This window comes from Vigna umbellata, chromosome 6, assembly GCF_029865625.1.
Source record: "Vigna umbellata cultivar VRB3 chromosome 6, Vumbellata_1.0, whole genome shotgun sequence".
NCBI classification, from domain to species: domain Eukaryota; kingdom Viridiplantae; phylum Streptophyta; class Magnoliopsida; order Fabales; family Fabaceae; genus Vigna; species Vigna umbellata.
This window is the reverse complement of record NC_142170.1, coordinates 34,238,085-34,367,984: the sequence shown is the minus strand read 5'-3', so window position 1 is coordinate 34,367,984 and position 129,900 is coordinate 34,238,085. Positions and strand designations below refer to the sequence as shown.

The 129,900-nt window shown below is 33.5% G+C and overlaps 5 protein-coding genes, 4 long non-coding RNA genes and 2 pseudogenes across 12 annotated transcripts; 8 read left to right on the top strand and 3 right to left on the bottom strand.

Annotated features, from left to right (window-relative positions):
- Positions 1 to 9,487: 9,487 nt before the first annotated feature.
- On the top strand, positions 9,488 to 13,996 carry LOC148197307 (uncharacterized). The gene is made up of 3 exons (XR_015780214.1): positions 9,488 to 9,635; positions 9,738 to 9,785; positions 13,659 to 13,996. It is a non-coding gene; the product is annotated as an uncharacterized LOC148197307 (long non-coding RNA).
- On the top strand, positions 11,005 to 11,430 carry LOC148197308 (chalcone synthase). The gene has a single exon (XM_088093006.1). It carries the CDS (start codon positions 11,005 to 11,007, stop codon positions 11,428 to 11,430), a length of 426 nt encoding a protein of 141 aa, XP_087949132.1.
- Positions 13,997 to 15,469: 1,473 nt separating the features above from the next.
- LOC148197306 (uncharacterized) lies at positions 15,470 to 16,758 on the top strand. Its single transcript, XR_015780182.1, has 3 exons — positions 15,470 to 15,800; positions 15,936 to 16,146; positions 16,710 to 16,758. It is a non-coding gene; the product is annotated as an uncharacterized LOC148197306 (long non-coding RNA).
- Positions 16,759 to 17,683: 925 nt separating this feature from the next.
- LOC148197305 (uncharacterized) lies at positions 17,684 to 20,436 on the top strand. Its single transcript, XM_088093660.1, has 6 exons — positions 17,684 to 17,687; positions 18,009 to 18,067; positions 19,540 to 19,755; positions 19,854 to 19,895; positions 19,986 to 20,096; positions 20,171 to 20,436. Exons 1-6 carry the CDS (start codon positions 17,684 to 17,686, stop codon positions 20,222 to 20,224), a joined length of 486 nt encoding a protein of 161 aa, XP_087949786.1. The 3' UTR covers positions 20,225 to 20,436.
- LOC124847864 (putative L-gulonolactone oxidase 6 pseudogene) lies at positions 18,188 to 19,530 on the bottom strand (annotated as a pseudogene).
- Positions 20,437 to 25,570: 5,134 nt separating the features above from the next.
- LOC124831216 (uncharacterized) lies at positions 25,571 to 67,000 on the top strand. The gene is given in 12 exon segments (XM_088093659.1): positions 25,571 to 25,608; positions 25,610 to 25,996; positions 25,998 to 27,265; positions 27,268 to 28,388; positions 31,012 to 31,245; positions 31,352 to 32,062; positions 32,280 to 33,092; positions 33,569 to 34,312; positions 34,439 to 35,266; positions 35,573 to 36,313; positions 36,413 to 37,240; positions 66,866 to 67,000. Coding segments are annotated over 12 exon segments (7,848 nt in total).
- A 9,539-nt stretch (positions 67,001 to 76,539) lies between these two features.
- Positions 76,540 to 78,938, top strand: LOC124819988 (FT-interacting protein 3-like). The gene is made up of 2 exons (XM_088093085.1): positions 76,540 to 77,461; positions 78,133 to 78,938. Exons 1-2 carry the CDS (start codon positions 76,615 to 76,617, stop codon positions 78,852 to 78,854), a joined length of 1,569 nt encoding a protein of 522 aa, XP_087949211.1. The 5' UTR covers positions 76,540 to 76,614; the 3' UTR covers positions 78,855 to 78,938.
- A 968-nt stretch (positions 78,939 to 79,906) lies between these two features.
- LOC148197304 (uncharacterized) lies at positions 79,907 to 88,244 on the top strand. The gene is made up of 2 exons (XR_015780420.1): positions 79,907 to 80,284; positions 88,060 to 88,244. It is a non-coding gene; the product is annotated as an uncharacterized LOC148197304 (long non-coding RNA).
- A 912-nt stretch (positions 88,245 to 89,156) lies between these two features.
- Positions 89,157 to 114,493, top strand: LOC148197303 (uncharacterized). Of its 2 annotated transcripts, none has more exons than XM_088093313.1 (14): positions 89,157 to 89,415; positions 89,522 to 89,623; positions 92,246 to 95,323; positions 97,945 to 98,178; positions 98,285 to 98,995; positions 99,212 to 100,024; positions 100,501 to 101,244; positions 101,371 to 102,195; positions 102,740 to 103,483; positions 103,605 to 104,432; positions 106,379 to 107,125; positions 107,236 to 108,063; positions 108,438 to 108,498; positions 114,221 to 114,493. In XM_088093313.1, exons 3-13 carry the CDS (start codon positions 92,312 to 92,314, stop codon positions 108,453 to 108,455), a joined length of 9,504 nt encoding a protein of 3,167 aa, XP_087949439.1. In that variant the 5' UTR covers positions 89,157 to 89,415; positions 89,522 to 89,623; positions 92,246 to 92,311; the 3' UTR covers positions 108,456 to 108,498; positions 114,221 to 114,493. The 2 variants fall into 2 exon arrangements, with proteins under 2 accessions (XP_087949439.1, XP_087949438.1); XM_088093312.1 differs by having other exon boundaries at positions 92,063 to 95,323.
- Positions 114,494 to 119,362: 4,869 nt separating this feature from the next.
- LOC148197302 (uncharacterized) lies at positions 119,363 to 123,110 on the bottom strand. Of its 3 annotated transcripts, none has more exons than XR_015780176.1 (5): positions 122,185 to 123,110; positions 121,895 to 122,097; positions 121,357 to 121,549; positions 120,234 to 120,426; positions 119,363 to 119,730 (listed from the first exon to the last, which is right to left on the bottom strand). It is a non-coding gene; the product is annotated as an uncharacterized LOC148197302 (long non-coding RNA). The 3 variants fall into 3 exon arrangements; XR_015780178.1 differs by having other exon boundaries at positions 120,234 to 120,381; XR_015780177.1 differs by having other exon boundaries at positions 122,883 to 123,110.
- A 4,514-nt stretch (positions 123,111 to 127,624) lies between these two features.
- Positions 127,625 to 128,610, bottom strand: LOC148197301 (uncharacterized; annotated as a pseudogene).
- Positions 128,611 to 129,900: the final 1,290 nt, after the last annotated feature.

Genomic DNA, 129,900 nt, shown 5'->3' with positions numbered 1-129,900 from the left:
AAAAATTGTGTTATTCAAATATCCCAGATGACTTTCCCTATGACCGGGAGAAGGCATTAGCTACTATGGTTAGACCAGAAATGCAGGGTCAACGTGTTAAAAAAGTTGGTTGTTTGAATATTAATGATAGACTTCTACATTATGTTATTGTGCACATGTTGATTCCACGACCTGAAAATTTTGCAAAGTTATTGCAGGAGGATATCTTTATACGGGCCTGGTGTCCTTAGTTTTACGGGCCTGGTTGCCTGAACATAAGGCCCAAAAGCCCTATACTTTTCAAGTCCTTACACTTTTTTGTGATCTTTTATTATTATTTATTATTTGAAAATAAATTTATCTATCTAGATGAAATTGGATGTTAATAATTGTTGTTTTTTATTTAGATTTTATTAGATAACATTAATTTTGATTTTTCATGTTATCGTAGTAAAAAACAATCTTAAGAAACGGCCAAAGTCGTATATCAGTTTCTCACCAGGTTTAACACAATGTCGCTCTGAGAATCAATAAAGCAAGAGTCCTAATGAGAGTAAGTGGAGGAGAAAAATCTTAACGGCTATGACAATCGCTAGGGTTGCGAGAAGTGATGATTGTAGAACATAGGCCATTGCATCAACCAGATCCTCATTCAAGGTCTCTAAGTACTCGAAACCACCGAAAACGACGACAGGGTCAAAGGAATTGCTTTTGAGGAAGACATGAACGATCTTTTGCGATCCTAGTCGATTTCACTCGATGGCGCAAGAAGAGTTTAGAAGAGTTGACGTTTGTGAGGGTTATCTGTGAGAAAAAAACGAAGAATGAAGACATCTTAAGGTTTCTTTTCTCTCTAAGTAATGTTCGAATAAGTGAACGTTTAGGGTTTCTTTTCTCGAATGATAAATTGGGAGAAACAAAAATTTTAGTTGTAAACTTAAAAATAAATCTTATTTTTATTTTTAATAATTAATTATTTTTAAATTCCTATGCAAAATCAGTAGGTAAATTTTTTTATTTACATACAGATTTTGTATCATTATATATGGACCCTGTCTTTTGCAAAAATTTTTTATCATAACGCGCTTAAATTATATACGAATTTTACGTACAAAAAATTATTGATAAAAATCTATATGCTACTCATATTTTAAAATTCATATGTAAATTTCGTATGTAATGCTTATATTACCTACATATTAAAATTTATATGTAAATATCGATAGGTATTTCAAGTTTTTCTTGTAGTTCAAGAGGAGCGTCACGATCTGGAAAAGAGAGACAAGTTTGAAAAATAATGAGGTTTGCCAATCTTACGAAGGGAATACAAACCTATAGATGAGGTTTAATCTTCTCAAGCTACAAAAATGTCTAATTTTAATACACTACAGATATTTAATCCTAACTTTTCATCTTTCTCTGTCAAGGCTTCTCTTTGCTTGTTGCTTTGTTCAAATATTGTTTTCTGTTTTGTGCATTAATTATATTAAGACAGATGCTTTCACAATTTTGTTACAAATCTCTCAAAACTGCGTTTTCACAGTTTGGGTGTCGTGATGCTGCTCTCGTGGTGAGATTGTGAACAAATATGGTGGTGTGAGTTTTAGGTTTCTCAGGTGCTGATCCGTGATTCATTTATAGTGACGGTGATTTTATATTATTTTAATATTTAAGATATTTTCATAATCTTTAATTTTTATTCACTAAATAATCAATTAAATTTTATATAATTTTTATATATTTTATTTTTAAATTCATTCTTAATTATCCACAAATTCATTAAAAAAATAATAAAAATATTATTCTTAAATTCATTCAATTATTTTCCTTTAAATCATCTTTCACGTATCACTTCAATCAAACACATCTTATGGTTTTATGTTTGATTTAATGTTGAACAAAGAAGATGTTATGGTAGATTCTGATGAATGACTGTGTGATTGACAAAAAGTGATGGAGGTTTATGGTGATTGATAGAGATCCGAGAGGGTAGCTGAAAGCGTGAAGAAGATAAAAATCTATCGAAGGTACGCAATGAATGACGGTACGAAGGAAGGCTGACAGAAATTATGGTAATGACGGTGGAAGATGTGAACTTTCAAAGTGAAAAAGAGATGAAGTCTAGATTAATAAGAAGGACAGTGAACGAAAATAAGAACACTGTTAGAAAGGTGAGATTAGGAAAAAACAAAATAATATTTTCACCCTTACCCACAATTTCTTTTATAAAAAAATAAATATTCATAATTTAACTATAGTTTTAAGAAAATCTTCGAAAATTATTAGAGATTTTAATAAAACTATAAAAAATTACCGGAAATTTTTTAAACTGTTGAAAATAAACTCCTTTTATAATACATATTTTTATAGTAATATTTTTTTTAATTTCTAATTTTAAAATATTCAAATAAATAATTCATAATTCGATTTTCTGATAAGTAAATTTCAACTAAAATTAGACGTCAGAATTTGATTTCCAAAAATACCTACTTATGAGGCATGCAGTGTTATTTGGGTACCTAACTGAAGTCTAGAAATATGGACAGATGAAAATTGAATTGCATACCAAAATTACGTTCTTTTTAGTACAGAAGTTAATGCAGCTTTTAAAATTGTAGGTAGGACATAAATGCTATCTGTTTGTCTTTAATTTAATACTTATGTTTGAGCATGTGATTTCAAGGAACTTTCTGACCCACGTTTTTCTCATGGTATTTTTTTTTAACATCTTTACTAACAGTATAATTTTTCTTTTACCAAATTTATGAATACTAAAAGATTTTAAGAAAATTATATAAATAAATAAGTTTAATATTAAAATTGTGAAAACGTAAAAAATGTTCCAACGGTAATAATAAAAAAGTTTAAATTATAAAAAAAATTATTAATTGAAGTTTATTTTATAAAAACACAACCTTTCTAATTTTTTTAAAACTTTTTCTATTTTTTTTATACATTTCTAACCACACTCTTGGTCCTTTTAAAGATCAAGAATAGTATAATAACTTTTAGTGAAGATCTCTACACATTAATGTGATTATATTGAAAAAACGGATTAAATTCTCTTTTTATCTTTTGATTTAATACATCATTTGGTTTCTAATTTTTGGGTTTTTTTTTAAAGTTGTCCTACATTTTAAAAAAATTCAATTAGACTCTATATTTCGTTAAAAATGTTCAAAATGGTCCTTTTGGCTTACGTCATTAAAAACATAATGGTGCAATTGTCACCGTGGCCAAAACTGGATTACATGTGCACTTATTGATTGCGTAGCAATGTGAAGTGAATTGACTGGTGAAAATGTTTAAAGTTTAAATTATTGGGTAAAAGAAAAGGGTTAGGGTTGGTGAAGGTTCGTGCAACTTCTTCCCTTTTTTGAGCAAAGTGGTTGTGGGTAGATAGAAATGGCTTCTTCCCAAGGTTGTTCTTCTTGTTCCAATACATGGTAGGAAAGAATTTCGCATTCCTCACATGATGGTGGTTGGAGGGGAGGTGGGATAATCCCTCATTGCAAATGTGGTGATTTTGTTGTAAGAAAAGTGGTCAGAACTCCACAAAATGCTGACAGACAATTTTGGGGATGTCGTCATTTCAAGGTTTTATGAATACTTCTCACTTAATTTGAAATTTATTTGTTCATAGATTGCTGAGTTAAAACCAATTTTGGTGGCTTATTTGATGAATGGTGGATCTCCTAGAGGGATGTACTATAACTTTTTCAAGTGGTGTAATGAAAAAAAGATTGACAAAAGAGATGGTGTAAACAAATAAAGATACAATATTTAACCAACAAATAACATATCATTACAAAAATTATACCCAAAAACATCCTGAATCAAACCCTAACCCCCAAATCCAACAACAAGAACATCAAGTAAGTAGGCTAGGGTTAGCAACACTTACCTCACATATGTACGCTCTTCAAATTTCACCTTCAAGGAATCACCACGTCATAGTGATTACAAGACCATTTTCACTAGATTGTTAAATCCAGAAATCACGATAGGATTCTTAGATAAGGGTAATTTGATTTAACCCATTTCATTAAACCTAGTTGACGTCATTATATTTTTTAAAAACTTTTACACATTTAAATATATCATACGTGTCACGTATTGAAAAAACTTTACACGTCATTCAGTTTTGGCCACGGAGGCAACTGCACCGTTATGTTTTTAACGCTGTAAGCTAAAAGGACCATTTTGAACATTTTTTAACGAAATATAGAGTCTCACTGAACTTTTTTAAAACGTAGGACGACTTTGAACAAAAATCCCAAAACTAGGGACTAAATGATGTATTAAACCTTATCTTTTTGAGGTGGTTGTAGTCTTTGAGTTGCATATGTGTTCTAGAGTAATACATATGTGATTCAAATGTACTCAAAGTGAATATTTGTTACTCTTTGATTATGGTGATATGCTTAGATTTGTTTTTATCTAGTTAAGTCTTTTTGTTAGAAATGAAGCTCTTAGGAGCAACTGAATGAAAGAACAATTTAACTAAAGTAAGGAGAACAAATAATAACTTTTGCATTTTCTTAAATGATTGCTTAATTGATTTGTATAGAGAAAGAAAAACACTTAATTGGAGCTAGGGACATTATCTGTTCCGCAAAATTTTGTGTCTGGTTTATGCAGACTCGTTGAGTGCGTCAACTACTCATCAAGCGAGTGTCAAATTTTGAGTTTGGCAAAAGGGCAGGAGAAGCTTCTCTCGCTGGAGAACAATTCCCTTATTGGGCACCATTGTGTTTTCCTAATTTGAGTAATCTTAGAAAAAAAATTATGATTCCATTTCGTTAACCGTTAGATCGAGCTGAAAGTTTGACATGTATTTTTTAAAATATGATTTTTCATTTTGACCATTGGGATTGCTAATTAAAGATTTGTGGTTAGAGAAATACTTTTGCCATTTTGATATACTTAATGGAATTGTTGTCATTGAATGTTATACTAATGTAATATAAAACAAATAACGAATTATTAACATTTCAATTAAAATACATAATACATGATTTGATGTTATGTTGTGATATGAATATTGTGGAACGAAAGAATAGTGATTCCTAAGGTGGGAATGCTACTATGTTTTGATGATGTGTGGAATGCATTGATGTCATAGTTTGTAGTGAAACTATCCTAACTCTAATAAGTATAAATATTAGATTTATGTAGAGAAAGATACTTGGGATAAGAGTTGAAAGAGGTCCTCATTGATAGATTTGGTAGTGATGATCAAATTTACATGAGTGATTTACCTTGTTATACTCCTTGGTATAAGACATGATCATGGGATGGCAAAAAACCTTGAAAGGTGAGGATGACTATAACAAGTACAAAGTCTCATATTCTAATTAATACACAATCATTCAGAAGTTGTGTTTAATGTATGATGAGTATGAAAGCACTATGATAGCTATTATGATTGTAATATCTTTCTTGGTTTTTGTAGTATAAATTTGATGTGTGAAAATAATAATATGAATGATATTTTACTGTATGATTGTTAGTATAATTTTAGTAACTCTAACTTATTCTTATCTTTTGTGTTTCTTGTGGTGATATTTATCGGGAATCCAAGTGTGAGTCCAACTCCCACATTGGATAGAAATGAGAAAGTAGAGCACTATATAAAGGTGAAAGTCCATTAACTCATTGTCTTAAGGTTTTTGGTAGAGAGTCGTGTCAATTCTTTATGTGGTTGGGCTCAGATCTCATTAGTGTTTGTATCTCTCCGGTGAACCTTCTCCTTGATAGACCCAATAGTGGTATCAGAGCCGATGGTTGATTGTGTGAGTCCAAGTCTCACATTGGATAAAAATGAAAAAGTAAAGCACTATATAGATCCTCGATAGACCCAACAATATTATCTTTTGTTATGATCATGTTATCACATTTTGTACTTGTCTTAAGATTCCCTTTATATTTTGAAAAATTTGGAAAACTTTTAAAATAAAAAACTACACATAATATGTTTATGTATCATTTTATATCTGTGTGCCTTGATATGTCAATAAAGAACTTGATTAATGCTTTTAGTGATAAAAAATGGATTGGTACAAAAAAATTAGCTTTTAAATAAAAAAAAAGTGCATTTTTCAAATATTACTTTAAATCAATAAAAATAAATTTTAAAATCATAATTTTTAATTTTTTTAGGATTAAATATATTTTTAATTTTTTAAATTTCATATAAAATTGAAGTTTTTATATATTCGAAACTTTAAATCTAATTATATTAAGCAAATATTGAACTAGAAACATGTTAAACTGTGTAAAAAAATTCAGATACTAATATGAAATATTCTTAACCCTAAATAAATTTAAAATGATTGGATTAAAAGAATTAAATTAATTCAATTTTAAAGTTTAAAAACTAAAATATATCTAAATTTCAAAGACTCAAGGAAAAATTCAAAGAAAAAACATACTTAATTCTTTATTTTTCATAGAAATGTGCCCGCCATTTCTTTTTTCCCCTGTTTTTATCTACTTTTCTTTTATGTAATTTTATATATTTTCCTTTTAGCTGTTAAAATTTGTTAAAATTTGTAAGACCCATGAAAAATATTTACCTTAATAGTAACAATTTTATTACTAGTAATAATAAATTTCTTTGTGAATGGAAAAATATAATAAGTTTATAAAATGTGGAAAGTTAAATAAGAAATTTTGGTAGCTTAATTGGTAGAAAATGTTGGTGATGGATTCAAACTCTTTTATACCTTTTTGTAAAAAAAAATAAATAAAAAAGTAAAATAAAATTTAAAATATTGATAATGGAGAAAACATTCATATTTGAAGTCATTATTAAGGAATCCATTATGAATCCATTATGTAAGTGGAAATTAAGAAATTAATATAAAATAATAATAATAATAATATTAAAAAAATTGATGAATAGTAAAATTTTTGGACTATAAATAGCCATGAAGGGGGAGGCTATTTTGCACAAAGAGAGGAAGAATCAAGTGAGAAACCTTGAGAAATAGAGAAGAAAGAGTTAGGAAGAAATTTTTAGTGGCAAGAAGAGTAGACGCTCTGGAGGGTTTTTGGGGAAAACGAATTCGGAGCAAGAGGAGTCTGGAATAGAGGTAGGGGAGCTAACCTTTCTATGCTTTTATATTATGATTTAGTATTGTTTATTAGTATGCATGTCTTGAAATTATGTGTGAATACTGTTAATGCTTACTGTATGCCTATCTATATTGAATTTCGGTGTTAGTATTATATGTTGTTGTTTTGAATCTCTAAATAAGAAATTTGTTAAAAACTAGTTGAGGAACACTTTGGCTAAGGAAAGACTTGGTACTTAAGTTGTCCATTGTGACGCACCTCTCTTTCCTGGAAGTCTACTCGACAAATTTTTAACTTAAATCTTGTTGTACAGATTAAGTACTGTTAAACTATTATGCAATATGTCTCGTTGGAATGAATTCATGTTATTGTGGTAGATACGAAATTATGAATTATAATTGTGATGGTAGGATAGTGGAATCTTAAAAACCGGAGTTGGTACATCCCTGATCATAGATAGAGCAGTCCTGGTCCAATCCAGTAAGTTGTGACTAGTCATATGTACTGGCGTTTATGGTGAGTTTGATTCGTCAAACATTTGATTCTTCTCCGGTTACCATTTATGGTGATATTTTAGTATTGTTAATTTATTGTGATATGATTTTTGCGATGGTTGGATTTTATTATATTGGATTCGAATTTATGCATCTGAACATGTATAAGTATTACGGGGAAATTTCGTAAGGGTATAATATGAGTCGAGGAAAGTGAGCATGGTATGAGTCTCGCGGAGAGATTCTGTAATGTCATGGTATGTGTATGGGAATTATGGGGAGATTTCGAAATGGTATAATATGAGTTGAGGAATGTGAGCATTGTATGAGTCTCGTGGAGAGATTCTGTAATGACATGGTATGTGCGTATATGTTGATGTTGAGGGTCATAAAGTTGGAGGTTATCCTGATACTCTAATACTCATCGAGTCTCAAGTAGAGAATGATGAATTATGTGGTGAGAGGGACAAGAGGTCCTGGTCTATGTGCCGGTTTTGGACATAGTGAGGGGACTAACCTTGTGAGGGCAGGATGTCTTGGTCTATGTGTCGGTTTAGGACATAGTGAGGGGACTAAGAATGACATCACAAGTGCGGAACCTCCCGTTGATCGCTCATCAACATATCGTTGGGATAAATGTCTATTGAGTATTGTGGAAGGAGTTACTATTGGGTATTATAGAAGGAGTGTCTGTCAAGTGTATCAAAGTAATGGATGAGTATCTAGGATGCGATTGTTGTAGGAGGGTATGAGTGTGTCCGACATAACTATTATATGAGGTGTGTTGAGTGCATTAAAGTAAATATGCATGTTTCATAAATGATTTGTTGCATGTTAGCTCACCCTACTTGTTTGTGTTTGTGTTTAGGTATGTGCGATGATCGTATAATTCGTTATACGAGAGCAAATGAAAGAATGTCGTCTGACTCAGTGCCAAGGAAGGGAGAGATAGAAGAACTCAAGTTATAATTAGGATTTTTGAAATCTGAGCTTAAAACATGTAAAATTCATATATAAATTATGAATTTTTAAGTGTGAGATTACGGGATCTTACCGTAAATGTAATGTTAATATATATAAACTATGAAATTTCTAAGTGTGAGATTTTGGAGATGTTACAAAATTCGCATTTTTAATACATATATTATCTTTTTTTCCTCTTCATTACTTTTTCCGTTTTCTAAAGTTTATAGGTTTTATGCTTTTTTAAATTTTTATATATACTTATATTTTAATTTTAAATCATTTTTAATAATATGTTTTCTTAATTTTTTATTTTAAGATATTTTTTTAATATTTTATTTATTGAATTAAAAATAACTTTTATTTTTTTCTCTTTAACCTTTTTTATTTTTTTAATATTATATAAAAATGTTTATTATTTTTATTATCAAAATTATATATTTCTGTGTGAATATTATTTAAAATAAATATGACATTTTTTTAATTTTGAGATATTCTGTAATAATCTGATTAATAAATTAAAATAAAAAATTTCTAATAATATTTTAAAAAAATAGGATAATATTCTAATATTTAAATATTAATTTATTAATTAAATAATTGAAATCGTTTAAACCAAAAAAAAATATTTATGTGAAATAAAAAACAAAATTTTAATATAAGAGTTTTTAAAAAGTGAATTATTGGATGTTCTTTATACAACTTTTTTAAAAGCTAAAAATAAAATAAAAAACCAAAATTTGTGTATTCAATGTATTATTTCTATTTAAATATAGAAGTTATTTTTTTGGTTTTAAAATACGATTTACGCATTGTTATAATTTTTAAAAGTTTATTTATTTTCATAAATTTGAATAAAAATATAATAAAACTCCCTCTTTTTTATGTCTGTGTTGAATTTACATAGCAATAAATCAGAAATAGACAGCTAGCCCTACATTTTCACCATAATAACATTCACACCTGTTCATTCTCTCTTGTTGTAAAATGTGCTTCACATGTTCTTACAACTGTGTGTAAGATAGAGAGAACCTTATCTTAAAGCTACCATCTCTCCCTCAGTCTTCTCTCTGGAAAAACAACTCTTTCTTTTATCAGCTCAATATTCCATCACAATTTGTAAGTTTTCTTCCATTCACAGCACAACTCAACGTTGTTTATGTCGTGTTGCTCTTTCGTTATTTAACTTCAAGTTCTTATTATAATCTTTCTTTACTTCAGATACCTCACTCTGTTTTCTGACCCAAGATCTTCAATACAAGAGTTCAGGTTCGTATACACTATTCTTTTTTCTTTTCAATTAGCTATATCTTCTTTATGTTTTTCTTATTTTACATTATTATTAATATTAAAGTTTACTTTTTTTATCAGTATTTTTCGTGTGAAGAATAAATATTTTAAAACTATCATGTCTGTGTGCTCTTTTTATTTATTTGAGATGCATCCTTTATTATTATGAAATATATAAATATCTTTATAAAATCACTAATCAATTATTTAAATGTTTTTAATACGAAGTGATGGCTTTTTTAGATTTTGCTTTTCAGACATTATGAAAACGGATCCTTGTTACACCGTTTAAATCTTTATTGAATTTGATTATCTCGAAAATATCAAATAATTTCTGAACAATAATGTCCAAGGTTTTCATTAATTTGTTTTATGTTATTATGAGAATTTAGCAACAACCATTTTAATATTTGTTTCCTTTTAATTAATGCAAAAGGTTTACAAAAACATTAAATAATATATAAAAAAACAAGTTAAATACAACTTTAGCAATAGTTCGTTTTCTTTATTATTGTGGGAATTTTGCTAACATATATTTATATTTATATATATATATATATATATATATATATATATATATATAAATGTTTAAATTAAAAATAAAAATAGTAAATTTCATCAACACAAACATTAAATACAAAATGTCAGAACTACATGACTTTGAGTTTTTTCATTGATGGAAAAGTGCTTTTATTGAGAGTACCCAAGAGCAGTATTGAAAGTAATATTAATTTATAAAAATTAGTTTTTGTCCAAAACAAATATTGTTCATTATATAAATTTGATTATTTTACTTTAAAAGACAAAATAAAAATTGAAAAAGTTATATTATTTTATACATTATTTAATTAAAAATAGTCCTTCTTTCTTTTATTTTTCATCTTGTTCCACCACTTCCCCTTGGTGGAGGACCATTGGAATGAACATAAACTGTTAAACGGATACCAAATTTTAGGTTAAATTTTTTTAGTTTTACGTGAAGACAAAAACAAAATCAAAGTGAAATACTTTACTTAAAATGTTAAAAGTTTGGCATAATACTCAATTTTGTCCCCACTTTGGTTCGGAAATCTCAAGTTAGTCCCTTTATAGAAAAGTGAGTTGAATGGATCCTTACTTGTAATTAATTGACTCTAATGAGTCCCTTCCGTTAAATAGAAGGAAAAGGAGTTAGTGGACTGATGATGTGGCAGTGGACATGCCTGGTGCTGATTACCAGCTCACCAAACTCCTCGGACTTCGCCCCTATGTGAAGAGGTACATGATGTACCAACAGGGGTGCTTTGCTGGAGGCACGGTTCTTCGATTGGCTAAGGATTTGGCCGAGAACAACAAGGGTGCCCGTGTGCTTGTCGTGTGTTCTGAGATCACTGCAGTCACCTTCCGTGGCCCAAGTGACACCCACTTGGACAGTCTTGTCGGACAGGCACTCTTTGGAGATGGAGCAGCTGCGGTGATAGTTGGTTCTGATCCAATTCCACAGATTGAGAAACCATTGTTTGAACTGGTTTGGACTGCACAGACCATTGCTCCAGACAGCGAAGGTGCTATTGATGGACACCTTCGTGAAGTTGGACTCACCTTTCACCTCCTTAAGGATGTTCCCGGGATTGTCTCAAAGTAATCATTAAAGTTTTATAATAGTTTTATTAAATAATCTAAAAATGGAAAATATAAGAAACTATTATTATAGAATACATTAAAAGCTTGAATAAATGTGTTTCACCGAGAGTTTCCAATTTTGACTTAAAACGGTTGTATGAAAAAGTATACAATTTTAAGGGATTGGGTCATGGTGGTTGTGTTTTTTTTTTCTCTGAAGAAATTCGAGCATTGCTTGTAGAAGGGTTGATCTGAAAATTGAAATTTTTTGTTGATGCTTGATCTGGGGTGCTGTGTCGAGTTTGTTTCTGGAAAGCATAGGAATTTGGAGTGATGGTGGTTTGAGAAAGTATCAGAGGAATGGTGATGGAAGTGTTTAACTAGTACATGAGGGAAGATTTGTGTAGTGATGGCTTCAACCAACCCTTCTCCAAATGCTTCCCCTGTTGCAGTGCCTCCTGTTCTTGGTGGTATTTTATCACCACCACCTTCTTCATCTTCTCCAACCAATTCCTCCAACCCCCCATCATCTCTCAATTCTTCCCAGCCCAATCAAACACCCAATTCCCCTGCTCCTTCATCTCCCTCTGACCCTTCAGCTCCACCTCCTTCACCTCCTCAGGCAGTGCCTGTAACCCCTCCTCCTTCCATTTCACTCTCTCCTCCACCATCTTCTCCACCACCACCAACTCTGCCCCCTCCTTCACCACCAGCATCTCCAACGCCACCAGTTGTAACATCTCCCCCTCACCACCAGCCACCACCACTGCCTCTCCTCCAGCTGAGCTTCCACCTTCCCCTCCAGTTTTGTCTCCACCATCTTCACCAACTGTTTCCCCTCCTCCCCAATCTCCTCCCGCTACAATTCCCCCTCCTTCTCAACCAATTTCACCATCTCCTCCTCCTGCCAATGTTCCAAGGCCACCATCCACTGGTACTCCTCCATAGAAAGAAAGTCCTCCCAAACAATTGCGAAAATGGGAACCCTAACACCAATCAAACACCCAATTCCCCAATCTCCTCCCCATCATTTCTGTTTGGTTGCAGAAGTTGTGTTTGAAGATGATGGAAGAAAACAATTGCGAAAATGGGAACCCTAACACTACGTAATCACGCAAACAATTGCGTATTGACACCTCACCAAAGACAACTGCCACATCATCAGTCCACTAACTCCGTTTCCTTCTATTTAACGGAAGGGACTCATTAGAGTCAATTAATTACAAGTAAGGATCCATTCAACTCACTTTTCTATAAAGGGACTAACTTGAGATTTCCGAACCAAAGTGGGGACAAAATTGGGTATTATGCCTAAAAGTTTATACCAATTTATTTAAAAAATAAGTTTTATTAAAAGAAAATCAAAACAATGTGAAATACAATACTTAAAATGTTAAAAGTTTATAGTAATTTATTTAAAAAGTAAGTTTTGTTAAATTATTTGGAAGGTTTTAATTACGTTTTTTATTTATTTTAAAATTATAAAAACCGATATTTTAGTGAATATTGTATTTTAATTCCTCCTTGCTACACTACTAAAACAGAACAAACATTTTCTACTAATTTCTTTTGATTTTTTTTCTTTCAAAATACTTATAAATTTTGTTATGAATAATAATTTATAAGAAATTGCTACTAAATTTTATAGAAAATATTATACACAGAACATCTTTTACAAAAAAAAAATGTTTTCAAAGTATTTGCAAATTTTATAAATTTTTAAAATATATTATCCACGAAAGAATTATCTATCACTTAAAATTTTTAGGAAAAATAACAAAAAGAAATATTTTTTGAAAAATTTTATAATAAATTTACAAGAAAATTTTCATGAAATACAAAAAAATTCTATGTTATACATGTAGATACCGGTCTTTAAAAATTAACTTATTAAAATAAATTATTTGTAAGACAAACATTATTAACTAAATAATTATTTGAAGTTTAATATTTTATTTAAAATGTTTTTTAAAATTTTTCTTCTATTTAAACTCTATACTTATAATTTATTTAAATTTATTCATTAATAAGATTAGTTTTATTTATATTAATATTTTATTGCATAATTTTATTTAAAACATTTTTTTAAATAATTTTATTTAAAACATTTTTTTAAATAATTTTACTTAAAATTTATGAGTAAAATAAAAAGTATTTATAAATACTTACAAGTATAAAATAATTTGTAAATATATTTTTAAGTGCAGAACCTTTTAGTGTGTGTCTAACACATTAAGCTGCTATCTACAGAAGCATGTAAAAACAGAGTCCAACAAACTCTCCTCTTCTCTCTCACCACAGCTATCAACTAAGAGCCACATGCAGCAGGTAAAATATTTTATGTTCTAATAATTATTATTGTTAGGGATTAAAAAAGAAATTATATATTTATTTTTGAATTGAGAGATTATACAATTAGATATTATACAGTTATATATTTGATCATGTAATAAAATTATTTTATTTTAATAAATGCAAAAAGAATAATAATGCATAAATGGTAAGATAGTCGTACTAAAAAATAATATCAAACAATTCTCCTTTGCCCTAACTTTGATTGTTGTAAGTGGACGAGGATATATTACAATTATTTGTTCTGGAGCATAATAAAAATCATGTGAGTCCTTAAAGTTACAGGCTTCTTTAACACGAGTCTCTTTTCATTTTTTTGTGGCATTGTATCAAGACAAGTGTGGGATAATATTGTGTCTAAGTAGCAAATGTGTTTTTTCCTAACATCATGTCGCCAATAAAACGATATTTATCAATTAGTTATATAATATATTTATGGATTTGAACAAGGAACATACTTCACCAATCCATATGCATTTCGTATAAGAATTTTTACCTTTTTATACGTTCTTGTTTAGATAAAACAATTTAATATCGCACTTAAGATAAAATTTTATTTTAAAAAAATTTAAATAATTTGTTTTTATCTTTCAATAAAATTGACTTAGTTTGACCTTTAATTTAACATGACTTATCTTGATCTTTGACTTCTGCAAAATTAACTTGTCCTTCTACCTCTATCGACTTGTCTTAATTTTTAGTCTATACCAAATCGACTTCAATCTCGATCGATCCGATAAGACTCGTCTCAATTTTTAGAAAGATTCATCTGCAAACCCATCATACTTTTCAACTCCCCCATCCTTTAACAACATTAAATCTTCAATCAACAAACTAAAATATAGATTTATTAGTTCTCTTGGAGCAAAGATAATAAATAATACAACATGTATTTTCTCTTCATGCACTACCAAGAACTATATTTGTCAAGTTAGTCCATCTCACAGGACTTAACCCTTTTATATGGGTTGAAGTCAAAAAAGCTCAAACGGCTAAATCATTTATTAAAAAAGTTTATAAGATCAAATATCTATAGAGTGTTTCATCCTACACCTCTAACATCTCATCCTTTATTTTTAAAAATTTCATTTTTAACCTTTAGACATCTTACACCTTCAACTTTTTTAAAAATTTCATTTTTAATTTTAATAAATATCTTTTTATTTTTATCTCTTTCCTATTAAAAATACTTTAATAAATATCATTTTATTTTATTCTCTTTAATAAGACATTCTACACCACCTTAATAATAATATAATTTAATTTAAAATTTAAGTATTATTTAATATAATTTTATATTTAAGTTTTCATGTTACAAGCAAATCTAAATTACCTCCCATTTTTTAAAATTTGTACAAAATATAATCATTACACTAATTTCCATCAAAACTACATTTTTTTTATTAGATAATAAAAAATTACTCTTGTAATCTTAGGTATTCAAGATTGTAGAAAAATGTTTAGAATGAGGAAGAAAAAAGAACATTAGTGAAATATAATGTGAAACTTGAAACTGTTCACTACAAAAATAATTAATTTTAAGGGGGGTTATTTACCGGCGGTTTTAAAAACCCCGAGTAGTTCCTGCGGTTTATGTCTAAAACCGCATGTATTTCTGGCGGTTATAACAAAACCGCCCCTAAAATATAATTTTTTAATTTTTAAAATACTTATCAACATATCCCCGCTCTCGCCTTCACTCATTACTTTCGAAATCCATCTAATCTAATTCTCTGAAACTATCACTAAACCCTAACCTCCTTCCCCGCCTTTATCAAATTCTCCCCCAAACCCTTCACCGCACCACAATCTTCTCCTGCTCTCCTTCGTGTTCGTCTTCTCCTGCTCTCCTTCGTGTTCGTCTTCTCCTGCTTGAGATATGTGAACATTTGATGATTTATCTGATGATGGAGGCGTCTATGACTCTGTAGGAAAGGGGAGCCAAAATACCTGCACAGTGTTGGAGCTGTTTGCACTCGCTGCTCCTCCTCCTCCATATCTGTCCGTGGTGTTGCTTGGAATGTTTGATTGTGAATCAAGGTTTAATTTTATTACCCTTTTTCTGTTTCATTTTTGGAATAGGTTTTAGATTAGGTATATTTTTCTGTTGAAAATAAAGCAAGTTTCTCTGATTCTTTTCTTAATATGGTTTTTTCATATGCTTTGCCTCTGAAGTGCCTCTTTCTGATACGAGTTACTTTCTTGTTCTCCTATCTTGCACACTCTGCCTCCACAAATTTCTACAAAGCTTCTGCCTCCACAAATGATCTACCGGTATTTTTGTAGGTCCCAAGCTCTGAAATATTCTTCAGTTTGAATGCTACTATTGTTGGCTTAGCTGTTGATTCTGAAGGACCTGAAAATTTACCTTGGTGTTTTGGCCTTGGTACGTCATTTGACTAACTTCCTGAATTTGAAGTGTTTCATTATGTTCTGTTCTGAAACCGAGGATAATTTTTTACTGAAATACTTCTGCAGCATTGAAATTTTAGATTAAAAAGCTAATAAGGTTGCAATAGTAAAGCAAACTACCTGAAAATGCCCATTCTATGTTTTACAAGTCTTTGAAAACATCAAATGCCTTGTAAACAAAATGGTAATGCTATTTGAAAGAAATGGTATTATTGAACTTAAACAATTTCAAATTTTGTAAGACAAAAGTATTGTGAACTAAATGTGCATTTTTGAGTTAGCTTATCTTGTATATCTGTCTATTGGTTGTGAGAAGTTTACCACTGTCTCAGCTTTGCAATGACATAAACTGTAGTATATCTGGAGAGATCTCTACCTATCTAGGCTATCATGCTTCCAAAGATGTTGAAGAGAGAGAATAAAACAAGAATATGACTGTCACAAATCAAAAAGGCTATTGTTCTAGTTGAGTAGTTATGCATTTTGATAATTCTAAGCAAATCATTTTTTAACACATCTTGATTTCTTATGTTTCAGGGATTGTGAGGGGCATTGACACAGTAAAAGGTGTGCTATATGTCATTACTCCTGTGCCACATAGTTCCTTGGAAAAGGTCAACCTCTTGCTACAGGGTTATATTCAAATTCCCTCTTGTTTGTTGCAGGCAAGATATTGTTTTACATGCTTTTTCTTTCTTCTTAACATAATATTACAGAAATGAAAGATAATATGTTGAAGTTCATTCAATCTGCTTTCTTTCTGTTGTCTCAGCCTTTTCTACTAGTTGCTAGAATGTGTTCAGTTATTTATATTAGTAGGTTTATTCTTTATTGCTGATGGCAACTAATAGACGAACAGATATTTAACACGATAATAATTATTATTATTTCTGACTGGAATTCATGATTAAGAAAATGTTTCTTCTTATACAAAAAATGACTTATTTTCAGGTTCAGGGATGCATCTCACCATACATGTCAGCAAATACTTTGGCTATAAACTAGTTATTCATGTGTTAGCGAAGAGAATCATTTCAGTAGCATATTAGCAGGGTAACAGCCATTATAGTTTACTTATATTATCATTTTTCCTTATTTGCTATATACAATTTTGTTTACTGTTATTTATATTTATAAACAGTAGATGTACATTTGTGGATATTTAGCATTGAAATTATACTCGATTGCTTGTGGATATATATATATATATATATATATATATATATATATATATATATATATATATATATATATACTTTCTTTTCTATTTTTTACAAGATCAATTAGGTATCTTTTAAATACTACAATTTCATAAACTTCCTCGGTCTTCATTTTTTAACGTATGTAATTTTTTTCTTTTTTGTATTTGTTTTTAATTAATAAGGTGAATCAGGTTTGTATTTTTAGAAGATACTCCGATCCTTAAATTTAGTATAATTACTTTTATCATTAATGTGAACGTAAATAAATTAATTTTATCAATATAATATTTATAGTATAATTTAATATTAATGGGTCTTTAGATTTGAATCCAGTGATCCATTTATCTTAATTAAGTTAGTGTTTAACTATATTTTGTTATGTTTAAAAATAAACACTATGTCATTAGTTTTAATCAAAGCTTCACTCATTTTTTTAATTCTCTTTGCTTTGTTCAATCAACATTAGAACTTTTCATATTTTGTGAATTTTTTTGTTGGCACAACTTATGTTGAGAGATCAATTTCATTCTTTTTAGTAAGTGTATTCTTGTATATATTCTAATTTATTTTGATGATCTAAAAATTCATAATCAATATTATAACAACATTTTTGTATTCACTTCTTGTGTATCAGGGAGTCCTATTAGCTGTGTTACAAGATTTGGAGACTATTCTGCTAAAAAATCTCAAGTGGTAATACAAAAAATTCCGACTTTGTCCTCAGTTTTGAAAAATGTTCTTGTCAATTACTTGTATTTCTTTATGTTGTGTATTATTTCCTTAATTTGTTTGCTATGTCAAATTGGTGTTATTTCAGTCGTTGTTCATTTTAGTGCTTTGATGGCTGGATTTTGTTCCCTGTACTTTGGTGTACTTAGAAATTTTCTAGAAAATATTTCTTGAAATTGCACTTGCTAAGAGTCATTTTTGCATCATTGCTCTTGTATTCTGAATTGAGATTGATCAACTTGGGATTTAAGTGTGTAGGCTTTGCTTGTATGTTCTACAATAGTAGAGGTCTTAAACACATCAATTTTAGCTTTGATCAAAAACACATAATTAATCAATCATGTTTGGTCGAGACTCCTAAATTCAAATCTGCATGCTCCAGCAAAATCAAATTAAAAACCAAATTTGTTTGCTTGCATTGGCTGGTATATGTAATGAAACCTTGTATTTGCTTTGTCAGAAATTATAGTTCACTTTCACTAAATGGCTACTGCATGACTTTTCACATAACTAGTCCTAGCTAGTACAACAACAAATAACTTACCCTTTCAACTTTGTATGCATCACACAATGCGTTTATTAATCCTTTGGTATATGTAAATTACAGCTATAAATATCATCACTTATCACACAGTATAAATGGATCATCTTTTGTAAACTTTGGTCTCATTGGGATTTCAAATGAGTACAAACCCTTGCTTCCTTGTAAACTTTGCCTTCTCTGCAATAGTAACCTCTGCTTGGATTGCAATGACTATCCTGTGAGCAAATGCACACCTCTTCTAAAGCCCATCCATCTTTCACTATCATCACCCCATCTTTTAGTCCAAGCATTTGGTCTGTCCACGTACTTGAGAAAACCCCTTCTGAATCATACTTCTCTTTAACCCTCAAAAATTTCTCTGCATTTTTGTACTTCTTGATGGCTCCTTCAAACGCCAAGTTCCTATTCTTACCCCAATGAGGTAATCCTCCATATTTGAAAATCCCAATTTGCTCAATCTCTTCAACAATGTCTTCATAGAGCCTAGGACTCATAGGGTCCTTGCTACGGTAGTAGGTAATATCAAAGTCTAAAGCATCCTCTTGCTTCCCCAAGTAGGCATTTGAAGCCTTCACATAACGCATGAGAATTCCCTTGTAAAGCATCATCTTGCTTCATATATTGTAAAATCAAAGCCATTCATTGTAAGAAACCATTATAGTTCAGACAGTTAAGCATTAGATGTGATCTTTCTTTGGATTGTCATAATCTCTTTAGTGACAATTCATGATGTATCTCTTTAGTGATATAATTATTGATTGACAATTCTTGCTACTGTTTTTGCAAACATCTTAAGTTTAAATATAAGTATATTGCTGCCAACTCAATAGTTTGTCTCTTTATACAAATGCAATGTTTTTAATGTTGGCATCATTGATTACGTTGTATGTAGGAAAAAATTCAAACATATGAATCTACAACATCGTCTCAATCAAAAGAAATATCAAGTTTAGATTCATTGGCTCATGCTTTAGGAAGCCAAGAGCATTGTGGACGTGTTCGCGGTCTAGGTTTGGGTCCTTGCCCATCTAAAGTCTTTGGAATCCATGCTCGTTCTCATATTGGATCATCTTCATCTACTCCTTCTAATGTTGAATTACAATCCCAGGTTAATGAATATTTAAATATTTATTTGGTTTGTTCCTTTTAAAATTAACATGTTAGGTATCATATTTCTTACTTTTTAAATAAATTTTTCTGTTATAGGTATCTTCATTGACTTCTTCTAATGTTAAATTGGAATCTCAGGTTAATGAATATTTACTTGGTTTGTTTCTTTTAAGATTAACATGTTAGGTATCATATTTCTAACTTTTTAAATAAATTTTTCTGTTATAGGTATCTTCATTGACATCACAAGTCAATGAAATGAAGGCAATCATGACACTTTTGTTGCAAAATCATCAAGGTCCATTGCCTTCACAATTTGCAGTATTTCAAAGATCATCGGTAATAATTGTTAAATTTATTTGTACGATTTTTTATTAAATATATTATCGACTAACTATTATGTTATATTATAGGTATCTGATCAAGGGAGTGGACCAAACAATGGATGTAATGAAGAAAAAAATTAGATAGTTATTGAATACTTTTATGAGTCATACTTTTAGTATTGAACATCTATATTGAACATATGTAATGAACATCTTTCTTTTTAATTTTTATGTATGAACAATTAGTTGTATGAATGCTATTAGGTTGAACAATTAGTTGTATGAATGCTATTAGGTTGAATAATGTAGTTTATTTTATACAATATTATTAAATTTTAGTTCATATTAATTTATTGTTTGTTTTGTCAATAAAACCATTTCTATTATAATCTAATTTTATTACATTAAAAAAAAATGAACTATACAAATTCCCGGCGGTTTTAACCCCGGTAAACTAAACCATCAAAAGTAGGGGCGGTTTTGAGATAACCCCAGCTTGTTCCGGCGGTTTTTGACTCGCCCCGCTATTCCCGGCGGTTTCTACAAAACCCCCGGAAATTCCGGCGGTTTCTACAAAACCCCCGGAAATTCCGGCGGTTTCTACAAAACCCCTGGAAATTCCGGCGGTTCCAGGGAACCCCCGCTAATACTGGCGGTTTTTTCAGAACCGCCGGTGCTTGCTTGGCGACGGACGTTTTCCCACCGGTTTTTCCAACCGCGGGAAATATGATTTGCGGGGGTTAAAACCGCCGGTAACATTTAAAATAACCGCCGGTAAAAATACAGATTTTTGTAGTGGTTGGAGAGAGATTACAAAGCACATAAAATGAATAGCTAAAACTGTACTAAAAATGAACTAATTTGGTTTTGAGAGGTCAGCTCCATTCTAATCTTGTCCGAACCCATTTTACATGGAACTTTGGAAGTTAGGAATTTAAAAAGCCCACTATTAAGTGAAAAAAGAAAATAGGATTTAGTTTTAGAAAGTCAAGGTCATGAAGTAGGAACTCAAATGACAGTTCCACCAATAAGTAAGTTGTAAATAGTAAAACAAATCAGAAAAATATTCTTTACTTAAATTATTAAATAGATTCATTCCATTTGAAGTTAGAAAAAATTAGAAATTTCTTGACTTTTTTTATTTTCAAACTAGGTATCTCGTTAATTTCCTTCTATTGTGAATATGAAACCTAATGAGAAAGTAATTTGTCACATTTTCTTTCACACTACAAAAATAATTAATATTAATAATGATCAAAATACATTGGTAATGTTTAAAATATGTCAATAAATTAAGATTATCAACGGTAAAATCAATAAATTTTTTATTGATAAATTTTATCGATGAAATATAAATTTTATTAATAATTATTAACAAAATATTTAGTCAGCAATTATTGATAAAAAGTTTTCATCAATAAAATTTTTTTGATAAAAAATTATAAATCTTTGATAAATATTGTAATTTGATTTATATTTATTTATTTACAAAAAAATTTCATCCATAATTTGAATAATTTTTGTAACATGACTTACATTAAATATAAGGATTTTAGAATTATTTGGATTTGGATTTGTAAACAAATGCTTACCTTGGAATAATTGAAAGATACCAAATAAAATTCACAGAAGGGCTATCTCTGCCATCTTAGTACTATTATCTTGATCATTGTTCTTCATCTTGTTATGTGATGACCCACACTTTGAACAATTTATTTTTTCAGCTCTTCGTAATCTTTTAAATATAATATGCAATTATTAAAGTGTGCATATTTCTTTTTCTATTTCATATACATCAAATAAAGTATTTCTTCTTATCCTTTAGCAATTGACTTAATTTTTTAATCTTTTACCAATCCACTCATTGACCGTCTTTAAACTCGTTAACCTTAATATTGTTAACAAACCATGTGAAGTTAGTGGAATCACGACAAAAATTGAGTCTTTGCAACATTAAATATAACATATGTGCTTATTCAAAAATATTCAGTTCTAACATCTTGAATAATATTCTTCAATCAATCATGCATATAGATCTTGCTTGTTTTTTTCTTTTAATTAAAGTTGTGACTTTATCCAATTAAAAAAAATCACATTTAAAGTTCATTATCATATAAATTTTAATCAAACATTTTATATTTCACAAAATTTTGAGAACCCTTTTACGTTGCTTAAGTGACACAATGAAAGCAGTGTCATCAAATAAATGACAAGGAGCTTCAACAAAATGTATGAAATATAGATAAGAATACATATACATAAAAAATAATTAACCATCCAAAACGGAGACAATTTAAGATTAAATACAATGATTATCAATACTCCCTCATCTTGTTTTATACGAAGCAAATCACATGTACAACTTAATTTGGAAGTAGTACTTAAATATCTCATTGAATTTCAAACAATAAACTAATATTCACTCAATGAAATACAAAACACTTTCAAACTTCCCATAATTTAATCAATATGTTTTGTTGAGGTTCGAATGCTCCTAGAAGACCCAGTATCAATATATTAAAAAATATAATAAAAATAATAATATCTATTTAAATAATTACATGTACCATAATTATAAATGTTAGAGTTCACACACTCTCATAATCTTCTAAAATCCATAAATAATATCTAATTATCATATAATTAGACCAAATTATAGATAAACTAAGGATATGTATAAAGATATTAATAAAAGATTTAAAGAATAATTCTAATGTATTATTTCAAAAAGTAAAGAACCATATATATACATACAATGATTCTATCATTTTTTATCTATTAAAGGAATGATAGGTGTACAAATTTGCACAAATTAAAATAATATCTAAAGTATAACTAACATAATATTTGATTGCCTAATATCCGTTAATAAAATATTTGACATATCTTAACACTCCCACTCAAGTTGGTGCATGGATATCACACATTCCCAACTTGAATAGAGATTCATTAAACAATCTTCTTGACACTTCTTTGGTGAGAACATCATCCAACTGCAATTCTGATCTTACAAAAAGAAACAAAATTATTTCAGCTTCAAGTTTCTCTTTGATGAAATGTCTATCAATATCCACATGTTTTGTTCTATCATGTTGCACATGATTGTGAGCAATTGCTATAGCCGAAGTATTGTTACAGTACAAACTCATAGCTTCATTTGGTTTAAAGCCCAAATCTGATAGCACATTTTTCATTCACAAAAGTTCACATATACCTAATGTCATGCCTCTCAATTATGCTTCAACACTAGATCTTGCTACTACAGACTGTTTTTTACTCCTCCAAGTTACAAGATTCCCTCCTACAAAAGTAAAGTATCCAAAGGTAGATCTTCTATCATCTTTTGAACCTGCCAAATCTGTATCAGTGTACCCTTCTACCTTTAAGTTTCCATGATTTGAGAACAAAGTTCCTTTTCCAGGAGCGGAATTCAAATATCTCAAAATCCTCTCCACAACATCCATATGAAGCTTTCGTGGGTCATAAAATAACAATTATTACACATTCTTTATTAACATAAAATATGGCTTTTATACAGCAAAGACGTGAAGATTCAATTTTTTTCACAAACAAATCTCCCATCTTGTCTTTTTGTAATCAATAATTTGTACTATTTAAAGTAATTATATTTGTTTTTGTCTACGTTCAAACAAGTAAATATAGGTCCAAAATAGATTCACTAACCATGAGGGAAACAACACACCAACTAAAAATACTAAAGTATGTCATAAAAATATTTTTTCTAAACTTGCAAATATTTATGAGGAGTAACAATAATAAAATAGCAACAATAATTATAAAAGAACACTAATATTTTTAACATGAGAAAATTTTCGTGAGAAGTAAAAACTCACCGACACAAACCAATTAATCATACTTCATTAAGATCAAATATGGGTATAATAAAGTAAAAGACCACAAACAAGTGATTAAAATCGACCAATACACCAGAGCAATAATGTTCTGAAATATTAATAACAAAAATAGATAAACAAAAAAAAAGAAGCAACTGTAAGAGACAAATTTCCCTACTCAGAAATTTTAAATTGACGATCTCAACGGTCAAACTAATAAACTATATGTCACCAACGTGCTACAAAAATTTCAGTGTAATTTAATGGTGAATGAAGCAAAAATCACAATTTTATAAAGACGATTAGGTGAATTTGTTAACAAATTTTATCTATCTTTTTTTCTTACAAAGACTACAACTTTTTCATACTCTCTTCACCTAAAAGACCTCTCTCCTCTTAGATTAAGTGAGAGAAAACGAGTATAACTAAGTTGGACTTTTCATACCCAATTGAATCCAACCTAACAAAAAAATACCCTATCACCAAATTTAAAAATAATGAATGTATGGATAAACAAATGATAAAGAACTAATTGAGTTTTAAAATTTAAATAAAAATTATATAATTTTATATCAAATTTGTATCGAATCTTGTATTTATTTATATTTTTTTAGTTAAAAATATTGTGTTAAAAGTTTTATTACTTATATAACTTATTAAAGAAACCTAATTAACTAAGATAAAAATAGACCAAAAATTAGAAATAGAATAAAAGATCAAAATGTATCTCGTAATATACTAATATTTACACTCAAAGTTTACTTACTTTGTAATTTTATAACAAAAATATAAATATAAAGACTATGAACCCCTAATTAAGCACAATAAAATAAATTATGTCTATGTTATAAGTTGACGTCAATAACCCTTACATACTAGGTTTTATTTTTTAAATAAAAGCCAAAAAAAAAAAAACACTCAAAACACAGCTAAAAAATCTTAATTTACAATAATAGACACTAATAGGAATGACAATAGATTGGAATAGACACACATCCTACATGCAAAAATCCAACTAGTTTCTTGTCTCCTTATCAAGATATCTTTTTTGAAAAAACAAATTATAAATTTTTAACATAAAATCTAAATAAAATATATATAATATAATATAAATTAAATTAAATATAAAAAATTTAATTTTAATCAAATTTAACCTAACAAAATATAAATTAAATTTTAATTTTAATTAAATTTAACTTAATAAAATATAAATAAATTTTAATTATTTTTTTTATACCAAATATTCTTAGGTATAAGTAATATAATACCCACACTCAAATAAATTTATAGATGAATATTAAAATGATTGTCATCAGTTATATGTGAGTAAAACTATTCTTCACAAATTTTATCTACGTATAGTTTATAACACAATATTTTTGTCATTAGTTTTAGATACCACTCGATGGAGTATACAAGTGACATTGGAAATAATAGACGCCACTCCACCTAGAAATGTGACTATAAATGTAACTTGTTCATTTTTCATTAATGCCCTTTTAATGTTGTGTTTATTTATAAATTATTTTAATATTTATAAATGAAATTTTGCATTTGTATTATTTAGGAGAAAAAGGACTAATCGTACTAATAAGCAAACAATTAAGACGAAAACGACCATTATCAAGGGACCATGGATCCAATTGTCTCTACAGCTACAGAAAGTGCACTTAATATTAGTAAGTGTGGTCAAACGACAAGTGGGTTACTTTTTTAATTACAAAGACAAATTTAAAGAGTTGGAATCTTACCTTGAGAAGTTGGAACATAATAAGGAGAGACTACAACATCAAGTTGATAGTGCACTAAGGAATGGAGAAGAAATTGAAAATGACGTTCAACATTGCTTAATGCTAATGGATGAGAAGATAAAAGAATATAAAAGTTATATTAATGATGAATGTCATGCAAAGACAATTTGCTCAATTGGTTTCTTTCCAAATAATTTCCGAATGAGGTATCAACTGGGTAGAAATGCTACAAAGATGGTTGAGGAAATCACAGGAGGTGAGCTTTGGAAAACTTCTTTTGAGAATGTTTCGTACCAAGAATTTCCATCCATTGTTCAAGATAGTCATCATAGCGAATATTACACGAAATCCTGACTTCAAAAAAATTCAAGAGCAAATTGCTGGCATACTAGGAATGAAATTGGAAGGGGAAAGTGAGATTGCAATAACAGATCGTATTCGAAAGAGGTTAAAGAATGAAAAGCAGAACACCCTTATTATCCTTGATGATCTTTGGGGTGGATTGGACTTTAATAAACTTGGGATTCCATGTAATGATGATGCAAGCCAACAAGAAGTCAATGACATGTCTGATTTTGGTTCCAACAATGACATATCTGATTTTGGTTATAATAAGACAAAAATGAAAGAGTTGTCAAAAGTTGATTTGGATAAGATGAAAAGGGAAAAGTTGTCTAACGATTATAGAGGAGGGAAAATTCTTCTAACATCTAGAAATAAACAAGTATTATGTAATGAAATGGATGTGCAACAAAGGTCAATTTTTTCGGTAGGAGTCCTTGATGAAAAGGAATCAGAGACTTTGCTTAAGAAAGTTGCTGGTGTGAAAAATTCTGAGTTTGATAAGAATGCTACTGAAATTGCCAAATGGAGTGCTGGGTTTCCAATAGCCTTAGTTTCCATAGGAAGGACACTAAAGAATAAAAGCTTATCCAAATGGGAAGATGTTTGTCAACAAATTAAAAGACAAAATTTTACATCAGAATGGGGATTTACTGACTTCTCAATAAAGTTGAGCTATGAGCATCTAAAAAATGAGGAGCTTAAGTGTATTTTCTTACAGTGTGCAAGAATGGGAAATGATGCTTTGATTATGGACTTGGTGAAATTCTGTGTTGGTTTGAAGTTACTTCCAGGCGTCCACACATTTACAGATGCGAAGAGAAGAATAAAGGAGATGATACAAGAGCTAGAAGAATGGAGTTTGTTGGTGAAAAGTTATTCTATTGACCGCTTCAACATGCATGACATTGTGCGAGATGTTGCTCTTTCAATATCATCCAAGGAAAAACATGTGCTTTATATGAAAAATGCAATACTTGATGAGTGGCCTCACGAAAATGACTTTGAAAGGTACTCTGCCATTTTTCTACACTTCTGTGACATCAATGATGAGCTTCCTGAGAGTATACATTGTCCTCGACTTGAAGTCTTACATATTGACAATAAAAATGAATCTTTTGAAATACCAGATGAATTTTTTAAATCTATGGTTCGACTCAGAGTGTTGATACTGACTGGTATTAATTTATCTTGCTTACCTTCATCAATTAAATGCCTAAAAAAGTTGAGAATGCTTAATGCACTTTAGGAGAGAACCTATCAATCATTGGTGAGTTGAAGAATTTAAGAATCCTTACTTTTTCAGGATCTAATATAGAAAATTTGCCTCTTGAATTTGGGCAATTGGATAAGCTTCAATTTCTTGACATAAGCAATTGCCTAAAACTAAGACAAATAACTTCCAATATCATACCGAGGATGGCCATTTTAGAGGAGTTTTATATCAGAGACAACTTGATTATATGGGAGGCTGAAGAGAATATGAAAAGTGAAAGTGCTAGTCTCTCTGAGTTGAGGCGCTTGAATCAATTACAAAATCTTGACATACACATCCACAGTTCTTCACATTTTCCGCAGAATTTGTTTTTTGACAGGTTGAATAGTTACAAGATTGTCATTGGTGAATTCAACTTGTTTAACTTGCTTAAAGTGGGAGAATTCAAAGTCCCTGACAAGTACGAGGAGGTGAAATTTTTGGCATTAAACCTGAAAGAAGGTATCGATATTCATTCTGAAAAATGGATTAAAATGTTGTTCAAAAGTGTTCAATGTTTGTTGTTGGGAGAACTCAATGATGTTGAAGATATTTTCTATGAATTAAATGTTGAAGGATTTCCAAATTTGAAACATTTATCCATTGTCAACAATTTTGGCATTAAGTATATTATCAATCCAAGGGAGCGGTTTCACTCTTTAGTCGCTTTTCCAAAATTAGAGTCCATGTGGCTTTTCAAATTGGATAATTTGGAAATAATATGTGACAATCAGCTTGTAGAGACCTGTTTCAGCAATTTAAAGGTCATCAAGATTCAAACATGCATTAAATTGGTAAACCTTTTCCCATTTTGCATGGTTAGACTCCTCACTAAGCTTGAAACAATGCAAGTGTGTGACTGTGATTCTTTGAAGGAGATAGTTTCAAAAGAAAGACAAACTCAAACTATGAGTGATGAGATGATTGAGTTTCCCAAGTTACGACAATTAACATTAAAGTCTTTACCAACATTTATTTGTTTATATGCCGTTGATGAGATGCTTGGTAGTGTACCATTGCTGCAAGCCCACGAGAACACAAATATTGTTACTAACGCTGAGCATGGGGTCACCAATTCTTGCCTTCCACTCTTCAATGAAAAGGTTCGTAAAACCTTATCATAATTACATGTGTAATGTTTAATTTGTATGTTGTTATTGCCTTAAAAGAAGCATAAAAATACTATTCATTTAATTTCTTTTCATGTTAGAATATTAGGATAGATTGAGGAGTTTTGTGGGATGAATAGTAATTTAGTAAATATATATTATAGAAGGAAACTTCAGAGATGATGAGGAATGTGGAGTAGTTTTGAATAAGGTAACAATTGCTCTAATGAAAAGAAACTGTATTGAGTTTATGAACTTGTATATACAATGAAAGATATATATGTATGTGATATATAAAATATAAATCATTATAAGCCTCAATTTATAGAGAGAGACTTATAATGATTTATAATTTTTCAGAACTTTTCTATAATAGGTTCTTAGAAAAAAGAATATTTAACTTATTTTTTTAGATTGCTCGGATAATGTGTGTGCATATATATATATATATATATATATATATATATATACCGAGAGAGGAGGAGAGTGGGAAGGAGGTGTGTGCATATAAACATATTTGAAACCATGCATCTTGAACTTATTTGGTAAAGTGTAAATATTTTTATTTTTTGAGATAAATATTGTTTCTTTTTGTTGGTTGACCTTTATGTCGAGAAAGTAGTTCATCAATTCAAGGTTGGTGATATTGATTGTTTTTATCATGTCTTGTTTGAATTCCATCATCATCTTCTTATTGTTTTATGTGTAGATAAGATCATTTACGAGAAACAACAAAAGTATCAAACTGACATTGAGTCCTGATGTATAATGTTGACTTATTCTTGCTTATCTGAAATCCTTAATTGGAGCTTATTAATTATGTTATACCATGTTGGAGGAACTTGTTTTAAGTTATATGGAACTTTTCTTAGCCTTAGCATTTTAGCTTCATCAAATTTGCTTACAAATCCTCTTTGTTGCACCACATATATTTCTTCTTCAAGAACATCATTTACAAAGCTTATTTGAAATCCAACTAGTGAATGCTCCATCTTTTTGTGTTAAATGAGCTATTAGAGCTCTTGTGTCCAGGTGAGCAACTAGGTGAATGTCTAATTATAGGCAATTCTAGATTGCTACCAACCTAGCTTTATGCTTTTGTAAGCTGCCGTAGGGATTTAGTTTTGCTTTATAAATCCATTTAAATTCAATGATATATTTTTCATATGGACAATCTTCGAGTTCCCACTACAACAAAAAAATCAATTTTTTCTACATGGACAGAATCAGTACATTGCATAAAATCGGTATGTAATTAGATATTACTCACGGATTACATATGAAAAATCTGCATGTAATATAGACGTCATTAATCTTACATACACAAAAACTGTATAAAACGTTACATACGAAATTATATATAAATAATAGAATCCATAAAAGATTACATATAAATTATTTTGTATGTAATTCTGAGTGAAATACATATATGAAATATGAAATATGAAATAATCCGTATAAGTTACATATAAAATAATTCATAGATAATTTATTCAAAATACATAGTTATGTTATGTTACATAGGACATAATTCATGGGTGAATTAAATAAAAAGAAAATTGTAGATAATATTGGATAAGTTACATACTAAACAATCCGTAAATAATATTAGGTGAACTACATGCAATTATTTCCAAAATCTTTTTTAGTCACATCCCTTTCTATGTTTCCACCACATCAATACCTCTTCCTTTTGACTCCATTAGTGCGTTGTTTCTTGATTGAACTTTCACTTTGACAAAGTGCCCAATATCCCTCAAGTTGCTATTATTTTGGCCATGTCCTTATTGCATCCCAATCCAAGAATCAATTTCCATTTGTTCCATCATTAGAATCTCGAGTAGCCTAAGAAAGATGTTGCTCGAGGTTCTTATAGTGAAATATGAAATAGTGAATGCTCCAAGAACCAATTTCCATGAGTTCAAATTTCTTATAGTGTTGACACCGTGGCTTTTTATAATGTGCTCCACACCTCTTTGACAATTACGTCATTCCTTACTCTTGGAAAAATAACATCAACAATGACATTTTTGTTTAAACTTATGACGATGGGTTGAACCATCTTCAAAGGTTCATTTTAACCATTGTTAAAAGCTCCTTTTACACTAGTGAATCATAATTTTATCCAATAAAAATAGGTACAAAAGTAGACGAAGAAGGATCCATATTGGCCATTTCTTTGAAAATTTTTGCGATTGATACGGAATATAGTAGTAAAGTCTTTTTTAGAAATAGTTGGGTATTACATCTACGCCTACTAGATTACCATGTGTAACTTTGGTAACACTATTAGAATTTAAGGAGAGTTTGACAAGCTTAGTGAGGTGAGTAGCATTGTAGTAAATATATGTTGTAGAAGGTAGATTTGGAAACGGTGGGTAATGGAGGAGTTTTACATAAGGTAGTGATTGATTTTATGGAACTAAACTTTATTATGTTTTATAAAGTTACTTGAGCATATTGAAAAATTTCACCACATAAAGTTACTTAGAACTTCATTTAATTCTAGTTTTTTTTTTTGAACTTTATAGAAGTTGCATCATAATTTAACATTTCGGGAAAAACATATCTTTTGAAATGAAATCTTCTTGTTATGACATTTTATGTGCTCTTACAGGTTATAATCCCCAGATTAGAATCGTTGGAATTATCCTCAATCAACATCCAAAAGATATGGAGAGATCAATATGACCATTGTTTTGAAAATTTGCTCACATTGAATGTGACCGATTGCGGTAATTTAAAGTATTTACTATCATTCTCTATTGCTGAAAGTTTGGTGAATCTTGAAAGCATTTTTGTTAGTGAATGTGAAATGATGGAAGATATATTTCGTCCGGAAGATGCAGAGGTGTGTGTTTAATATTGAGTTTGATTAATGTTATCCTTTGTTGTTTGATATATTAAGTAATCAGGTCTTTTAATTGCTCACCTATAAAGTATTTTTATTGTAACAGTATATTGATGTTTTTCCTAAGTTGAAGAAAATGGAGATTATCTGCATGGAGAAACTCTGTACAATTTGGAAATCTGATATTGGTTTACATTCCTTTAGTAATTTGAACTCTTTGATGATAAGAGAGTGCCATAAACTTGTTACAATTTTTCCTAATTATATGGGGCAAAGATTGCAAAGCCTTCAAAGCTTGACAGTTAAAGATTGCAAATTGGTTGAAAACATATTTGATTTTGCAAATATTCCGCACACTTGTGATATTATTGAAGCAAATTTGGGTAATATATTTCTAAAAAACCTGCCAAATTTGGTGAACGTATGGAAGGGTGACACTGGTGAAATACTCAAATGTAATAATTTGCAAAGCATAAGAGTTGATGTGAGTCCAAAATTGAAATATCTCTTTCCAGTTTCTATTGCCAATGACCTACAAAAACTAGAAGTCCTTGAGATATGGGATTGTTGGGCAATGACAGAGATTATTGCTTTGGACAAACATTCAAGTGCAACTGCTATCACCTTTAAATTTCCTCATCTAAACACTCTATCATTAATAGACTTGCATGAATTGAGGAGTTTCTACTCAGGAATTCATACTTTAGAGTGGCCACCATTAAAGAAATTGAAAATAGTCGACTGTAGCATGCTCAAAGGATTGACTTCAGAAATCACAAATTCATCAGAACAACCAATTGTTTTAGCAACAAAAAAGGTACATAAAGTTCGTTCAGATACAAATCAGAAGTTCTTTTTTGAAGCTTGTTCTTGGAAATGTAGAATATGTCCTGTTTTTTATGAAAAGCGTGAATCCTCAACCTTTAAGAAGGATGTGAGATTACGTCTTTTATTTCTTAAATCAAAATAATAAATTATGATTCAAACTAGTATGCTTTAATACTAACAATAAGTCTTTTTATTAATTTATTTAGGCAATATATAATTTGGAATACATGTGGGTGAGCTTGAAGGAAGCAGAGTGGTTGCAAAAATACATTGTTAATGTTCACAGAATGCACAAACTAGAAGAACTTGTTTTGTACCGGTTGAAGAATAATGAAGTTCTCTTTTGGTTTCTTCACAGACTTCCCAATTTGAAAAGTTTAACATTGGGACTTTGTCACATGAAAAGAATTTGTACTCGTGAAAGTCTTAGTTCACCTGAAAAAATAGGTGGTGTTATGCAACTTAAAGAGTTAAAATTACTTAGCATGTGGTTTCTAGAGGAGATTGGTTTTGAGCATGATGTGCTTCTTCAAAGGGTAGAACGCTTAATCATCAGTGGATGCAAAAAATTGAGAAATCTAGCATCATCCTCGGTATCTTTTAGTTACTTAACATCCTTAGAAGTGGTGAACTGTATGATGAGGAATTTAATGACACTCTCAACTGCTAAAACCTTAAATCAACTCACAACGATGAAGGTAAGTTCATGTCCATTAATTGTGGAAATTGTTGCAGAAAATGAAGAGGAAAAAATACAAGAGGTTGAGTTTAAACAATTAAAATCATTAGAATTGGTGTCTCTACAAAATCTCACAAATTTCTCTAATGTTGAGAAGTGTGACTTAAAATTCCCATTACTAGAAAAATTAGTAGTAAGTGAATGCCCTCAAATGAAAAAGTTATCTGAAGCCCAAAGTGCTCCAAAGCTACAAAAAGTACATGTTGAAGCAGGAGAAAAAGACAAATGGTATTGGGAAGGTGATCTGAATGCCACTCTACAAACACATTTCACAAACCAGGTATGCATTAAAGTATGTTGATCATCACAAATTTTCATTGCATCATACTCCATAGATAATTTAATGTTAATTTCTTTGAAAATGTTCATAACTAATAATTCAATTCTTTTGCAAAACATAAATAATATAAAGCATGGACATTATGTCGTTTTGTACATATTTAAGTAATTTATTTCCTAGTTTCATTAGGTCAAGGTTTATGGATTGTATTATCAAGTTGGATTTGATATCCAAATGTCTAGCATAATTTCATAATCAAATTTGTGTAAACGATGACCTTTATCATATACTCTTCAAATTATTTGAAACAATTTCCACTTTTTTCATTTTTCCAAATTTGGTTTTATAACAAATTATATAATGAACTAAAGTGCGGGTCACATATACCATAAGAATTAGTATAAAATACTTTTTATATATTTATTCAATCATTGATTGTCATGTACATCTGACATTTAGTTTCTCCTCTTTTTAAGGTTTCTTTTGAATATTCAAAGGATACAAATCTTGTTGATTATCCCGAGAGGAAAGATCGACGTGGTAAATTTGCTTTTCCGGACAATTTCTTTGGTTGTTTGAAGAAATTGGAATTTGGTGAAGCATGTAAAAGAAATACTTTGATTCCCTCTCATGTACTACCTTACTTGAAGAACTTAGAAGAATTGAATGTGGAGAAATGCGAATCAGCACAACTAATATTTGACATAGATGAGAGTGAAATCCAGACCTATGGAATGGTGTTTCGTTTGAAAAACCTTACTTTAAAACACTTGTCAAATTTAAAATGTGTATGGAAGGAAAATCTCGAAGGAATTTTCAGCTTTTCCAATTTGAAAAGAGTGGATGTTGATGGTTGTGGAAGCCTAGTAACATTGTTCCCTTTATCACTCGCCAAAAATATTGGGAAGTTGGAGACACTTTATATAAAGAATTGTGAGAAAATGGTAGAAATAGTTGGAAAGGAAGATGAAATGGAGTATGGAATGACATTAATGTTAGAATTTCCTCGTTTAACCATGTTATGTCTTTGGAATATGCCACTTTTGAGTTGCTTTTACCCTGGAAAGCATCATCTAGAATGTCCCTTGTTAAATAAATTAGATGTGGGATTTTGTCCTATGCTGAAGCTATTCAGATCAAGCTTTGATGATGATAGTAAAAGAGAAGTTTTAGAGGCTCCAATAAGCTTGCTACGACAACCTTTGTTCTCGATTGAAAAGGTAACAAAACATTCAAATTTAATCCTTTTGTGCTTCCTTTTCTTTTCGTTGATATATTTTTCTCTTAATAGTATCTAACTAACATCAACATATCTTTTTTTGAATTTTTTTGACTTCAATTGTCAGGTTTCTCGCAAACTGGAGGAACTGACACTCAATGAGGAAAACATTAAGCTAATGAGTGATGCACGTTTGCCACAATACCTTCTTCGTAAATTAAAATATCTTCAACTATCCTTTGAGGATGATAACAATGGGAAAAATAGTTTGCCTTTTGATTTCTTTCACAAGCTACCCAATTTAGAATGGCTTACAGTACAGAAATGCTTTGGTCTGAAGGAGATATTTCCCTCTCAAAAGCTTCAAGTTCACGACAAAGTACTCACCGGATTGAAAGAATTAATTTTGTGCGAATTAAGTGAGTTAGAGTGTATAGGTTTAGAGCACACGTGGGTACAACCATACACTGAAAAACTTGAAGTCTTATATCTTTACAAGTGCCCTCTGGTAGAAAGAATAGTTTCTTGCGCTGTGTCATTCATCAATCTTAAATATTTATTTGTGATGCACTGCGAAACGATGGAGTATTTATTCACATTTGGTACACTCAAAAGTTTGATGAAACTTGAGATCTTAATCATAGATAATTGTGGATCAATCAAAGAAATTGCAAGAAATGAAGAGGAAGATGGTTGTGATGAGATAATATTTGGACGACTCAGATCAATTGAGCTGAAACACTTACCGAAGCTAATAAGCTTTTATTCAGGAAATGCCACCTTGCAATGCCCATGTTTACGAAATGTGATGGTTACTGAATGTCCCAATATGATAACTTTCTCTGAAGGAGTCATAAAACTAGCAATGTTTTCGGGAATTCAAACATCCGAAGATTCTGATTTAACCTTCCATGACGATCTCAATACAACTATCGAGAAATTGTTTCACCAAGGGGTAAGAATTCATTCTCTCAATTCAATTATTACCGCCAGCTGAAAAATTATGCTATGCATTCATTTTATCATTAATAAATAAGTGAAAATTTTCTTTCAATAAGAAAATTGCAGGCGGCCTCCTAATACATTTATATGTTAAGGTCTTCAAATAACACTACATATCGATTCTAAAATTGTAAATGTTAATAACTTTATATTATCGAAATGTGACTTAAGTATTCATTCAAATTCAAGTGATCTTAATCAAATATAAAACATATGAAACTTGTCGATTATCCTGACAATGAGTTTCTTGTCTTGTAAGGATATTTTCAACTACTCAAAGCGAATGATTCTTGATGAATATCTTGAGATGACAGGAGTTCGGCACATAAAACCTGCTATTTCAGACAATTTCTTTGGTAGTTTCAAGAAATTGGAATTTGATGCAACATGCAATAGAACTATTTTAATTCCATCTCATGTACTTCCTTACTTGAAGAACTTAGAAGAATTGAATGTGAAAGAATCCGATGCAATGCAAATAATATTCGACATTGACGAGAGTGAGCTCAAGATGAAGGGAGTAGTTTTTGGCTTGAAAAAAATTACTTTAAAGAACTTGTCAAATTTGAAACACGTATGGAAGGAAACTTCCTCAGGAATTGTCAGCTTTCATAATTTGCAAGAAGTGATTGTTACTAGTTGTGGAAGCCTAGTAACATTGTTCCCTTTATCTCTTGCCAAAAATCTTCGGAAGTTGGAGGAAGTTGATATAGAGGAGTGTGAGAAAATGGTAGAAATAGTTGGAAGGGAAGATGAAATTGAACATGGAACGACAATTGAATTCCCTTGTTTATGGTATCTAAATCTTGAAAACATGCCATTGTTGAGTTGCTTTTACCCTGGAAAGCATCATCTAGAATGTCCCTTGTTAGATTCGTTATATGTGGCATGTTGTCCTAAGCTGAAGCTATTCACATCAAGCTTTGATGATAGTAAAAGAGAAGGAATTTTAGAGGCTCCAACTAACTTGTTACAACAACCTTTATTCTCGATTGAAAAGGTAATGAAGCATTATAATTTAACCTTTTGTGTTTCCTTTTCTTTTCATTGATTTGTAATAACACATTGTCTTTTGAAATTGTTTGACTTTAATTGCTAGGTTTGTCCTAATCTGACGGGATTAACGTTCAATGAGGAAAACATGAAGCTTATGAGTGATGAACGTTTGCCACAAGACCTTCTTAGTAAATTAAATCTTCTTTATTTCTGCTTTGAGGATGATAACAATGAGAAAGGTATTTTGCCTTTTGATTTCTTTCACAGGGTACCCAATTTAGAACAACTTTATATAGATAAATGCTTTGGTATAAAGGAGATATTTCCCTCTCAGAAGGTTCAAGTTCATGACAAAGTACTTATGAGATTTAAAAAATTAGTCTTGATGGAACTAAAAGAGTTAGAATGGGTGGGTTTAGAGCACCCGTGGGTACAACCATACACTGAAAAACTTGAATTGTTAAAGCTCTGCAGTTGCCCTCTGGTAGAAAAATTAGTTTCGTGTGCAGTGTCATTCATCGATCTTAAAGAATTATATGTGAAGCTCTGTGAAAAGATGGAATATTTATTCACATTTGCAACATTCAAAAGTTTGGAGAAACTTGAGACTCTAAGCATAAAGAAGTGTGAATCAATCAAAGAAATTGTGAAAAGGGACGATGAAGATGGCTGTGATGAGATAGTATTTGGACGGCTCAGATCAATTAAGCTGAATTCCTTACCAAAGCTAGTAAGCTTTTATTCAGGGAATGCCACTTTGCAATTCTCATATTTGAAAAACGTGATGGTAGCTGAATGTCCCAATATGATAACTTTCTCTCAAGGAGTCATTAAAGTGCCAATGTTTTTGGAGATTCAAACATCAAAAGATTCTTATTTAACATTTCACGGCGATCTTTACACAAAGATCCAAAAGTTATTTCCCAATCAGGTACGAACTATTAATAATATTTTAGTACGTAATAGAATGATGTTATATATCCTAAGTCTTTTCTTCACTCATGATACTTTTAGAATGAAACTCATTGGTGCTTGTCCGTTATTTTGATGTCATTTTGCAATACTCAATGAATTTCAGATGTAATAAAGTGTGTTGTTAAGTGGCTTAATATAAGAAGAGAGAAAAAACGAAACAGAAAGGAAGGTAGCGAGCTTCTTAAAGTAATCTCCCTTCAATATGATAGAACAGGGAGCATTCAGAAGATAGTGTCAAACAATGTATTCCTAGCACTTTTCGTTATTGAAATTGAAAGTGTCTTTTTCAATACAATATCAAAACTTTCATAGTAAATTGAATAAGATCTCATTACAATCATTGTCCTACGAGCAATCCCAGGTTCTTTATAAAATCTTTTAGCTTAAAAAAAACCTCAATCTTTTATATAAGTTTTTCCTATCAACTCACTTTTTTTCGTATATTCAGGTAATCCATCAGTCATGATGACAGTAACGAGCGTTTGGAGTTCTTCTTCTTCTACCATTTGGTAAGTATATATGTATTCCTGCATGTCAACCATACTGCAAATTCACTTCCCTTTTAAATCTTAATAGTGTTTGATATTTTATTCACCATAATTTCCCTTTCTTCATATTTATATACAACACTAGAAACTAAATAAAAAGAATAGAAAGATTAATGTCGCATTCAACAATTAACAAAGTTCAAAACTGCCAATGTTATATTTTCCATACTATCTTGCAAAGATACAATCGCATTTTACATGTCCAAGTTGGGGAGCACTTACCAATTAATGCCACACCCAAAATTATATATTTTCTTTCGTTGTATACATAAATTGTAGTTTAGGTACAACTATACTCTTATTCTAGTATTATGATTTTGTGAGATTTATTTATTTTTTTTCAAATTTAATTGCAGTTATATATTAAAAGTAATACAATAAAATTCGTTCATTATAAATTTTTGTATCTCGAAACTCTTAAATTCTCTCTTTCTTTTTATTTCAACATCACCAAAGTGATTAATCTTTTAAACTTATTTTCTAGCGAAAATTCATTAATTCAAGACCATATTTTACCCAAATTAGCAACTTATATGTTTCTCATCGTTCTTTGAGACCTTTCCATTGTATATATCTTCAAAAGTCATATTCATTATATTGTTAAATTATTTCTGTCTCAAATATCACAAATATTCCTTTGTTTAATGAGCTTAATTAGAAATGCTTATAAGGAGACAGAGAGAAAACAAAAGGAAGAAAAGGATTATTCTATTATATTGATTAAAAACAGAGAGCAGAGAGTTATATAAAGAAGAATATAACTGATAAAACACTAATCAGATATACAAATAGATTACACTATGTAATACCCCTCAAACGTATTGTGAGATATATGGATGATGAAAAATCAAGGGTAGATCTGTTTTGATATTCAGTTTAGGAAAGGATACTGACGCTACACTGAGAAAATACGAGAACGTGAGGGATAAGTTATGAAGATGATCGTCATAGATTAGTTTGATAAGATAAAAATTAGAATTCTTATAAGATAAAACTCCAAAAGACTCACAAAGATAAAACTCAATTTTCAATTTTATGATAGAATTCATATATATTTGGTTTGTATTACAATTGTGAATAATTAATATTTAATATCTACTAATGTTCCGTTTAATTCTCATTACATAAATAATTATTTTCTATATTTAATTAAAAGATAAAAATTATAATAAAACCCAAAGAGCTTTCAAGACTATATCAATGGAGAACCATATATAAGTTTATTTCTAATAGTAGCCAAGATCTTGAAACTGGTTTGGCAAAGATGTCGACAACTTGACACATGGCTGGAATGTGAATCAACTGAATGTGTGATGTTGCTGGATGTGATCACAAACAAATTGAAGGTCAATTTCAAAATGCTTGAACTTGGAATGCATCAATGGATTTGAAGTTATGAGAACAGCAACTAAATTATCATAATAAACCTTTGGTATTCCTCCATTAATGTGACGTTTAGCGAGAAGAGACTATACAGAGTATCTCAGTAAAACCAACAGTTGCACTTCTGTATTCAGCCTTAGTGCCGCTACGGACTACCTTTTACTTTTGGGAGTGTCAAGAGATGAGGTTAGTTACAAGATAAATGCAGAAACATATTGTGGATTTTATATCTTCTATGTTAGTGGCCCAATATGCTTCACTGAAACCAACGATGGATAGATGAGAGGATGGCTATTAGAGCAAACCATGTTCCATTGTGTCTAAGAGATATCGCAAAATACGCTTGACAACAATCCAATGATGTTGCTGAGGGGAATGCGTGAAATAACATACTTTCTCAACATAGAAAAATATTTTTGGTCTTGTGATTGTTAAGTATTGTAAAGTACCCACAATGGAGCGATAAAGAGTGACATCTTCAACCGTAGGATCCATCATGAGTAAGATGAAGAGAGGAGATCATAAGAGTTGGTTGAGCTTTTGAACTTAACATATTTGCTTAGTGTATATTATCATCGAGATATTTGGTTTGGGATTGTAGACAACAACTCTTTATTGTGAAAAAAACTTGATTCACATATGTTGTTGTCTTATTCATACAATCAACACTACAATCTATAAACAGACAAAAATGACTATAAACATTTAACTCATTAACTATCCATACTCCAACTACTAGTACATTAGCTATCCATAACCATTAATTACCCACATCGGCTAATACATTAAAGTTTATATCAAACCAATGAAATTCTTCCATAAACATAAATGCCTATTTTGTTTTTCATCTTTGTTCATCTTTGTTTTTCACATCGTGCTTGCTCTTTTCATTAATAGTTGGGTTCTTCTATTTCTTCATGGATGACTACACTTCCACTTTGTTTGTGGCTGACTTGTATTTCGCTTTCACTATGGCCAACTTGTTCTTTTCTCTATCAGTAGCTGATTTGTTCTTTGCATTCTCGGTGACAGACTTGTTCTTCTTTTTGGCTGACTTGTTACTCACCGGGTTCTTGTCAACAGACAGAGTTCTTTTTGAGAGATTGAACCACTCCTATATTGTTGCACTCAATTGCATTGATCTCTTCATCCATTTCAATTCTCCACTTCTTCTCTTACACCTACAGTGCAACTCTCAGACCCTACTCGACTTGCAATTGTTCTTACAATCTTAAAACCTCTTCTTCAAGTTTCAATCGTTGCTTATGCAAATCCTGCTTTCTTCTTTCTAAGGTTGCTTGTAACTCTACATTGCCTCTAACCTTATTTTCAATATTCTGGTGCAAATCACCTTTTGAAAGTTTTAACCTTTGAACAACAAACTCGTTTACACACATGTCTAAGCTATCCAAGTTGTACAAATGCACCCATGAGGTTTCCAGTCACCTCCCTAAGATATACGAGCTCTCCACTTGATCCATCGACTTATCCGAGCTATTTACATGCTCCATTGAGCTACCTAGGCTTCCCATCAAGCTTTCCAAGATGTTCACTTGCTCCATCGAGATATCTGGATTTCTTACTGAGCTATCCAAACTTCACATCGAGCTATTTGAGTTGTTCACTTATTCCACCATGTTGTTTGGGCTATTGCATATCTTTTCGACCTACTTGGTTGTCTTATCGAGTTCTCCACTCAATTGTGCTCAATCCCCGAGCTACGTGCCACCATCAACAATGTAGTTTCTTCTTTAACATTTTTTGTGAGGTTGATCATCTTTTCTTTTCCATTAGATGGACAATTTTTAGCAAAATATTCAACCTTACCGCAATCGAAACACTTATTTGAGCAACGGTCTTTTGCATAATGACCATACATGCCATACTTTGAGTTGCTCGACTGACCTCCTCTCCATGGACCACTTCCTCTTTCGCACCAATTGATAACTTTTTGGCAAGTGAACCAAATCGTTACAAGTAGTAAATGTAAGTTTCAAGTATCATTTTTTCAAGAGACTTTATGTCTTGATTGTGTAATCTTGTTTATTTATAAAATTCAACTTAGATACAAAGATGATTGAATTCATAAGTACGGAATTAGATTGTAATAACAAGAGATTACAGATTGAAATGTAAGATAGAACTTCATTGAAATTGGGTTTCATGAATCACATTAAGCTAAAAATTTGTACAACATATCATTATGTCACTCACACATTCACATTAAAGCATACTCTGTTAAATTACTAATTCCTTAATCAATTTAACATATAATTTGCATTAAGCTTAGATGTATAAGAATGACCAAGAAGAATTGACACCCTTACCAATTCAGTCATCAAATCCCAAGATATAACAGTCATTCCTTACCATATTCTTTCACTAACTCAACCTCTTTTTCAATTCATGCACCCTCTTGATTATTATGCAATTTTTTTTTATGAATTCTCTTCCCCCAAACTTAATATCAACCAAACCCTCATTCAAAGCATAATACTTGTTCTCTTCCAGAGTGTAAGGCTAGATAACATTTTAAAGGCTCGGGGTAGAAGAAAATAACTCAAGGCTCAAAAGGGTTCACAAATGATTACCTAATGCACAAAGGTTAACTATTTGGCCAAGAAGCTATATAAATCAATCAAACAATTGCCTTTTTCATCCCTAACCAAAAGTGTGTGTATGTATTCATAGAATCATGCAAAAATCAATTCCATATCTAAAAAAGCTTATTACAACATCTCTCAATCTCAAACATATTTTCTCAAACAGTTAAACAAATATAGTCATTGAATCATACTCATACACAGGATAAAACTTGAATCAATTTGCAACCACAATCATGTACATGTTATCACCTTTCAGAAATGCACATAATTAACCCAAAAAATAAAAACCATTAAACCAAAGATTCAAAACAAAATTTGCATAAACTAAATAACAAAGACTCAGAAACATCTCCATCCAAGCACAATCACAAGTATGGCCTCCATCTAGATGCATCTCTTGCTGGTCCGACTCTGGCCGTCATTGACTCCAAAGCGGGTCAAGATCCTCCTATTGTTGCTCATCATCATTATCATCAGCATCATCACAAACCTCTGCATAAGAGGCACTCCCCCACACAGGCTCTAGCCTGCCCTCAAAGCATGGAATATGAGCGGCGAACTGATTACCAGTCATCACCATCATCGGGAAAGTCAAGAATGCCCAGAGAAAGCTAATGCAGACTCTCCATGATGGACACATGTCCCTGTCTCAACGCATCACTCCATAAGCACATGTCTTCCTGGTGGGCAAAATTTTGTCGCATGTAGGCTAGTGGTGAGACCATAGAAAGAGCACGTGAAGCACGCGATCCTCGTCGTGGTGGAGGAAGTAGTGGAGTAGGGTTCAACGTAGACAACTCAGCCTTATTAATGTAGTTTTTATCAAAGAACTTCCTTTTCAACGTGGGCTACCCTGTGATCCTTGCAAAGCACAATAATTAATGATGCAAATCCAAGCTTGCAGAGGTCGTTGTCGGCTATAATGCTATCTCATGAGCAATACGAGTGTCAACGTCCATATGAATACCATTGATGATCCTATAAATCAGATATGATCGCTCCAAATTTATGTCAGATGTGTGAGTGTTTGGACTTAGATTTGAAAATGAGAACGAACTCCACATCTGAGCTAGTGAGTTGAGATGTTTCTTGAGAATCCTGATAGGGGTCTTATTTACACCCTATTGATACCAGTAGCCAGGAATGCACAGTGTTGATGCAATTAGGTCATGATTTGGGTGCTCGCTGATAAATGTGCCCAAGGAACACGGGCTAAATGGTGGAGTGCGTAGAAAAGTATTCAAGGTCTTTCTATTGAAGCAGACCAATTTATCACACTTATCACCAATTTTGACTGGATTGTTCTTCCTCTTCTTCTTGTCCTAGACTTATATTACTAGGACCACGTCCTCTACCTCTTTAGTATCATCCTCTCTCATGAGTGTTCTGAGCCTCTCCCTTCATTTGGAGTAGTTGATTAAGTGGCACCACCCTATTCTTCTTCTTCTTCCACACACATCTAAAGGGACCCGACAAGCTTTTCAACCGTGAACAATGATAGGTCTTTATATTCATCAATTGCATAAACCAAATTCTCGAAATTGTTAGTTAACGACCTTAAAATCTACTCCACAACTTGGCTAACAGGCAACGTCTCTCCCTTTCTTCCAAGTTGGTTCACTACGGTTTCCACCTGAGTTATGTACTTGGCTTCTCCTTCTGCCTCCATCTTCATGGTCTTCAATTCACCCTTGAGTTTTTTAATTCGGACTTGCTTCACTCAGTCATCCCCTTTATACGTCTTCTCTAGTATATCTCATGCTTCTTTTGAAGGTTTAGCACTTGCAATCTTCTCAAAGTTGGACTCGTCAACAACTCAGTACAATATGTACAAGACTGCCTTGTTCTTCACATGTACTTCTTTCAATGCATTCAATTAAGCATTCAACCAATTTGTGGTGTTTGCTGGCTCTATGACCATTTTTCACCATCTCCAAATTTTCTTGGGAACCAAGAAAGGCCTTCATTTGGAGAATCCATTGTCATAATTGACTGTCTTTGTCAACTTGGGTAGTGACACACTTTTTGTAAGACTGACCATCTCACTCTATATTTTTCAAACACTTAAACATTGAACCACTCAAACTCTCTGGCTCTCCTTTTTTCTCACTCAAACGCTCAAGCTAGCTGACGCTTCATCCACTTTGTAGACAACAACTCTCTACTATGAAAAAAATCTTGATTCACCTTTGTTATTGTTGTGTTATTCATACAATCAACAATACAATTTATAGACTTACAATTTTCTGATAGTTATACTCTAAACAAACAAATATGGCTATAAACAACTAATCATTAACTACCTAGACTCCAACGACTATATGTTTTCACATCGATGTTGGCCCACGAGCTACCCTCAATAGAGTTTCAGAAATATTTGGAGTCGCATAAACCTTTTTCTTAAACTATGCTAAGAAATTTATTTTATGTTTATTAAGTGACAATTTTTCACTCATTCGTGGGTGCAAACCTGATTTTATGAATGTGTTGCAAAATGTAAGGAATCACATTGCAATGTTGTTTAAGACGGATAAATGAGCTTGATCAACTTCTTTTCTACTAATACTTTCAATATTCACTCCTTGAACACCCTTACCTTCACATTTACCTTCATGTATACTCTTAGGAACCCCTATTTGTTCACAACTTGGCATATAACGTTAGCAGAATCTAATGGCTTCTTTTGCAATGTACTGCTTTATAATTCAAGTTTCCAATTGATACTGATTCTTGACATATCCCTTTAAAATCTTCATGTATCTCTCAACTGGGTACATCTACCTCAAGAAAACTGACCCACATTATCAAATGAGCCATGATATTGAAAAAAATGAGATGGAAAATACATTTACAATTGACACAATAGTCTCATGGCCTTATTTTCGAAATAATCTAACCGTAGAGGGTCAATAGCTTTCTTTAAAATTGCATTAAAAAACATATTAAAATGTGTTAGAATACCTTCAACAAAAACAGGTAAGATGACCCGAACAACTACTGATAAAATTTGTTACATCAACACATGAAAATCGTGAGACTTTAAACCAACTAACTTTAAATCTTACATAGGCTATTAATATTTGAAGAGTAACCTTGTGGAACCTTCAAACTACTTGAATAGTTAAAAAAATATCTTTTTTAGAAATAGTGTGATAGACTAGGGATAGGTAGGTGCATCTTCCAATTGATTGTGGACGTAACTCATAACAAACTCTCATGTCAGTCAAATCTTGTTGTGCTTTTACTCCATCTTTTGTCTTTCCTTTTATGTTTAGTAAATTCCTGATGACATTATCACATACATTTTTTTCAACGTGCATCATGCTTATACAATATTGTACATCAATATTCTTTAATCTTCCATATTATAATATAGGGAAGATTAAAGAATATAGATCATTTTTTACCAAATGTTTTTCTCAGTTGTCTTCTTTTTATGTTTTCTGGACACAATGTCAATGTTTTTCACCTGGTTGTATACTTGCTCAAAATTACGAGGTCTCGTCACAACTTCATCCTTAGGACTTCCATTAAATGCCTTTTGCATTTTATAGTAAGAATGATTTTGAAGAAGGGATTTTCGATGTTTTATATACACAACTTTATGACCATGCTTTAATTGTATATAACATGTGTTTTCTTCACAAATGAAAATCATATATGGTGCAAAAACAACATTGCACTCAAACAAAAACTTTCTTGAGAATATGAATTGAAGACCTCGACGCCTTCTTCCAACAACATTTTCAAATCATCGATTTACAGCTTGAGATACATATCAATGTCATTTCCAAGTTGTCTAGGATCCAATATCATCATAGGCAACATCATATATTTTCTCTTCATGCACAACAAAGGATATAGATTGTAAATCATCAACAAAATTGGCCATGAACTATGTTTGCTACTTAAGTTCCCACAAAGATTCATACCATGTGTAGCAAGTCCAAGTCCTAAGTTTCTTGGCTCTGCACCAAATTCTGGAAATGTTTCATCAATCTTCTTCCATTGTAGGGAATCAACTAGGTGTCGAAGAAGATTATCCTACTTTTTTCCATCAATGTCTCATTTTAGGTTCTTCGAATCTTCTTTAATGGAAAACAATCATTTCAACCTAGGTATTATAGGCAAGTATCACACCACCTTAGCAAGTGAACCATATTTGTCTTCATGACCACTATTTCCATTAACTTTCTTTTTGAACCGTTATAAACCACATGTTGAACTCGGCTTCAATGAAGCAAAGTCGTTTATGTATAATACACAATCATTGAGGTATGCATGTATCTTTTGGTATTCCAAACCCTTTAGAAGTAAAATTATCTTTGCTTCGTAACTACAGATAAGTAACATGTTATTTTCTAGAAGCATCCATCCATTATTTCAGCAACTCCAACAACTCTGTGAAATTTTTATCGATTCATCAATTCCTTACTTTTAAATTGAACAATTTCAAAGTTGACAACAATCAAGTAAAGTTAGAGCATCCTAGATACAATTCTTCCTCTAAATGGAACTTAAGAGAATCACATAAATGAGCTCTACCAAAGTTTTCTTCACAAAAACCATGTACCATGTCCTCTAAATGATCATTCATAATTTCTTCCACTTAATTTGTTCCTCGTGACATTGTAGGCTTGTGTAATACTTCTCCATGCCAAGTACAAACTTTATAACTCATTATAACAAAGATTAATAGATGATCACACATGTTTCATAAGTCTTGAGTTCTTTAATTAAGACAACAAACACAAAAACAAAAATATGTCTCGTTTAGAGAGATTTCTTCTTCTTGAACATATTGCAAGAACTCGGAAACTCCCTTTTCATACAATGTTCATTCTTCTAACTTTGATCCATATTTTGTTTCATTAATCTCAAATTTTTAACTCTCACAATATTATGCCCTGCCCATTAGGAAAAAATATTTTTCATAATTCACTAACACATATAGGAAGCAATTCGCATTGGTTCCCGAAAGACATGAAATGGAAGCAATCACTCATGGTCACAATCAGTATGCATCTAGAGAATAACACAAAATGATCTCAATCGAAATTTTATCAAATTTATGCATAAACTTCAATCTACACATTATAGCAAATTATGAAATATAATTATTCCAAACTGTTCGATAGGACAATTTGAGATTTAATACAAATGATTAAAAGTTTAATCATTTGTACTAAATCTCAAACGCCAGCTAAGGTTCACTCAGTGTTTAACTATCATTATAATAAGTCCTGATACAATTAAAACTATTTAAACATACAACATCTAATGATAAAAAAAATTCATTCTATAAATACTTAAAAAATTTAATAAAAAATAAAATGTCAAAAAAGACAATAAAAAAATTGTCTAATATAAAAACAATAATGATAAAGACAAAATATAACCAATACCACATAAGGAACAAGAGACAAAGTGCAATTAAAATTAAAAATACAATTTAATCAAATTAAATTCCTAAAAATATTTGGCTAATTATTTGCAAACCATGGTGTCCAAAAATTTGGCAAAGGAAAACACCAAAATCACATCCAACATCCCATCAAAAGACAAAGTGCAATGTATATCGAATACCAAAAACTAAAAACTAACCTTGTATATTTGAGGGTGTTGTTACCGTCGAAGTGAAGGAGTCGACAGCAATGAGGAAGAAAATAGAACTCCTTGTTGTTCAAAATAATGTCCATTCACGAAAATAACCGATCACAATGAAAGAAAATCATACCCAAAGCATCCAAGCAACGTTCAATTTCTTTAAATGAAGCAAAAGTTACATTTGGTGGTTGTTGCACTTTTCATCGAAATAGTTCGAAGGGCTAAGAAGAGATAAGAAAGAGTGGAAGGGAAATGCTCTCGTGCTGTTTTTTTAATTCATAAAATACCATATGATGTTGGATACTCTAGGGGACCGACGTCGTATCACATTATACATTGGACAAGTACGGGGACAAACATCTAATGGATACAAAAGATGACTTTTGCATTGCATTTTTTAATTGACATCAGCCAGTTGACTCTCCGACATCATAAGGGTACATGAAAGATCTTTCCAGGAAGATTTTTTTAGTTATTTAAAAATTATTAGACGTCAACCAATTGACTATTCGACATCTAATGCATTATGACGCTGGCTCCTTTACTGATGTTGAATGTTAGACGTTAAAAACCCAATTAACGCTACTGAAGCCAATTATCCACTAAGAACTTCATCAATTTGAGTCCCCGAATGGTGCCAGGAACTTCTTGCTGCCAAAGAAGAAAATTGTCTAATATAAAAACAATAATGATAAAGACAAAGTATAACCAATACAACATACAAGGAACAAGAGACAAAGTGCAATTAGAATTAAAAATACAATTTAATCAAACCAAATTCCTAACAAAATTTTGCTAACTATATGAAAACTGTGGTATGCAAAAATTTGGCAAAGGAAAACATCAAAATAACATCCAACAACTAATCAAAAGACAAAGTGCAATGTATATCGAAAATAAAAAATTAACCGTGTATATTTAATCAAAGTGAAGGAGTCAATGCTAGTGAGAAAGAAAAGAGAAGGAGTCAATGCCAGTGAGAAAGAAAAGAGAACTCGTCGTTGTTCAAAATAGTGTCCATGCCCAAAAATAATCAATCAAAATGAAAGAAAATCATACCTAAAGCATCCAAACAATGTTCATCTGCGTTAATGAAGCAAAAATTACCTTTGGTAGTGGTTGCACTTGTCGCTGGAATAGTTCGAAGGACTGAGAAGAGAGAGTATTAGGAAAGAGTGGAAAGGAAATGCTCACTCATTTTTTTAATTCATAAAACACCATATGACGTCGGATACTCTAGGGGACCAACGTCATATCACATTAGACACCGGACAAATAGGGAGACCAACGTCTAATGGATACAAAAGATGACTTTTGCGTTGAATTTTTTAATGATTTAAACATAATTAGATGTCAGTCCTTCGAACCATCTCACGTCTAATGTGATATGACATCGGCCAATTGACTCTCCGACGTCATAAGGACGCATGAAAGATCTTTTCAAGAAGATTTTTTTAATTATTTAAAAATTATTAGACGTCGATTAGTTGACTATTCGATGTTTAATGTGTTATATGTTTGCTCCTTGATTCTGTCAAATTCTTTGAGAACATTTTTTCAACTAACTTTTTTAGATATTTAGTAAGGATTAGACGTTGGTCCCTTGAACAAACGTCTAAAAGTACATATGATGTGGGCTTTGTGAATGGTTCAACATTTCATTTAATTTGGTCATTTTATTTATAAAAATATCACCGGTTACTTTTTTTTTTTTAATGGGTGAATGTTAAACGTTAAAAACCCATTTAATACTAGTAGAGCCACTTATCCATCCAAGAACTTCATCAATTTGAGTGCCCGAATGGTGGCAAGAACTTATTGCTGCAAGAAGAAAATTGTCATCAGCAAGTTTTTGCTCTAAATACCATATAAGGAGAAAGAGATAAAAGGGTGCAAAAGGAAGAAAATAATTATTCTATTATTATTGATTAAAAACAGAGAGCAGTAACAATGCTCAAAAACCAACCGGGTTTTTATAATAACTAAAATAAGCAAAAGATAAGTGATGAATTTCGTTACATGAAAAGTAAAGTACGGAGACCTGTACTTGTGTTATTCATTTCTCTTAATTGTCTCTCATTTAATAAGTGGAGACACTTTAAAAGATAAGGTCGATCTTTAAATCTCAATACAACAAAAAGAATTCTTTTTAAAATACTTAAGATTTCATTTGTATAAATTAGGTGGCCAACTACACATGGATCACTGTAAATATAAGAAATACAGTAAGAGTATGCTGTTTACCACATACCTTTTCATAACTATTTTACAAGGGACTGTATGCCCCAGCAGAATGGTTGAATATCATTCTCATTTCTTGTCATTGCATGAATTTGATTACTTTATTTGAAACAAATTAGTTAAACTTCAGTGCATATAATAGTTCTTTTATTTTTTTATTTTTTTGTTAGCTGTGATTGCCGCACTGCATTCTCAGAGATGGAGGAACAATGATGATACAAGGATCATGAACAAAAGTTTATTCTAAGTCTCTGTTTTGTTGTTTGAAATGCTTGAAATACAAGTATACATGGCCATCTATTGTATGGGATTAAGTTAGTTATATTCTGTATGCATGTTAGTCCTGAACTTAAAATACTTTGAAGATTGAACTTCGTAACAATGTCATGTGTGCCACCCCTTAAAAATGTGTTTGAATTGAGACTTTAAGATCATCCATTATTTACTGCTTTTAGGAATTTAGTCCTTTATTTTTAATTTCTTAAGTTTTATATTCTTTGTATATTTTGGGGCATGGCTTTGGAAGCGGTGGGCAGGAATATACTTGTATTTCATCAGAGAGAGACATATCTCTGTCAGGTTTCAAATAGACCTGCGTGAGAGTGAGGGTGACTGCAACTAAGTAACTTCAGTCAATGTACTGTAGTTATAAAGTGGTGAACGACCAAAGGTTTGATAACTTGAGGCTGTGAATAGAATTAGGTGTTAATGTAGTTATCTCATATCCTTGTGCAGACTACGTAAGAATCTAAAAGGAAAGGGGAGGAAGATCATACCCATTCGAATGGTAATTGAATTTGTTCAATAACATCAGCTGCTAATTTTTGAATCTTTATTCAGCCAGAGCTAGAAATGCTTGTTAGAATAAGACTTGTAGGGCTGCATGAAATAAGAAATGCATAAGCAGAGTGTATGTTCTATGATTATCTATCAAATGGGTTCTGTCAGAGTGTAGGTTCTGTGATATCTCTGTCATGTATTTTGGTAATGTATTTTTATTTATATTTATTTATTAAAGTTATTTTAAAACATTAATTTACACATATATTCTGATTACTATTTATTTTGGACTCATGTTCTTAAGTACTAAGTTGAACTAATATGTTGGAGCATAATTTTATTTGGATTTATACTACGAGAATACAATTTACTTGATTTTATATTTTAGATAATTTGTTTAACGAAAATGTTTCTTTGACAACATATATTTGCCAACGTTTTGACAACGCCAGGTGGCAGCTTTGCATTGGCCAAAAATATTAAAAAAAATCGAAAAATGTTGAGTGAAAGGGCAAAATAGGAAGGGAAAGATTACGAAAATGTTTTCGCGCTTTTGAAATTTCTACCAACGCTCTCTGTCCATCGTTGTCTCTACACTTCGTTGAAAACTCTCATTGTGTCATCCAACGTTTCTATTTTGTCCGTCGTCGGAACCCTAGTGTCGATTTTGGGGTGGTGACAGTTTTGTGGACTTCAGTCTTGACTTCTTTCATCTCTGTCGTTGTGTCATCTATTCTTCCATCTTGTCTGTCGTTCGAAGGCTGGTGTCGTTTTGGTTTTCGTGACAGTGTTGTGGACTTCCGTCTGTTCGACGTGGCTGTGGCGCATTGTTCTTTTCCTTTGTTGTTGTGGTTGTGTTTTTGTTGTAAGTCAAAATGTGCGAACCCTAACTGTATTTTGTACATTTGCGTTATATTGTTTCATTTAGCGTAATGATTTAACCTGTGTGGAATGTTCTTTTGATGGTACAGGTGCAATGGAAGGCCAAAAACAAAGTTTGAGATAACATTTAATTTTGTTTTTATAGATTATGTTTTATCCTCATAAGTTTTATAATTAATAAAGTTATTATAATTTTGTGTAGTGGCGGCTTCTTACCTCGATGGACTCATCGATCATTATTTAAATGAATCGCTTACTATGAAAGGGTCATGTCGAGCGCATTAGGATGACTCCATTTAGGTGGTATTTAAACATTCTAAGCCCTTTGGATGTCTGTCAATACCCAATTTCGTCCGGATTATTTTTATAGTTTTATTGCATTTTGGTTGTCACATATTTAACCTTTTTATTATTCATTTACCTATTTCTTTTTTAGTTCTATTTATTTTATCTTATTACCCTTTTTCTTTATTGTTTATTTTGTTTTTATTCTATCTCTTTTATTTATTTTACTTTTTTTCCTTTTATTTATTTATTTATTTATTATTTATTTTTATTTTTATTTTCTTTTAATTCTTCTTTTTAATTTTAATTCTTATTTTTCTTAAATCTTTTATCTTTTCATAATTATTATTAGAAAAAAAAATGAAATGAATCAAAAAAATAGAAAAGGACAAATTGGCAAAAAGGAGGGGACACGAGGGAGGGAAACGGTTTCCTGCGGTGAGGAGACAAACTGGTTTTGGGGCAGGCAAGGACAAGGCACGTTTTGGGATGGCAGAGACGTTTTGGGATGTACGGAATCAGTACAAGAATTTGGCACGAAATCAGTACAAGAATTACAAGAATTGGGCAGAGAGGGGGGCACAAAAAAAAAACACGGAGAGCAGATTGGAGGGGAGGGGTTTTGGAGAAAAAGTAAAAGGATTTTGATACATCCGTGCCTTCATCTTGGATCATCCATTGCTGAGGAGTTTTTCACCATTTTTTCACCTGCAAAGAGAGACAGAAGTCAGCCACTCAAGGGAGAAGAGTACTCATTGGAGGCACGAGATTGACCATAGCAAGCGGATCTTCGAGAGGTAAGTAATGCTGTTTAGAGAGTTGTTTGTTTGCCCTTACACATATCTTTGTTGAAGTTCCTGTTTGCGTATGACTGTTGTTTGAATACATTCCACTGTATATGTTCACTGTTGCATCAACCTTCCAACCACATCATCAATTTTCGTTTCCGACACCATCCACCGAGAACTCCCTCGGCGTGTCACTCCACCTCACACAACACTCAATCCTCCTACATTCTCTGTCACCCAATCTTCAATCTTGATCCCAGGGGCACTGACTCCAGCCCTCTGCCCCTCTGATCCGTAACCATCCAGACCATTTTTCCTCCTTCACTCCCAACCCCATTACTTCCAACAGCGTCCATCATTCTTATCTCACAAAACTTTTATTCCTCCATTCATCTCTTCAACCTGCACACAGAAACCACAAGAACCATATCACTCTCCCCTAACAGAACATGCTCAAAAAAAAAAAAGAAGAAGGAGAAGAACAAAACACATCAAAACAAGGTGTCAAATAACCCTGCTCTTCATCAAATTTCGAGTTCATTCTTCACCTGTGACCAACAACTAAAATCTCAATCCAAACACCAAAATCTCAATCTCAACACCCGAAGCAGATAACAGATAATCAGAGGATATGGGGGCAATTGTCAAGAGCAATTTCTAATATTAAACGGGGAGGCCGAGATCTGGTGGCATCAGTCGCGGCTCGCGATGGTCGGGTTCCCTCCGGTGGCTTGCGGCGGCTCGCAGCTACCAGTCGAATGGAGGTTTGGGGTGCACGGTGGCCGGCTCTGGCAGAGGCGGCGGCAGGAGGTGCCCAAGGTGGAAAAGCCTCAACCCTAGGCTAGTGCGAGAGAGAGGGGGAGAGAACGCCGTGGCCGGCCGTGGTTCCGGTGGTGCTTGGGGTCGCCGCCGACGCCGAGACGGGTGGAAGGTGGTGGCGCGGTGGCTGGTTGGAAGAAGTAGTGGCGTAGGTGTTCAAGGGAGGCAATCCCAGCCCTAGGCTAGTCCGATTAGAGAAAGGGACCCTGGGTTTCTCATGTGCTGATTGTGAATGAGAATGGAAGGCAGAACCCCTAAGGGAATTCTAGGTTAGAAACTACCCCGGTGGGCCGGGCCCATAAATAAACGCACGTTTTTAGGCCTTTTATCGAACGTTCGTCATTCAGCCCCCTCTCCGAACGTCCGTCCAGCCACTTCTTGGACGGACTGTTTGGGTGACCATTCCCCAACGAACGCTCGTCCCCAACGAACGCTCGTTCCGAACGAGCGCTCGTCATTCAGCCCATTTTCCAGCATCCGTTCGTCATCCCACAACGAACGCTCGTTCCAAACGAGCGCTCGTCATTCAGCCCATTTCCCAGCATCCGTTCATCATCGCCCGACGAACGCTCGTCCAACGAGCGCTCGTCATTCAGCCCCTTTCCTAGCATCCGTTCGTCATCGCCCAATGAACGCTCGTCCCCAACGAACGCTCGTCATGAAGCCTCCTTTCCCAGCGTCCGTTCGCCAATTCCCCAACGAACGCTCGTCCCCAACGAGCGTTCGTCATTCGGCCCGTTTCCCAGCGTCCGTTCGCCAATTCCCCAACGAACGTTCGTCCCCCAACGAGCGTTCGTCATTCAGCCCGTTTCCCAGCGTCCGCTCGTCTTTCAGCCTCGTTTCCCAGCGTCCGTTGCCAATTCCCCAACGAACGCTCGTCCCCAACGAGCGTTCGTCATTTGGCCCGTTTCCCAGCGTCCGTTCGCCAATTCCCAACCGAACGTTCGTCCCCCAACGAGCGTTCGTCATTCAGCCCGTTTCCCAGCGTCCATTCGCCAATTCCCCAACGAACGCTCGTCCCCAACGAGCGTCCGTCATTCAGCCCGTTTCCAAGCGTCCGCTCGCCAATTCCCCAACGAACGCTCGTCCCCCAACGAGCGCTCGTCATTCAGCCCGTTTCCAGCGTCCGTTCGCCAATTCCCCAACGAATGCTCGTCCCAACGAACGCTCGTCATTCAGCCCCTTTCTCAGCGTCCGTTCGTCAACTCCCCATCGAACGCTCGTCCCCAACGAGCGCTCGTCATTAAGCCTCCTTTCCCACCGTCCATTCAACCTTCTCACCAACGGACGCTCGTTATCCAGACGAACGAGCGCTCGTTAACCTTAAGCCTTTCTCGACTGACCATTCAGCCTTCTCGCTAACGAACGCTCGTTATCCAAACGAACGAGCGCACGTTAACCTTAAGCCTTTCTCGACTGACCGTTCAACCTTCTCACCAACGAGTGCTCGTTATCCAAACGAACGAGCGCTCGTTATCCAAACTTTTCGACCGACCGTTCGGCTGCCTCAGCCTTCTCCCCAACGTCCGCACGATAGCCTCCACTTTCTTCCACGAACGAGCGCTCGTTATCCAAGCTTTTCGACTGACCGTTCGACACCCCTTTTTATTTATTTTGGCACCCCCATTTTGTTGTTTTTTTTATTTGCCTTTTTATTAATCTTATTTCATTTCATTTTATTTTATTTATTTCTTTTAAATATCCACTTATTTCAAAATATATATATAATAATTTTACTTATAAAAAAAATAATAAAATTAACAAAAATATTTAAAAGGTATAGGCACATGTGTGATCGCACGCATCGTCCTTGTGCTAAAACCTTTTCTTCTTCTTTTCTAAAATTACAAAAAGTATTTAAAAGGTATGGGCACATGTGTGATCGCACGCATCGTCCTTGTGCTAAAACCTTTTCTTCTTCTTTTCTAAAATTACAAAAAATATATTTTAAAGGTTTAGGCACATGTGTGATCGCACGCATCGTCCTTGTGCTAAAACCTTTTCTTCTTCTTTCCTAAAATTACAAAAGATATATTTTAAAGGTTTAGGCACATGTGTGATCGCACGCATCGTCCTTGTGCTAAAACCTTTTCTTCTTCTTTTCTAAAATTACAAAAAATATATTTTAAAGGTTTAAGCACATGTGTGATCGCACGCATCGTCCTTGTGCTAAAAACCTTTTCCCTTTCTTAAGTAAAATTACAAAAATATGTTTTAAAAGGTTAAGCACATGTGTGATCACACACATCGTCCTTGTGCTAAAAACCTTTTCTCTTTCTAAAAAAACAAAATACAAAAAAAGGTATAAAATCCTCAAAAAACCCAAAAACATCAACAATTTTAAGCAACAAACAATCTTCCTTCCAGAACTACGTGATCCTTGATTCTCCATCGAAAGTGGAGATACGTAGGAGCAAGGCTAGCCCTTGTCAGGTTCACTTTCCCAAAAATCCAAATTTATCCGTAATCATTTTCTCAAACAAATCTTTCAATCAATTTCTCAAACAAATCTCTCAAACATTTTCAAAAAGAACTACGTAACCCTGATTTCTCATTTTGAATGAGAATACGTAGGAGCAAGGTTAATCCTTGTCGGACCCAAAAAAATAAAAAAATATGTTTTGTTTATTTAGAATTCTATTTTAGGGGATAGTTAAACATTTTGAAAACCACATCATATTCGTGCATTTAGTTAAAGGTACTGCCTTAGGGCAGGCGTTGTGGGGTGCTAACACCTTCCCCACGCGTAACCGACTCCCGAACCCAGAATCTGGTTTTCGCGGACTATGCTTTATCGTTTTATGGTTTTCCCGTAGTTTCCCATAATAAACTATGGTGGCGACTCCAAATCTCTTTTCCAAAACTGCGTTTTCTTTTTTGGATCGTCGTCCCGTCGCGATTCCGGTTGCGACAGATGGCGACTCCGCTGGGGACGGCAAGAGTCAGGCCATTTAATTAGATGCGCGAATTTGACATGATTTTTCTTTGTGTTTTTCTTCCCCTGTTTTTTTTTTCTTTTCTTTATTTGTGTTTGATAGTTGGAATAACTGCATGTGAATTGTTGAATATGGAACCCTAGGGTAGAAAACATGTTTATATCTGCCTGGGAATTTTTTCTGGTTGTTTTGCAGGTGAGGGTTTGGGTATGCATTGCATTCTCCCTTCACACACACACGTCGCGATTCCGGTTGCGACAGATGGCGACTCCGCTGGGGACGGCAAGAGTCAGGCCATTTAATTAGATGCGCGAATTTGACATGATTTTTCTTTGTGTTTTTCTTCCCCTGTTTTTTTTTTCTTTTCTTTATTTGTGTTTGATAGTTGGAATAACTGCATGTGAATTGTTGAATATGGAACCCTAGGGTAGAAAACATGTTTATATCTGCCTGGGAATTTTTTCTGGTTGTTTTGCAGGTGAGGGTTTGGGTATGCATTGCATTCTCCCTTCACACACACACTTTGTGCATATCATGAGTGGGGCCCTATACCCGGGTCTGAGCGCAACTTAGAATTAGAGGAGTTGTGTAGCGGTGTCATTCTGGGATGTACTTCCTGTCTGGCTATCGTGAGAACTCCAGCTAGAGTTTGTTCTCTTCACTTGTGTCCCCTCATCTATTTGATTACTCGACTGTTGTGGAGATGCTATGAAGGGGGCCATAGCTCTAGTGACCATTGACCTCTAGGTTCAGGAGACCATCCTTGTGAAATTGCATGTACTTGACCTCGAATCCAAGCCATTGAACCTTTATTAGGGCACAAAGGGAGAAACGTGTATTCTTGTAATCCTCACGCTGTTCGTTCTCTTTCGAAAATTATGTTATTGCATTTTCATGCCATGCATGCATTTGATTCATCGTGTTGTTTTATTATCATGCATCATATTCATGCATCATTTAGTAACATGTTGGTTTTAGGGGAAATCACAGGTATACACTTGACTTCACACGAGATGGATGTTGACACCAGATCTGATGCTACACTGCATACCAACTCCGCCATTTTAAGAAAGAAGTCTAGCCTAAGGACACATGTTGGAAATTTGACCGGGTTGATAAATTTAGGCCGAAGACTCAAGACCATACAGAGAGAAGCCTTCGGGAGGAAATATGAGAATTTGTTGAGTTTAATGGAGGTGAAAGTACAGTTGCCCGCTATTACAGCTCTAGCTCAGTATTATGATTCTCCCCTGAGATGTTTTACCTTCCAGGACTTCCAGCTCTAGCTCAGTATTAGAAGAATTTGAGCATATTCTGGGCTTTCCATTAGAGGGTACCAAGCCATATCAGCACTTGGAGCATCATGCCTCTGTTTCTACCCTTGCTGTTATAATGAAATTACAGCCCAATGAATTGGAGAACCGGTTGATAACGAGACATCAAATTCGGGGGCTGACACAAGGTTACCTTGAACAATATTTGCACGACCTGGGCGATAGGGAAGAATGGGAGACCTTCATGGATGTACTAGCCCTCACTGTGTTTGGCATTGTCCTGTTTCCCAAGCTGGAAGACTTTGTAGATTACACTGCTATTGATGTCTTCGTGGCAAAAAAGACGAGATCAGAAAACCCCGTAACAGCAGTCCTCGCAGATGTGTATGGGACTATGAGTTTTTGCCAGGAGAGAAAAGGGAAGAGGATTCTTTGTTGTTTGCCGGCGTTATATGCGTGGATGACGGCACGAGTATTTAAGGGGGTAGTCGATGTTAGAAGTTCACCTGAGAATCTGTCGCATCAAGGAGGTAATGGGTGGGCTCTTTTCTTTGCCGGTTTGAGAGAGGGAAACGTAAAATGGCGCCTTCCTTGGCTTGAGACTAAACCATCTATCCATCATTGTGGCAACTTCCCTAACATACCTCTCATGGGCGCTAGGTATTGTATTAACTACAACCCTATTTTGGTCCAAAGACAGTTCGGATATCCTATGAAGGGAGCGCCTTCACCAGATTATCTCACAGCCTTCTTCATCTACTATGAGGACAGACATTGTATTGAAATGTTGAGGAGAGTCAGAAGTGCCTGGGAAAATGTGGTGCGAGCAGAGAAGGACCTGAGGAGTGGAGTGATGGATAGCAGGGTTAGTTACCATACCTGGATTCTGGAGAGGGTAAGAGAAGTCAAGTTGCCTTTTAAGCCCATCAATGATCAATCGGCAAGTGAAGAAACATCCCAAGCCCCAGAAAGTGAAGAGGTGAAACAGCTGAAGGTTGAGGTGGAGAAATTGAGGGTGAGGAATGCTAGGTTGGAAAATGAATTACAGAAAGCTCGCAATGATTTTGTGGATATGAGGAATGATAACGAAGAAAAGTCACAGGCTTATGAAAACATTGTCAAAAGCCAGAAGGCAGAGAGAGATTATACATTCCGAGTAAAACAGGATCTTGCGGCCGCAAGTAAGGAGTTATCCATGAGGGTGAATGAGAAGAATGTGGCTCTAGAAAAGGGCAGACAGTGGAAACAACTCTATGAAGAAGCCAAGAGGGATAAGAGGGAAGCCCTAAAAAGACTAAGGGAAGCGCAAGTCCAAGTACAAGAATCGGGGCATCAAATGAAGGAAATGGCTACATCATTTGAAGCGGAGTTGAATCAGGAGCGCTGGAAGCTGGCAGAGGCTGAAGGGGAATATCGAGCCATGTTAAAGCAGATGGAGGATTACATCGAGGAGCAGGAGGAGCGATGGAGGTCGATGGAATTTGAAGAAAGGCATCAGGCCTTGATAAAGCGAATGAAAGAGCACATCGCAGAGCAAGAAACGGCCGTAAAGCATTGGAAGGAAAGCTTCTCTCAATTGGCTGCTTTGGCAAATGGGGCAATTGAAGACATCCCCAGAATGGTGTCGGAAGCTGAAGCGAGTACCCACTTTTATAGCCCACCAGTAGAGATAGAGCTTTTTATTAATCACTGTAAACAGTTGATAGACGAGATGAAATCCCTCATCACTCGGGATAGGAATTGATGTATTTTGAGATCTTTATGATTTGTTTCCTGTAAGAAATGTAATGAACTTGTTTCCCTTTAAATGAAAGCTGTGGGATGTTGTTTAGCATCTGCTTGTGTTAATTTCCATCAGTGATGTCATTACAATCTTGTGATTTCCCCCTATTACTAGCATGCATCATCTTTTCTTTTGTTCAGCATGTTTCATTTCCATCTAATTAATTAAAATAATAAAGCAGTACGCGTGAGAAAAAACGACGACCAAATTTCCACGACATCCCTACCGGACCCGGGCAAACTCAAAAGCCATGGCAAGCTGGGAGGAGTCACAGGAGTCTCTCAAAACGGATGTTGGCCAATTGAAGGACCAGATCGGCCAGATCTTGGCGACGCTTGAATCCATGAAGACTACTGGAGAGTCTTCATCTGCGCATGTTGGGGGGAATGCTCACCCTTATCCTCCAATGTTCAACGCTGCGAGCCAATCTGTTCCTTTCCCACTGTATGGTTTACCTCCGGGTTACACCCCTCCTGTAGGAGAGTACTCAGAAGTTGAGCACGCTTCATTCTCGTTCCCCGCGACTGTCAATATACCACCAACCACCGGCACTCAGGGACCTGTCTTAGTGTCGGCTCCCATGGTGGGCACGGGAATGAATGAGACCAACACAACTGATGGAATTCGGGTGACCCCAGTACCGCGTGTGGTTGCTAGGGAGGATTCTTCAGCCGAAGCTGCACAGCACGCCACAATGGTTGGGGGATTCGGTAGCCTCGTTGGAGCTACAGGTAGGTTGGAAAGTCTGGAGGCGAGGTTGAGAGCTGTTGAGGGAGTTGAGAGCTACGGGTTTGGAGATGCTGCCAGATTAAGTTTGGTTCCGGGCTTGAAAATCCCACCTAAGTTCAAGGCGCCGGAGTTTGAAAAATATAGGGGTAACACTTGCCCTAAAAGCCATGTGACCATGTACTGCAGAAAGATGGCTGCGTATGCTCATGATGAGCAGCTACTCATCCACGTTTTCCAGGAAAGTTTGGCTGGGGTGGCATTGAACTGGTACACCCACCTTGAGCCATACCGAATTCGTTGTTGGGTGGATCTAGCTGACGCCTTCGTAAAACAATATGTATACAATACTCATGTTGCTCCGGACTGTCTGCAGCTGCAGAATATGACAAAAAAGGACAATGAAACTTTCAAAGAGTACGCCCAGCGATGGAGAGAGTTGGCTGCGCAAGTTGAGCCGCCGTTGTTTGATAAGGAGATGGTGTCGATGTTCGTAAACACACTCCAGCCGCCATTTTATGAGCATATGGTTGGGAATGTATCTGTCAATTTTGCTGACACCATCATCATTGGTGAGAGGATAGAAATTGGATTGAAAAACGGGAAGATAGCATATGGCCCACCTGCAGCTACAAACTACAAAAAGCCCAGCTTCAATCAGGGGAAGAAAAAAGAGGGGGAGGTACATGCTGCGTCGGTAATGCCTGCGTGGAGAGGACGAGCTCCCAATCCTAATTATCGACCATACTTAAACCCGCCTCCTTATGCTGCTAACACCACGTTTGTTCACCAAGCTAGGCCTCAACAACAACAAGCGTATTATCCACCGCAGCGTATCCCAACCGAAGCCGCAAGACCGACCGCAAACATGGGCCCAAATCTGAATGTGGGTCACAACAACAACCCAAGGGGAAATCAATTTGTTAGGTTCACCCCAATCCCTATGACCTACACTGAATTCTTACCTAACCTAGTTAAAAAGGGTCTGGTCGCCATTTGTCCGATGAAGCCTGTACAGCCGCCGTATCCTAGGGGTTATGACGCGAATGCCAGGTGTAGTTATCATGCAGGAGGCGTTGGCCACTCGACCGAAGGATGTATGGCTCTCAAATACAAACATTTTCTAAACTTGATTTTCACTGAGTCTATGGATTGATTCCCTAGTTGTCCTATACTACATTAGTGGGGACTAGAATTTGTTGACTTTTAGTGCAACCTAAAAGCAGTTCAACACACCACTGTCAAATATCCAAAGAACAAAAGCAGAAGATGTACCTGAGTTTTTAACATAGGCTTGATTGATTGAGGATGAATGATCCTTATTGTGTTGGAGCAGAGCCAAAGTTGCTTGATACTGGTCTTTAGAGAAAGTGAATTGGTCATTGGGAAGACTACCATCCAAATCAAGTTGTTGTAAGGAAGCAGATGAATCTACTTCAACCAAATTGGCAGAAGCTTTTGTGTTGGGTTTATTCTTTAACTTAACTATCTTAAATACTTTTTATGAATTAAATGATGCTTCAAGCTAATGTTTGAATTGTTTACACATAAAAAACAAAAAACACTAGTACAGTAAGGGGAAACGACGACGGTTATTTTTGCCTATAGGCAGCGGTTTTTGAACTAAGGCGTATTAAGGCGAGGCAAAAAGTCTAATACTTTTGGCCTCGGTTCAGCCTTAACCGAAGCAGTAAAGTTTTTCATTTTTTAATTTTTTTTTCGTAGGACTTTATGCCTTGGTTCCCTTAAACCGAGGCAGTATGTCCCACTCTACTGCCTCGGTTGTAGTTGGAACCGAGGCAATAGACTTTTTTTTTCTCATCCGCAAGACTTTCTGCTTCGGGTGTGACCATAACCGAGGCCATAAGGGGTCTTTCTACTTCGGTTATGACGTGAACCAAGGCATATATCCTTGTTTTTTTTAAATGAGGTTTATTTCTGCAACATTCCCAACTACAGAAACAAACCTGCATATATTTTTATAGCCACAACAGTCCAGAATAATGCAGAAACGTATATTTTAAATGAAAATTATATTAAAACATAAATATATTGAATGGAATCATAAATCAACTTTCGTAGAACCATAAATCAATCCAATGTAATCATAAATCAAGTTTCAAGCATAAATCAATGCAATGTACAAAGTTAAACTTATAATAATGTAGAAAAGCATAAAACAACTTAGAAACATAAACTTAGAACTTACTATATCCTAATATCTACTACATACTATTATATAAATGAATTACATATTTCGCAAGTGTTTTCCTCACAAGTTGAATTGACTTCTCTGGAATTGGAACAGTCCTATTAAATCTCTGCATAAAACACAATGATTTCAATTAGTATATGAAATCCAAACTATAGAGAAAATAAAATTCAAACCTAAATATTACCGTTTTCCATCCACTGGTGTAATGTGCACGAATGATGGTCATCATCCAAAACATAACGTAGTAACCTCATTCATATGACCCCATTTGTCTATTACACTACAATATATCATCATAATTATAAAATGTTAAGTAACATCATTTGAATGGAACCAAATGTAACAAAGTATGGACTAAAATACCAAACCTTAAGGGCAACCCATGCAAGCTTTTTAGCTGTAGCAGTAGATCTCCCAGATAACATCATATGTGTTGCAAGGGAACTATTAAAAATAATTCCTTTAGCATACATTTATATAACAAAAAAGTTGAAACATTGAGATTCTTACCAATCTACTACATGTCTAAGAGGGCTGGGAGGAGACTTCTACAATGAAAGAAACCAAACAACAGTGTTCTCCGGTATGGAGATCACAAGTAGCTGTCCAATGACACCTGAAATTGGTAATAACTTAATTGTCATATACCAAAATTAATAAATGAAACTTTAAAGTTAACAAACTTCACTTACCCAAGTATATAAGGGATAAAATATATCTCCTTCCCCATTCCAAAGCAGGTGGTGATGTATGTTTGGATATCATCAAATTTATTTCTTTCATGAGTCATGGAGGGGTCAATGAACCCATATACATCGTTGAACCCCTTCTTGTTACTAACATCAAACATATACCTAAAATGAAGAAATAATCTGATATAAGTAAGTTGATAAAATAGAATTTTATAAAAAAGTTTTCATAAACTTACATCATCCACAAGTGAATGAGTGTATTATTAATTTCTTCTATACCCGACACAAGCTCCCTAACATCTTGATGATGCAAGTACAATGGGATCTGAGCTTCTCTTCCAAATGTAGTAGAATCCCAGTGTACAATCATCGGCGCATCTGAAATGATTTTAGCAACCTCGTCTAACGCACCAAGAGGGTCATCCTCAGATAAATGAGTCTTCTTCGGTGTAGGACTTTCCTCTTAACCTATCTGCTGTTAAATGCAAAAATGGTTATGTTATAACGTCAATTATAAGTAAATATTAAAATTGAGAAGTATATAGTACGAGTGTTTACTGGGGGATTAGATACATCACCAACCAAATGTCTAGGCCAGGTGACAAAGGACTTAAATGCTTCTTCCACAGTGAAGAACTCATCTGTAGGCATAGGAAGAACGACATCAATTCTTCACGACTTTTCTCACCACATTCACACCTCGGATGCTTTTACTTGTAGAATATCTATTCAACCATGATGTCCGAGGGACTCCTATCGGATTTGCTTTAGTCATATACTCAAAGCAAAACTCAATACTTTCTTCAGCAATATATCTTTCAATCATTGAACCTTCTAGACGATATTGATTTTTGACGTACCCTTTCAAAATCTTCATATAACGCTCAATAGGGTACATCCATCTTAAGTATACTGGTCCACACAACTTTATTTCTCTGACCAAATGAACAAGTAAATGCACCATGATGTCAAAAAAGGATGGAGGGAAAAACATTTCTAGTTGACACAAGATGATGATAATTTCGCTTTGAAGTTCATCTAACTTTGTAGGATCGATGACTTTACTACAAATTGACGAGAAAAATGAGCACAATCGAGTTATGGTCTGCCTAACTTTTTTGGGCAAAATTCCACGAATTGTCATTGGTAACAACTGTTGCATTAAGACGTGGCAATCGTAACACTTTAGTCCAACGAGCTTTAAGTCCTGCATTGACACTAAGCTCTTCATATTTGAAGAGTATCCTTGTGGTACCTTGATACTCTTTAAACAAAGACAAAAACTTATCTTCTCTTGTTTGGACATTGTGTAACATGCAGGGGGCAAATAAGTACGTTTACCAATCTCTCTTGGTGCCAACTCTTCTCGGATCTTCATGTCAACCAAATCCAAACGCGCATTCACTCCATCTTTTTTTTTCCTGGATGTTTAGTAATGTACCAATCAAGCTATCACAAACATTTTTCTCAACATGCATGACATCTATGCAATGTCTAAGATCTAACTTTGACCAATATGGAAGATCAAAGAATATTGATTTCTTCTTCCAAGGGGTCGTTACAGAAGACTTCTTCAACGTTTTCCCAAATATATGATGTACTCTATTAACTTTCTCAGCAACTTCAAGTCCAGTAAGTGGAATGGGTGCATTGTCTTTCTCTTGTTCTCCATTGAATGCTTTCTTTAACCTTCGATATGGATGATTAGATTGTAAAAATCACCGATGACGCATATACACTGTCTTCCTTCCTGTTTTAATTGTTGAGCTGCAGTGTTTAATTCACATATAGGACATGCTTTATGACCCTTCACATTGTATCCCGACAAATTATCGTAAGTTGGGAAGTCATTAATGGTGCAAAATAACATGGCATGCATCATGAAAGTTTCTGAAGCAAAGGCATCAAATATTTCAACCCCATCAACCCACAACAACTTCAAGTCTTTAACTAGTGGCCTTAGATAAACATCGATGTCATTTTCAGGCTGCTTTGGACCAGATATCAACATTGACAACATCATGTACTTTCTTTTCATGCAGAATCCAGGAGATAAGTTGTAAATTATCAGTATAACGGGCCAACAACTGTGATTGGTACTTAAATTACCAAATGGATTCATTCCATCAGTAGCTAAGCCAAACCTAAGATTTCTACATTCTTCACTAAATTGGGGGAATTCTTCATCAATAATTTTCCATTGCTTTGAATCAGCTGGATGACGAAGTAACCCATCAATTGTTCTCTCATCTGCATGCCATCTTAGGTTTTTAGCGTCTTTGGGATTCGCGAACAAACGCTTAAGTCTGGCAACTAGTGGAAGGTATCAATCACAGTTGGAAAGTCTGTTAATTCGCCATGCCATATCCATGTTGTATAACTTTGTATGAAACCATCACAGATAAGATGTTCCCTAATATCAGTTGCGTTCAACTTCCTCCCATTCAAACAGTTCACATAGGGACATCTGAACTTGACTTCATCACCACTTATACTCGCATTATGTTGCGCAAACTCTATAAATTCTTCTACCCCTCTCTCGTACTCAGTGCTGATGCGTGGTAAATTAATCCACCCTTTATTCGTACGCATGTTTACTAAAATTGTTTACACAATTTCAATAATCTTGAATGATCACTTTGATTGTGTTTGTATTCAAGGTGTGACCCTATCCCATTCAAGAAGATTCACTTTTTTTAGTTTATTAAACATATCAATTTTAAACAATATATCTTAAATTTCACGAAATTTTGCCAGCATTTCACATTGGTCTTCAGGTTTCACGAAATGAAAGTGATTATAAATCACAATCAAATATGCACCCGAAGATCAATACAAAACACAACGGCAAATTTTCATGAAATTTAAGACATGTATATTAAAATTGATATGTTATAATAAACTATGAAAAAGTTATTACTCTTCTTAAACTGTCCAACCGGACAATTCAAGATTCAATACTTATAAATTATTATTACCATCTCGTCTCTATTCATTTGTAAAAAGTACATTTGTTGAAAAAAATCTCGAGATAGTAAATAATTTTTGTATTGAATCTCAAACGAGAAACTAAGGCTAATTCATAACAACAAACAATATATTGAAGCAAACAACTCATGATTTCCAACCTTAAACTTTATTTAATCAGCAAATCAACCAATTTAATACAATAACGATTATATAACCATTATATCAATCTAATCATCAAATAACAATAACCAATATATCAATCTCACAACAACAATTATCAAACACATATCCATTTTAATACTAAAGAATAATAAAATTTATAATTCTATTTATCACCAATATATCATCTCACAACAATTATTATCAAACAAATATCAAAATTTTATGATCAAATTGATAACACTCTAGATTTACATATTTTTCTTTGTTAAAAATCATTTATTAGATTTCTTTAGTTTTTAATTTCTTAGAATTAGGCTAGTTTTATGTTTTTCTCTTAATTCTTTAGTTTTATAAAATTCTAGTTAAAAATAGGTTTTTAGATGTAATTTTTAGTATTTGTAAATAATTAGGATATTAATATTTTTTTTAGAGAAAATCTTTTAATAAAAATCTTTTAATAAAAATCTTTTTCTTTACTTTTCTTTTAATTTTTGAATTGCTGAAATATTTCTTTTATTTTTCTTTTGGGCATTAATTCATTTTTTTATTGCAGAAAGGCCCTAAAAATTGGGTTACAGATGCAAAGCGATTGGGTTGTTGGTGCAATGTACAATGAAAAGCATTTGGGTTGGATTGGGCGCTCAAATTGCTGGAAGCTACTGTTGGAATGCTGCTATTGCAAGCATTGGAATGGGCTGGCTGCACATTTTAATTGGAGTGTTGATTTCACAATGGATTGGCTGCTGATTGGAAGCCCACTTAATCAAAACGCTACAGCTAAACTTGAGTGAAACGACTGCATTTTGGGAGCACTGTTGTTGCAAACGCTGGTGGGCTGAAATCCAATTAGTGATGTGGTGCGTTTTGGTGCATTGTTGCCTTAGGGGTTCTTTGCTGGAGCACTTCATTTGGAGAAAGGAAAAGCAAAACCCAAAGCTAGGGCAGAGCGAGAGCTGAAGAGAGGAGCACATCACTTACCTGAGGCTCGTGCCACTCTACCGGAGTTGCACACGTGCTGAAGAAGATGATCGGTGAGGAAGAAGCTGACCAGAGCTGCCCGTTATAGAGGATCGAATGGCTGGAAACACAAGCTCGAAGCAAATGAACAGTGGCCGCTGGATTAAGAGCAGGAAGCGTTGAAGAGAAGGTTTTTTTTTATATTTTTTTTTCTTTCTTTTCTTTCTTTGTTCCAATCTCTATAACCCTATATAAAGGGGTTTTTTTGCATGTAAATGGATCTCTGGAGAACACTTCTTCATACACTTTTGAGATACACTTTCAGACGCTTTGTAGATTAGGGTTTTCACGCTTTTCTTAGAGCAGAGATATTGTTCGTGATTCTGGATTTCGCTGATGAGATTCAAGGAACCGTGACAATCCGTGAGCTCCTCATTCGGTGATCTCTGGTATAATGTTTGTAATTTTCGTTTTTCATATTAATAAAATTTGATTTCGTGTTTTTCTTTTACTCTTGTTTGTTGTGTTGAAATTGCTCTGTGTTTTTTATGTTTGCCATTGTTATGTTCTGAGAAAATGAATTGGACTCTGATTCTCTGCATCTTTGCAATTCCTCTTGGAATTGAATGACTATGTACTGAGCATTCTTTATCGAGATGTCTTCTTGAGTCAGAGATGAGTCGAATGCATAAAGGCTCATTCGGATTTATGTTTCTATTCTTTTCTTTCTATTTTCCAGTATGTGTGATTTCAATTTCAGTGTTGTATTCCTGTTCTTGTGAAAATATGCATTGGTTGAATAATTGAGTGAGAATTTCCATTTTAAGTTCTGAAATATGAACTAAAAAGCACCCAAGGAGGGCTTAAATTTCTCAGAATGTCTTTCTGAAGAGTAATGGAGACTCTTTCATTCAATCTATTGCACATTTGCCTCTGTTGTTTGCTTTCTGTCTAATATCCTTAGTTTGCTTCTTTATCTTTAGTATTTCTGTTGACTTGGTGTTAGAATAGTCTTAGTTTTGATTGTGATTTTATTTTCTTTTTTTTTCTTTCATCATTTACATATTGTAGTGATAATCTTGAGGTTTTGTTATTAGACAATAGCAATGCTCATTAGTTTAGATCATTTTAGTTGCAGTTAAATTTTCATATTAGCTTAGATGTTGTTGTTTCTGTTTTAGGTAGTTTAGAGTTCCATTTTCTTTTATTTTTCCTTTTAGTTCATATTCTTTCTTTCCTTAAACAAATTTTCTTATTATTTTTAATTTCATTGTTTCATTTTCTATTTCCCCACCCTGTTTTTTTAGTTAAGTAGTAAATAATTACAAGAATTAACTTTACACTCTGAAGCTTAATCATAGTTGAGTCCTTGGATTGATCCTTGGTTATCCCTCTACTACATTAGTGAGGAAACTGAGTTTGTTGGCTTTGATTCGACTAAAAGCGAGTTTAACACAAATAACAATATAATTGCTAGTATTATGGCCAATATATCAATCCCCCACCAATTCTTATCAATCAAACAGAATAAATTTATTATCAATCAAACACGATAAAATATAATGAACCAACCGTGAAATGCGCGAAAGAAATGGAAGTGGAGGCGGAGCCTGCAACGGTGGAGGCCGTAGTGGCGGAGTGTGACCGACGGAGGCTATAGCGGAGGCAACAGAATCAGTCATTGGAGGCAGCAGCGTCAGTCATCGGAGGCGCAAATGCAGAACCCTTTGCTCGAGAGAAATGGAGGCAGCGCATTGCGAGAGAAGGAGGCAAAGTCGTGGAAGGTTGAGGCACAGTGACGGAGAAGGAGAAGAAATAGAAGCAGGGCGAGAACGCCGATGGAGGCACGACGACCGCGGAGGGGAAGGGGCGGCGAGGGAAGTGGGCAGTGGTGGAGGAAGGGCAATGACACAGAAGAAGAAGAAGAAATCTCGCATGAACGAAACACTTAGCAATTCTGGACTGTTAACTACATATATTACCTCGGTTAACCAAATAACCGAATCAGAAAGCGTCTACTACCTCGGCTATACCTAAGACCGATGCATAAACATTTCAGTAAATTTAATTTTTCAAATTAAATTGAGCTATATGCCTAGGTTAACTGCCCACCCGAAGCGAAAAAGCCTCTATGGCCTCGGTTTCAAGCAACCGAGGCAGTATCTTATTGTACTAGAACGTAGAATGTTCAGACGGAGTAGCTTTTTAGCAGGAAATACTGCCTCGGGTGACTCTAGAACCGAGGCAATATCATTCTTTAGTCATTTCAGCACAGTGGCAGCAGGGCAACGTGGCAGGAAGTGCAGTAAGAGCAGGCGTATATGCCTCGGTTCTGAGTGCTAACCGAGGTAGTATCTCTGTCTCCAAATAGTTGTCAGATGAAATGTCAGAGTTTGGTAATTTTGAAAACTTATATGCTTAGGGTAGCTCTAGGAACCGAAGCAGTATGGATTTTAGGCCCCGGTTGATTGAGAACCGAGGCATATAGTGTGTTTAGAATTACAGTAATGCCACCGTATTTTGATACGCTTCGATTTTAATGAAACCGAAGCGTAATGTGCGAGTTTGAATCTCCTTTTTTTACTAGTGAAAATAACATGTTTGGGTCATTTTTAAGTTTGTGCCCAATTACATTAAAGTTTGGAAGACAAATTTCAATTTCGTATTAAAGTTTAAGAACTAAAAACATATTTAATCTAAAAAAGTTAACCTAATCTAATATAATTTTTTATTGGATTGAATGGTTTGATTAGTAAGATGAGGTATTCATGGTTTCTTTAAAGACCTATAAACAAATTATGTCACTAAGATGATATTTGTTTTATTTAAAATCATCACAACTTTATCTAAATAATTAAACGTATCAATTTGAATCATGACTCATGAGTCAACTTTAATCTACTCCTAAATAAGTCTCCTTTTTATGATCTACCATTAAAAAAAACCTCAGTTCCTAAAGCTCCCACTTAAAATGGGTTAGGATCAAGGTAAAAGTGAGTTTGATCTCATTATAAGACTTTAACTAACCTTTAAATATTGTTTATAGAGTCTTTAACATATTTTAAATCACAAATCGATCCCATCATATTTTATATTTATTATGAATTAGTTCTTACTCCATTTTTACTATTTGAAACTTAACATGAAAGTTAAAGTCCAAACCAACTTGTCCAACTAGATTGATCCCTAACATGGGTTTGGCCTAACGTTGTTTGACTTTGGTCCAAACTTAGTCGACCTTGTCTCAACTTGTATTAGCCCAAGATGATGATTTGAACATCGCCTGAAATTAGCTCTCGATGTAAGTCTAACTCAACTCAGTCTCGCATTGACTTAACTAACTCAATGTGAACCTAATTTGAGTCAGTTTTACATGGACCCAATGTGGACTTAACATGATTCTTTCTAACGTGGGTCTAACTCTACTTTGTTTGGGTGTGAACCCAACTTGACTAGGTTTGCATTGGACCAAACTTAATTAGATCCAACATAAGTCTAACTTGACTTGACTTAACTTGGCTTGACTTTATTGGTCTCGAATAAGCAATACTCAATTTGGTTTGAGGTTTATTCGACTCGCCTTGATTCAAGGTGTGCAAAACTCAACGATCCTACATGAGTTTGACTTGACTTGGCCTTTTATGAGTCCTATTCAACTTTGTTCAATGTAAACTCGATTCAACTTAACACAATATAAATTCTATCAAACTTGGTTTGATTGGATGCGATTTGACTTAACCCACTCTACTTGCTTAAGTCTGATTCAACACCTATAACTAATTTGCACAAACTTTGACTCATAAAACTTTTATTGCCATGGATCTCTTGTTATATAGATTTTCTGGTCCAATTAACCTTTTTAGGCATAATCCACGAGTCAAGACCAAATGAACTGGCCAAAATGACAAAATGTACTAATAAAATATTTAAGATGAAAACTATCTACTTTGAAAAATTAAAACATTAATTTACACATATATTCTGATTATTATTTATTTTGGACTCATGTTTTTAAGTACTAAGTTGAACTAATATGTTAGAGCATAATTTTATTTGGATTTATACTACGAGAATACAATTTACTTGATTTTATATTTTAGATAATTTGTTTAAAGAACAATCTTTGTAAAATTGTTCTTGATACTCGCAACTATAAAAGTACTCATGAGTACTTCTTTTTAAACCAATAGCAGCATAGTCTATAAGTCTTCTTGTATTGAAAGTATACACAACAAAAAAAATTGTCTAGCTTGTTTGATTCTGAGTTCTGAAATCTCTCTTCGTTCCTTTAGGTTTTGCTTCAGAATTATAGTGCCTTACTTATTACATGCATGATCAAGGTAGAACTTGCCAACAATTTACCAAAACCTCAACTACATTCTCATTTCACTCTTCTCTACCACTATACCACCTCTCTTTCTCCCAAACTATAAACATACACCTTTTCCATGTTTCTTATGTATTGTCCAGAAACCGAGATCTTTTCATGCCAATTTATCTTCATCCAATATTCACTTCTGATGCTACCCTATTCATCTTAAACTGATAATGATAAAAATACAATTTAGGGTTTGAAAAAATCTGCTTTATTGAATTTGTCTTAATTAGGCCCATACTTTAATTTTCAGTAGAGAGAATATTTCTTCTAGATTTACACTAGCATTTTAAAACATATTATTAGTATTCTATGTTATATTAATTTTTTAAAAATATATATTTTTTCAGAAAACTTGAAGACAATAAATATTGAATCTTAAATGAAAAATTAGGACTAACTTAGCATAACAACAATTTCAAATCAAAGAAAATAAATCAACATATTTAAGTATATAATTAATCATATATTTAACATACAAAAAATAATTTTTTTTCATTACAAAAAATAATTATAGGCTTATATTTAAAATAAATTCTGAAGGTAATAATAGAAATGTAAAATGCAAGCAAGAAGGAACAAGGATGCAATTCTAAACACGTTTTGAAAAGTGCAATAATATTTGGGCAACAGTGCAATAATACCTGGACAACAATGGCAGCCAGAAAACCCAAACATTACCAACAAAGAACCCAAGCAAGAAGCAAACTCAATCAATAAAATAAAAAAATCACTCACCAATTCATAGTTGAGTGATGGCAAGAATGGAGGACTCGTGGAAGTGGGCTTCAGCAATGACGAGAAGCGGTGAGAATGGAGGTCCTTCAAAGAAAATCAATAAGAAAAATAAAGGTGGCAGCGAAAAGTGGAGAACTCTTTGTAGTCACAACGGAGAATGAACGGAGGAGGAAGCAAAACAAATGTATGGTTTCTGCTCTCTAGAAACGAAAACCTATCATTCTGCATCATGGTGAAATAATTAAAAAAATAAAAGCAAATTTTAAAAATTTTAAAAATTTCGCATATTTATAAATCTCGATTGTAGGAAAATCAAAGCAAAATATATGAATGATTTCAGTTCCTTTGCAACCACAACTTATAAATTTGTAAAATTTTCAAAATTATCATCGTATCTTTATCAATCAACTTTTACTATTATCAGCTTCTCTATCACTACCGAGAAGCATCTCATTCGTACTATGAACATTATTAATGATGAAAAATTTGGAGTGCCTTAAGAAGTACTATTTTTTAAGGGACGAGTGGAACGACCGTGGGACGCTTCAAAACTCGAAACTGGGGAATGCTCATCTTCTAAATGTCATAAGGTACCACATTTTAATGTTTATGATTTGTAATTGGATCAAATTATTAAAAAAAAAAACTTATACTGTTTTAACATTATTTTAGAGTTTATAACTTCTATGTAATTTATAGTGTGAACTGTAAATCAATTAAAAACATATCATATACAAGTAAACTTTGATATTTTAAAGTTTTTCTAGATTTAAACCAAAAGAAAATAGGAAATTTGAAATGATGCTCTCAAATACTAGTTACATATTAATGACCGATCTTGTTAATTGTTTAATGCTTATGTGCTTCAGTATGAAACACATAAAACAATAATAAATTCTGAGTCTTTATATATTGTTTGGTAGCAAGAAGGCATATTTTCACATGTAACTCTTCAATTTTCAAACACTACATTTTGTTAGCCACCATCAAGAAGTACTTTTAATGCCCTTTATGTTAATTTAAAACTAACTCCATCCCATCCTTTCTAACACTATTGTTATGTTCATGTTTTTTTTTTCTACAACTATGACTAATATTTCAACCTTGTTGATAATTAATTTATGTAAAAGATCTCGATGACTGACTTTAATAGTTATGAATAATTTGTTTATTTTTTGTACTTATGAATGTAAACAGCTACCTTGTAGGAATGTTTCCATTAGTTATTTTTTATTAATATTATGAACATAATATTAATTATTTTAATATTGTAAAAGAAATTAGTACGTTTCGATCATACTTTTTTGGGTTAAATATGTTTTTAGTCCTTATATTATCAAGTGATTTTGGTTTTAGTCCCTCTTTCAAAGTAAGGTACATTTTAGTCCTCCTCAACGAAACTTTGATTTTAATCCTCCAAAACTAACAACAGCTGATGTGGCTAAAGGTAGACTGACACGGTTTTTTTTTTGCGCTGAGTCAGTGTTTCTCACCTTTGTCCCTCTCTCTCCTTCGTCTCTTCCTTCCATCTTCCACCCAACCTCCCCACCCTCTGCAAAAAGGTCATTGACACTGTGCGGATCTAAATCAGAACACATTAGGGGTCTCCCATCTTCGTTCCATTTGCACAACGAGACTAGAGTCTCTTCTCTAGAGTAAGGAAAAATTGCCTCCGCTGCACGCCGCGCCACAGCCTCCGCCGAATCAGTCGCCGCTAGCCGCGAGGTGAGTGTTGCCAGCGTCACTGATCACTGCTAGGGTCGCCGCCGGTTACGTAGTCAGCGCCATTATGTCGGATTCCTCTTTTTTCTCTTCTTTACGAGAGGGATATGACGAATAGGGCGGTTCATGCTGCTGCGAGAGGAGGGAACTAGGAGATGCTGAAACAGCTTGTGGAAGAGGGTTGTGGCGTTTTGGGGTTTAGAGATGCTCAAGGTTGCACCATTTTGCATACTGCAACTGCCAGAGGACAGGTTCAGGTGAGGAATTTGGTTACTCTACAAAACTTAGACACAATACCATAAACTTTTCTAGTTTTTGGAGATAATCAGAATTATAATTTCATCTTATTAATTGTCTTCACATGTTACCGAGGTCAAATTTTAAATCTGATCGAAGAATGGTAATGATACTTTGCTCTTGCACGTGAATTTATCAAGCATTGTGCTCTTTTTCTTTAAGATTATTCTCATTCCCTTAGACAAAATTTTGATGCAGATTTGTAGATGTTTGGTGGGAGGTGATAGCGGTGGGGAGGTTGGGTGGAAGATGGAAGGAAGAGACGAGGGAGAGAGAGGGAGAAAAGGTGAGAAACACTGACTCAGCGCAAGAAAAAAAAATCGTGTCAGTCTATCGTTAGCCACATCAGCTGGTTTTTAACGGTATTAATTTTTGAGGACTAAAATCAAAGTTTCCTTAAGGAGGAGGACTAAAATGTACCTTGCTTTGAAAGAGGGACTAAAACCAAAACCGCTTGATAGTATAGGGACTAAAAACATATTTAACCCTACTTTTCTAAAGATGTTAGGGAGTTAATTGTATATAGGAGAAGAGGTAAAGGCACTGAGCCTAACTGCCAAGGCAGCTAGGAAATGGGGAAATGGGTTTCTGTTAGTTCTGTTAGTAGTTGGTATAAAAGGGGGCAACGAGTGTATGTCAGGGAGTTTTTGAGTCTTATTGATTGTGCAAGAACTCTTGGAGTTCTTTGGGGAGAGGTTAAGCTCTCTGAGTACCTTGTATTCACCATTTTCTTGATTCTTTTGCAATAAAAGGAGGCTGTATAATTTCTTACGAGTTTACGAGTCGAGTTTACTGGACTCTCACGAGTTTACGTAAACTCTCGAGTTTGACAACCTTGGTTGTGACTGTTATATTTGTTGTATTGTATTGACTGGCTCTATGTAAGTTGTGTGTTTCTTTTGGTTTCTAATAATCTATAATTTCAAATACTTGATTCTCTCCTCCTGTCTCTATCGAAGGACTCCGAGGATTAGACTTATAATATGTATTTCTGGCTAACTATATTTCGATTCACATGTTTTTTTTTAACAGTAATACTTTTATCTTCATAGTGTACATGACAAAATATGTTTTTTTTTTACTTCTATCTTTATTAGAAAAGGTCCTTTCACCTCTATAATTTTATATGATTTATGAATTTTAGAGCTAGATACAATGGTTGGTCAAAAGCATAGAGTGGCGATAGCAAGAGCGATTTTGAAAGACCCAAGAATCCTATTTCTGGATGAAGCTACAAGTGCCCTTGATACTGAATCTGAGAGAATTGTACAAGAGGCATTGGACAGAATAATGATAAACAGAAAAACTGTCATTTTTGTTAGGAATATAAGAAGAGAGGAGTAAGGGTCGAACGGTAAGAGGAGAGAAGTAAGGGCCGGACGGTAAGAGGAGAGAAGTAAGGGCCGAACGGTAAGAGGAGAGAAGTAAGAGCCGAACGGTAAGAGGAGAGAAGTAAGAGCCAAACGGTATATTAATACCGAACGGAGGCTGGAAGAGAGGAGGAGAGCGAATGACCGAACTGTATTAGGGAAGTGAGTAGCCGAATGGTATTGGGAGGTTGCTGGAGGTTGGTGGCTGAAGAGAGAGATAGTATAAGTAATAAACAGAATGAGGGGAAAGGGCATCATCAAATATTTTGTTTTGGGATTAGACTGGACCTCTTGGCCAGTGGAGGAAGGAAGGCTTCCTTGAGAACATTTACTTGTATTTTCTTCTTTCTTTACACTACAGATTGAATAAAATACAGATACATACAGTATAATTTCTATTGTTGAGTGTGTGAGTGAGAAGAGAGTTTACGATTTTGGTTTCCTGAGTAAAGAAACCTAACAAATTGGTCCGACCTACCGGATCTGTTTCGGAGGGAAGAAGAGCTAGCGAGAAGGAACGGTAGCGAAGAATGGAGGGAAAATTAAATGGACTAGAAGGAAGACTGGAGGAACGAATGGCAGCGATGGGGTCGACAATGGAGGAATTGAAGGTGGAGGTGCAATCGATGACTCTCGAGTTCCGACGAACATTCGGACGATGCGCCAGGAACCGAGATCGGAGCTCCGAAGGAAGCCGTGATTCTGTCAAGGCCGAACGACGATCGCCGGAAAACTCGGAGGAGAAATCAAGAGAAAACAGAGGAGAAGTTCGATGCAGTTGGAAGCGTGTTGAAGGTGTGGGTCCCATAGGCTGGATCGCACAGGCAGAGAAACTCTTCGATCTCCAGAGCATGACGGAAAAGGAGAAGATGAAGCTTGTCTATAGATGCATGGATGGAGGTTTGTCAAGCTATTGGTTTCGCTTCTAGCGGAAGAAAACCACGAATCCGACTTGGAAGATGTTCACTAATGCTCTGACGCGAAGGTTTGGCAGACTAAATCGGGGCACCGATTTTGAGGAGCTGACAGCGGAGCGACAGGAGAGAAGCGTCGACGAGGACATCCAGGAGTTGGAAATTTTTGTGCCGCAAGCATCGAAAAACCAGATCACTCTTCACTTTCTGTCTCTGTCAATCTTGGAGTTAGCATTATTACTGGTGGTGTGGATCCTTATATGGAAGTGAAGCTTGGAAACTACAAGGGCCTCACCAAGCACTTTGAGAAAAAGTCCAATCCTCAGTGGAATCATGTTTTTGCCTTCTCCAAAGAAAGGATTCAAGCTTCTCTTCTGGAGGGGGTAGTGAAAGACAAAGATGTTGTTGTGGATGACTCTGTAGGGAGAGTGATGTTTGATCTGAATGAAATCCCAAAAAGTGTGCCACCAGATAGCCCTTTGGCTCCACAGTGGTACAGACTAGAAGACAAGAGACGTGAGAAAGCCAAGGGAGAGTTAATGTTGTCAGTTTGGACGACAACTCAAGTAGACGAGCCATTTCCTGATGCATGGTATTCTGATGCAACAACTGTTGGTCCTGAGGCTGTTACAAACATAAGATCAAAGGTTTACCTTTCACCTAAGCTTTGGTATGTCAGGGTAAATGTTATTGAGGCTCAGGACTTGGTACCAAGTGACAAAACCCGGTATCCTAAAGTCTTTGTGAAGACCAATATGGGAAGTCAATTTTCAAGAACTAGAGCATCTCAGAGTAAAACCATAAATCCCATGTGGAATGAGGGCTTGATGTTTGTTGCGGCTGAGCCATTTAAGGAGCCTTTGGTTATGACTGCAGAAGATAGGGTTGGTCCAAACAAAGATGAAATTCTGGGAAGATGTGTCAGTCCTTTACACAATGTGCAGAGGAGGTTTGACCATAAGCATGTGAACACAAGGTGGTTTAACCTTGAAAAACATGTGGTTGTTGAAGAGGAAAATAAGAAAGAGACCAAGTTGTCAAGTAGGATACACTTAAGGGTTTACTTGGAAGGTGGCTACCATGTGCTCAATGAATCAACTCACTATAGTAGTTGTTAGGGGCTGGCGAGTTTACGAGAGAAGAAGATATAGGAGAGAGAGAGAGAAGGGGTCCGTACGGACAGTGGCCGAACGGTTGAAAGGGGGGAGCACGATGACCGAACGGTGGAAAGGGGGAAGCACGAGGGTCGAACTGTTGAAAGGGGGAAGCACGAGGGCCGAACGGCTGAAAGGGGGAGCACGATGGCCGTAAGGTAGGGGGAAGAGAAAAAGAGGACTGAGCGAGTGGGCGACGACGAGCGTCCTAAGCGAGTGGAAGCAACAACGAGCGTCCTAACTGACAACAGTTAGGATAGGCGGGAAATTCAAAGGACGTACCTCAGGATATTATAGAAGTAAATATAGTAAATAAGGATAGAAATATTCTTACCAAATAATTATAATAAATAGGCATAATTACTATTATTCTTTACCTTTTTGGGAAGGAGTAATTAGTATTAATAAAGGAGGAACCTAGGGTTAGGGGGAGGTTTTTGATTAAGGAGTTTTGTAAGAGAGGTTAGGCTCTCAGGCAACTAACGGAGACCCTGCTCCCAGTTATTGGTTGTTTATTGTGATACCAATATTTCCAGTTAATAAAGAGTTTTATTCAGTCAAATACCATTCTTTATTTCCTGTGGGAGTTTAAAAGGGTGTGAGTGGCAAGTTCACGTACTCAAGTACGTAACAGTAGTGATCTTAGGCCAACAACAAAGCAGCTATCGAAGGCCAACATTGGAATTCTAGAGCTGGGGATTATAAGTGCACAAGGGCTGATGCCAATGAAGACTAGAGATGGTAGAGGAGCCACAAATGCATATTGTGTAACTAAATATGGGCAGAAGTGGATCCGTACTAGGACAATTGTGGATAGTCTTGCTCCAAGGTGGAATGAGCAATACATTTGGGAGGTTTTTGATCCATGTATTATTATCACAGTAGGGGTCCATGATAATGGTCTTTTACATGTTGGAGAGAAATCAGGTGCATCAAAGGATTCAAGAATAGGGAAGGTGAGAATTAGGCTGCCCACTCTTGAAGCTGATAGGGTGTACACACACTCTTATCCGCTTTTAGCACTGCATAATTCTGGTGTGAAGAAAATGGGTGAGGTGCAGTTGGTTGTAAGGTTCACAAGCTTATTTGTGATACACATGTTGTCTATGTATACACAACCTTTGTTGCCAAAGATGCACTACATCCATCCTCTGTCTGTGATTGAACTAGACAGTCTTAGGCATCCGCCTATCCAGATTGTGTCAATGAGGTTGAGCAGGGCAGAGCCACCACTGAGGAAGGAGGTGGTGGAATACATGCTAGATGTGAATTTAGGAGCTACCTGTTTGGCAACCCGGGGAGAAATTAAAGTAGATTGGTGGCAACTGAGCATGAAGATGGAGTAGGATTTTGGAAAATAGGTGACCAGAATGTTGGAAGTTAATAGGATCCAGGAAGAATGGAAGATATTGGAAGAGGATTTGCCACCACCCAAGCCTCCAGACGTGAATAAGAGGGCGCCACCTTGGAAGAAGAACATTACGTCAAGTAACAGTTCCCTGACTTCAACCTTGCAGACAAGGTTGATTTTGAGGGGTGGAGTAATGTTAGGAATTTAAGAGGAGAGAAGTAAGGGCCGAACAGTAAGAGGAGAGAAGTAAGGGTTGAACGGTAAGAGGAGAGAAGTAAGGGCCGAACAGTAAAAGGAGAGAAGTAAGGGCCGAACGGTAAGAGGAGAGAAGTAAGAGTCGAACGTAAGAGGAGAGAAGTAAGAGCCGAACGGTAAGAGGAGAGAAATAAGGGCCGAAGGGTAAGAGGAGAGAAGTAAGAGCCAAACGGTATATTAATACCGTACGGAGGCTGGAAGAGAGGAGGAGAGCGAATGACCGAACTGTATTAGAGAAGTGAGTAGCCAAATGGTATTGGGAGGTTGGTGGCCGAACGGTATTAGGGAAAGTAGAAACCGAATGGTAGAATTTGAGGAGTGAGAAGAATCCGAACGGTAGAGGCGAGAAAAGATGTTAGGTTGTTAGAAGAGAGAGATAGTATAAATAGTAAACAGAATGAGGGGAAAGGGCATCATCAGATATTTTGTTTTGGGATTAGACTGGACCTCTTGGCCAGTGGAGGAAGGAAGGCTTCCTTGAGAACATTTACTTGTATTTTCTTCTTTCTTTACACTATAGATTGAATAAAATACATATCCATATTGTATAATTTCTGCTATTGAGTGTGTGAGTGAGAAGAGAGTTTACGATTTAGGTTTCCTGAGTAAAGAAATTTAACAAGTGATACCATTGTTGTTTTCCATCAAGGAAAAATAGTTTAAAGAGGTAAACATATAATATAGTAATAGTATCGTTTCCATGACTTACATTTTTTAGGAGGGTCATAAAAATTTAAAACATGTTTATATTCCTCGTTGCATGACTATAAGGAAAATTTTATCACTTTCACACAATGAGCTCACCAAGGATCCCGAAGGAGCCTATAGCCAGCTCATCAGACTACAAGAAATTAAGAAATCAGAACAGAACGCAGAAGACAGAGAAAACAAGAGAGTATATCGCAGTCTAGAAGTCAAGTAAAAGGTCTTCTTTTTTACGATCTATAAGCTTAGAGTCACCAGGAGTTGGAAACAGAGGTTGTCGTTCACTCAGCATTATTTGATGTGCCCACATCTGCTGGCTTTATAGAACCCGTCGGTGAGGGTCCCCAAGATCATCCTACAACATCTCGTTTACTACCAGAAGTGCCTCTTCGTCGCCTGGGTTACCTAAACAAGCCAGGTCAAACAACTTCCAACTTGGGCCATCTAAACAAGCCATCTATCCAAGTGAGTGTTCCTTTATTTCATTCCAAAAGTATAGATGCTGTTGTTTTTTCCTTTTTGTCGTTACTTATTGTTTTTGCAATTTACTTTTCAAACTCTGATCCATGGATTGAATAGACATTATTACTCCATAGCAATCAATTACAGTAAGAATGAACTCGAAGAGAAGATGCTGCTTCTTTATGTCTCTGTGATGTTGGCTTAGTTGGTGCTCTTGTTTTTGTTTGCTACTGATTTTCTGGATACTTACTTTTAAAGAAAGCTACCATGATTTGCTGTGTTGTGAATGATGATTTGTCCTATGGCTTAGTTCTGAACCAGTCTTCCTCTCCCCTTGCTTTCTAGTCAGTCATGGTGTGTTTTGTATTTGATCTTCCAATCATGGTTGTGGTCTTTAATTATTGAAGTGGTTGAACATTGAGAGCATGTAAATATTGTGATTTTTCATATAGATTAATATATTGTGTTGAATGCTCAAGGAAATATTTTAAAAATTAAAATCTATTGTTATCTTTTAATTTAAAGAAAACAACTGTCTGTTAAGAGATTGAAAAGTCTCATTGTTGGAGTTGGCTGTCTGTATTTTGAGAGAATTTACATGAATCTTAACTTGCAAGAACTCGTAAAAGAAATCTATAAAATTGCAAGCAACATAAATGGCAATGAAAAGTAAAATGGAAAACAATAAATCAATGAAACAATAGTGAAAAAAAATGTAAATCTGCATTGAATTAAGAGTTGAGTACAAGAGAAAGAGGTTAAGACCCCATTTACCATGTGATAGTTGGAAAAACTCTGCTCAAATTGTAGTCTGGTTCTCTAACTTCCTTCCAGCGTAAACTCTCCAAAACTCCTGATAAAAATGGTCAAAGCTACTCTACGTAAAACTGAAATTGTTGGAATGTAAAGGTATAGGTGATCTGGGCTTTTCTTCTTTCTACTCTAACCTATTTAAAGAAAAAGAATACACAGAATGAAGAACTAAAAACTCTTTCTTTATACAATGTATTTCCTTAACCAACCCAGCTCCATTACGACAATTCAAAGGCTTCTACAATGAAACTACCCTCCAGAAAAGGTGAGTGGTGACCTTATGTTTACACGTTGGTAAGCACTCAACAACTCACGAAGGATGTTCAAGCACCTCCAACCCCAACAAAAACATTTGTGGCTCGGCGCCTTCCAAACCTGTTCAAACCTCCACGTGACAGCCATTCTGCAGCCCCGTCTGATCACCATTGCGATTGGCTGGCAGATGTAGTAGTGTCACACGACTTGTTCATGAAGGGGTTTGGTTGGGTAGAGGAGTTTGTTCAACAGTGCACACAAAATTGGATTCATGCATCGTGCTTTCCATGCATATGAACAATTTTGAGGTCCTCTTAGCAATGCCAGGAAGGGAGTACTTATGTCCATGGGTTTTGATGAGCTTAGAAGCTCGAGGGACTCTTTTTATAGACCTTGGAATGGAGACATATGATGGAATGATTGTTGGAGAGCATTCACAGGATACACAGATCTTGATGTGAATCCAGTAAGGGTCAAAGAACTTACAAATGTCTAAACTATTTTATGACCTACTTGGAAAACGTCTAAAGTACCTTATAATCTACTTGGAAAACACCCCAAATACCTTACGATGTACTTAGAAAACAACCTGAGTATTATCCGACCTACTCAAAAAACAACTCGTGTACTTTACAAATGTCTGATCATGAACTTACTTGAGAAACACTCTAAGTACCTTATGAATGTCAGACCATGAACTTACATGGAAAACTCCAAAAACTTTACTAGTATCCGATTATGGACTTAGTCAAGAGTATAAATTAAGCGTACAAAAGCGTGATAATATAAGTGATGACCCAAAACTTGTTAGCCATTGCTAGGACTCGGGTTCAATCCCCAAATCCCCGGCAGCGGCGCCAAAAACTTGTTTGTCCAAAAACTTGTTGGGCTCGATTTCGGCAAGTGCACCGAATCGTTCAAGTAATAAACCGGTAAGACCGGGTATCGTTTTCCCAAGAGACTCGTAATACTAGAGAATTGTGCGATTAACAACTCATATAGACTCAAGAACATAACATCAATTTACAGAACAAGTGCAGAAACATAACTTCACAAGTAATTACAAGGTTGGACTTTGGTATTGAAGGCACTTGGAAATGGAAAAGACAAGAAATGGTATGAAATGACATTGCTAAGGTTAGTTTTCACCAATGCACTCTTGTGTATAACCAATTTCATCTCCTCTCTATCAATTTACTAAAGTCAATCCACTAAAACACTCTAGCCCTAATTCCTTAGGTGAAAGAGCCTAGGTTTTCCTTATCAAACCCCAATTCCTTGGCAATCTAACAAGCAAAACCCGCATTAAAGAGCTGGGATCTAAGACAACATGTGAATCATCTTCCATTCCTAGAATCAATGACCCACAAGGACTCCTATTTCAGTTCCGGGTTTCATCTTACGTTCCCATAATCCATAAAACCCCAAAATCAAGTCATGAACGTTCCCATTACATGCAAGCTTTAAGATCGGAAACAAGAATACTAGCAATTGATAGAAAAGGCATATATATATTCAAATCATTCAACAATTACACAAGAATTCAAAGGCTACAACTAATCCCAACAAGATGGGTTTGGCTCTCCATTTCCATGGAGAGCCTTTAAGCTTACACAATGGTCATGGAAGAAGATGAAGAACCCAAGAGGAAGAAGGGAGTATTCCCACGAACCCTAGCAACCCTCCAAGCTCTCCTCTGAGTGAAATCGCGCCTCCAAATAACCAAAGACCGTTTCCCCTTCGCGTTTTAGGGTTAAATAAGCTGTCTGCCACATCAGTAAAAATCGCGCCCGGGCGCCCTCTGTCAGTCGCGCCCGAGCGCGAAGCTCTCGTAAAAATTCAAAACTGGCGAAAAGTCGCGCCCGGGCGCCCTCTCTATTTCGCGCCCGGGCGCGAGCCTCTCGCATCTGGACAAGCGCCCTCTTCTGGCTTGGACGAGCGTCCTCTGCCTGGGACGAGCGTCCTCTCCTGGACGAACGTCCTCTCCTCTGGACGAGCGTTCTGGACGAACGTCCTCTGCCTGGCTGGACGAGCGTCCACTTCTGCCTGGCTGGACGAGCGTCTGCTTCTTAGACGAGCGCCCGCTTCTGGGACGAGCGCCCTCGGACGAGCGTCCTCCTTACTGGACGAACGTCCTCCTTGCTGGACGAACGTCCTCCTTGCTGGACGAACGTCCACTATCCTGGGACGAGCGTTCGCTCGTGCTTCCACTCTGGACGAGCGTCCGTTCTTCTGCCTTCTGGACGAGCGTCCGCTCTCCTGGGACGAGCGTTCTTGCACTGCTGATGGCATTTCTTCGTGCTAATTTCTTGGTTCAGTTCTATCGTTTGTTGGAGAGTCTTCCAAGCTCATTTTTAGCTACAAAATAAGGGATTATTGATGAAAGTACATCAAGGTAGCCAAAAACACAAATATTTAGAAAACAAGGCAAAACAAGAGGATTAAGCAAGTTATAAGTAAGAAAGGAGTTGATTTTGCCACTGAAATGATGCTTAAGATATGGTATAATTTAGCGTTATCAAAATACCCCCAAACTTACAACTTTGCTTGTCCTCAAGCAAAAGTACTTCTCCTAGCAAACAATTCAATCACAATGGTCTAGCAACTCAGGCATAGTTTCAATCAAATAAACAAAATCAATCATGCTTGCTCAACTTATAAATCACATTCAAGAGACAATATAGTCTTAGCAAGCTAAACTTCAATCATGGTGCTCACAAATTAAAAGTCACAAGATAGATGCAAATGATAGATCAACAAACATGGCAAGTTGTTTTCAATGAGTGCATGGAACCAATCCTCACCAAGGAAAGTGTTTCACTCAAGCACAATGGTGTATAAGGATGTGTGTCTTACTCTCAAATATCACAATGTTACACAAATCAACTTTGCCTTTTGTTTCACCAATATCAAACACATTAACAAGCAAGTTACATCACAAGGACTTTGATTAGCTTGTATTGTGGCTGGGCTAAGAAGAAAAATTGGTTTTTCTGGACAACAAAGCACCTTGAGATAAGAGACCAAACAATTTAATTCATGATGTATTATAGTCTCTCTTTTGCTCCAAAATTGAATAAACCACTCTCAACTTATTTCCCAACTCTTTTCATTGAATTCATTTTTGATTTTTCTTCTTCTCCTTTCTTTTTCTTTTTCTTTCTTTTTAACTCAACTTATTGTTTTTCTCAATGCTCTCCTTTTGACAAGAACTCCCCCAAACTTAGACCATTCTCCTCACTCTAACATATATGTTCATCTCTACTCAAGGTAAGGAGGTTAATGATTTTTCAATAGGCTTAAGGTTTCGGGAATGAGAAAGTTTTCTTTAAGGTTCAAAGGTTTAGCATTGGCTTTTAGGCTCAAAATGTAGAAGAGGTGGAAGAACAAGATGGCCTTGATCATTTGTAACATGCAAGTAACAGTTCAAATAGAGAAACTTAGGCAAAATCCACTGTGATTCCAAAGTAATAACATTCAACAATAAACTCTGAGGCACAACATCTCACAGGTTTACACAGGGTTCCAAAATTTGATAAACATCATGCCAAGAATATTGATCACAATTAAAACTAAGCATCTATCTAAACAGATACAAGCAACCACAATCGGTGTTCAACAAGCTCAACCACATAATCTCAATCAGATTTTCGAAACAATTCTCAGGGATAAAGAGCAAGCACAAGAGATTTGCATTCAATTCAAGCATAGAAAATGATTCACTCAAATCACCAGACCAATTGCACAAGAACTATCCACTAGGCAAGTCAAAAAGAAATCCAAATCACATAAGCTGAAAACAGATAAAACAAGAAATTAAAACTGAAAAACCGATTTAAAATGGACTCTTTGCAGCTCCAGTAGTGTAAGACACTAGCTTCACTTTCATCTGCAACATCTTCCTCCAACAGTAGAGTAAAAACTTGATGACCCAAAACTTGTTAGCCGTTGCTAGGACTCGGGTTCAATCCCCAAATCCCCGGCAGCGGCGCCAAAAACTTGTTAGTCCAAAAACTTGTTGGGCTCGATTTCGGCAAGTGCACCGAATCGTTCAAGTAATAAACCGGTAAGACCGGGTATCGTTTTCCCAAGAGACTCGTAATACTAGAGAATTGTGCGATTAACAACTCATATAGACTCAAGAACATAACATCAATTTACAGAACAAGTGCAGAAAGGTAAATTCAAACATAATTACAAGGTTGGACTTTGATATTGAAGGCACTTGAAAATGGAAAAGACTAGAAATGGTATGAAATGACATTGTTAAGGCTAGTTTTCACCAATGCACTCTTGTGTATGACCAATTTCGTCTCCTCTCTATCAATTTACTAAAGTCAATCCACTAAAACACTCTAGCCCTAATTCCTTAGGTGAAAGAGCCTAGGTTTTCCTTATCAAACCCCAATTCCTTGGCAATCTAACAAGCAAAACCCGCATTAAAGAGCTGGGATCTAAGACAACATGTGAATCATCTTCCATTCCTAGAATCAATGACCCACAAGGACTCCTATTTCAGTTCCGGGTTTCATCTTACGTTCCCATAATCCATAAAACCCCAAAATCAAGTCATGAACGTTCCCATTACATGCAAGCTTTAAGATCGGAAACAAGAATACTAGCAATTGATAGAAAAGGCATATATATATTCAAATCATTCAACAATTACACAAGAATTCAAAGGCTACAACTAATCCCAACAAGATGGGTTTGGCTCTCCATTTCCATGGAGAGCCTTTAAGCTTACAAAATGGTCATGGAAGAAGATGAAGAACCCAAGAGGAAGAAGGGAGTGTTCCCACGAACCCTAGCAGCCCTCCAAGCTCTCCTCTGAGTGAAATCGCGCCTCCAAATAACCAAAGACCGTTTCCCCTTCGCGTTTTAGGGTTAAATAAGCTGTCTGCCACATCAGTAAAAATCGCGCCCGGGCGCCCTCTGTCAGTCGCGCCCGAGCGCGAAGCTCTCGTAAAAATTCAAAACTGGCGAAAAGTCGCGCCCGGGCGCCCTCTCTGTTTCGCGCCCGGGCGCGAGCCTCTCGCATCTGGACGAGCGCCCTCTTCTGGCTTGGACGAGCGTCCTCTGCTTGGGACGAGCGTCCTCTCCTCTGGACGAGCGTTCTGGACGAACGTCCTCTGCCTGGCTGGACGAGCGTCCACTTCTGCCTGGCTCGACGAGCGTCTGCTTCTTGGACGAGCGCCCGCTTCTGGGACGAGCGCCCTCGGACGAGCGTCCTCCTTACTGGACAAACGTCCTCCTTGCTGGACGAACGTCCACTGTCCTGGGACGAGCGTTCGCTCGTGCTTCCACTCTGGACGAGCGTCCGTTCTTCTGCCTTCTGGACGAGCGTCCGCTCTCCTGGGACGAGCGTTCTTGCACTGCTGATGGCATTTCTTCGTGCTAATTTCTTGGTCCAGTTCTATCGTTTGTTGGAGAGTCTTCCAAGCTCATTTTTAGCTAGAAAATAAGGGATTATTGATGAAAGTACATCAAGGTAGCCAAAAACACAAATATTTAGAAAACAAGGCAAAACAAGAGGATTAAACAAGTTATAAGTAAGAAAGGAGTTGATTTTGCCACTGAAATGATGCTTAAGATATGGTATAATTTAGCGTTATCAATAAGTGTTCGAGTACAACTCAATCAAGAGCTAAAAACAACATATATAAATTCATTCATTTAAACAACATGTTTCATCTACAAAAGTACAACTCAATCAAGAGTTAAAAGTAACATATATAAATTTGTTCATTTAAACAACATGGTTCATCTACAAAAATTAACTTTCATGGTCGGAGGACTTATATACAACCTGTCATATATTTACAATATTATTATTATTATTTGACACACCCTAAAAGGGCCCTATAAGCAAAGGATCCAAATGTGAGATCCATGTGATATCCTAACTTCCTTAAAATAAGGGAGAGAGAATATTTATATAATATATGATATAATTTGTGATATAAACAAAATCTATTAACAATAAACTTGAGATAAAAATATGTTCTTGAGGGCTTAAAAGACACTTCTCATGTTCTGTTATTTATATAGATAAAGAGTTGATACAATAGAGAGATAGAAGGTCAAGTCACTGTCCTAGACGGCTAGGTACAATGATTAGAGATAACCCAACACACTACCCCTTATTTTAGTCCTACTGACTACACTAACAAGTAGACTTAGTAATTATTCTAACAAATAACATAACCTATTAACATGTTATTCATAGGTTTAAAAAGACTATAAATACATGCTATTAGTGAAACTCTAATCACGGTCCAACTGTGATCCATTACATGATAAGTAACGCTTACCAATAATCTTCATTTGAGGTGATGTTTAGAGGTGTTTAGGGAATCTTAATGAAGTATGATTATATGTATCAGTGAATACTTACCTGGTGAAGTTATGTAAAATAATGGTGAGAGGTGACACTTAATCTTATTTTGCATGCGAGTATTTCATCGATGATTATATATAGATTGAGATTATGTGATCCGTCTGATGTGTCAATTATTTGGACATAAGTTATTGAATGACTGATGAATTGGATCCTTTTGATGTGTCAATGATTTGGATATAAGTTATTGAATGACTAATGAATTCGAATTAAATAACTTAAGTTTTGTGGGTGACTTTGATTGTGTTATCTATATGTTATGTTGTGTTTTCTTTTGGTTGTCTCATCCCTATTTGTTTGTATTTGGGAGGTGTCCGCTCGGTCTTTCATCTTACTTGATCGAGCAGTCAATATGTTGCTTGGCTGGATCGCATGGTGCGTGTTGATGGGTTTCTATCCTGTTTGGCCGGTCTCCCCCTCCTTATGACCTTTTTCATTCGGTCTTATGTGTAAGGACGTTTGACTATATAGTATAGTAACGATTCAAAGTTTCATTACACGTGTGTGGGTGTGTGTGCGTGTGGGTGCGTGGGGTGTTCGTGTAGTGTTCGTGTGTGTGGAAGTCTCTGCGTGTGTGCGTGTGTGTGATTCCATGTGTCCGTATGTGATTTAAGAATTACATAACCATGTGACTTTGAGTTTCCATTTATGATACAAATGGACCAATAGAGTGGACCTAAACTTTTGACGAGTGAAATGACATTTTACTTAATTAATGAGAACACTTATGCTTGGTTAACTTTTCTAACTTTACGTCAAAGATAAAAAATCAAAACAATGAGAAAATTTATATTTAAAATATTCAAATTTTATACTAATTTATTTATAAAGAAAGTTTTTATATTAATTTCATTTGTTATCACGTCTCTATATTTTTTAGTTTAAATTTATAACATATAAAACATATGTTTCTAATAGATACATATTATATATAGTGATTTTATTATCGGTGTTACAAATAAAAATTTACCTATGGATACATGATACAGGTAGGTATCAATCATCCATTTATTAGAATTAAATTATTAAAATAAATTTATTTAAAAAATATTAATAATAGAAGAATTATTGGGAGTTGAATGATGTTATAATTTTATATTTTTAATTATACTTATAAAATTATTTATTAAAGAAATTAATTTTATTTATATTTTTATTTTTATAGTACAACTTATTTAAGTTCATTTTTTCAAATTAATTTTACTTATATTGATATTTTATTACATAATTTATTTAGATTATATTTTTAAGATAAAAAAAAATATTTCAGTTTATATTTTAAAATAATGTACAAATACTTTATTTAAAAAAGTTTGATAAATATCCACATCTATAAACAATTTGGGGATATGTTTCGTGTGAACCAGACGAACATCAGAAGAAGAACAAATGAGAGGACCTACACACAACACAACTAACCAAACCATATATTCATCTTTATTTATTTATCGTAAAACAACACCAACACTCTCTTTCTTCTCCTAAAATCTGGTTCACATCTTCAACTCTGTGTTAGAAAGAACCCTACTCTTCAAATCCCTCATCCTCTGCAGAAACTCATTTACATCTTCAACTCTGTTAGAAAAAACCCCCTACTCTTCAAACTACCAACTTTCATCCTCTGCAGAAACTCATTTTCTTAGATAAGCTCAGTGCAACACAATCTGTAAGTCTTCTTCTATTCACAGTATTTACTCAGCACACTTTTTAGTTTGCACATCTCTTCCTTCCTTTTTCATTATTTAACTTCTTCAACTTTTCTTAATTACAAGGCTTTAAGAATTATTTCACCAAACTCTACAACATCTTCTTTCTCCAAAGAACCCTCTAAAAGACTCAGATGCATTAAGTCAGAACTGTCAAATTCATACAAGGTAAAACATTATCATATAAACCTCTCTCTCTATATATCTAAAGTCATGTATCTACAGCTTCAGTGACTGACTTGCAGTACAGTTTTTTCTTTCATATTTCTATTTTTTTTATTATTTATGTTCATTATCCTTTACTTAGTTTAAATTATGGCTAATATTAAAATTATTTTTGTGAGCATCTTTCTTGTTTAAGAATAAATATTTGGAAGAATAGGAACAAGAAAGGCATTGAATTTGTTTAAAATTGTTATATTTGTGTGCTCTTTTTATTTGTTTGTGATGCATCCTTTGATACTCTCAAATATGAATATGTTGTTGAAATCATAAATAAATTATTTAAATTTTATATTTAGAAAAGCACATTATGATAAAAAAAAATTTAAACAATTAATAAAAAAAAAAAGTAAGTAGAAAGACTTCATGAATTCACACATCATTGACTTTAGACAGCCACCAACCCAACCCCACAATTATTTCAATTGTTATTTTCTTTGCGCTAAGAGACATTGGCCCAACACTCCACAATTTATCAACACTTATTGAGTGTTTTTATTTTTATTTTTATTTTTATAAAGGATTAGAATTTTTTAAAATTTTCTTTCGGGATATTACATTTCTGGGTATATGATCTAATATGAAATCTTACATTTCTGGTTATATGATCTAATATGAAATCAAGCACCAGAGAAAACCCAGTTAAGGTTATGACAAGTACATTTAATTTTTTTGTTAATATTAATATTTTTGTTTATTATAATAAAATAAATAATTAATATAATACTATAAAAATAAAAGTTAAAAATTAAATTTTCAATATTAGATACCACAAATTGTTTATTTCGATTTATTCATATTATACAATTGATATGATTTACAAATCATAATTCATAAAAGTTATTAGTCTTTGTTGTAACTATCATTTTAGGACAACAATAATAATAATTTTTCTAAACTTGCAAATATTTATGAGGAGTAACAATAATAAAATAGCAACAATAATTATAAAAGAACACTAATATTTTTAACATGAGAAAACTTTCGTGAGAAGTAAAAACTCACAGACACAAACCAATTAATCATATAATTCATTAAGATCAAATATGGGTATAATAAAGTAAAAGACCACAAACAAGTGATTAAAATCGACCAATGCACCAGAGCAACAAAAAAAAAAGAAGCAACTGTAAGAGACAAATTTCCCTACTCAGAAATTTTAAATTGACGATCTCAACGGTCAAACTAATAAACTATATGTCACCAACGTGCTACAAAACTTTCAGTGTAATTTAATGGTGAATGAAGCAACAATCACAATTTTATAAAGACGATTAGGTGAAATTGTTAACAAATTTTATCTATCTTTTTTTCTTCCAAAGACTACGACTTTTTCATACTCTCTCCACCTAAAAGACCTCTCTCCTCTTAGATTAAGTGAGAGAAAACGAGTATAACTAAGTTGGACTTTTCATACCCAATTGGAATCCAACCTAACAAAAAAATACCCTATCACCAAATTTGAAAATAATGAATGTATGGATAAACAAATGATAAAGAACTAATTGAGTTTTAAAATTTAAATAAAAATTATATAATTTTATATCAAATTTGTATTGAATCTTTTATTTATTTATATTTTTAGTTAAAAATAGTGTTAAAAGTTTTATTACTTATATAACTTATTAAAGAAACCTAATTAACTAAGATAAAAATAGACCAAAAATTAGAAATAGAATAAAAGATCAAAATGTATCTCGTAATATACTAATATTTACACTCAAAGTTTACTTACTTTGTAATTTTATAACAAAAATATAAATATAAAGACTATGTGAACCCCTAATTAAGCACAATAAAATAAATTATGTCTATGTTATAAGTTGACGTCAATAACCCTTACATACTAGGTTTTATTTTTTAAATAAAAGCCAAAAAAAAAACACTCAAAACACAGCTAAAAAATCTTAATTTACAATAATAGATACTAATAAGAATGACAATAGATTGGACTGGACACACATGCTACATGCAAAGATAAATCCAACTAGTTTCTTGTCTCCTTATCAAGATATCTTTTTTGAAAAAAAAAATATAAATTTTTAACATAAAATCTAAATAAAAAATATATAATATCATATAAATTAAATTAAATATAAAAAATTTAATTTTAATCAAATTTAACCTAACAAAATATAAATTAAATTTTAATTTTAATTAAATTTAATTTAATAAAATATAAATAAATTTTAATTATTTTTTTTGCGAATACTAAATATAAGTAGGTATAAGTAATATAATACCCACACTTATAGATGAATATTAAAATGATTGTCATCAATTATATGTGAGTAAAACTATTCTTCACGAATTTTATCTACGTATAAGTTTATAACACAATATTTTTGTCATTATTTCTACATATCACTCGATGATTATTTCTAGATACCACTCGATGGAGTATACAGGTGACATTGGAAATAATAGACGCCACTCCACCTAGAAATGTGACTATAAATGTAACTTGTTCATTTTTCATTAACGACCTTATGATGCCCTTTTAATGTTGTGTTTATTTATAAATTATTTTAATATTTATAAATGAAATTTTGCATTTGTATTATTTAGGAGAAAAAGGACTAATCGTACTAATAAGCAAACAATTAAGACGAAAACGACCATTATCAAGGGACCATGGATCCAATTGTCTCTACAGCTACAGAAAGTGCACTTAATATTACAGTAAGTGTGGTCAAACGACAAGTGGGTTACTTTTTTAATTACAAAGACAAATTTAAAGAGTTGGAATCTTACCTTGAGAAGTTGGAACATAATAAGGAGAGACTACAACATCAAGTTGATAGTGCACTAAGGAATGGAGAAGAAATTGAAAATGACGTTCAACATTGCTTAATGCTAATGGATGAGAAGATAAAAGAATATAAAAGTTATATTAATGATGAATGTCATGCAAAGACAATTTGCTCAATTGGTTTCTTTCCAAATAATTTCCGAATGAGGTATCAACTGGGTAGAAATGCTACAAAGATGGTTGAGGAAATCACAGGAGGTGAGCTTTGGAAAACTTCTTTTGAGAATGTTTCGTACCAAGAATTTCCATCCATTGATGCTACTTTTTCAAACAATGGTTATGAAAGCTTTGCATCAAGAACTAAAACTATGGAGTTGATCATGAAAGCACTGCAAGACTCTAGAGTTGGTATGATTGGAGTTTATGGGCCCGGTGGTGTGGGTAAAACCACTTTAGTCAAAGAAATTGCTAAGAAAGCTCGAGAAAAGTTGTTCAAGATAGTCATCATAGCGAATATTACACGAAATCCTGACTTCAAAAAAATTCAAGAGCAAATTGCTGGCATACTAGGAATGAAATTGGAAGGGGAAAGTGAGATTGCAATAACAGATCGTATTCGAAAGAGGTTAAAGAATGAAAAGCAGAACACCCTTATTATCCTTGATGATCTTTGGGGTGGATTGGACTTTAATAAACTTGGGATTCCATGTAATGATGATGCAAGCCAACAAGAAGTCAATGACATGTCTGATTTTGGTTCCAACAATGACATATCTGATTTTGGTTATAATAAGACAAAAATGAAAGAGTTGTCAAAAGTTGATTTGGATAAGATGAAAAGGGAAAAGTTGTCTAACGATTATAGAGGAGGCAAAATTCTTCTAACATCTAGATATAAACAAGTATTATGTAATGAAATGGATGTGCAAGAAAGCTCAATTTTTCCGGTAGGAGTCCTTGATGAAAAGGAATCGGAGACTTTGCTTAAGAAAGTTGCTGGTGTGAAAAATTCTGAGTTTGATAGGAATGCTATTGAAATTGCCAAATGGAGCGCTGGGTTTCCAATAGCCTTAGTTTCCATAGGAAGGACACTAAAGAATAAAAGCTTATCCACATGGGAAGATGTCTGTCAACAAATTAAAAGACAAAATTTTACATCAGAATGGGGATTTACTGACTTCTCGATAAAGTTGAGCTATGATCATCTAAAAAATGAGGAGCTTAAGTGTATTTTCTTACAGTGTGCAAGAATGGGAAATGATGCTTTGATTATGGACTTGGTGAAATTCTGTGTTGGTTTGAAGTTACTTCCAGGCGTCCACACATTTACAGATGCGAAGAGAAGAATAAAGGAGATGATACAAGAGCTAGAAGAATGGAGTTTGTTGGTGAAAAGTTATTCTATTGACCGCTTCAACATGCATGACATTGTGCGAGATGTTGCTCTTTCAATATCATCCAAGGAAAAACATGTGCTTTATATGAAAAAGGCAATACTTGATGAGTGGCCTCACGAAAATGACTTTGAAAGGTACTCTGCCATTTTTGTACACTTCTGTGACATCAATGATGAGCTTCCTGAGAGTATACATTGTCCTCGACTTGAAGTCTTACATATTGACAATAAAAATGAATCTTTTGAAATACCAAATGAATTTTTTAAATCTATGGTTCGACTCAGAGTGTTGATACTGACTGGTATTAATTTATCTTGCTTACCTTTATCAATTAAATGCCTAAAAAAGTTGAGAATGCTTTGTTTGGAGCAATGCACTTTAGGAGAGAACCTATCAATCATTGGTGAGTTGAAGAATTTAAGAATCCTTACTTTTTCAGGATCTAATATAGAAAATTTGCCTCTTGAATTTGGGCAATTGGATAAGCTTCAATTTCTTGACATAAGCAATTGCCTAAAACTAAGACAAATAACTTCCAATATCATACCGAGGATGGCCATTTTAGAGGAGTTTTATATCAGAGACAACTTGATTATATGGGAGGCTGAAGAGAATATGAAAAGTGAAAGTGCTAGTCTCTCTGAGTTGAGGTGCTTGAATCAATTACAAAATCTTGACATACACATCCACAGTTCTTCACATTTTCCGCAGAATTTGTTTTTTGACAGGTTGAATAGTTACAAGATTGTTATTGGTGAATTCAACTTGTTTAGCTTGCTTAAAGTGGGAGAATTCAAAGTCCCTGACAAGTATGAGGAGGTGAAATTTTTGGCATTAAACCTAAAAGAAGGTATTGATATTCATTCTGAAAAATGGATTAAAATGTTGTTCAAAAGTGTTGAATGTTTGTTGTTGGGAGAACTCAATGATGTTGAAGATATTTTCTATGAATTAAATGTTGAAGGATTTCCAAATTTGAAACATTTATCCATTGTAAACAATTTTGGCATTAAGTATATTATCAATCCAAGGGAGCGGTTTCACTCTTTAGCCGCTTTTCCAAAATTAGAGTCCATATGGCTTTACAAATTGGATAATTTGGAAATAATATGTGACAATCAGCTTGTAGAGACCTCTTTCCGCAATTTAAAGGTCATCAAGATTCAAACATGCATTAAATTGGTAAACCTTTTCCCATTTTGCATGGTTAGACTCCTCACTAAGCTTGAAACAATGCAAGTGTGTGACTGTGATTCTTTGAAGGAGATAGTTTCAAAAGAAAGACAAACTCAAACTCAAACTATGAGTGATGAGATGATTGAGTTTCCCAAGTTACGACAATTAACATTAAAGTCTTTACCAACATTTATTTGTTTATATGCCGTTGATGAGATGCTTGGTAGTGTACCATTGCTGCAAGGCCACGAGAACACAAATATTGTTACTAACGCTGAGCATGGGGTCACCAATTCTTGCCTTCCACTCTTCAATGAAAAGGTTCGTAAAACCTTATCATAATTACATGTGTAATGTTTAATTTGTATGTTGTTATTGCCTTAAAAGAAGCATAAAAATACTATTCATTTAATTTCTTTTCATGTTAGAATATTAGGATAGATTGAGGAGTTTTGTGGGATGAATAGTAATTTAGTAAATATATATTATAGAAGGAAACTTCAGAGATGATGAGGAATGTGGAGTAGTTTTGAATAAGGTAACAATTGCTCTAATGAAAAGAAACTGTATTGAGTTTATGAACTTGTATATACAATGAAAGATATATATGTATGTGATATATAAAATATAAATCATTATAAGCCTCAATTTATAGAGAGAGACTTATAATGATTTATAATTTTTCAGAACTTTTCTATAATAGGTTCTTAGAAAAAAGAATATTTAACTTATTTTTTTAGATTGCTCGGATAATGTGTGTGCATATATATATATATATATATATATATATATATACCGAGAGAGGAGGAGAGTGGGAAGGAGGTGTGTGCATATAAACATATTTGAAACCATGCATCTTGAACTTATTTGGTAAAGTGTAAATATTTTTATTTTTTGAGATAAATATTGTTTCTTTTTGTTGGTTGACCTTTATGTCGAGAAAGTAGTTCATCAATTCAAGGTTGGTGATATTGATTGTTTTTATCATGTCTTGTTTGAATTCCATCATCATCTTCTTATTGTTTTATGTGTAGATAAGATCATTTACGAGAAACAACAAAAGTATCAAACTGACATTGAGTCCTGATGTATAATGTTGACTTATTCTTGCTTATCTGAAATCCTTAATTGGAGCTTATTAATTATGTTATACCATGTTGGAGGAACTTGTTTTAAGTTATATGGAACTTTTCTTAGCCTTAGCATTTTAGCTTCATCAAATTTGCTTACAAATCCTCTTTGTTGCACCACATATATTTCTTCTTCAAGAACATCATTTACAAAGCTTATTTGAAATCCAACTAGTGAATGCTCCATCTTTTTGTGTTAAATGAGCTATTAGAGCTCTTGTGTCCAGGTGAGCAACTAGGTGAATGTCTAATTATAGGCAATTCTAGATTGCTACCAACCTAGCTTTATGCTTTTGTAAGCTGCCGTAGGGATTTAGTTTTGCTTTATAAATCCATTTAAATTCAATGATATATTTTTCATATGGACAATCTTCGAGTTCCCACTACAACAAAAAAATCAATTTTTTCTACATGGACAGAATCAGTACATTGCATAAAATCGGTATGTAATTAGATATTACTCACGGATTACATATGAAAAATCTGCATGTAATATAGACGTCATTAATCTTACATACACAAAAACTGTATAAAACGTTACATACGAAATTATATATAAATAATAGAATCCATAAAAGATTACATATAAATTATTTTGTATGTAATTCTGAGTGAAATACATATATGAAATATGAAATATGAAATAATCCGTATAAGTTACATATAAAATAATTCATAGATAATTTATTCAAAATACATAGTTATGTTATGTTACATAGGACATAATTCATGGGTGAATTAAATAAAAAGAAAATTGTAGATAATATTGGATAAGTTACATACTAAACAATCCGTAAATAATATTAGGTGAACTACATGCAATTATTTCCAAAATCTTTTTTAGTCACATCCCTTTCTATGTTTCCACCACATCAATACCTCTTCCTTTTGACTCCATTAGTGCGTTGTTTCTTGATTGAACTTTCACTTTGACAAAGTGCCCAATATCCCTCAAGTTGCTATTATTTTGGCCATGTCCTTATTGCATCCCAATCCAAGAATCAATTTCCATTTGTTCCATCATTAGAATCTCGAGTAGCCTAAGAAAGATGTTGCTCGAGGTTCTTATAGTGAAATATGAAATAGTGAATGCTCCAAGAACCAATTTCCATGAGTTCAAATTTCTTATAGTGTTGACACCGTGGCTTTTTATAATGTGCTCCACACCTCTTTGACAATTACGTCATTCCTTACTCTTGGAAAAATAACATCAACAATGACATTTTTGTTTAAACTTATGACGATGGGTTGAACCATCTTCAAAGGTTCATTTTAACCATTGTTAAAAGCTCCTTTTACACTAGTGAATCATAATTTTATCCAATAAAAATAGGTACAAAAGTAGACGAAGAAGGATCCATATTGGCCATTTCTTTGAAAATTTTTGCGATTGATACGGAATATAGTAGTAAAGTCTTTTTTAGAAATAGTTGGGTATTACATCTACGCCTACTAGATTACCATGTGTAACTTTGGTAACACTATTAGAATTTAAGGAGAGTTTGACAAGCTTAGTGAGGTGAGTAGCATTGTAGTAAATATATGTTGTAGAAGGTAGATTTGGAAACGGTGGGTAATGGAGGAGTTTTACATAAGGTAGTGATTGATTTTATGGAACTAAACTTTATTATGTTTTATAAAGTTACTTGAGCATATTGAAAAATTTCACCACATAAAGTTACTTAGAACTTCATTTAATTCTAGTTTTTTTTTTTGAACTTTATAGAAGTTGCATCATAATTTAACATTTCGGGAAAAACATATCTTTTGAAATGAAATCTTCTTGTTATGACATTTTATGTGCTCTTACAGGTTATAATCCCCAGATTAGAATCGTTGGAATTATCCTCAATCAACATCCAAAAGATATGGAGAGATCAATATGACCATTGTTTTGAAAATTTGCTCACATTGAATGTGACCGATTGCGGTAATTTAAAGTATTTACTATCATTCTCTATTGCTGAAAGTTTGGTGAATCTTGAAAGCATTTTTGTTAGTGAATGTGAAATGATGGAAGATATATTTCGTCCGGAAGATGCAGAGGTGTGTGTTTAATATTGAGTTTGATTAATGTTATCCTTTGTTGTTTGATATATTAAGTAATCAGGTCTTTTAATTGCTCACCTATAAAGTATTTTTATTGTAACAGTATATTGATGTTTTTCCTAAGTTGAAGAAAATGGAGATTATCTGCATGGAGAAACTCTGTACAATTTGGAAATCTGATATTGGTTTACATTCCTTTAGTAATTTGAACTCTTTGATGATAAGAGAGTGCCATAAACTTGTTACAATTTTTCCTAATTATATGGGGCAAAGATTGCAAAGCCTTCAAAGCTTGACAGTTAAAGATTGCAAATTGGTTGAAAACATATTTGATTTTGCAAATATTCCGCACACTTGTGATATTATTGAAGCAAATTTGGGTAATATATTTCTAGAAAACCTGCCAAATTTGGTGAACGTATGGAAGGGTGACACTGGTGAAATACTCAAATGTAATAATTTGCAAAGCATAAGAGTTGATGAGAGTCCAAAATTGAAATATCTCTTTCCAGTTTCTATTGCCAATGACCTACAAAAACTAGAAGTCCTTGAGATATGGGATTGTTGGGCAATGACAGAGATTATTGCTTTGGACAAACATTCAAGTGCAACTGCTATCACCTTTAAATTTCCTCATCTAAATACTCTATCATTAATAGACTTGAATGAATTGAGGAGTTTCTACTCAGGAATTCATACTTTAGAGTGGCCACCATTAAAGAAATTGAAAATAGTCGACTGTAGCATGCTCAAAGGATTGACTTCAGAAATCACAAATTCATCAGAACAACCAATTGTTTTAGCAACAAAAAAGGTACATAAAGTTCCTTCAGATACAAATCAGAAGTTCTTTTTTGAAGCTTGTTCTTGGAAATATAGAATATGTCCTGTTTTTTATGAAAAGCGTGAATCCTCAACCTTTAAGAAGGATGTGAGATTACGTCTTTTATTTCTTAAATCAAAATAATAAATTATGATTCAACTAGTATGCTTTAATACTAACAATAAGTCTTTTTATTAATTTATTTAGGCAATATATAATTTGGAATACATGTCGGTGAGCTTGAAGGAAGCAGAGTGGTTGCAAAAATACATTGTTAATGTTCACAGAATGCACAAACTAGAAGAACTTGTTTTGTACCGGTTGAAGAATAATGAAGTTCTCTTTTGGTTTCTTCACAGACTTCCCAATTTGAAAAGTTTAACATTGGGACTTTGTCACATGAAAAGAATTTCTACTCGTGAAAGTCTTAGTTCACCTGAAAAAATAGGTGGTGTTATGCAACTTAAAGAGTTAAAATTACGTAGCATGTGGTTTCTAGAGGAGATTGGTTTTGAGCATGATGTGCTTCTTCAAAGGGTAGAACGCTTAATCATCAGTGGATGCAAAAAATTGAGAAATCTAGCATCATCCTCGGTATCTTTTAGTTACTTAACATCCTTAGAAGTGGTGAACTGTATGATGAGGAATTTAATGACACTCTCAACTGCTAAAACCTTAAATCAACTCACAACGATGAAGGTAAGTTCATGTCCATTAATTGTGGAAATTGTTGCAGAAAATGAAGAGGAAAAAGTACAAGAGGTTGAGTTTAAACAATTAAAATCATTAGAATTGGTGTCTCTACAAAATCTCACAAATTTCTCTAATGTTGAGAAGTGTGACTTAAAATTCCCACTACTAGAAAAATTAGTAGTAAGTGAATGCCCTCAAATGAGAAAGTTATCTGAAGTTCAAAGTGCTCCAAAGCTACAAAAAGTACATGTTGAAGCAGGAGAAAAAGACAAATGGTATTGGGAAGGTGATTTGAATGCCACTCTACAAACACATTTCACAAACCAGGTATGCATTAAAGTATGTTGATCATCACAAATTTTCATTGCATCATACTCCATAGATAATTTAATGTTAATTTCTTTGAAAATGTTCATAACTAATAATTCAATTCTTTTGCAAAACATAAATAATATGAAGCATGGACATTATGTCGTTTTGTACATATTTAAGTAATTTATTTCCTAGTTTCATTAGGTCAAGGTTTATGGATTGTATTATCAAGTTGGATTTGATATCCAAATGTCTAGCATAATTTCACAATCAAATTTGTGTAAACGATGACCTTTATCATATACTCTTCAAATTATTTGAAACAATTTCCACTTTTTTCATTTTTCCAAATTTGGTTTTATAACAAATTATATAATGAACTAAAGTGCGGGTCACATATACCATAAGAATTAGTATAAAAGACTTTTTATATATTTATTCAATCATTGATTGTCATGTACATCTGACATTTAGTTTCTCCTCTTTTTAAGGTTTCTTTTGAATATTCAAAGGATATAAATCTTGTTGATTATCCCGAGAGGAAAGATCGACGTGGTAAATTTGCTTTTCCGGACAATTTCTTTGGTTGTTTGAAGAAATTGGAATTTGGTGAAGCATGTAAAAGAAATACTTTGATTCCCTCTCATGTACTACCTTACTTGAAGAACTTAGAAGAATTGAATGTGGAGAAATGTGAATCAGCACAACTAATATTTGACATAGATGAGAGTGAAATCCAGACGTATGGAATGGTGTTTCGTTTGAAAAACCTTACTTTAAAACACTTGTCAAATTTAAAATGTGTATGGAAGGAAAATCTCCAAGGAATTTTCAGCTTTTCCAATTTGAAAAGAGTGGATGTTGATGGTTGTGGAAGCCTGGTAACATTGTTCCCTTTATCACTCGCCAAAAATCTTGGGAAGTTGGAGACACTTTATATAAAGAAATGTGAGAAAATGGTAGAAATAGTTGGAAAGGAAGATGAAATGGAGTATGGAATGACATTAATGTTAGAATTTCCGCGTTTAACCATGTTAGGTCTTTGGAATATGCCACTGTTGAGTTGCTTTTACCCTGGAAAGCATCATCTAGAATGTCCCTTGTTAAATAAATTAGATGTGGGATTTTGTCCTATGCTGAAGCTATTCAGATCAAGCTTTGATGATGATAGTAAAAGAGAAGTTTTAGAGGCTCCAATAAGCTTGCTACGACAACCTTTGTTTTCGATTCAAAAGGTAACAAAACATTCAAATTTAATCCTTTTGTGCTTCCTTTTCTATTCGTTGATATATTTTTCTCTTAATAGCATCTAACTAACATCAACATATCTTTTTTTGAATTTTTTTGACTTCAATTGTCAGGTTTCTCGCAAACTGGAGGAACTCACACTCAATGAGGAAAACATTAAGCTAATGAGTGATGCAAGTTTGCCACAAGACCTTCTTTGTAAATTAAAATATCTTATACTATCCTTTGAGGATGATAATAATGGGAAAAATAGTTTGCCTTTTGATTTCTTTCACAAGCTACCCAATTTAGAATGGCTTGTAGTACAGAAATGCTTTGGTCTGAAGGAGATATTTCCCTCTCAAAAGCTTCAAGTTCACGACAAAGTACTCGCCGGATTGAAAGAATTAATTTTGTGGGAATTAAGTGAGTTAGAGTGTATAGGTTTAGAGCACACGTGGGTACATCCATACACTGAAAAACTTGAAGTCTTATATCTTTACGAGTGCCCTCTGGTAGAAAGAATAGTTTCTTGCGCTGTGTCATTCATCAATCTTAAATATTTATTTGTGATGCACTGCGAAAGGATGGAGTATTTATTCACATTTGGTACACTCAAAAGTTTGATGAAACTTGAGACCTTAATCATAGATAATTGTGGATCAATCAAAGAAATTGCAAGAAATGAAGAGGAAGATGGTTGTGATGAGATAATATTTGGACGACTCAGATCAATTGAGCTGAAACACTTACCGAAGCTAATAAGCTTTTATTCAGGAAATGCCACCTTGCAATGCCCATCTTTACAAAATGTGATGGTAACTGAATGTCCCAATATGATAACTTTCTCTGAAGGAGTCATAAAACTAGCAATGTTTTCGGGAATTCAAACATCCGAAGATTCTGATTTCACTTTCGACGTCGATCTCAACACAACTGTCGAAAGCTTATTGCATTGGGTAAGAATTACTTATCCTACTTAATTTTTTTATATATACTAAATAGTCTTCTTTTTTTTTTTTTACATTACTTTCTTTTTCCTTGTGTTATAAAATACTCTTCTCTTAATTAACCTCAAATCAATTATAATATATTATATTATTTAGCAATAGGTTTTGTTTGAAGGATAACTATTTTAAAACAATTATTTTACTAGGTACACAAATATGAATTAAATGTTTTACTAACATTACTCATTAATATCCATCATATCCTTTTCTCACTTTCCACGTCGATATCAACACAACTGTCCAAAGCTTATTTCATGAAAAGGTGAGAATTACTTATCCTAATTAAATTTTTGTATGTAAACTAAATAATCTTCTTTTGTATTACATTACTACTTTTTTCTCCTGTGTTATAAAATACTCTTCTCTTAACCTTAAATCAATTAGAATATATTATATTATTTAGTGTACTTTAAAAATTTGGTGTACTTTTTGGCCTCCTAAAGGTAAATCTGAGTGATCTTATAACCTGATATTGAATTTCTTGCTTTTTTAGGAGTTTTTCAACCATTCAAAGCACATGATTCTTGATGAATATCTTGAGATGACGAGAGTTCAGCACATAAAACCTGCTATTTCAGACAATTTCTTTGGTAGTTTCAAGGAATTAGAATTTGATGCAGCATGCAAAAGAGCTATCGTAATTCCATTTCATGTACTCCCTTACATGAAGAACTTAGAAAAGTTGAATGTGCATAGTTCTGATGCAGTCGAGGTAATATTTGACATTGATGAGAGTGAGGACAAGACAAAGGGAATAGTCTCTAGTTTGAAAAAACTTACTTTAAACAACTTGTCAAATTTGAAACATGTATGGAAGGAAAATTCCACAGGAATTATCAGCTTTCATAATTTGCAAGAAGTGGTTGTTAATGGTTGTGGAAGTTTGATAGCATTGTTCTCTTCATCCCTAGCAAGAAATCTCGGGAAACTTAAGAAGCTTGAAATAACCGAGTGTGGAAAACTGTTAGAAATAGCTGAAAAGGAAGATGGAATGGAACATGGAACCAAAATAATGTTTGAACTCCCTTGTTTGTCGTGGCTATTTCTTGAAAACATGCCACTCTTGAGTTGCTTTTATCCTGGAAAGCATGATCTGGATTGTCCGGTATTAGAAACCTTACTTGTGAGCTATTGTCCTAAATTGAAGCTATTCACATCAGACTTTGATGAAAATCAGAAAGGAGCTATAGGGGCTCAAATTAGCCCACTGCAACAACCTATGTTTTCAGTTGAAAAGGTAGCGAAGAATCAACATTTACACTTTTTTGAGTTTCCTTTTCTTTCCATTTTCCTTTTAATGCTTTTAACTTACAACACATGCACGTTTTCTTTTGAATTTGTTTGTCCTTAATTGTTAGGTTTCTCCCAACATAAAGCATTTGGCACTCAATGAAGAAAACATTATGTTATTTAGAGAAGTACAGTTGCTACAACACATTCTTTGCAATATAGTTGCTCTTTGGTTGTGCTTTGAGGATGATAACAATGAGAAAGATAGTTTGCCTTTTGACTTCTTCCACAAGCTACCCAATTTATCCAGTCTTGTAATACAGAAATGCTTTGGTTTGAAGGAGATATTTCCCTCTCAAAAACTTCAAGTTCACGATGGAGGACTTGCGGGATTGAAAAAATTACTCTTGATAGATCTAAAAGAGTTAGAGTTGGTGGGCTTAGAACACCCTTGGGTACAACCGTACTCTGAAAAGCTTGAAGTGTTAAAGCTTGCGAATTGCCCTCAGTTACAAAAAATAGTTCATTGTGCAGTGTCTTTCATCAATCTTAAAGAACTGCGAGTGGAACTCTGTGAAAGGATGGAGTATTTATTCACATTTGCAACAGTTCAAAGTTTGGTGAAACTTGAGACCCTAATCATAAATAGTTGTGAGTCAATCAAAGAAATTATTAAAGATGAAAACGAAGATGGTTGTGCTGAGATGGTATTTGGACGACTCAAATCAATCGAGCTGGAATCATTGCCAAGACTTGTAAGGTTTTATTCAGGGAAGGCCACTCTGCAATGCTCGTATTTAAAAATCGTCATGGTAGTTAAATGTCCCAGTATGATAACTTTTTCTGAAGGAGTCATCAAAGTGCCAATGCTTTCAGGAATTCAAACATCTAAGGATTCTGATTTAACCTTCCATGACGATCTCAATACAACTATCGAGAAATTGTTTCACCAAGAGGTAAGAATTCATTCTCTCAATTCAATTATTACCGCCAGCTGAAAAATTAAAAAGTTGTTACATAACATTCAATTATAAACTGTCAGGAGACTTAATAATCACTCAGATAAATTAAAAAGTTAATTAGCTTCGAAATGACCCACTCTTAATATAAAATATAACTAATTTATGAATTAGTTTTGACTAAGATGCCTTTGACAATAAAATATTAGAAGTTAATTAGTTTTACTGTTATAGTAAATTTTAAAAGATTAAGTTGTTACATTAGTCACCCTATTGATTTTATAAGTTTATAAGTATCCCATGTTTACTTTGCTTCATCTTCTTCAGCTTCCTTTTCTCCCCATTTATACATTTACTGTCGAAATTCAACAAATATTTTGCTTTCTTTTACTTGGTTTATATATTGTATATTTTTTTCTCTTTTTTTTCATATATATTTGCTCATTCTTTTACTGAGCCTAAACAACACATTTCTTTTTTATCCTTTTGTACTTGTCCTTTATTATTTTCCTACCTTCATTCTAATTGGATCTCTTGGCCTTATATTTCTTTCGTTTTAATTAAACTAAATAAATCCCCATGCAAGTTTTTTTTTCATAGGATCTTCCGCTTTAATTATGAGCCCAAAACATTCTATCGTTATTATTCTCTCCTCTCCTTTTTAAAGATCTGATCAGGTATGTCTTAAAAAATAGATAATTCACTTATATGATTAAATTTGTTTTAAACTTACTTATTTTTCTCTAAAAACTATCCTAAATATTAATGACATATAGTGTTGTTCTTTTTGAATATTTTTATTCTTTTAATCTCTCTCTCAATAAAAGAAGGTCTGATTATGCTTTTATTAATAGAAATTTAAGATAAATGTAGCTTTGGACTCTTAAATTTAAAAAAGAAATAATCTTTAATATTTGAAAAATATTATTTTAATTTCCAAACACTAATATTAGTGGACTAAAATTATTTTTGAAATTTGAAAAATCATACTTTTGAAATTTGAAAAAATATGAATTGAAAATTACCTTCAATTTTTTCTACATGTTGAGTTTGCATGGGCTAAAACCGTTATGTGGTCATTCTATGCTTTGAAAACCAAACCATTCGGGAACCAAACCATTCGGGACATCACAAGGTTTACTGGTTAAACTTGTCATATAGTTGAACGGTCATTGAAATTAGTATTAATAAATAAAACAATATAAAATAATATACAAAAATAACATTAAAAATATAATATCATAACTTAAAAAAAATTAAAAATGAAAAAATAACTTTCAAAATTTGCATAAAAATTAAATATTTTCAAAGTATTTAGGTTTAAGGTTCAACAGTACATAATAATATCATTTAAAAATAAATGGTTTCTAAAAAGAAATACAAAACATTTTAGGTTTTTTACTTTTAAGGAAATTTCAAAATAAAATTTATAAAACATTTTTAAAAAATTCCAATTAATTCTTCAGGACAAAACTGTAATTTTTGAAGCCGATTTTGTTCAAGTTTTCCAGTTTTTGATCCATTCAATTGGAGATCGGATTTGAAAGTGTAATGGACCAAATACTATAGAACAATTCGATTGGAGATTGAGTCTGTAATTCTAAAAGGCCAAACACTGAATGAGTTAATCGATTTTTCGATTCAACTGGTCGGTCTATTTCTCAAAACAAAGTTACTTGTTATCATTCCATTGTCCTTTTATAACTTTTTTTTTTTCATTTTGGTCAGAAAACCGTTAGCCATCATTTATTCTCATTTTTTTATCTTTTTATATCTTAGATAATTGACACCTGTTATAAAAATAAATGAATAAATAAATAAGCTGCAGGCCTATTACCAAAATGTGACTTAAGTATTCATTCAAAAATCCAAGTGATCATAATCAAATATCAAGCATGTGAAACTTGTCCATTACTCTGACGTTGAGTTTCTTGACTTGGAAGGAATTTATGGAATATTCAAAGCGAATGATTCTTGATGAATATCTTGAGATGACAGGAGTTCAGCACATAAAACCTGCTATTTCAGACAATTTCTTTGGTAGTTTCAAGAAATTGGAATTTGATGCAACATGCAATAGAACTATTTTAATTCCATCTCATGTACTTCCTTACTTGAAGAACTTAGAAGAATTGAATGTGAAAGAATCCGATGCAATGCAAATAATATTCGACATTGACGAGAGTGAGGTCAAGACGAAGGGAGTAGTTTTTGGCTTGAAAAAAATTACTTTAAAGAACTTGTCAAATTTGAAACATGTATGGAAGGAAACTTCCTCAGGAATTCTCAGCTTTCATAATTTGCAAGAAGTAGAGGTTGATGATTGTGGAAGCCTAGTAACATTGTTCCCTTTATCACTTGCCAAAAATCTTAGGAAGTTGGAGACACTTGATATACAGAAGTGTGAGAAAATGGTAGAAATAGTTGGAAGGGAAGATGAAATGGAACATGGAACGACAATAACGTTTGAATTCCCTTGTTTGTCATATCTAAATCTTGAAAACATGCCATTGTTGAGTGGCTTTTACCCTGGAAAGCATAATCTAGAATGTCTCTTGTTAGATAGGTTATATGTGGAATGTTGTCCTAAGCTGAAGGTATTCCGATCAAGCTTTGATGATGATAATAAAAAAGAAGCTTTAGAGACTCCAACTAACTTACTACAACAACCTTTGTTCTCGATTGAAAAGGTAATGAAGCATTATAATTTAACCTTTTGTGTTTCCTTTCCTTTTCTCTTTATAGTATCGAACTAACATCAACACATCGTCTTTTGAATTGTTTTGACTTCAATTGTCAGGTTTCTCCCAAACCGGTGGGATTGACACTCAATGAGGAAAACATTAAGCTAATGAGTGATGCACGGTTGCCACAAGACCTTCTTTGTAAATTAGAAGTTCTTATACTATCCTTTGAAGACGATAACAATGGGAAAGATAGTTTGCCTTTTGATTTCTTTCACAAGCTACATAATTTAAAATCTCTTAGAGTACAAAAATGCTCTGGTCTGAAGGAGATATTTCCCTCTCAAAAGCTTCAAGTTCACGACAAAGTACTTGCTGGATTGAAACGTTTATTTCTGTTCGAATTAAGTGAGTTAGAGTGTGTAGGTTTAGAGCACACGTGGGTACTACCATACTCCAAAAAGCTTGAATTGTTAAGCCTTCGCACTTGCCCTCGAGTAGAAAGCATGGTTTCTTGTGCAGTGTCATTCATCAATCTTAAATATTTATATGTGAAGCTCTGTGAAAAGATGGAATATTTATTCACATTTGCAACATTCAAAAGTTTGGTGAAACTTGAGACTCTAAGCATAAAGAAGTGTGAATCAATCAAAGAAATTGTGAAAAAGGAGGATAAAGATGGTTGTGATGAGATAGTATTTGTACGGCTCAGATCAATTAAGCTGAATTCCTTACCAAAGCTAGTAAGCTTTTATCCAGGGAATGCCACTTTGCAATGCTCATATTTGAAAAACGTGATGGTAGCTGAATGTCCCAATATGATAACTTTCTCTCAAGGAGTCATTAAAGTGCCAAACTTTTTGAAGATTCAAACATCAAAAGATTCTGATTCAACATTTCACGATGATCTTAACACAATGATCCAAAAGTTGTTTCACAATCAGGTAAGAACTCATTAATAATATTTTAGTAATAGAATGATGTTATATATCCCAAGTCATTTCTTCACTCACGATAATGAAACTCATTGCTGCATGTCCGTTATTTTGATGCAATCTGTTATTTTCCAATACTCAATGAGTTTTAGATATAATAAAGTGTGTTGTTAATGTTCACACCTTTCGTAATTGAGAAAATAGAACATGGAGCATTCAGAAGATAGTGTCAAACAGTGTATTCCTAGCACTTTTCGTAATTGAAATTGAAAGTTTTTTTTTTCAATACAATATCAAAACTTTCATAGTAAATTGAGTAAGATCTCATTATAATCTTTTATATAAAGTTTTTCCTATTAACTCACTATTTTTCATATATTCAGGTAATCCATCAGTCATGATGACAGTAATGAGCGTTTGGAGTTCTTCTTCCTCTACCATTTGGTAAGTATATATGTATTCCTGCATCTCAACCATACTGCAAATTCACTTCCCTTTTAAATCTTAATAGTGTTTGATATTTTATTCACCGTAACTTCCCTTTCTTCATATTTATATACAACCCTAGAAAATGAAATTAATGACTAAATAAAACAATAGAAAGATTAGTCGCATTCAACGATTCACAAAGTTCAAAATTCCCAATGTTATATTTTCAATAATATATTGCAAAGATACAATCGCATTTTATGTGTCCAAGTTGGAGAGCACTTACCAATTAATGCCACACCCAAAATTATATATTTTCTTTCGTTGTATACATAAATTTGAAGAGTAGTTATATATTTTTAGGTATAACTATACTCTTAATTCTATTATTATGATTGTGTGAGATTTATTTATTTTGTTTCAAATTTAATTGCAGTTATACATTAAAAGTAATACAATAAAATTCGTTCATTATAAATTTTTGTATCTCTCGAAACAATTAAATTCTCTCTTTCTTTTTATATCAACATTGTGAAAATGATTAATCTTTTAAAATTATTTTCTAGCGGAAATTCATTAATTTTGGGTAAAATGCATATTTTATCCAAAATTAGCAACTTATATATGTTTCTCATTGCTCTTTGAGATATTTACATGGTAAATATCTTCAAAAGTCATATTCATTATATTGTTAAATTACTTCTGTCTCATATATCATAAATATTCCATTGTTTAATGAGCTTAAAATGCTTATTAAGGAGACAGAGAGAAAAGAGTGCAAAAGGAAGAAAAGTATTATTCTATTATATTGATTAAAAACAGAGAGCATAGAGTTATGTAAAGAAGAAGATAACTCATAAAACACTTATCAGTTATACAAACACATTACACTATACAATACCTCCCCTCTAGGGCAGGGCAAAAATAACTGATCTGTACTGTACTATAGTTAACTGTACTATATTATACTTAAAAAAACTGATCCACTTTTACTAAAAGTTCAGTATACTATTTTATGGTTTAGTTTTTAAAAACTGAACTTATAACAGTTTCGGTTCAGTTAACTGTGAGAACTGTATCTATTCTTTTCTCTTCTTTAGTTCCCGTTCAATTATTCCGTCTTGCTAAGAAAACATTATTTAATAATAAAATATTAATAAAAAGAAATCATTCAAATAAAAAATTAATAATGAATTTTTTAAGACAAAATTTTTTTATCACAGATTTTTATATTTTTTTATTAATAAACATATATTACTTTTTAAATAATATTATTTTAAGTAATAAAAGTAAAATATATTTTTTTAAATTTAATTTTATTAAATGATTAAGTAATATAAATCATAAAAAAAAGATTATATAAAAAAATAATACTTTAAATATATTATATTCTTTAACATATTATTAAATATGTAAAAATATGTTAAAAAAACTTTTAATGATATTAAAATGTGTATAAGCACACACAGTAAAATAACTATTTATTTTAAAAATCAACTTACTTTAAAATAAATATCAATATTATTATTTTTAAATGATAGTATTTTACATACTAAAACTAAAATATATTTTTTAACGTTAAATTTATTAAATGAATATATAATGAAATATCACAAAAATAGTAATGTAGCAAAAATAATTAATATTATAGAAATATCAAATGACAAAAAAATTAACAAACGTTTTATTAAGAGTAATTTTTCTAGTATAATCTTTTATTATATTATAGTAATTAATAAATATTAGTTTAAATTTTACATAATAAAATATAAATAATAAATAATTTATTAATAAAACAATTTTACGAGGGAATAAAATAAATATAAATGAAAAATTATTTTAAAATAAAATAAGTAGATAAAAAGATAAAATAAATTATATACACATATAAAACAAAAAAATATAAATAAAAAATTAAAAAAATAAATATAAAAGTAAAATAATATTCATGACAAAATAAATATAAATAAAAAATAAAAAATAAAATAAAATAAAATAAAATAAATAAATAATAAAATAATTTTCATACACATATAATAATAAAAGAAATATAAATAAAATAGAAAATAATAATATCAAATAATTAAAAAGTTAATTTGTAAGACACTTATGAATAAAATAAAATAAATATTAAAATAAATTTCAATTAAAAAGAACATGTATTATTATACTATTCAGTTTAAAAACTAGTACAATTCAGTTTAAAAACTAGTACAATTGAGTTTAATATTAGTATAATTTTGTTTAAAATTAGTATAGTTACTAGTTCAGTTTAGTTTATATTGTAGTTTAGTACAATTTAGTATAGTTCAGTTCAGTCCAGTTTGATAAAACAAAAAACAATTCAGTTTGTCTGAACTGATTTACAGCTCAGTTCAGTTTATAAAAATTAGTTTTTAGTTCAGTACAGATTTTAGTAGTACAGTGCAGTTCAGTTCTATTTGCCCACCCCTACTCCCCTCAAACTTATACAAACAGATTACACTTTGTAATACCCCTTAAAATTATTGTGAGATATGGATGATGAAAAATTAAGGATATGTCCGTTTTGATATTCAGTTTGAAGAAAGATATTGACTCTACACAAAAAAATATGATAACGGAAATTATAAGTTAGGAGAATGGTCGTCATAACTTATATTCAATATCTACTAATGTTCCATTTAATTTTCGTTACGAATTATTATTTCTCATATTTAATTAAAAGATAAAAGTTATAATAAAACTCAAAGACCCTTGAAAATAATATCAATGAACAACCATCACTAGTAAAAAACAAGATTTTAACTCGCGCATTTGACATCGGTTAAGTTGTAACCGAAGCCAAAAATGGCAGGGTGGCATTTTTGTAGTTATCACAAATGAATATGTCTCGGTTCAAAAAGAACCGATGCCTAAAACTGGTGCGGTGACATTTTTGTAATTATCGCGCAAGGTATATGCCTCGGTTCAAAAAGAACCGATGCCTAAAACTGGTGCGGTGGCATTTTTGTAATTATCGCACAAGGTATATGCCTCGGTTCAAAAAGAACCGATGCCTAAAACTGGTGCGGTGACATTTTGTAATTATCGCGCAAAGGTATATGCCTCGGTTCAAAAGGAACCGATGCCTAAAACTGGCACGCTGACATTTTTGTAATTATTTTTTATTTTTTTGAGAGCGTTTAGGCATCGGTTCTTTATAGAACCGAGGCCGTAGACCTTTATTGCCTCGGTTAAAAAAATAACCGAGGTAATAACATGTGTTTAGGGTTAAATTTCGCAAACAGAGATAGAAGTTGCGTCGCTCCTCTCTTTTCTCCCATTTTCTTTTGTTTCCCTTCCTTCCTCTTCTCTACTCTGATGGAGGCGCGACGAAGGGATCTTCAATGGCGTGATTGAGGCGCGGCGAAGACGTGGCGCCGGGGGCGCAAGGGCGGTCATTCTCGTTCTTCTTCTCTTTGTTCTGATTCGCAGCGAAGGAGGAAACTTCCTTCCATCTCCTTTTTCTAATTTTGTTTGGGTTGTTTTATGTTTAATTGATGCTCTGCAGGAGTGGTGGAGTTTGATTCTCTGCAGGTGGTGGTGGGAGCACGTCGTTCTCGTTCTTTGTTCTTTGTAGTGGAATCTTTGATGATGGTGGTGTGAGATGGAGTGGTAGGCATTGATGGATTGTAGCCAAGGGCTAACAACTCATATGGCAAATGGTGAAAAAAAAAACCTCTACTGCCTCGGTTGGATTTGAACCGAGACAAAATCACACACCTTTTTGCTTCGGTTCAGAACCGAGGCAAAAAGCCTACCCCTTTTTGTCTCGCCTGTATATGCATCGGTTGTGGAACCGCTGCATATAAGCGAAAATAATCGCTGTCGTTTCCCTTTAGTGTACTAGTGCATAAGTTTATTTCTAATAGTGTAGCAAAGGAAGATCTTGAAACTGGTTTGGCAAAAATGTCGACAACTTCACACATAGCTGAAATGTGAATCAACTGAAGGATACAGGAAAGGTCTTTTCAAGAAGATTTTATTTAATTATTTAAAAATTATTAGACAACCAGTTGACTATTCGACGTCTAATGCATTATGACGTTGGCTCCTTGATTGTCCGACGTCAAACTCTTCGAAAACATTCTTTTCCAGCTAGTTTTTTTAAAATTTTAATAAGAATTAGACTTGAGTTCCCCTTGAACAATCTGAAGTACATATGACGTCGGCTCTATGAAAGGTCTGATGTTTAATTGGTCATTTTATTTACAAAAAATATAACTAATCATTTTTTAAGTTAACTTTTTTTAGCTGACTGTGAATATTAGACGTTAAAAACCCATTTAACACTAGTGGAGTCACTTATCTATCCAAGAACTTCATCAATTTTAGTCGTCCAATGATGGCAAGAACTTATTGGTGTCAAAGAAGAAAATTGTCATCATCAAGTTTTAGAGAAATTGGGATATGAAAAGTATGAGGAAAAAAATTGGAAGAGGAAGGAAATGAATCAGAGTTGATAGTGGCGGAAGATGACGAACTCATGGAGAAAAAATTTCGCTCTAAATACCATATAATTAAGGAGAAAGAGGCAAAACGGTGCAAAAGGAAGAAAATATTTATTTTATTATTAGTGATTAAAAACAGAGAGAAGAAGAGTTATATAAAGAAGAATATAACTGATAAAACAATTATCAATTATACAGACAGGTTAACTGTTGTATAAAATCCAAATGGAACCAACCTACCATAAATGAAGGGTCAATGTTTTCAACTACACCAAAATTAGGCACCTACAATATTAGGCAAAGTTAGGCACCTACAAAGTTAGGCAACCACCAAAGTTTGGTTCATGTCTTATGACTTTGCATTAGAAAATGTGTGCAACCCATCTATAAAAGGGATGGAGAGGAGAAGAGCTAGGACACACCAAAGACATACCAAAGATACACCAAAGAGAGGTGAATCCACTTCTAAGTGAAGAAATCAAGAGAGAGTTAGAGTTTTTTGTATTCCTCTTTGAGAGAAAGAGAGAGTTCTATACAAAGAGATTTGTATACCATCCGAGAGGATGAGATTCATAGAGAGATCCTCAGAAATTGAGAGAAACATTTTGTAATCCTACTTTTACAATTGAGATCATTTTTCTTGACAAGGTCCCGTGGTTTTACCGAGAGGGTTTCCACGTAAAAATCTTGGTGTCATATATTCTTCTCTACTCTTGTAAATCTACGCTTCCGCATAGTGCCTATTTTGGGTTAGCAGAGGAGGGAACAAGTACCGCTGTTTCCCAACATTAACCTATGTAACAATGCTCATAAACCAACCGGTTATTTATAATAACTAGTTTAAAATAAGCAAAAGATAAGTATGATGAATTTCGTTACATGAAAAGTAAAGTATGGACACCCGTGTTTATTCATTTCTCTTAATTGTCTCTCTTATTTAATAAGTGGAGACACATTAAAAGATAAGATCGGACATTAAATCTCAAAACAATAAAAAGAATTCTTTTTAAAATACTTAGGATTTCATTTGAATAAATTAGGTTGCCAACTACACATGGATCACTGTAAATATAAGAAATACAGTAAGAGTATGCTGTCTTACCAGATACCTTTTCATAACTATTTACAAGGAACTGTATGCCCCATCAGAATGGTTGAATATAATTCTCATTTATTGTCATTGCATGAATTTGATTACTTATTTGAAACAAATTAGTTAAGCTTCTGTACATATAATTGTGCTTTTATTTATATTTTTTTGTTAGGTTAGCTGTGATTTCCGCATTGCAATCTCAGAGGCGGAGGGAACAATGATGATACAAGTATCATGAACAAAAGTTTATTCTAAGTCTCTTTTTTGTTGTTTGAAATGCTTGAAATACAAATATACATGGCCATCTATTGTATGGGATTAAGTTAGTTATATTCTGTATGCATGTTAGTCCTGAACTTAAAATACTATGAAGATTGAACTTCGTAACAATGTCATCTCTGCCATCCCTTAAGAAAAATGTGTTTGAATTGAGAATTTAAGATCATCCATTATTTACTGCTTTTAGGAATTTAGTCCTTTATTTTTAATTTGCTACCCCTGTTATTTTTAAGTTTTATATTCTTTGTATATTTTTGGGGCATGGCTTTGGAAGGGGTGGGCTGGGATATAATTGTATTTCATCACAGAGAGACATATCTCTATCAGGTTTCAAATAGACCTGCGTGAGGGTGACTGCGAGTAAAATGTTAGGAAAAGGCAATGTATATAGTTATATATGAAGTTGCAGAAAGGTCATGTTGAAGGTGGTGAGAACCACCAAAGGTTTGATAACTTGAGGCTGTGAATTGAATTAGGTGTTAATTATTGTAGTTATCTCATATCCTTGTGGAGACTAAGTAAGAATATAAAGGAAAGGAGAGGAAGAGTAAACGAGATAAGGGATAAGCTGTACATATTACTTATCCGCAAAAATGGATATTTGTAAAAACGATGTGGCTGTAAATATTCATATATATTATTATTTTAACCGTTGTTGATAAAGAAACATGAGCTCTCATGGGGTGTCTTCTAGGATTATAATGTCAAATGGATTCTGTGAGAGTGTATATGTTCTATGATATCTGTCATGTATTTTCGTAATGCCTTATGTTTAAGGGAGTAGAATGGACTACCGAAAATACGTTAGTTTTTGGAACCATATCGGAATGCTAGGGTGGACCAAATTGAAATTCATTCATGTTTTAAACTTTGATTTAATTTGATGTGAAAACTGACAGAGAAATGATAGAGTGAAATGAATAGAACTTTAATCCTCATTATTCCAACCTAACAAAAGAGTCACAGAATGCTCAATATATATTCAGCATATCTTGAGCAAAACGAAAGAGAATAAAAAGGAAAAGAAATACAGCCTGATCACCACTCACTAACTGAAAATAAAATATCTTGCCAACTAATATAACAAACATAGAAAAAGCACAAAAACGATATTTCTCACACTCTCCCTCCAGATGGGTGGTGAATGCTCAGCAAACCCATCTTGAACAAATTAATGTTGAAATGTCTGGGATAGAGTGGTTTAGTGAACATATATGCCAGTTGATGCTTCGAAGGAACATGAGAAAGAATAATGAGCCCATCAAGAACCTTAGCACAAATAAGGTGACAATCCACTTCAATATGCTTGATGCGTTCATGAAAGGAAGGATTCTTGGCCAGTTGAATGTCAGATTGATTATCACAAAATGTAAGGAAAGAAAGTGGAATTTGAAGACATAAATCATCCGCAACATATTTTAGCCATTGCAATTCACAAGCAACAGAGGCTAAAGCTTTATATTCAGCTTCAGTAAAGCTCTTGGGCACGGTGGATTGCTTCTTTGATTTTCAAGATATAAGACAACTCCCATAAAATACACAATAACTAGTGGTGGATTTTCTAGAGATGCAACAAGTAGCCCAATCTAAATTAGAAAAAGCTTGAAGTTTGTGAGGATTGTTGGAAGGATAAAAAAGACCTAAGCCAAGACAACCTTTGAGATATTTCAAGATTCTGAAAACAGCATTGAGATGAAAGGATTTGGGCGACATGAACTAACTAACTTGCTGGACAGTAAAAGAAATATCAGGTCGGGTGTTTGTTAGATATTGCAGCTTACCAATTAATCTCCTATAAGGAGTAGGGTCTGGAAGAAGATCATCATCATCTTTCTTGAGCTTATCAGTAGGGTTCGAAGGAGAAGGTGTTGGTTTGCAGCCAGTGAGACCAAATTCGGCTAAAATTTCTAAGCAGTATTTTCGTTGATTCAATATAAGACCCTGTCGTGATCTAGCAACTTCAAAACCAAGAAAATATTTGAGATTGCCCAAGTCTTTGATTCTGAATTCTTGATGTAAAAATTTCTTAACAACAACAATATCTGCCATGTTATCACCAGTTAAAATGATATCATCCACATAGATCAAAAGAGCAGTAAAAGAAGTAGCAGATTTTTTAATAAATAAGGAATGATCAACGGGACTTTGAGAAAACCATGAGAGATTAAGGAAGCTATGAGTTTAGAGTTCCATTGTCGAGAAGCTTGTCGAAGCCCACATAAAGACTTGTGCAATTTACAAACCAAATGAGGTTTCGAAAGAATCAATCCCGGGGGAGGTTTCATATAAACCTCTTCATCCAAATTACCACGCAAAAATGCATTATCAAAGTCAAGCTGGTGTAAAAACCATTTATGAGAAACGACAATGGAGAGAAGAAATCTTATGGTTGTGATCTTCACAACAGGTGAAAAAGTTTCAAAGAAATTCATGCCTTCAGTTTGTGTGAACCCTTTGGCAACAAGACGTGCCTTATATCTCTCTATATCCCCAGCTGCATTCAATTTAGTCTTGTAGACCCATTTGCAACCAACATCTCTTTTCTTTGGTGGCAATCGAACCAATGACCAAGTTTTATTCCTCTGGAGAGCCTGAATTTTTGCAAGCATGGCCTACTACCAATGAGCATGTTGACAAGCCTCTTTAAAAGAAGAAGGCTCAATGATGGCAGATAAAGACATGCAAAAAACAGTTTGAGAGTTAGAACATTTGGAATATTACAAGTATGATTGTAAAGGATAAGTTGTGCAACAGGAAGTAGGAGTAAAAGAAACAGTGGAACAATCATAGTCAGAAAAATAAGCAGGGGGCTTCCTAAGTCTATTTGAAGTTCTACCAAGTGGAACAACAACTTGCACAATATCATTAGAATCATCATTGAATTCCATAACTAGTTCAACAAAAGTAGGATTATTATTACTAAGGACAACATCCGAAGTAATATGAGAATCATTGCAAGTATTAAAGTATGAACCAGGTATATCAAAAGCAATCAAAGAATCAAATGATTGTTGAGATGCAACAGTATCAGTGGTATGGTGATGTGAAACAGGATGGGGAGAAAAATATGGAAAATGAGACTCATAGAAAATAACATTGCGATAGAGCAAAAAATATTGTGTAGTGAGATCATATAAGAGAAAACCTTTGACGCTTGATTTGAAACCAAGAAAAATGCACTTAGAAGTTCTTTTGTCTAATTTGGTTCTACCAGAACTAATAGGGTTTGCAAAAGCTAGGCAACCAAAAATTCTCAGTGTGTTAAAGTCAGGAATTTTGCCAAAAACAATTTCATAAGGAGATTTTCTTTTAAGAAATGGAGTAGGGAGTCAGTTTATGATATCAATAGTACAAAAACAGCGTACAACGTCGAATATTTTTGGTCTTCCACGTCGAATTCGAGAACGACGTCATATCAGGAGAAGTTAAATTGATGTCGAATTTAAAAAATTCGACATTAATTTAATGTCGAATTTTGTCAATATACGACGACGTTAATTTAACGTCGAATTTTGAACATATACGACGTTAATAAATTTTTATTCTATTTTTTTTAATTAACTGTAATTCTTTTTAACAACTCTACGAAACCTGAAAAGTAGAACTATGAACGGTAATATAGGATCAACAACAAATAATAATAATAAACAACAAATAACAATAACAAACAACAAACAACAACAACAAACAAGTTCAACCAAACAACAACAAACAAATTCAACAAAAAAGACAACAAACAAGTTTAACAAATAAGTTCTTCAAAACGAAAACAAAAACTAACCTTCAAAAGGTGGGTTCATCGGAATAAAGTGTTGTCACTAGTGAGAGAGAAAGCAAAATGCGTCTATGCAGGACAAGAACACGAAAATAATCGGTGAAAGCAAACGAAAATCATACCTAAAGTAGTTAATTAACATGCATTTATATCAAATAAAAGAAAGATTACATGTGATGGTCGTCAAACTTCGTACGAGAAAAGTTTGAGCAGAGAAGAGGGTCTCGCGCGCTAAGATAAAGTAATGAATTTTCAATCTCCCGCTCAAGTTTTTATTGAATTCACTGGCCTTTTAACATCTAACGTTGAAGCATTCAACGTTTTATATCCTCTTACATCGAATTATACTTTTAAATGACGTTTAATAATTGCATTTATTTACAAAATTGCCACCGGTCATTTTTAACGTTGGTTATTTAGTGGTTAGACATTAAACGCGTGATGTTATACACTGTTTTTTCACTAGTGTATGAAAAACACGTCTTATAGCATAGGACTAAAAAATAGAAGGTAAATGAGATTGGAAAAGTAAGGTGTGAGCTACATTCAAAATATGTTGGTGTTTGTGTTCAACTATTCCATTCTATTGAGGTGATTCAATGCATGATGTTTCATGAAAAATGCCTTTAGAGGAGAAGAAACCAGTTAAGAAAAACTCCTTTCCATTATCAACTACAAGAAAAAATTGAATTACATACAACCAAAATCCGTATATAAGGTCTAAAATCCGTATATAACACTTAGTTATATACGGCTTACATACGGATAAAAATTCGTATATAAAACTATCATAGCTAAATTATATAAGGATTTATCCGTATATAAATTATATAAGGATTTATCCGTATATAAATTATATACGGATAAATCCATATATAATATCCGTATATAATTATGTACGGATAAATCCATATGTAATATCCGTATATAACTATAGTTTTTTTAAAAAAAAATTAGGTAATCCTAGATTACACCACCAAATTGCTTTTAGGAGTTTTATATATTTGAGTAAAGATAAATACAACCACCAAATTGCTTTTAGGAGTTTTATATATCTGACTAGAGATAAATACAACCATCAAATTGCTTTTACAACTAATGCAATACATAAATCAATCATGAATTACTTAAAAATACAACATAATAGACATACACAATTGAATATTTTTTTAGTTTGAATAATATCAAACTGTGTACAAACATGGATGAAGTTAAGTATGAACATCTAAATAAATTAACATTCACGTGTATCTTAGTTGATTTTCACATTGTAAATCAATATACAATTAAACTGCTAAAGGTAACATTTTTAAAAGCTAATTAACTTTGATTTTCATATTGTAAATCAATATACATTTAAACTTCTAAAGGTAACATTTCTAAAAGCTAATTAACTTCCTTCATAGCCTGAAATGGAAGATTAGAATAAATCTCCTTCCTAAAGGAAAATTTCATCCCTTTACCTTCATCTTTATTCATAATCCAATTTCATCATTAAGTGGGATTTTGTGTTCCCAAATCAGTAGTTCCTTCGCTTTGCTAATATCTGGCTTCCTCATATGTAAATCATCAACTCTGTTTGACTTGTATTCTATTGTAATATTGGAATCAATTGTTTCCTTAATAACCTGCATGTTTAAATTCATTCATTAAATTAAAAGTCTTTCAAAACTTACATATAAACAATACATGATCAATCTCAAAAGATTTCATGTAACACGCGTTGCCAGGAACCAATAGTTTAGATTTATGGTTTGTTTTAGTACGTGCACTTGCACACAAACAAAAGAATTTATTTGAATCTATTTTGTGTTATAGTAATAAGTCTCAAATATTAGCAAAGCAACTGATCCAAAAACACCACGATAGTAAATAATGGGATGGTCATTATAAATACAAGATAAATAACTTAAAATCTATATATCACAAACCAATAAATGTTTAAGCACAACGAACCATCCAAAATTAAAGATAAATCCATAATTTATAATAAAGACTAATGTTATTATTCCATCAAATATGTTTTGGTAAATTTTTTATGGGTCTGGTAAATAACCTTAGAAGAAATCCAACTCTACATGCATTGGAAAATGGCCATGAGGGGAAGATATTCTGGTAAGAAAAGACTAACCTGTCTTCCTGACTTTTACTTATTAGCTCTTGCATTTTCTCCACCGCATGTCCAGAGCAAGCCCGTACTTCAACTTCCTATTTAGTCCCTGGACCTATTTCTCCTCAATCAATACCATCTTTGCACCAAGACAAAGCTTTCCACGTGTCTATTTCAACCCATGCAGGGAATGCAAATACTTTAATGCAAGCACCTAACATTGAACAAAAACTCATGTTCTAGACAATGTAAGTGAAAAAAAAGCAAAGCTATATATTCCACTGATTATCAATATAAAGAGTAATAAGTTATCAAACAATTATTTCTTCTTACTAATAATGCTAGAAAGTGAAAAATTATTCGGACATCTCAACATTTAGAATATTGTCTTTCATCTTAGTTTCGTAATTTACAATATTGTCTTACAGTAAAATAAGCTTAGCTAACTTTTAATGTTTTTATATGAGTGTCTAACTCTATCTTAATTTTTCTTTCAGCCCAAGTCTATATTTTTTATATCAAACATAAAAGTTCCACTTTAATAAAGTACATTTTTGTTATTTATCTTCTATGTATAAGAAATGTAATTTTAAAGTCTTGTAGTGTATACCAAAAGTGTTTAAATCTAGTTATATATATATATATATATATATATATATATATGAAAAAAAAAGAAGTAGCTATTTTCCACAGGTTCCACACTAATCCCAGAGTCAATAAAAATGCCATGAACAAACCAATGGCTTTCCCTTTTATAGAGTATACATGCCATCTAGGGATAGTCTTTTTATACATGTAAATTATCACCATCAGGCAACAACCAAATTATTTATACATGTAAATTATCACCATTGGCAATGTGATGAAATGAGCATAGTGCGCACTACATGCCAAGACAATGAATCTAATGTAAATAGACAAGCACTGAGTAGTTTTGTATTTAATTCACGAGACAAGTTTGGCACTGTATTTGTTGACTAATGAGTAATGACTATGAAATAAGAATTTTGAAGCTAACCAATTCCATTGAAAACTATAGAATATGTTACACAGAGTAAATGTCATTTTTGAAATCATTAATGTACACAAGAACCAGAAAAAAAAGTTATATCAAACAAACTAAACAGATCTCATTAATTCTAACCTTTCTAAAGCAAGGTAACATCCTCCATTGATCCCTCGATGACCTCAACTACATTATGGAGATTATTCGCTTTGACTAGTGCACGGGCATGTTCTGACATCTTCGTCGCTTCCACTGCATACACCTTCCTCACGCCTGCTTGAGCTGACCATATAGCAAGAATGCCACTTCTAGAAACCACATCCAAAACATTCTTCTCCCAAATTAACTCACAAAGTCAGTTCAAAATCACTCACAATAAATCATAACATAAACACGAGCAATAAACCATAACCAATGCTCTCAAACTATAACACGGCAGCAAATGTTATCTTATCCAATTCTTGTATCAATAAAATTATTCAAAAGTCATTTGGTAACAATAATTGATGATTATCATTATTCAAAAGCCAAGACAGTGGTTGAGATTCATGTAAACTTGCCATCATCAACGGTAAAGTCATCCCTTCCAGTAACTATGAAGCAATAATATACCAAATAAAAATATTGAAAAGTGGAACAACAAATATTAACAAAGAGAAAATACAACATTTACTACCTGGTTAGTGGTCATTTGAAGATGACATGGTTAGAGCTTAAGTCTTCCCAAAAATACGACTAAGTTAAAAATGCAAAGAGTATCTCGTTTCCAAAATCTAAGCATCCTCTGTAAAATTCTTTAAGCTCATTCTGCCTCTTAAACATCAAATGTTTCATCTTACTGGCTTTGACAACATTTAATCGCTGGACCTCACCTTCAACCTGCAAATATATATATGATCAAACCACAAATACTTAAGTATTGAAGTGAACATCTGTATTCTAAGTTCAAATCAACAAAAGTTTCACCTGCTCAATGACTTCTAAAGAAAGATAACCAAGGGTTGACACTTCATCCGCTAATGCTAAAATTAATGGAGTAACATGGCTAAACTTCTTTTGCTCATTAGTTGGTTTCTCCTAAGAGAACTCAATACATCCCAGAGAAAACGCATTAAAAACTTCATTTAGGTGAGTGAGTTTGAACCATGAATAATAACATGTACGAAACTAATTACTTGACTTGCCAATGCCAGGTGTTTAGATGTGATGGACTTCAAACCAGACACTTGCAACAGAACTAAGAATTAGAAGACACTAGAATGAGAAAGCTCCATGGCCAATTAAATTGAAATGGGATCATGATAGACCAATGAACTATGTAGAGGGAGGAACCTAATACAGGATAAGTAGGGAAGCAAACTGTTGCAAAGCTACAATACATGACCACAATGTCTAAGGCAAACTTCACCTGTCATTCCACATTTAAAGATAAAGAAGACATTCGTCAACTAGAGGTAAAATTAACTTCCAAAACATACTACCTACCCTTTCAACGAAAAACAAAACAGAAAAAGCAATGAAATGTAGTATAAGATTTGATGATACAAAATACAAAGTAGGAATTTCAATTTCCTTGGCATAATGGTTGACAAATGTCTGAGGTTTCACAGCAGAAAATAAGAGTATAGGACATTGTAATGAAGAAGAAAACTAAGTGATTTAACCTCGTCTGGAGCTCCAAGAGGGGTTTGGTCTTGGCATCAACGGCGACCCACTCTCCGGTCTCTCTCTTCTTCTTTTGCACTCTCACTTCCATGGTTTGGCCTAGGAATAAGTCCATCACCGTCTTTCACATTTCAGAAGCTCTATTCATCAAAATCAACTACATATTCAAGAACAAACGAATATATTCGGTGAATCTTTGCGCAAACCCCACAACGGACCATTCTGCATCAATCTCAATAGAGAAGAGAGGGATTTATGGACTTAAGGATTTAGAGATTTAGGGGACGAGCAAAGAAGAAGGTTTGAACGAAGAAACTTACCGATTGAACTAATAACTCTCCTAAGTGAGCATGATGTCCAACAAGGTGAGTGAACACGAGAAGAATGGACGAACTTCTTCTCTTTGAGTGAGCGTGAGCGAGAAGAACAGTTAGTGTCGGACATTCTTCTTCTCTACCAGTGACCGTGAGAGAGTGTGAGTGAGAAAGCTTTAGTCAGTAAGCACGAGACTTCGACGCTACCATTCTAGTCGTCTCCACGTGAGTCTAAGAATGAGTTAGGGTTCCAAGGGGAGAGCCAACGAGGAGGCATGACTGGTGGAGAGGTCTCCAGTCCCCTCAACCTTGTAATGGAGCATGTGGTAGCGGCTATGGTTCAAGGAGAGGGAAACACGAAAGAGGCGTTTGCAGTGGAGGTTAGGATTTCAATCGAGGCTAGAGAAGAAGGGATGGATAAAAATGGTTCGATGAGAGGGAAGAACAAGAGCTCGAGAGGGAAGAACAAGAGCTCGTGAGGAAGAAGAAGGGCTCGATGGCTCGATGAGAGGGAAGAAGAAGGAGTCGAAGAGAAATTTGGAGTATTGATTCTGACTCTTACGTTTTCTATTACGTTTAGTTTTTTAATTATTTTTATTATTTATTGTAAAATCCGTATATAACTACTTACATACAGATTTTATATATGGATTTATCTTTGATAAATCTTCCCCAAAAATGTTACCATTACATATAGATTTTATATACGGAAAATTTGTATATAATTTTTTTTTTCATTATATACGAAAAAATCCGTATCTAACTTATCCGTATATAAAATCCGTATATAATGAAATTTTTATCTACAGATCAAAATCCGTATATAATAATCCGTATATAAATGACATTTTTCTTGTAGTTTAGTCTTTTAAGTTTAATGTCAAATTGATTTTCAATGAGAAGTGTGAAATTAGGAAGAACAATTTTGACCTCGGCTTTTGATTTTAAAAGATAAACCCATGTGAATCTACTGAAATCATCAACGAGTGTTAAGAAATATTTGTGACCATCAATAGAAACATTTGTTAAGGGTCGCCAAATGTCAGCATGAACCAATTCAAACAATTGAGAACTCTTGGAGGTGCTAAGAGGAAAAGGTAATTTCTTATGTTTGGCAAAATGACAAGTGTCACATGGAGCACAACTTTTGTATATGATATCAGAATGTTGGGAAGATAACAATTGTAAAATGGAATTTGAAGTATGGCCTAGTCTATTATGCAAAAGTTCAATGGTATTGACTGCATTTATAGCAAAAGCATTTGATTTATTGATAACAATATTTGGGAAAATTAAATTGCAAAACATAGCATTTGATTCTTCAAGATAGTACAAGCCATTAATCTTCCTAGTTTCTTCAATCATCTTGAATTGAGATTTCTGGAAAAGGAAACAGTGAGAATCACAAAAAACTGCCATACAATCAATAGTGGAAACAAGTTTGGAAATAGATATAAGGTAAACAGAAAAGTTAGGAACAATTTAATGTGACAGTAGTGTGATTAGGAAATTTAATGTGTATGGGTTTGATGGCATGAAGGTTATGAAAGAAAGATTTAGTGGGACAGATGTGGTCCATGGCACCGTGATAATTCTCCAAATTTGCAATATTTTCAGTGTTTAGAAGTCTAGGATAGTGTATTTTAGTTTCTTATTGCTTAGAATTAAGATAATTTTAGGTTTTTCCTTTAAATCTTTAGATTTGTAGAATTTTAGTTAAAAATAGGTTTTTAAAGGTAATTTTTAGTTTTTGTTAATAATTAGAAAATTAATGTTTTAGAAAATCTTTTGACAAAAATTATTTTCTTTATTTTGCTTAATTAGATTTTAGGGTTTGGTAATTGCTTAAATATATTCTTTTAGTTGTAATTGAATTTTTTAAACTGCAGACTGACCTGATTATTTTTGGGCAAGGCTAGAAGATTGGAAGGATTGAATCTATTGAAACAATGGGTTGATAGGAAGTTGTTGCGCACTGTTGGGCCCTACTACAGATTGAAGAATTGGGCCATTGTTGCTGGATTGGTAAGGAAAGTGCACGAAATTGTTGCTGGAATGCACTGATACACTGCGCTGGAATTGAGCTTGCAGATTTAGTGCAACGACGCCGTTTTGGAGGCTGGCAGCTGGAGTTCCTTTGGGGGCCTTCAGTCCATCATTTCATTTGGAGGCAGTAGCACACACGAGCAAAGAGAGTAAGACAAAAGCTAGGGCTCCTTGCACGAGAAGAGGAGACTCAAAGAGCGCACGTGACCAGAGCTTGTTCTGCAAAGAAATGAAGAGATGATCGGAGGGTTCTGATGTACGGAGCAGCTGCTGATCGTCCGATTCGAAAGCTCGAAGCGTCATAGCAAGGTTCCCCTCTCCCATTTTCTTTTCCCCCTTCCTTTTGTATTTTTTCAAACCCTATATAAAGGGGCTTCTCCAGAATGTAAACGACACTTCTATACTACACGCACTTTACTTTGACAGTTCTTAGTTTCTGAGTAGAGTAGAGCAGCTGTAATCTAGGGTTATCGCTTTCATAGATTAGGGTTTACAATGGCTTCTGGATTTCACGGAGGAATTCACGAGAGTGACAGAAGTGAGTTTTCTCTGCGGATTTTGGTATGATTTGTATGATTGTAATGTTAGCTTTCAGTTCTAATAAATCGTAGATGTTGATTTTGATTCTTTATTTCAATTTCTATTTTTTGTGTTTCTTGTGTGTTTTGATTTGAGGAAAATTAATTTGAACTCAAGAAATCTGCACATTTTAAATTCCTTTTTGGAATTATACGACCCCGAGGTGGGCGTAAATGAACGAGATGTCTTCTCGAGACAGATAAGAGTTCAACCAATGAAAGAATATTTTAGTTCATGTTGTTTTAGTTGCTGTAAATTAGTGTTAGTTAGGAATAGGTTCAATTGTGTTTCATTTGTTGATTTGGTTGAAAATCATTAAAATTGAATTGAATCTGTTTTGTTTTGGGAAATCAATTGATTGTTATTCATTTGAAGTTCTATATTAGAACTTGAGACCCCGAGGTGGGCATATTATGAACGGGATGTCTTCCTGTACAATAAGAAATCAATTGATACGCCATTCCAAATAATTGCAGTTCAGGTTTGTGATTTCTATCCAATGACTTTGTTTTGTTTAGTGTTTTAGGTTATGTTTTTAAATCTGATTTCCATGATTAGATTTTAGCTACGGTTCCTGCATACTTTAGTTAGTTTCTGCTTGATAGGATTCATGTTAATAGGTTGATTGAGATAATAGTAGAATAGGTTTCTGAATCTGATCTTGGTTAGAAACAAAAGTTAGAGTTGGATTTATTGTGGTTTGGTGAATTGATTAGAAGATCACATATTTTGAGTTCATCAAATGAACTTTAAGACCCTGTGATGGGCTTAACTTCCTAGGATGTCTTCCTGAAAAGTGATCACACATTCTTTGCACTGATCCACATGGATTTGATTTGATTTCTGTTCTAACTAGGGTTTCTTGCTTTGTTTCTTTGATTTTTTGTTTTCCTGTGAATATAGATTAGATACATTAGCTTACATAATGAGATTTTCTATTCTTTCCTTTGGTTTTGTTATGTATACATATCTTTTATTTTCGAATTCTTTTATCCCATTCGGAAGGATATCATTTCATAATTATCTATGACTGTTTGTTAATGTCTTTAGCATGACTGACTACGTGATTAAATGTGGAGGAAAGTGGGATAAATGGCCGATACTACTGGAAGAATTCCTCTTTGGATAATAGGTACTGTAACTGGTATTACTGTGATCGGTTTAATTGGTATTTTCTTTTATGGTTCATATTCCGGATTGGGCTCATCTCTCTAGTAATCGTATTCTATTTTGGTTTTTGAAATGAAAGTATAAGAACTGAACAGGGATCCACTCTTTCTTTGACGAATGCAAGTGGATCCCCCTTGAGTTCTTAAGAATTCTACTTTTGAATTGATTTCATACATCATTTGATTTCATAGCCAGTTTATTTCTAGTCTTCTTTTGTCATTGTTTCATATTATAGGTTAGTTTAGTTACTATTTAGAGTTATATATATATATATATATATATAGATTCTATAGTTTAGAATAGGTTTTATTTTCTTACATTTGATTTTCTTCTTTTCTTTTTAAAAGAGATTTCTTTTCTCTTTTCTTTTTAGTTTCCTTTCTTTTAATTTTATTCAATGTCCCCACCTAGTTTAGGTAGTTAATAAATAATACAAAATCTAACTTTACATTTTCTAAACTTGATTTTCACTGAGTATGCGGATTGATTCTCTAGTTGTCCTATACTACATTAGTGGGAACTAGAGTTTGTTGACTTTTAGTGCCACCTAAAAGCAGTTCAACACACCACTGTCAAATATCCAAGGAACAAAAACAGAAGATGTACCTGAGTTTTAACAGAGGCTTGATTGACTAGGATGAATGATCCTTACTGTGTTGGAGCAAAGCCAAAATTGCTTGATGCTGGTCTTTAGAGAAAGTGAATTGGTCATTGGGAACACTACCATCCAAATCAAGTTGATGTAAGGAAGCAGATGAATCTACTTCAACCAAACTGGCAGAAGCTTTTGTGTTGGGTTTATTCTTTCTATAACCAACAGGGAAACCAATGCGAAAATAACAAGTTTCAATGGTGTGATTTGTCTTCTTCCATTTTTCACAAAATTTGTTGTTCTTAGAAGCGTTCTTGATGGCATTGAAAGGAACTTTGTTGGAAGAGTTGAAGCGTGGTTGAGAATAGGAAATATGAGTGAAGGCCAAAGAATCCGAAACAGGTTGTTTGAGATTGATGTCGATGAACTTGCGTTCATGCTAAAGAACCATAAAAAAAGTTTTGACAATCGAAGGCATGGGATCCATTATCATGATTTGAGAATGAACTTGTGCATAACTCCATTAAGGCCTCAAAGAAATCGAATCACATAATCATCCTCTCTTTCTTTACGAAGTTTAGCGAGAAGCCCACAGGCACAAGGAGTCAAACAATTGCAAGTAAAAACGCATCTATAGAGCTCCAACTCTTTCCATAGGATTTTGAGTTTCGTATAATACTCAGAAACAGACAAATCGCCTTGATGACAAGCGATAATCTGATCCTGAAGATCAGAAATCCTAAATTTATCAGCATGTGAGAATCGATCCTTGAGATCCCTCCAAATCTCTGATGTTGTATCCATCCACATAAGGAGTTATGGACTGTGTGAGCCAGGACACCACCGTTCGATTGGAACGACGCCAAGCTTCGTGAAGCGGATCTGTGATAATGGGACAAGGGAGAGTACCATCAATGAACTTTTCCTTGTTTTTGGTGCCAAGTTCTACAACCATATGTCTCATTCCCATTGGTTAAAGTTGTTTTCCGTGAGAAGAGGTGAAAGAAGCACTAATATAACAAACATAGCAAAAGGACAGAAACAATATTTCTCACAAAAACTTTAAAAACTAATATATATATATATATATATATATATATATATATATATATTGTTTCTAACTTAACTACCTTAAATACTTTTTCTGAATCAAATGATTCTTCAAGCTAATGTTTGAATTGTTTATACATAAAAAACTAAAAAATAACATATTTGGGTCATTTTTTTAAGTTTGTGACCAAATTACATTAAAGTTTGGAAGACAAATTTCAATTTCGTATTAAAGTTTAAGAACTAAAAACATATTTAATCTAAAAAAGTTAACCTAATCTAATATAATTTTTTTATTGGATTGAATGGTTTGATTAGTAAGATGAGTTATTCATGGTTTCTTTAAAGACCTGTAAACAAATTATGTCACTAAGATGATTTTTGTTTTATTTAAAATCATCACAACTTTATCTAAATAATTAAACGTATGAATTTGAATTATGATTCATGAGTCAACTTTAATCTACTCCTAAATAAGTCTCCTTTCTATGATCTACCATTAAAAAAAACCTCAGTTCCTAAAGCTCCCACTTAAAATGGGTTAGGATCAAGGTAAAAGTGAGTTTGATCTCATTAAGACTTTAACTAACCTTTAAATATTGTTTATAGAGTCTTTTAACATATTTTAAATCACAAATTAATCCCATCATATTTTATATTTATTATGAATTGGTTCTTACTCCATTTTTACTATTTGAAACTTAACATGAAAGTTAAAGTCCAAACCAACTTGTCCAACTAGATTGATCCCTAACATGGGTTTGGCCTGACGTTGTTTGACTTTGGTCCAAACTTAGTCGACCTTATCTCAACTTGTATTAGCACAAGATGATGATTTGGAGATGGCCTGAAATTAGCTCTCGATGTAAGTCTAACTCAACTCAGTCTTGCGTTGACTTAACTAACTCAATGTGAACCTAATTTGAGTCAGTTTTACATGGACCCAATGTGGACTTAACATGATTCTTTCTAACGTGGGTCCAACTCTACTTTGTTTGGGTGTGAACCCAACTTGACTAGGTTTTCATTGGACCAAACTTAATTAGATCCAACATGAGTCTAACTTGACTTGACTTAACATGGCTTGACTTTATTGGTCTCGAATAAGCAATACTCAATTTAGTTTGAGGTTTATTTGACTCGCCTTGATTCGAGGTGTGCATAACTCAATGATCCTACATGAATTTGACTTGACTTGGCCTTTTATGAGTCCTATTCAACTTTGTTCAATGTAGACTTGATTCAACTTAACACAATATAAATTCT

What these genes read in the sequence shown, in the direction of transcription:
- LOC148197308 (XM_088093006.1), top strand. Translation starts at nt 11,005, where the DNA reads ATGCCTGGTGCTGATTACCAGCTCACCAAACTCCTCGGACTTCGCCCC.
- LOC124819988 (XM_088093085.1), top strand. Translation starts at nt 76,615, where the DNA reads ATGGAAGTGAAGCTTGGAAACTACAAGGGCCTCACCAAGCACTTTGAG. An exon ending in CAATGAATCAACTCACTATA is followed by an intron (nt 77,462 to 78,132) that starts GTAGTTGTTAGG and finishes CACGTACTCAAG; the next exon opens with TACGTAACAGTAGTGATCTT.
- LOC148197303 (XM_088093313.1), top strand. Translation starts at nt 92,312, where the DNA reads ATGGATCCAATTGTCTCTACAGCTACAGAAAGTGCACTTAATATTACA. An exon ending in TTCCACTCTTCAATGAAAAG is followed by an intron (nt 95,324 to 97,944) that starts GTTCGTAAAACC and finishes GTGCTCTTACAG; the next exon opens with GTTATAATCCCCAGATTAGA. An exon ending in CTTTGTTTTCGATTCAAAAG is followed by an intron (nt 101,245 to 101,370) that starts GTAACAAAACAT and finishes TTCAATTGTCAG; the next exon opens with GTTTCTCGCAAACTGGAGGA.
- LOC148197305 (XM_088093660.1), top strand. An exon ending in ATGTTGAATTACAATCCCAG is followed by an intron (nt 19,756 to 19,853) that starts GTTAATGAATAT and finishes TTTCTGTTATAG; the next exon opens with GTATCTTCATTGACTTCTTC. An exon ending in CAGTATTTCAAAGATCATCG is followed by an intron (nt 20,097 to 20,170) that starts GTAATAATTGTT and finishes GTTATATTATAG; the next exon opens with GTATCTGATCAAGGGAGTGG.